General features: G+C 32.4%; 4 protein-coding genes and 1 long non-coding RNA gene across 5 annotated transcripts; all 5 read right to left on the minus strand.

Moving 5' to 3' along the window:
• Positions 1-16,993: 16,993 nt before the first annotated feature.
• On the minus strand, positions 16,994-30,038 carry LOC111696408 (cell adhesion molecule 1). Its single transcript, XM_023466005.1, has 12 exons — positions 29,948-30,038; positions 25,619-25,699; positions 25,281-25,368; positions 24,634-24,694; positions 23,552-23,619; positions 22,904-23,014; positions 21,765-21,855; positions 21,193-21,215; positions 19,670-19,747; positions 18,772-18,844; positions 18,298-18,361; positions 16,994-17,566 (listed from the first exon to the last, which is right to left on the minus strand). The coding sequence occupies exons 1-12, from the start codon at positions 30,006-30,008 to the stop codon at positions 17,385-17,387; spliced, it is 981 nt and encodes a 326-aa protein (XP_023321773.1). The 5' UTR covers positions 30,009-30,038; the 3' UTR covers positions 16,994-17,384.
• Positions 30,039-36,601: 6,563 nt separating this feature from the next.
• Positions 36,602-45,652, minus strand: LOC111696444 (protein msta-like). Its single transcript, XM_023466047.1, has 9 exons — positions 45,592-45,652; positions 45,474-45,512; positions 45,125-45,167; positions 44,223-44,450; positions 42,699-42,820; positions 42,272-42,412; positions 42,083-42,169; positions 38,363-38,455; positions 36,602-36,719 (listed from the first exon to the last, which is right to left on the minus strand). The coding sequence occupies exons 4-8, from the start codon at positions 44,445-44,447 to the stop codon at positions 38,398-38,400; spliced, it is 633 nt and encodes a 210-aa protein (XP_023321815.1). The 5' UTR covers positions 44,448-44,450; positions 45,125-45,167; positions 45,474-45,512; positions 45,592-45,652; the 3' UTR covers positions 36,602-36,719; positions 38,363-38,397.
• On the minus strand, positions 39,161-41,890 carry LOC111696445 (uncharacterized). Its single transcript, XR_002764084.1, has 3 exons — positions 41,329-41,890; positions 41,187-41,275; positions 39,161-39,220 (listed from the first exon to the last, which is right to left on the minus strand). It is a non-coding gene; the product is annotated as an uncharacterized LOC111696445 (long non-coding RNA).
• Positions 45,653-50,484: 4,832 nt separating the features above from the next.
• Positions 50,485-66,945, minus strand: LOC111696446 (tumor susceptibility gene 101 protein). Its single transcript, XM_023466048.1, has 12 exons — positions 66,395-66,945; positions 63,665-63,706; positions 62,835-62,880; positions 62,017-62,095; positions 61,623-61,727; positions 57,725-57,860; positions 55,424-55,471; positions 55,257-55,319; positions 54,566-54,646; positions 53,881-54,058; positions 53,640-53,746; positions 50,485-51,715 (listed from the first exon to the last, which is right to left on the minus strand). Exons 1-12 carry the CDS (start codon positions 66,445-66,447, stop codon positions 50,857-50,859), a joined length of 1,797 nt encoding a protein of 598 aa, XP_023321816.1. The 5' UTR covers positions 66,448-66,945; the 3' UTR covers positions 50,485-50,856.
• Positions 66,567-95,247, minus strand: LOC111696409 (probable G-protein coupled receptor frpr-1). Its single transcript, XM_023466006.1, has 8 exons — positions 95,105-95,247; positions 88,688-88,763; positions 84,718-84,811; positions 84,145-84,205; positions 80,963-81,029; positions 72,374-72,445; positions 69,261-69,325; positions 66,567-66,733 (listed from the first exon to the last, which is right to left on the minus strand). The coding sequence occupies exons 1-8, from the start codon at positions 95,148-95,150 to the stop codon at positions 66,567-66,569; spliced, it is 648 nt and encodes a 215-aa protein (XP_023321774.1). The 5' UTR covers positions 95,151-95,247.
• Between the last annotated feature and the right edge of the window lie 27,251 nt (positions 95,248-122,498).

The following is a 122,498-nucleotide window of genomic DNA, read 5'->3' on the forward strand; positions in this document are numbered from 1 at the left end:
GATATGATCTCTACAGTCTACACGTGCGATATCGATATTGACTCTAGTTCTGAACCCTCTAGTAATAAGTTATAAGAAATATATATACTGGAAGTTATTTATGCGTTTTATTAGAGTCTGACTCACGTCCGCTATATGTTTAATGTTACATTAGCTCAATCTTGATTATGTATTTTAAAGCTTCTTTGACCATTTTCTACATTTTTTTCTGTTAAATCAATTTTATTTTAGAATTAATTCTTTCATGTTTTTTTTCGTGAAAAGCTATTGATTGGGGAAAAGTTTGAAAATCGTCACATGTAGCGAACCATATTTTGATTTTCTCATTTTTGTGTGCAAAATGAAATTTAGAGGATTTTACCATAGATACTTATTTATATATCTATGAGCACGGTACAAAAATTTAGAATACCCATTTATGCTGAGATAGATCTGGATTAGCATCTTTTTTTCTTCTTCTCTATTAATTCTTTTTCAACCAGCTCTTCCCTTTATTTTCTTCCTTTTTTCTTCTAATCCAACTCTCCATTCTGGTCTCCCTTTCTTCAAACTACAATTAACCTCCAACTGTCATGACTTCCTTATATCTTCTGATGTTTTAAATCCTCTTTTTATCTCTGGATTAGCAAACTCAGGGTCTAGAATGAGAGTTAGAGAAAATATTTTTGAAATTCGGACACTGCTGAAATCCAGGTAGTTGGTTAAATACAAGATTTCTAATGTAAGAGAAAATCTTAAGTTCATTTTATTTGATATAACAAAATTCATTGTTTGAAATATCTCAGGTGTAAGACATTGGGCTGCTATGATAAGGATTAGAAAATCAGAGTTTGTGGCAAAGACTCAATTCCGTACGTCCGAGTCTTTTTTCACACCTTGGCCATGTAAGATTTTAACAAAAAATCAGTACACGACACATTTGCATAATAAATTTCATGAAATTGAATGCCATAGTTGTAGCTTATTCAAGGGGGAAGGACACTGATCTTGCCCAACGGGCCACCCCTAAGAATCCAAAAGGTCTTTTAGATTCGTTTGAAAACTATGTGGGGTAAAAAAATGAGTGTAATTACTTCAATCATTTAAGGAGACAAAAATTTCGCTTTGCGGAAATTTTTACCAAAAAAAAACTGAATATTTTCACTTTGACCTGAATTGGCCATTATATCCCTTCCAGTTCGATACTTTTTGATGCATTCTGTGTTCTATATTCATCTAATTTGTTAAAACATCTCATTTTTAGATTTGAGTTGATTAAAAAGTTTTCTAGATCTCCCCCCGCTGTGTTTCAAAGTTTTCTTGTATTTGCTCGTATAATGAATCAAAGTTATTATACTAGAAAGAATATGTTATATAAATTCATATTTATATATTTAGGTTAATCCTTTATCCATGATCTTTCATTCTTTATCCTAACTATTCTCCGTTATCCTTTAACCTTTATCCTCAATACTTTATCCTTTATCCTAACTATGCTCCTTTATCTTTTATCTTTTATTCTTTATCCTTTATCCTTCATTCTTTATCTTTCATTCTTGTTCCTTCATCCTTTTTCCCTTATTCTTCATTATTTATTTTTATCCTTTATCCTTTGTCCTTTATCTTCAATTTTTTATCGATAATCCTTTATTCATTATCCTAACTATTCTCCTCTATCTTTAATACTTTATCCTTTATCCTTTTTATTTATCCTTTATCTTTTATCCTTTATCCATAATCTGTATTCTTTATATTAACTATTCTTCTTTATCCTTTAACTTTTATCCTTAATACTTTATCGTTTATCTATTATTCTTTATCCTTCATCCTTCATTCTTTCTCCTTTATCCTTTATCTTTCATCCTTCCTCCATCCTTCCTCCATCCTTCCTCCATCCTTCCTCCATCCTTCCTTCATCCTTTCTCCATCCTTCCTCCATCCTTCCTCCATCCTCCATCCTTCCTCCATCCTTCCTCCATCCTTATTCCTTCATCCTTTCTCCCACATCCTTCATTCTTTATCTTTATCCTTCATACTTTGTCCTTTACTTATCACTCGTTATCCTTCATACTCTATCCTTTATTCATTTTCCTTGATCCTCTATCCTTCATAATTTCTTCTTTCTTCTTCAATCTTTAACCTCACGAAGGATAAAGATGAAAATAGAATTAAAATCTTGTCTCTGAACTTAGTAAAAGATAAGACAGGAAAAATAGGAACATTTATTCAAAAAAACGGAAATGAAATCTATAAAAGAAATATTTAAGAATCCATGCAGAAAACATTACAGAAAACACAAAAGAAGATGAATAAAATATTTTGAAGAAGGATCAAAATAAATATCAATTACTCAAGTAGATTAATGGGAATAATTGTCAATACTTGCTAAATTAGATTTAAGAGAATGTCAATACATGTTAAAATAGATTAAAGAAAATGTCAATACATGTTAAAATAGATTAAAGAGAATGTCAATACATGTTAAAATAGATTAGAGAATGTCAATATTTGTTACATGGATTAAAGAGAATATCAATGCTTAAATAGATTTTATAAAATCTACAAAATCTACAAGATCTACTAGATCCACAAAATCTACAAAATTTACATTATTTACAAAATCTAAAAAAATTACTAAATCTTTTAAAACCTTTAAATCTACAAAATCTACATAATCTAAAAATCTACTAAATCGACAAAATCTACTAAATCCACAAAATATACAAAATATACAAAACATACAAATATTCAATATCTACAAAATCCATAAAATCTTCCAAATCTTGAACCAACATCGAGTTTTCCCTTCATAATAACCATGATTGTACAGGGTGTCCCAATAAACATGGGAATTCAGTAACGAATTCGATATCGTCTTTTTATATAATTCTTTGATTTAGTATAGTGATACCTACTGAGAAAGCTGTAATCTGAAAGAGTTCCGTCTGCTATGTTCACATTTTGTTTGTTTATGTTTTGACTGCATACGGTAACACGGTTGTACTTAGTAAAACAAGAAAATTGCAGTATACAAACAGAGTAAACTTGTCCGTCTTCACTGTTCATCTTGCGGAGACATTATATTCACATCTTTACAGCCATTTACCGTTTTCATAAAATAAACTCTAGCAGACATAATAATTTTATGGCTTTTAAAATTAGGTATTACAATGCTAATTCATAACAAAGACGATATCGAATTCGTCACTGAATTCCCATGTTTTTTTGGGACACCCTGTATATATATTGTATATAAAATATTTAGAGATAAAATTACGAATCTAGTAAATGATTCTTAAATCCAATCCAATCCCCACCAGCTTCATCAACACACAAATATATCTAATATAAACAGTAAATTATGAAGAATTTTTTGGTAAAATTATTGTTTTATTTTTGATGTTAATATTCATGGTTCCATATAAAGTTATTGCTCATCAAGGAAAAGTTATTGCTGAACCCCCTTCTCTGCTCAAACCCTGCTCTGCTCAACCCCTGCTCTGCTCAACCCCTGCTCTGCTCAACCCCCTGCTCTGCTCAACCCCTTCTCTGCTCAACCTCCTGTTCTGCTCAACCCCTGCTCTGCTCAACCCTGCTCTGCTCAACCCCTGCTCTGCTCAACCCCCTGCTCTGCTCAACACCTGCTCTGCTCAACCACCTGCTCTGCTCAACCCCTGCTCTGCTCAACCCCTGCTCTGCTTAAATAACAGTTGAGTCCCAACCTTAGTAAAGCTTTATGTTACTCAAACCTTGTCATTTAATAGTCCAGATTTAATAGCAAGCTTAATGATAAGTTAGTTCTACCTAACATCGTCCTTGATACAGGATTTGTAATCCAATGGGTATCGGAACTGCAAAGTATGGAACTAATGAAACATCCTGAAGATATTCACGTTCTAGATTAAAAACTAAGGAAAGAATATGAAAAGAAGGATCCTAGTTTTTGATTAAATATCCAAGATGAACGGTAAAATGAATGACAATAGATAAGTTGAGATAAGTTTGGAATCATTGATTCCAGGAACCTCAAGGAACTCATCCTCCTCCAAGATAACAACATTTTCTCCGTCCTCATCTGATACTTGAGCCATTCATGCTGCTCCACTAGATCTGATGGATTGCCAGGATTTGCTGGGGCTGAAGAACCGTCCTGCTCCAGAGAAGAACCTACACGGATCTTCTTGGATCTAGAACCAGAGGCTGAAACTGATCGCGGTCTCTTCCTAGATTTTCTTCTCAGAATCCAATCAGGCAATCTTGGGATATCATCCATCCAAAGAGTTTTATCTTCATCCTCTGTTTCATCCAGCACAGATGATATGTGAGCTACTCTTGCCTCCCTAGCTTCAAGAACTCTCGTGCTTCTCTCAAATCTATCTTTCTCTTTCTGGAGATGAGAAGTCAGATTCTCTCTGAACTGCAGATCCAGCATAGGTATCTTTAGAGCTTCATGATCATGGATCCCTTTATAGATAATACGGAGTCCCCTTGTTGTATTGATTTCCCTTGGAATGACCGGTTTCAAACTACTCTCACTATATATAAACTGTGTTTTCTTTAATTCTTTATTCAGATGGTGTTACTTGTTTGAAGAAAGTTTGGATGTTTAACTGAAATAGATTGAAGTATTATAGCAACAATATAACATTGATAAGAACAATTTTTATAATGATTTCATATAATTACTTACACGAATGTCATTTATTAAGAAAGAAATCAAGTGTAAGTTTACATCAGCGTCCATGGTTGGTTTAAGCCTTACTGAAGCTATACTCAGGATCCAGGCATACATACGTGCGTGCGCGCAGCAATTGTACATATTATATATAGTAAAATGGGAATAGATCAAATGCCTAATTTTTAAAACACTTGTTACGCGAGCCATGCTCCGTAAGTAAAGTTTATGTGATGCCCCTGTGAAGTTCTGAGTTCACCCTGTATATCTGTACAGAAAAGAGGTCGGAAAACTAGTTTGAGAAACTGTATACGGGCTTCCTACGCATGCGCAAGATTCCTACGTTGGAGCGGGCAGATTCTATTTGTATTACTTAGTTATAAACCGTTTAAGTGTATTGATAATGTAAACTGTGCTTATAATTCTGGGATCACTGCGGTAAGATTCCTTTTTATATATATAAATACCTTATGATTTGTGTTTTCATGGATTTGATGATTTATAATGTAGTGTTGTTAGTCCCGTTCTACAGTTTTTTAATGCTTGAATTGGTTCAGTTGTATCATATGTTTATGAATTCAAAAGCTTTTTCTGTAGTCTATCTAGTTTTATTTTTGCTAGATTGAAGTCTTCACGAATAAAGAATCGGAACTTATCCTGCTTGTCTTTTATTATGGAGAGTGGTCAGAAGATGAAGTCTTACAGTCCAATCCTGAGAAATACCGCACACTTATAAAGCTTTCATAAGGTCTTTAGGAAAAACGCGCAGTCGCGTAACACCCCTGTACAGTCCAACAGTAAACCTCAAGAATCCTTCATCATTCTTCATTCTTTGGAGAAATGTTTGAATCTTGTTCAGATAGAACCTGGCCCATTCAAACACAACCACCTTCAATATTCTACCAAACAACTTGGCAAACTTACACAGAGTGGCAGGTTTTTACCTTCTCCGGGTCTATGCATAGCAACGGTGATTTCAGATACTCTGGTCTAAACAAACCACTGTGAGCAGCCACAGGTTCCCAGTAATTAGCTTCCTTGATCTTCCCCGGTGATAATCCAAACCATAGAATAAGCAAGCTGGATTGATATCTTTCATCTGTGCTCCGCATGTCCACATGAACCTGAGAACTTTAGAACCCGCCCTTGATGAAGAAACCATTCTCGTGCCACGTTCAAGATGAACCTGCATCCTACATGTGTCAGAGCAGGCCAATCTCCCAATAGATCGCACGATATCATAACCCTGCCAGGACTTGTTTCCATCAATGGAGAATCAAACGATTATCCGAACCTTAGGGATTTAACCATGTCTAACCTGGTTTGAGCTGCATCAAAATCAACATTATGCACTTCTACTCCATCCAAGGATAGTACAAACAGCTCCAGTATCCAGGTAACAGCATAACCCTGATCAATAACTCCCAGAATCTGAGAATAGATCCCTGATTAACTCTGCTGCTAGAGTAGTATATGTCATGTACCTCAAAATAAGATATTTATTCCTACCTTGTTCAGCTAAGTAATCTATAGCAAATCCGGTTTGTGATCCGGTACTGATCACACCATACCAGGCCCTTACCATAACATATAAATCAGGTTCAACATTAGGATCTAGAGATTTATTGTATAGAAATAGAGGTTATGGATATGCTGATATGTCAAGGTGTAATTGATTGTACAATTTGCTAATATTACTTGACACACTGCCGTAAACTAGTGGAAATTGGACGAACAAACAAAATCTGAATTATATGAATGTGCAGAAAAACAAATTTAAAATTGTGCTTTATACAAAACAGAATTAATAAATGTTTCTGTCTAATAATAAAAGTAACTAAATTCTGAAAAAGTTTATGCAAAAAAAAATAACATTTTTATTGTAAATGTGCGTTTTTTATGTGATTTTATTGCAATAATCCCTTTTTCTTAAAGTTACTTAGATGGAGGAACTATCTTTGTTAAACAAAAAAGTTAGATTTCCTCACCCTGAGACTTTTTGTGAACAAATNATCTCTCTATCTGAGTATATGTATATTGTGTTTATCTCTCTATCTGAGTATATGTATATTGTGTTTATCTCTCTATCTGAGTATATGTATATTGTGTTTATCTCTCTATCTGAGTTTTCGTATATTGTAACTATGAGAAAGAAGGATATTTCATGGAATAAGAAATTCATAGCTAGGACATTTCATGGACAGGACACTTAATAGATAGGACATTTCATAGAAAAAGAAATTCATAGATAGGACATTTTATAGAAGGCATTTCATATACAAGACATTTCATAAATAGGATATTTCATAGAATAAGAAATTCATAGATATGACATTTCATAGAAGACATTTCATAGACAGGATATTTCATAGATAGGAATTTTCATAAAAGGAATTTCATATACAAGACATTTCAATAGGATATTTCATGGAGTAAGAAATTCCGGAAAAGAAAACACCATAACCTATAATTAGGCGGTTTTAGACTACATTCTAAATTGTGATTAATTATAAGAAAATAATTTAATTTGTAAAAGTAAACCAGCAGCATTATCAAGGTGTTCTTGCAAAAAGTACCTCCCCCCCCTCCTAACATTAACCATTTGAAATCTGGGATCTGAATAAACATAGTGTATAATATTCCCTATGTATCTACTCCAAACACAAAACATAAAAAATTCATAGAATTAGCATTTAAATTTTTTTGTTGTTTTTTTTTCTTAATGTAAAAAATATTGAATCTAAAATATATATATTTTTTTGCTCATTTTTAATTTTTAAAATATTTTTTTGAAAAAAGATATTCCAGGGCCCACTTATTAGAGCTCCGCATCATTTGGGTAGTCATTCCGAATTTCCGCAAATATAGACAGTGTGTTGACCATATAAACTCCCATCCCCTGGATCTAATAATGAGATCTAATATGTTTCCTAGACTATTCTCACCTTTTGGTAGGATTACATTGAGAAATGTTTGTTTAGGATCCCAAACCAGGGGGTACTTAAAGAATCACCTTTTAATACTATGGACCAGGGATAGAACTGTCTAAACTCAGTAGATTTGATGAAGTTTTGAGATTCTTTAGGAAGATTCTGTAACTTTACTATAAATCCTTTATCTACTAACTCCTAGGTGTGTCTTTCTCATTCCTACCTTTTCAATATCACTTTTCTTGCACTGACTAATATAGATCCTTTTAGCTTACTTTTATTTTTTTTTGACTTTAATAATTTATTTTAATTAAATTTTTCTATATAATTTCAATATGATATCAGATGGAAACATTTTGAGACTTCTATATTTCTTGTTTTTCATTCTTTCTTCTTGATCTTCCATTCCTTGTCCATCCTTCAATCATACTTTAGCCAATTTTGAAAATAAAAATAAATGAATTTTTTGAATGTTTTCTGCAGCTAGCCAAATTGCAGAGGCAGAACTATTTTTTGGAGCCCTGTATCTATCTATATATAAATTTGGCTTGTCTGTCTGTTTGTATCCAATAAACATCAAAACCGTTGAACCGATCAGGCCCAAATTTTTTGTGGGACATCTAGGGACCCCAGGGAAGGTTTATGAATGATTGAAATTTTAAATATTTGTCTCCATCAAAATTCGATCTTCATTAAATTTTTGAAAATTTTAAAAATCCACGAAATTTTTTTGTGAAAATCCGCAAATTATTTTTGTTTTGTTTTACGATGTACACAAAGAGAACATGTTCACAATTAATTTAGAAGATGGGCGCGAAGCGCCCTCTAAGGCTATTATTCTATATATTGAGAGTGGCAAGGTTACTCTCTCCCTTGTTTGTTTTTAAATTTTGCTTCAGTCATGTTACTGTGTCAGCTCCTGCATTCCTAACTAACACACTTTCAATAAAATTTTCTTGATGGAGGGGGAGAGGGGTGAGGGGGGCGTTTTACACATTTTCCAGTTTTTTATCTTGAGTAGGACCTAGCTGGGGGGATGGGACGTCTGCCATCCTGTGTATTTGTCTTTATTAGCTATCGGTGAAAAAAAATAGATGGTGTAAAGCTAAAACCCCTTCTAATTTTTCCTGTTCAAAGTTTTCTTCTTCTTTCTTGTTTATCTTGCTTTAAAAACCCATCTCTACTATCAAGAGATTTCCCTTTCACTTTTTTCTGTTCAATTTATTTTTTCTTGTTTCTTGTTTTTACACTTTATGGCCTTTCCAAATAGTTCTTTTAACATCGAGTTGTGGAGCAGGTAGGAGAGAGATAAGGAGGTTTGTAGGAAGACGGGTATAGGGGATTTCTCCCTGTGTTCCTTCATTTTATACTGTTTCACAGTTAGGGGAATTAAGGAATTTACCCATAACTGCACCCCATATGCAAAATGGGGAGTTGTGATCCCTGAAAGCTCTCTTGAGAAGTATCTTCAATAGCAGTCCAGTCCTCACATCTGGTCGAGTAATAAACAGGTATCGTTGTGCATGGCTTGTATTCCCACGAGGGGTTAAACTCCTCTTTCAGTGCACCAAGCTGAAGATGAAGTTTTGTTTTAATCTATGCTTCCAGCTTCCCCTGTAGGATACAAGATGCGTAACTAAACTCAGCGCTTCCCCAGCTGCAATTCTGGGACTGCATAGTTGTTAAAATAAATTCGAAATATAAGGAAGACGATTTTTCCGACTCAAATGCCGACGTTAATTCTCTAAATGTGTGTGTACACAGGAAGCAAGCACACCACATGTAAAGTCTCCGCTCACCGTAGCTCCCGCTTCACCCGGCAGTCAGTTACAAACACTCATATTCACAACTCCGTCTCTACCCTGGCTCCTCCATGATGATGATGCAGATACTCAGCGCAACGCACCTGTTGATCTGCCCCACCAACATGAAGCTCTACATCACCCCCCCTGACTCCTTCGTGCTGATGATGCAGTTACTGATCTAGCAGCAGACAGGCTTACCCGAGGGTTCCCAGTTTATCATGCACTCCACTTCCAGAGACAACATAATCGCTCAAATCCAGCATGATAAAGCCGCGATCTCTGCCTACTAGGTTGGATAAGCCCCGTTGCCCCAGTTCCTGATGATCTGCTCAACCAACATGAAGCTCTACAACACTCCCATGAAGTACCATCAAATACACATCATTAATTCCTTTGTAATTTCTAAATCAACCAATTTTAACTCCGCCTTAAATGCAAACATTCAAAACAATCGTTTTTCTTAAATAAATGTTAGAAATATCCATTTTAGATCTCTTTATTTTATTATAGTGACTTTACAAGTCAACAATAGTAGGTCCGTTCTGCTTGAGAGAAAGCAGGCAACTGCTTCTTAGTGAAGTAATCTATCGGGTTCTTATCAAATCTCATTGTAACTACAACCCTCTTATTCTCATAATCCATGCTTACACTTTTCTAAATATTAGATTGTTCTAGTGATTCTTGTAGTGATATAGCTGTTAATCGGAGAGACTTTTAACAGGTTATACATTTAGAACATTCATCACATCTATATGTTACAAGATTTTCATTCTGATCTTCTCCCGCTAATTCTTTCATCCTTGCTATGGGAAGGGTAACCTTATTTACTCCACAGAAATGAGCTTCAGATCCATTGATCATGATATTATCTGGACTAACATAATCTCCTTGATCCATTGGTAGTTCCCCCCCCCCCCCCCGCAAGCTCAATAAGATCCTGTTCTTGAACAGGTGTAGGACTAATTGTAGTATTAAACCTTTTATCAATGGTAATCGAAATGGGTATTTCTTTCAATTCTCCCCCATAATTAAGGGTCGACTCTCTCATGTGAAAAATGCCATGGATCGGATCTACTATAGATCTATCTACTAATCTTAAATTAATGCTTCCTAAGAAACTCTAGCAATTCTTCTCTTAACATCTTAAAGGCTTTACAAGCTATGTCTATGTCTAGATTCTATTCTTCACTTCTATCTGTCATCAAATTTTTGATCTCTTTAATAAGGATTAAACAATCTTTCAGGGCATTTTCATATTTGGAATAAATCCCTCCTCCCCTCTTCTACTTTGTAATCGAGTACACCTTACAATCCCAATTGGAGTTTCATATAAAGATCCTCAGGTGGACTAAGGTTTGGATTAGAATGACGAATATCAAAAACATTATCAGAATTAGTATTAAGGGAATGATTAGTCGGTGATTTAGGAGCTAAGGATAATTTTCTAATCTTGTCAGAATCAGATTCTGAAAAAGATCCATTCAGCCGAGTATTAAAAGAAATAAGTTTTTGAAGTTCTCCGTAAAACACTACTTTGCTCAGGTGAAAACTATAAAGAAATGACACAATCAAAATCTAATACGAACTATAAAAATAATACTCAAGTAAATCCAAAAGGCCTAGGTCAGAGAAATAATTCAGTAAAAAGCTTTGCGGCAAAGTACTTCAGAAAGCGGGAAATACAAATTTGATCAGATCGTCTTCAAAAAGTTAAATTTAACAACGCCTCAGTTGGTCTTCAGTGGATAAACTACTCTTAGAATGCAAACCACAAGCTTAGCATGGTACTCTGAAACCTGGAGACCGAGTCAAATATTAATAACAAATTAAAACGTCAATTTTCAACAGTGTTCATATACTGACGGACAAACTAGTTATGACTCGGCCTACGCTGGATCCGTTCCCCAGGATAACTAGCCAATCAGAACTCTCCAGCTCGATTGTGGGCCAGGGAAAATCGGATAGTAAAAAAGCTAATAATCAAGGTTTAATAATAACCCTTCACACTCCCAGGGGTGTGATTTTGTACCTATCTGAAGCCAACAAAAATGAAATTACTCAAAAAATAAAAGCAACACTTAAAATCATAACTTCCACTCTCAAATAGTGACTCTCCAATATCCTGAACTCATAAAAAATAGAAAAAAATAATTGTAAGAAAAATAACGAAAAACATTTTCATATATATTTTTCATAATGCAAAAATTAACAATCCTTAACAGATGATAAAGGATTTACTACTTCACAATGATCTGAACACGAATACCTCTGGACTATAGGTAATATATTATGGGAACCACTGTACCCTCTGGACTGTAGGTAATATATTATGGGAATCACTGTACCCTCACCAATCTATTATTTTGTAGAACAGAGCTTCAAATGATAAGAACTCCATCACTAAAACCAATATCATATGTGGCTAGGGCATATGAATTTAAGATCTGACAATCTATTATCCGCAATCTAAAGTTCTAAAAGAAACGAAACAGAATTAACAAGAAAGGTCATGTAAATTTGCACTCATAACTTGACAACTTTTTATCTATCTATGGTTCACAATCTATAATTGAGAAACTTGTATAATATAAACAACATTACAATTTAATCATATTCTGCTAAAAATCTGAACTACCCTCATGATTTGCAATCTATCATTTAATTCCTTCGCATAAAAATACAACTTTGCATTTTAATTAAGACTCAACGTTGCTTGAACATCAGAAAAAATATAAAATTAATAACCACAGAATAAAACCCTTTCTACAAATTTGGTTTCTAGGAGAAACTTGTCCTCAGAGAACAGATGAACTCAAGTCTTGATCTGCTTATCATATGATAGGACAATTTTCTTTCAACACTTCTTTTTCTTCTTTTCTTTCTTACTCGTCATAAACACTTCATGCTTCTTCTGATACTTATATATGCATCCTGGACGATCCTTCCATAGGATCGTCATCATCAAGAGAGATCTCTAAGACTGATCTACTCCCATGACTAGAGTTTGATGTATCAACTTTATGATGATCCACGACTTCATCGTCCATGTCAAGCATCACCACATCCTGCTCTTCCTCGGACTGAGAATTTAAATCATCAATTACTGGATGATCAGTCTCAGGGTCCTGAGGAGCAACAACAAGGACTCCTACATTCCTTTTATTCTTATTCCCTGTTTAGGCTCCATCTAGTTTAAATTTACCATCACTAAAGCGGCCATTTTGCATGATGTGTTGGGCCGTACATAATAAATATAATTCTTAATTATAGCTATGGGAAAGGTGAATACAGTATTTATAAAATCTTATGATACTAAAAATGTTTAAAAACAAAATTAATTAGAATTAGCTAAAACTGTCGGAGTAAAAATGTTCTATTGAAAATTATGTTCTCATTGTAAAATCCTATTTCCCTGACATAGCTGAGACAGTGGGCAGTTGAAATAGGAGGGGAGGGATTTATTTTATTACACTATTATATCTCTATATTATATAGATGGGATTATATAATTGATATTCCCTATTATATTTCATTTATTTATATACCTAGCAGGGCATTTATATTCTGGAAAACCTGAACCTGGTCTTTTAAATATATTATATATCTATATATATATCTTTATTATGTGTACTTGGAACTTAGGGTGCTTCGCGCCTCGTTTTCTTGTAAATTGTTGATGTCACAAAGCATAAAAAGTTTCGAAATTGACATAAATTGGTTTTCAAAAAATTTGATAAGTACGTTTCTTTTGGGCAATTTTTTTCAGCCGACCATAATTTTCCAAGGGAGGGGGTTGAGGGAGTCATTGAGATATCACCAGACACTTGGGTTTGATCGGTTCAGCCGTTTTCGATAAAAAAGCAAACAGACGCGCCACACTGAACTAGACAGAACGATTTTTTTGCATCTATACTGGTACAACTTTTTGACCTCGTCGCTACTGTAGTTTAGATTTTACGCACTATGAGAAAAGCAAAGGAATTGAATTTTCGCCAGAAAATCAAATGTTCTAATCCCTATATCTTTGCAATCTGATGATAGATCCATATGATATTTCAAGCATAGACCATTTTATTTAACATAATTTATAGTTTGAAATATCTAAGGTTTACGACATCGGGTTGCAAAGATTTAGGGTTTGAAAAATCAGAGTTTGAGGCAAAAAATTAATTCCTTTATTCGGTTACCTATTAGAAATTAAAACGCATTTGTTCCTCTCAATAGCTCTTCAACAAGAGGAGTTAGGATTAAAAACATTTCACTCTAATGTACAATTTACTGTTGTTTGAGGTTACTCCATTCTAGCTAAACGTGATTGAACCATTATCCTTTAGCTTGGAGTATTTAAGAGTGTATTCAATAAATCTACTAAATTATAAATCTATTAAATTACCTTAACATTTTTTTTGGTGACCACAGTAAAACTTGATATATTTAATCTATATTCTATGTATATAAATATAATATATATTCTTACTGAACTATATTATATATAAAAAGAGTATATAAATATATATATATATATATATATACAGAACTAAATAGATCGTTCATCCTGGAACTAGAGGGACTACACTTTTATCTCCTTGGGATTAAGATTGTCAGAATATAAATGGTTTTGACTGGGAGACCAAACCCAACCTTAATATTAACTTCCACACCAAACCCAGCCTTAATATAAACTTCCACACCAAACCCAACCTTAATATTAACTTCCACACCAAACCCAACTTTAATATTAACTTTCACACCAAACCCAGCCTTAATATAAACTTCCACACCAAACCCAGCCTTAATATTAACTTTCACACCAAACCCAACTTTAATCTTAACTTCGACACCAAACCCAACTTTAATATTAACTTCCACACCAAACCTAACCTTAATATAAACTTCCACACCAAACCCAACCTTAATATTTAATTCCACACCTAACCCAACTTTAATATTAGCTTCTAAACCAAACCCAACCTTAATATTAGCTTCTAAACCAAACCCAATCATAATATTAACTTCCACACAAAACTTAACCTTGATATTAACTTCCACACCAAACCCAACCTTAATATTAACTTCCACACCAAACCCAACCTTAATATCAACTTCCTCACCAAACCCAACCTTAATATTAACTACCACACAAAACCCAACTTTAATATTAACTTCTACACCAAACCAAGCCTTAATATTAACTTCCACACCAAACCCAGCCTTAATATTAACTTTCACACAAAACCCAACTTTAATATTAACTTCTACACCAAACCCAGCCTTAATATTAAATTCCACACCAAACCCAACCTTAATATTAACTTCCCCACCAAACCCAACCTTGATATTAACTTCAACACCAAACCCTTCCTGAATTTTGACTTCCACAACAAACCCAGCTTTAATATCAACTTCCACACCATACCCAAACTTGATATTAACTTCCACACCAAACCCAACTTTAATATAAACTTCCACACCAAATCCAACCTTATTATTTATTTCCACACCAAACCCATTTTTTTTTTCATTTTTGGTTTCTCTTCAAAATGAAGGTTTCAAGGGTATCGTTGTGTATCAAGCATACCCCTCTACAATCCCTTTTTGTAGGGGTTTACCTGAAATTACGTCTACAATACCTTAATGTAGGGGTTTACTTGAAATTACGTCTATACAATCTCTTAAAGTAGAGGTTTACTTGAAATTACCTCTACAATCTCTTTAAGTAGAGGTTACTTGAAATTACCTCTACAATCTCTTTAAATAGAAGTTTACTTGAAATTATCTCTACAATCTCTTTAAGTAGTGGTTTATTTGAAATTACCTCTACAATCTCTTTAAGTAGAAACTTACTTGAAATTACGTCTACAATCTCTTTAAGTAGAAATTTACTTGAAATTACCTCTTCAATCTCTTTAAGTAGAAATTTTCTTGAAATTACGTCTACAATCACTTTAAGTAGAGGTTTACTTGAAATTACGCCTACAATCTCTTTAAGTAGAAATGGAACATTATAGAACTCATATCTACGAAAAGATAAATATTTATTACCAGTAAACCCGCGAAATATCTTTAAACTGAGAAAGTTTGAATGCTGTTTAGTTGATGGCTGGTCCAGGTTGAGCGGTGATAAAGGTATTTGAATCTGGTTAAAACTTTAAACTTTACGGATAACAAGACTTTAGATTTGTTCACCATTATTCTCCCTGTCTTACTTTTATATCTAAAAGGTGATAAAACGGGTCATTCCACCATCCCCTTCCCCTTAAAAAATCACCGGAAACATGTGGATTTAATGACAAATTATGTTTGATTTCTTTATCTTTTAGTAGTTTTATTATAAACAACCACTGGGGACACTAAAAAGTATCTCTGTAAAAACATTAAATAAAATTGACTTTTTTACCATGTCAAATTCTTTATTTTTATCCCTTTCCTATGCTTTTAATTTTGAATTCAAGCGATCAACATGAAAACTGCAAATTTTAATTGCGATTTTTACTTTTTCCAGTTCATAATGCAGGTTTGAAATTGACAATATGAATTTGTGCTTGTGCTTGAGATGTTTATTTGATAAGATGACTTGAAACAAGAATTTCAGCTAGAGTAGAAGTTAAAAATATCTATAAACCAACATTTTCATACTTATAGAAATATCTAGATATATATATTATACGGCTGAATTATATTTGGAGACAATAGATCTAGATTTCCGAAAAACATTTTATACAAAGATAAAAAGATATTTACAGGATATATCAAGAGAATTTAGAAACTTTGCTTCCAGAGCGCTTTGCGCCTCTTTTTCCTGAAACAATTTTAGTGTTTAACTGTTGCTTTCCAACCCACCATTTGTATTCATGTATTGTAAAACTAATTATTCGCAGATTTCTTCCTTAGAATGCATTGACGAGGTTGCAAAAGTTTGAAATCGACATTTTTTTCCTGGGCAAAATATTCTAATTTCGGCCAACCATAAGCCGTCTGTGAGGTCATGTGAAAATGAGATTCTACAAAAAAATGACCAATCGGTTTCTTCGTTTTGACGTTTTTAGGATACAAGTCGAACATATATAAATCGCTGTAATACAGGGGTTTACCTAAGGCGGTATCCAGGGGGGTGTATGGGCGCTGAGCCCCTCTGGTCTTGGCTATGGTTCTCATGAAGGCGGGGAGTCCTTCATACGATAATATATATTATTTACAACTCAGATTAAACTGCCGAGCCAGGAAGGGGGGGGGGGGGAAGCTAAATGTTCGAGTTTTAATAAACAGATTTGAAATTCAAAAGTTTTTACTTCAGGTTTGATAATTTTCATAATATACTGGATTACCCAAATAATAACAACCTAATAATCTTTGAATATAAAAAGGTCGATTTTGTTATCTGCATTGAAGGTTTGAATGATTTTGTCCAGAAATAAAAACAATACAATAAGAATACCCTACAGACATCTCTCAAGTCTTTTTTTATGGAAATCCTGTACAGTCTACACTCTACAGTCTCTTCACACATAACTTATAGTATATAAATTAGCAATAAAGATAATTATTAACGCTTTATTTTTTATATTTTATTAACATTTAAACCAAATATAATATATAAAAGCAGGTAATGAAAGCCTTAGTACATATTTCAATAATATTCTGTTTTCTCTTCACTTTCATCAAATTTTTATTTTAATTGAATTGGGGGGAATTGGACTTAACTATTCAACTTTTAAGTTTTTACATAAAAGTGTTTTGTGAAATTTATAAAATTGTTTAAATTAGAAAAATTTGTTTGTTGAATAAAGTTAAATAAATACAGTAAGACCCAAAACTGTGAAAAGGGAAGACGACTATTGCACGCAAGTAAGGACTTTAAATACTCTAAAGACAAAAATTCTGCTTAGTTCTCTGCTCTTTTAAATTTTTTTCATATCAACATCAAATAAATTTCAGATTGCTTGAATGTCGTCTTTATATTACAATGTTTTTGGGTCCAACAGTAGTTAATACAGATCACAGATGAAAGCTGACGCAGGAAAATAGTAAATATGCAATCAAACATGATACATTGATACAGGGGATGCATGGGATACAGGGGCTACAGGGTGTACCCGGATACAGTAGAAAACCTAAAGGATTATTGACTCCGGAGCTAAGAAACCCAAAATCATTCTTCTCGTCCTCACTTACAGGATCTAAAACAAGATTAACATTTATTTAAAGGGATCGTTCTCCTTGTTCAAAATACTCATAAAACAAGATTAGCATTTATTTAAATGGATTGTTCTCCTTGTTCAAAATACTCATAAAACAAGATTAGCATTTATTTAAATGGATTGTTCTCCTTGTTCAAAATACTCATAAAACAACGATTTTTAAGATCACCTTTCCCCTGGGTTAGTTTACTACTCTTTTAAAAAAGATCTAGTTGCAGTGCTGTGCCCCTATTCCCATTTCCAACCCCGAACCCCCTTTCTTCAAACCGTCTTTTTCTTCATTTGGGGGAACAGCTTTGGGAAATCACTTCTTAAGAATTGGTAATTTATATTTTTTTCTCTGTTTTCTTCCTAAAAACCTATTCTAGGCTATACCTGGAGTAATCTTCTCTGTTTTCTTTCTAAACATCTATTCTAGACGGTACCTGTAGTTATCTTCTCTGTTTACTTCCTAAACAACTAGTCAAGACTATACCTGACGCTTTTTCTGTTTTCTTCCAAAGCAAGTCTATACGTGGAGTAATCTCCTCTGTTTTCTTCCTAAACACCTAGTTTAGACTCTACCTGGAGTAATCTCCTCTGTTTTCTTACTAAACACCTAGTTTAGGCTATACCTGGAGTAATCTCCTCTGTTTTCTTCCTAGACCCCTTTGTCTATACTTGGAGTAATCTCTTCTATTTTCTTCCTAGACCCCTATGCCTATATATACCTGGAGTAATCTCCTCTGTTTTCTTCCTAAACCGTCGGATTTTCTCCGCAGAAACTTCAGAAACCTGATCAAACTAAACCATAACGATTCTACTCTTTTCTTCTTGGAACAGGTTAATAGGAGCAAACTAAATCTAAAAGGACTGTAGACGTACGTACAGTCAACGGTAAACTTCACACTAATGTCTACCCAAGAACGGAATATTTTCAACTGTTGCAGTTTCTTTGTAAAAGTGATATGCCCATTAATGCTGCAGAGACAATAAAGAAAATTATTATCTCAATTTATTGGATAAAGTACCTTTCTGAATTGGTTATGACACTCTAGGTTAGTTAGGAAAGGCTTGAAAAATCTTCTGTCAGGGTCATTATTTTACAATTTGTAAAAATTTATTTGAGTATTTAAAGTTTTCTACAGCCTCTAGAAAGCACAAAGGATGCTTATTTAAAAAAATGATTTATCACTTTGGTTTTCCTTGTAATAAGCATCGTAAATAGAAGCGGTGCATTTTATCCTGATTTCGTTTGTCTCTGCTCCGAAGTCCGTCCTGCATGAAAGTTACTTGACGAGAGAAATAAGAAACAAAACTTTTCAAAGAAACAAAATTAATCGTTAAAAATAACTGTCAAAGTGCAGTTTATTTATATATTATTAGAACTATTAGACTCTATGTGTTCCTAATATCCTAAGACAATATAAATCAACAATCTCTACTGCAAAAGAGGACGCACTAAAGATGATGCGTAATAAATTAGGACGCACATTATGGAAACAACATTAAGGATCCAAATTAAGAATGCACATTGAGGAAGCGCATTGAGGACGCACTACTGAAGACACACATTGAGAATGCACATTAGGGACAAAAATAGAAAACAAACTGAAAAGGACGCATATTGAGAATGCACTTTTGAGGACGCACGAAATTTTGACTTACATAGCACATGCAAATTTACATCGCAACTTGAGAACATGTTGTTGCGGACCCACTATTTAGGACGCATATAGAAATGGCACTATTGAGGACGCATATAGAAATGGCACTATTGAGGACGCATATAAAAATGGCCCTATTGAGGACGCATATAGAAATGGCACTATTGAGGACGCATATAGAAATGGCACTATTGAGGACTCACATCATGAATACATTATTGAGAAAGCATTATTGAGGAGTGAGGACAAACATTAAGAGGGAACATTGAGAATGCACATTAAGAACTCACACAATTATGACTAACATAACACATTCGTGCAAATAAAAATTGCAATTTAAAGTTTTACATGCACTTTCTCCAAATATAAAAATTAATATAAAAACTATTACGATAAAGAAAATAAGGAAATATTTGATAATAAAAGTGTATGTGACCTGTTTATCCTGTATTTAAGTCCAACTGTGCTCGTGTGTAAATATTCATAATCTTGTGATGTGTTGACGATTGGATATCTGAACCCAGGATTATGTATATTGTTTAGTCTACATTTAAAATGTGGCCCAAATTACGAAAAACGCAGACTACATTTTTCAGAATAAATAATTTGATCTTTTGATCTGGAGATTTTTTTCTGATAGTAAAATTTAAAAATAAATCACATAAAAGAATTGCATAAAATCAGTTTTGAATCAAATAATGCATATTATCACTTTCCGATATAATATCCTAATATAAAAAGGCTTCGCGAAAGTAGGGACATAAAAAAATGTTTTTTTTTTAAGGAGCTGTATTGTTTTACTGTTGCCCAAGTATCAAGTGTACGTTTAAGTAAAAAGTCGAACTGGGTCTTGGTCAAAGGAATTGAGTCTTTGCAACAAACTCTGATTTTCTAATTCCCATATCTAATTGAAACCCGATGTCGTAGACATTAGATATTTCCAAGTGTCAATTTTGTTAGATCAGGCTACAAGAAATTTTAGGATTAGACAATTTTAGTTTGTGGCTTAGACTCAATTCCTCTATCTATCTATCAAAACCCCTCTAGAGATATATTCTTCCTTCAATATGAAATGTTAAAGTTCTCGTTTGTAATCAATCTTGTCTAAAGACCGCGGGTTAAAGATGAAATGTGAGTTCATAAATCTTGGTTTAACACTCCTCGGAGTCTCAAATCATCGGTAAATATTGGGAATATGATTCTTTTTAAAGGGACTGTAAACTTAATTTCAAGTGACTCTGACTGGTATGTTCGATTCACAACGATACTCTTTAAACCTAACGAATTCATGATCAATCCATCATGTTCTCATGAAAAAAACTAAAATGATTTCTCGTTAAAGTGGCTTGCGGATTTCTTGTTTCAGAAACAAAAGAAGTTTTCAATCTAAGAAAACGATTTTTTATATATTTTTCTTGTAGAAAAAGTAAGGTTTTTCATAGCTCATACGTTTTCCAAATTTTCTCCAATTCCAAACGTACAATCAAAACACTAAGGAGATATCTGCAAAATATGAGCTACCCAGATCATGTTCCAAAAAAAATTTCGAAGTGAGAGAATTAAAAATAGTTATTTATCAATTAAAGATTAAAATGGTACAGTTGAAAATCAGGACGTGCACAAACAATTATTTTAAGGCAAATGCAAACAAATCCACAATCATATCTTAACGTTTGAAACATATAAAATTAAAAACTATAAAATTAGAAAGTCCCATTTCAAGACAGACTTAAAAACTGATTACTCATCAAAAAGATTTGTATTCCAATCATTTTAAAATATTTACAATTTGATACTTTTAAGATGCCTAAAAGACTTAATCAGGTTGCAAAGATATAAAGATAGAAAAAATATTTTTTTTAAGGTTAATAATCAGTATATATGCTCGAGTACACTTCTTATGCAAGCAAAGTTTTTAGGATTCATTTTCTAAACAAATTGTAAAAAAATATACAATTCCTAGTTATATATGTTTCTGGAACCTAAAAAAAAGTATATTTGTTATTTCTTTATTTATATTCTAATTATTATCTTGAACTTTATAACTCTTAATATTGTATTGATTTTTGAGGTAAACTCCATGGTATCGAATAGAAGATAGTTTGTAATTGGAATTTATAAAATAATCTAAAAGATGTATATCTGTATGATATTTCAATGACTTTTACCAATATTCTAAACACAATAATAAAGTATTTTGTACGCTTTTCAACTGAAAATTTAAAAGAAAAACCTTATAATGTGTATCACCATCTATCACACTGAGTCATAGCATTAAAACCCAAACTTTAATTCAAGACATTATTTTGTAGCGACTCTTTATTTGAAAGTAGCAGAAAATGTTCTGTATATATATTGAATTCTAACGATATAAAGTTATTTTATCTAATATGGAAATTACAGATGTAATTTGGTTTGGTTCAAATCTGGAAGACGACAATGTTTATTTCACAAAGTCTATGATTAAAACTCTAATTTTTCTCAAATGTGCATACCATCTGTGCATTGTTATATGTATCGGATAATCTTACCAGTTTCTGATTTATGTACCAGGTCAGGTTGGTCGGTGGCTTAGTGTTCTCAGCAGTACAATTCAGTTGTACCTCCTCCCCCGGTACATATCTAGTGTACATACAGACTTCAGAGAATAATGTAAGGATTTTTTACTGTCTGTTTTCTTATATTAATGATAACTGTAACTGTAAAATTCTTTCTTTCTTTCTTTGCCAAATCATTAAATAAGCCAATGGACGACTATATTCAAGGCAGACAACTGAATTTAAATTTAGAATTATCATATTTGAAGAATTTCAAGTCGTCTTTATAGTCTTATCCTTTGTGGGTAACAGATTTTTAATAAAAAATCTATCTTTTTAATCAAAGGCCATTTTTAAATTCATTTAAATGAGACCATTTAAAATTAGTCACACAAGAGTGAATGACTTTTGATCAATAAAGTAAATTTTTATCCACTCGATCTCGATCACTTATGGGAACTGTCGTTGAAATTTCTTTTTTTAAGATCTAGATATTTATTATCTCCATACAAAATAGTTTACATGTGTTTAATAATAAAGTAAATTTTTATCCACTCGATCTCGATCACTTATGGGAACTGTCGTTGAAATTTCAAGCCTCTATAAACTGAGAGTCATTTCCGATTTACAAGCGTACCCACTAAACCTTCATTTGTTCAAAAAGATGGAAAATATTCAATATTGCCGTTTTCTAATTTTAAAAGTGATTGAAAATAATCAATCAAAGAAATAAACATGGATTCATTCTTAGTCAGACAAAGCATGCACTCAAGGTTATCAATTTAAATCTACCAGTTCCATGTTGTTTGACCAAACTACTCGATAGAATTAAATCTACCAGTTCCATGTTGTTTGACCAAACTACTCGATAGAATTAAATCTACCAGTTCCATGTCGTTTGACAAATGACAACAATAAACCGCCTAATTTTAGCTCCGTCTATGAATGAACCTTGATCTGGTACAACCAGAACTAACATATCTCAGTATTTACCTTGTTTTAGCTCCATGTATGATTGGTCCTTGATCTGGTACAACCAGAACTAACATATCTCCGTATTTACCTTGTTTTAGCTCCATGTATGATTGGTCCTTGATCTGGTACAAACAGAACTAACATATCTCCGTATTTACCTTGTTTTAGCTCCATGTATGATTGGTCCTTGATCTGGTACAACTACAACCAGCATATCTCCATATTTACTATCCGTAGCAAATATAGGAGCTTCTCCGCTTACCTCACACCTATACAGAGAAATATATGAAGATCAAATTCTGAATACACCATCCAAAGTTTTAGATTGTTTCTATTAGTTTTTTGTAGACTGTAAAACTGTAGACAATTAGAACTAGATTTTAGTATTTGTATATCTTTTGTATGCTGTACAACTGTAGAAAACCAAAATTAGACTCAGGTTTAGAAGATAAACTAACCTAAACCTAAATTAGACTTAGCTTTAACAGATAAACTAACCTTAACCTTAACTTGACTCAGGGTTAAAAGATAAACTAATCTGAACCTAAACTTGACTCAGGTTTAGAATATTTACTCTCGTAACACCAAATTAGATTCATGTTTAGAAGATAAAATAACCTAAACCTAAACTAGACTCAGGTGTTTAGAAGATAAACTGACTTAAACCTTCCAGTAGTTGTTATGACTCAGGTTCAGAAGATAAACTGACCTAAACCTTCCAGTAGTTGCTATGACTCAGGTTCAGAAGATAAACTGACCTAAACCTTCCAGTAGTTGCTAGACTCAGGTTTAGAAGATACACTGACCTAAACCTTCCAGTAGTTGCTAGACTCAGGTTTAGAAGATAAACTGACTGGGAGGAAGATCTCGATACCTAGAAAAGATAAAATTATGTAAACAAAAAACACTAAAACATTAGAATGTTAAAATCAAGTTTAAAACAATAACTTTTGTCTCGCCAGTTCCTCTAGTTTCCAGTAATTAAGATTACATTTTATATATATATATATACCAGGTATTGAGACTATATAAGTCTCAATGAAAAAATTTCCTTGTCCTACATCCTTGATCACCTTGATTAGACCCTGGATCAGATTTAATGAATAGTGCCGTTAGAAGTAGTTGAACTACGTACCAAAGGTTCAACCAGTTCACCGGTTAACTACTTCTCCTATTTATTAAATCTGGTTCCTGGTGCAAGGTTCAGAATGTTTCAGTAGGATTTATAGACCTTACATATCAAAGGAACTGATTAAACACCTCAAACTCCAATTTTCTTATCCATATATCATAGAAACCTGTCAATTTTGATAAATTGTTATTTTTTTTTGGATTAGAATTTTCCTAGATTTTCATTCGAGTTGTCATAATGAATTTTACCAAGCTCAATGAATCAAAATGTACATAATAATACATTTAATGTCGGCGGATGGGTTTTAAATAAAAAAGTTTCAAAAAGATGACTCCGTTACTTTAAAGATTGTTGAATTATTGATCAAAACATGATTGAATTCAAATAGAAAAGACTAAAAGCAGATAGTCCTGTAGTTAGTCAAGGGTGAATTCTGAGGCAATTTGGATAGATAAGCTTCATCTAAATTGACGGGCATAATCCCTTAGACTTTTGAACTTTAAAAAGAGCGGACGAGTATGCGCGGCACTGAGAGAACCAGAGGAGGGGCACTCTCATACCAACCCTAGCGACTGTTGGATGTTTTGGGTTTTAACTTTTAAATACTTTTATTATTTTATTTTTCAGGCATAAAATGTAAAATGGGTTTGACTGAAGACAGTAGAAATCCATCAGCACAAATAGTGTACAGAATATAATCTTTAGAAGTACTGAATTTTGAGCTTAATTGATCATACAATGAAACTTTATACTTACATCAACATGAATTCCTTCTAAAGGATGAATAGTAATTGGATGCGGTCTTCCTGGTAGGTAGCTAAACAAAATAATTTTATCAAGGCGGGGTAAATGGGATTAAATCGTTTGCGCAAATTTTGCAAAAACGTAGCTAATAATTAAGCAGATTTATAGAGAATTTTTTGCAAATTGAGGAATGATCAAAGAAGATTGAAGTGGAAAGGAACCGAGTGTTTTTAATTTTCTAATCCCTTTATCTTTGCAACTCAATATCTATAAACCTTTGATATTTCAAACCATGAATTCTCCTAGATCAATTAATTTAAGTATCAAATATCAAAGGTTTTCACAATCAGGCTGCAAAGATATATGGATAAGAAAAATCCAAGCATCAGTTTTTTATGGTTACGGTGAACAAGACGAGAACAGCAATCTTAAAATGCCACAATATGAAGATTATATTCGACAATCTACATTAGATGAAATATTGTAAATGCTTATAAGCAAAGTTTTAAATAAGTGTACACTATCGAACCAGCAATTTGAAAAAGTAATTTTTAATTAATTCTGCACAATACTATTACAGTTTGAAGGTTTTATTTTTCTCCATAATCGTAAACCATGTCTTAAAAATACTTAATTGTTGTTACATTTAAAATGGTCACCTGTAAAATTCCATTCCGTTTTTATACCATTTAACCGCGTAGATACCATGTAAGGGAGAATAGAAGCAGGATAGAACAGCATGCTTTCCTGAAGAGGAATTCAGTCTTTGCCACAAATTCTGATTTTCTATTACCTTTATCTTTGCAACCGAATGTCATAGACCTTAGATAATACAAAATAATCTAAGTTTGAAATATCAACGGTTTAAAAAGTTAGTTTGAAAAGATAATGGGGTTTGAATATTTGATTTTGTGGCAAAGACTCAGTTCCTTTCATTAAGAAACAATAAAAGGTTCAAATAAGAAATAAAATTAATTTTTGTTAAAATATGGTCTACCTTGTATTCCATAGGTTGGTACTACAGTATCCTGGACTACTATATGAGAGGAAGATAAAGAATTCCCTCCTTCTCCGTACTCTAGGAATAGTAGATAATATTATATACTTCTCCGTACTCTAGTAATAGTAGAGAATATTATACTTCACCGTACTCTAGGAATAGTAGCGAATATTATACTTCTCCTTACTCTAGGAATAGTAGAGAATATTATACTTCTCTGTACTCTAGAAATAGTAGAGAATATTATACTTCTCCGTACTCTAGGAATAGTAGAGAATATTACACTTCTCCGTACTCTAGGAATAGTAGAGAATATTATATACTTCTCCGTACTCTAGGAATAGTAGAGAATATTATACTTCTCCGTACTCTAGGAATAGTAGAGAATATTATACTTCTCCGTACTCTAGCAATAGTAGAAAATATTATACACTTCTCCGTTCTCTAGGAATAGTATAGACTATTATACTTCTCCGTACTCTAGGAATAGTAAAGTCTATTATAAGTCTCCGTACTCTAGAAATGGTAGAGAATATTATCCTTCTCCTAACTCTAGGAATAGTAGAGAATATTATACTTCTCCGTACTCTAGGAATAGTAGAGAATATTATATATTTCGTCCTCTTCTTAGTTTTTCGAAATATTTCTGAGTCTCTTCCTGCTTTTTCTTTTTTTCCATCTTACTTTCCTTTCTATCATCTTACTTTTTTCCATCTTACTTTCCTTTCTTTCATCTTACTTTTTTTCATCTTACTTTCCATCCTTTATCTTTCTTTCTTACTTTCCTACCTTTCATTCTAATTTTCTTCCTTTAATCTTACTTTATTTCTTTCATTTTTATTTTCCTTCCTGTCCTCTTTCTTACCTTTCTTTCATAGAAATGTACACCACCTTTATCCTTCTATTCCTTCATTTCATACTACATGCTATTATTTTATTATACTTTCTATCCTTTAATATTTCTTTCCTCTGTTTCATCAATCTTTTCTTTTTTCGTCATTATACTTTCCTTTCTTTCATATTCCTTCCCTTCTAGTCATCCTAATTTTCTTCCTTTCATCCTACTTTCCTTTCTTTGATCCTAAATTTCTTCCCTTTTTCTAACTTTCCTTTCTTTCATCTTATTTCACTTTTCCCTTTCATCCTGCTTTCCTTTCTTTAATCCTAAATTTCTTCCCTTCTCCTAACTTTCCTTTCTTTCATCTTATTTTCCTTCTTCCTGTCATCCTACTTTCCTTCCTTTTTTCCTACTTTTCTTTCTTTCGTCCTACTTTACTCCTTTTTATTCTGTACTTTCTTTCATTCGCCTTACTTTTATCCTATTTTCTTCTTTTCATCTTATGCCTTTTTTCTCATCATAATTGCCCCGTCCCCTTACCATACTAAACTATTTAAATCAAAGTTTATCTCCTATTTTTAAAAATGTTTTAAAGGTGTTTGTATTGTGTAGTCTAGGCTTTATGTTAATATATAAATATTATTTCGTGCTTCTCTGTGTTCAGAATCTGATTAGAACTTGATGAACTAAAGATTCTCTTTTGTCAGATATAATACTTGTATATATATATATATATATGTTTATATATGTTTATATATTCTGGGTAATATCTATTCGGGATATGCAGGGATACCCAGAAAGGATGAGTTTTTAATGACGACTTTTTAATTCTGACATTCCGTTTCGTACAATCGTCTCTGAAGTCGTATCCTTTGTGGGTAACTCTGTATATATATCCAAGATAATACTTAATCTCGTATTATATCTATCCCATAAAATATCTATCATAGATAACATTTATCCCGGATAATACCTAGATCCGCAAAATACTTATCCCAGATACTATATATCCCAGATACTACATATCCTGGATACTACATATCCCAGATAATATCTATCCAATAAAATGCCTATCCCATATAATACAAATATCCCAAATAATACCAATCCCAGATAATACCAACCCCAGATAATACATATCCCAAATAATACCTATAACAGATAATACATAGATCGTATATTACCTATCCCAGATAATACCAATCCCAGATAATAAATATCCCAGATAATACCTATCCCAGATAATACCAATCCCAAATAATACCTATCCCAGATAATACCTATCCCAGATAATACCTATCCCAGATAATACTAATCCCAGATAATACCTATCCCAGATAATACCTATCCCAGATAATAATTATTCAAGATAATGCCTTTCCCAGATAATATATATCCTAGATAATATCTATCCCAGATAATACCAATCCCAGATAATAACTATCCCAGATTATACCAATCCCAGATAATACATATCCCAGATAATACCTATCCCAGATAATAATTATTCAAGATAATGCCTATCCCAGATAATATCTATCCTAGATAATACCAGTCACAGATAATACCTTTTCAAGTTAATGCCCATCTCAGATAATGTCTATCCCAGATAATATTCATCCGAGACAATATCTATCCCAGATAATACCTATCCCAGATAATACCAATCCCCGATAATATCTATCCCAGATAATATCTATCCCAGATAATACCAATCCCAGATAATAACTTTTCAAGATACTGCCCATCCCAGATAATATCTATCCCAGATAATATTCATCCGAGACAATATCTATCCCGGTTATTATTCATCCTAAAAAATATCTATCCCAGATAATTCCTTTCCTAGATAATATCTATCCCAGATAATTCCTTTCCTAGATAATATCTATTCTAGATAATCATTATCAGCTAGATACCATTTATCCCTGATAAAGCTATCCCAGATTATACCCATTCCCCAGATAATACCATTCCCAGATAATTTTTAAGAATGTTTTTACAATTTATTTTTTATAATTTTTGTAAAATAAATTGGTGCGAGGTATAGTTAATAATTTCAAATGTTCATCTTTTCTCCTTCTGAATGTCCGCAGTTTCTCTTTTTCTTGTCTCCCTTTGCCCGTCCATTCATGGCGCTGCTTTAGAAAAAATGTGTAAGAGTCGCTGGTTTTGAGCCAGTATACGACAGTGCACAATCACCCTTTCATTGTATTGATGTTCCCCCCCCCCCCGTTTTTATTTGTTTTGCTTAATTGTAATTGCAGCCTCAGCGCAGCATATCATGTCTACTTGGATGTGATTGGTCACCACTCCTGCACTTCAAGTTATAGTTAATTGCTAAAGATACACAAGTTATAATGTTACAGGCAAAAATCTGCAACTATTTTTATATATGTATCTATTATAGCAATTAGGTCAAGATTTTGGGTAATATCCCCACTTAATTAATATTAAAACGTTTACAATATGATGAATATTGCTAGGCTTTGAAAATTTACAATAAATCAGGGATTACTAGTCAAATTTAGAAAGTTAGTTTCTATTTGCAGCCAGGGAGCAATAGCTTTTCTGCTATGAACTGCACAATTTCACTTTCCTGTACCATATGAGTTGCTATTCAACGAAGGATAATCAAGTGACCCGCTTAGAGGTAATTTTGTTGTAGGATCCAACAGAAAAATGTCCTCGAGTTTCATTTGGCTGCTTGTGATTATATATATCCTAGATAATATTTATCCTAAATAATATCTATCCCAGATAATATATATCTAGATAATATCTGCTCTAGATAATATCTATCCCTGATAATATCTGCCCTAGATAATATCTATCCCTGATAATATCTATCCCAGATAATATCTATCCCTGATAATATCTGCCCTAGATAATATCTATCCCTGATAATATCTATCCTAGATAATATCTATTCCAGATAATACATACCCTAGATAATATCTATCCCAGATAATATATATCCCAGATAATATCTATCGTAGATAATATCCGCCCTAGATAATATCTATACCTGATAATATCTATCCTAGATAATATCTATACCTGATAATATCTATCCCAGATAATGCCTATTGTACTAAGTAATACTTCTAAGATCATTATATACCAGTTTACAATCCGGTCTTTTTTACTTTATTAATTTCAGATGACATATTCTCTTGTAGAAATGAGTTTAGCGTGAGTTAGCTTGATTGTTATGAAAATAAAGAAAATTAAATATCATCTATTTACGCAGAAACTAGAAAAACCTAGGATTTAATTAGAAACGATTAGATATTGCAAATAAGATCCTATGTGTCTTGAGAAGCGAAGAAAGACATGGACGTAATTACTTGATGGTAAAGCTAAAAACTCGAAAAAGGAAAATACTAAGATGAGAAATGAAGTTGATAACCATGCTGATTCTATCAAAATTGTCTCTTTAACTTGATGAATAACGATAAATAAAAAATGCATGAGCATATACAAACCTATAAAGACTCCTAGGAATAGGAGAATAGGTATTAGTACCATTTGTAATCCAGGAACCATCTCTCCTCAGGATTGATATTGTCTCATCTTAGATCTATAAAATGCCCGATCAATTTCAACAAAAGGTATAAATAGATGTCTGTTTTTATTACTGACCCCCCCCCTTTCTTACAGACTATAAATAGTTTAAATGGGACAACAAACTGATTCGTCAAAGATCAAAAAAAAAATTATGTTTTTTTGTGCATTTTTTCGAGAAAATACGCGTCTAAAGCAAACCTTTAAGTATTCGTGTATAAATTATAGAAAAGAGCATACTAACATTCAACTTTTAATTAATATATGCTGATCAATTAGTTTTTCATGTTGGAAAATAATTCCAGTAAATGATGTGATAAAGAAATTGTGGGAAATATTTTTTCGTCATATTGCAAAGTGCTCTGAGTTGAAATTTATTTCACAAAACCACTCACATTGGTCGGCGCAAGGAACTATATACAGGAACGCCCAACTCAGATATACGCAAATTGTTTACTGTACACTGTGGGACGAATGTAAACAAACCCAGTTCCCCCACAGAAGTTGAAGCGAAAGGACTACAGCTCTGATGTGATATTACAGTCCAACAAAAAACAAATTAATATATCAAGTTAAAGCGAATACTTATGATTTTTTGCTCTCTGTTCAATATGGAAAATACAATAGCAATATATTCTAATTCCACCCCTTGGGCCCTTTTCCCTCAAAAATGATGCGTTGCCCCTGAATTCTTAGTTTTGATCTCGTCCCACTGCAGTACATAGATTAATTTAATGCATCAGATATGGCCGTTCCTGGTCTATATATTTCTTGGTCGACGTCTCACTCTCCGCTTAGTGTACTGCAGATAACTACAGTACACACAGAGTTTCGTTTAAATTTAACTTTTTAATGATGAGCTTTATTTTGACCATACAAACACCCGGATATATATATAAAAGGGAAATCAAAACCTCGCATGTCTTTAGTACAGAAATTCACGTAATTAAGTAAAATCAAATAATGTCCGGACTGGGACTGGGACCAAGAAACTCCATTTCTGAAAACCACCTCTGAATAGCTAAACTATACTCATGCTAAAAGTCTTGTATTGCACCTGTTTTTTGGCAAACCCTACTCAAATGCTCCTTAAAAGTCAAGACTTCTAATCAGCATGAGTTTGGCTATAGCATTACTTCAAGATAGAAAATGTCGTAATCGTAAATATTGTATTTTTTTCTAAATCGAGACAAACATTATACATAACAATCTCGCGTTCTCGAAAAGAACGTGGCCACAGATTAATTATATTTGTAGATGAAAGCCAAAAAAATATCTCTATCAAAGTGTCTCAGATCGCTATTTTTGTCTAACTAGGGCGAAATTTTCAATTTTAAATGCATTCGTCATCAAAAAAGTATAAAAGAGAAAATGCGATCACATAAATGTATGATTAAAAGATAAAATTGTAGCCTGGGACAAAAAGCGAACTGTTAAATCAGTGTAATATAACGGCTTGTAGGTCCATAGGAGACTACTTTGAATTATTAATAGAAAATTAAGTTACTTGTTCCTTGACGAACAAATGAATAAACAATTATGTAGGACAACCAGGACGGGTTCTGTTTACTCCGGGTTAGGAGCGGGACTGATGGAAGAAAACCGGGTACGGAAACAATCTTGGGGTAAGATTACTCTTGTAGAGGATTTGCGGAGTGCCACACAAGTTTCTCGGAGAAATTGAACCCGATGGAAGGAAGACTACTATGGGTCTAGCTCCGGGAGAACTAGGAGAATACCCGCAGATTTATTCTCTTGGCAATTATCTTCCTCGAGTTGGATAATTAGAAAACTTGAAACCAAACTATTGTTGCAAGATCGGACAAAGTTTTAGATAAATATAAAAACGTTTTCGGAGAAGAAAGACGGGTAATTAAATCTTATACATTTGTTACATGGAATCCGGAACATTGAAATTACATTTTCTATTTCCGTAAAAAAGTCAGTTTTAATTGTACAATGCCGATACATTTGCGCAACATAGTAAATTTAGATAGACCCCCCCTCCCAGCTAGGAATACATTTGGTCTAGCAAAGTGTAGAGCGAAGGANTAGAGGGGGGGGGGTTGAAGAGTTCCAAAGTTTTAGAATCTAAAACTTGTAAAATTTAATTAGTTCATTCTTCCACCGGCATTTTGCAGTTCATTATCAGCATAGTTATCTTTAGTTTAAAGAATTGCAGTACACACATTGCAGTACACACATTGCAGTACTAATCCATATATATATCTATACTGATCTATATCTATATATATATACATATATTTATTGTATGGCTGGTGTACAGTTTACAAAGTATTCCCATATCTTTATCTGAAAATAGATATTTAACCCAGGTTTATGTTTGTTGCTTGTTTCAGTGTTTACTTAGATATGTTTATGTTTATGTTTATGTTTATGTTTATGTTTGTGGAAAGGTAAAAAGGGGAAAAAACTTAAAAGAGAAAATCTGCCAAAACCAAAGAGAAACTTGATTATTCATCATTCTATTTCAGTTAAAGATGTTTCAAATATAAATGTTGTATTTTAAATATAGATATTTTAGTTAAAATACATCAATGTTAAATGTGTACACAAACTCTATCCATCTATTCTTATATACAATACTTGCTTTGTAATGTAATACTCAATAATTCTCCAGGTGTCTTTCTTTAACCGCTCCAAGCAGTCTTTTCTTTAACATTTTAATACTTTAATGTAACTGAATTTATAATTATATTATATTATACACCGCAAAAACCTCTTATAGATCTTAAATGAATCCTAATGAATTTCTTTACAATATAACCTGCACTCTCACCTCAACAACCATGTTTAGCCGGTCTCTCCCTTTAAGGTAAAGGGAGCCGACTAAGCCTAGAAATCACTCAGTTAGGACAAAAAATTTTCACCATCTGCTTGTTTTTTAAAATTTGAAGCCTTGTTAATTATTTCGATAGATTTAAAATGAAATCAATGATGAGGGGGTTTGAATTGAGTTTTGCAAATATTAAACAATGATGAATGAGTCTAAATTTGGTTTTGACGTTTTCAAATTCATCATTTTTCCTATTATCCAGCTTCCAGCTTCCAGGTTTAAGATTTCAGGTATCCGGTCTGCAAATACACTTTTAGGATTTTGGAAAAACATTTATACATTTTTTTAATAAATTTGAGCACATTATTCTCCTTCTTCTGATATACATAGTGGATAAGTTCCATTGTTCAATTTGACAAATTAAGATTTAAATGGCAAATATTGTTTCTTTGTATTTACATCTGTGTATATCTCTGTATCTGTGGGTATCTGTGTATCTGTGTATATCTCTGTATCTTTTGTATCTGAGTGTATCTGTGTTTATCTCTGTATCGGGGTGTATCTGTGTGTATCTGTGTTTATCTCTGTATCTGTATGTATCTGAGTGTATCTGTGTGTATATACGGATATGTGTTGTTAAGGGGTTGGTAAACAAGGGTTAATGTTTGACACACAAAGCTGAGGAAGTTGGAAGATTAACATTATCTTAGATTTCATCTCACCCTTAACCTTTCTTCTCCTTTAACCTTTCTTCTCCTTTAACCTTTCTTCTCCTTTAACCTTTCTTATGCTTTAACCTTTCTTCTCCTTTAACCTTTCTTATGCTTTAACCTTTCTTCTCCTTTAACCTTTCTTATGCTTTAACCTTTCCCCTCCTTTAACGTTTCTTCTCCTTTAACCTTTCTTATGCTTTAACCTTTCTTCTCCTTTAACCTTTCTTCTCCTTTAACCTTTCTTCTCCTTTAACCTTTCTTCTCCTTTAACCTTTCTTCTCCTTTAACCTTTCTTCTCCTTTAACCTTTCTTCTCCTTTAACCTTTCTTCTCCTTTAACCTTTCTTCTCCTTTAACCTTTCTTCTCCTTTAACCTTTCTTCTCCTTTAACCTTTCTTCTCCTTTAACCTTTCTTCTCCTTTAACCTTTCTTCTCCTTTAACCTTTCTTCTCCTTTAACCTTTCTTCTCCTTTAACCTTTCTTCTCCTTTAACCTTTCTTCTCCTTTAACCTTTCTTCTCCTTTAACCTTTCTTCTCCTTTAACCGTTCTTCTCCTTTAACCTTTCTTCTCCTTTAACCTTTCTTCTCCTTTAACCGTTCTTCTCCTTTAACCTTTCTTCTCCTTTAACCTTTCTCTGCCTTTAACCTTTCTCTGCCTTTAACTTTTCTTCTCCTTTAACCGTTTTTTTCCTTTAACCGTTCTTCTCCTTTAACCTTTCTTCTCCTTTAACCTTTCTCTGCCTTTAACCTTTCTCTGCCTTTAACTTTTCTTCTTCTTTAACTTTCTCCGCCTTTAACTTTTCTTCTCCTTTAACCTTTCTTCGCCTTTAACTTTTCTTCTCCTTTAACCTTTCTCCGCCTTTAACCTTTCTTCTCCTTTAACTTTTCTTCTCCTTTAACCTTTCTCCGCCTTTAACTTTTCTTCTCCTTTAATCTTTCTCCGCCTTAAACCTTTCTTCTTCTTTAACCTTTCTCCGCCTTTAACCTTTCTCCTCCTTCAACCTTTCTACTTCCTTTAATTTTCTTCTTCTTTAACCTTTCTTCTCCTTTAACCTTTCATCTCCTTTAACCTTTCTCTGCCTTTAACCTTTCTCTGCCTTTAACTTTTCTTCTTCTTTAACTTTCTCCGCCTTTAACTTTTCTTCTCATTTAAACTTTCTGCTCCTTTAACCTTTCTCTGCCTTTAACTTTTTTACTCCCTAAACCATCATCCTTAACCTCTCAACATCCTTAACCTCTCTTCACAACTATCCTCTCTACTTCCTTAATTTCCCTGAACCTGTAACATTTTCCCCCCAAAAATTACATTAAATAGAATTAGATCATCAAATGCCTTTTTTCAAGTCTAAGTAAGAATTTGTCTTACTTTGTCATAACCAAAAATTTTACAATAAACGTTCAACAATTCAAAATTTGTTGTTCTTCATTATTCCATCCGTTAGGAACTTAGAATAAGGATTTATTTCAACATAGATAAAGACTGAGTTCTCCTATATTGTCGCCAACCCCGAGAAATGAAATATCCTGAAGAACTAGCAAACTAAACCTCTCCAATAAATCATTTCTAAATGTTGACAATAAAGTCACTTTTCCCAAGATTACTTTTCTCCAACAATTTTCAGATTTCTGTCTAGAGAAAGAGTATGAAGAGGAGAAATGTCGAATTTTTTATGAAAAGAGAGGAAATTTGTTTTAAAATCATACAAAAGAGAAAGTCGGAAATATTCTTTTGTTGGGGGTAAATATGGAAGAAATTAGTTTGCGTTTTTAAAACCATGCTCTCATTTAATGAGACATGAAATACTATGCGATTAATTGTTATGACCCATTTCGGCCGTGACGAGAAAAATTTTACTTTTTAAAAACCAAGTTACAACGTAAATAAGGAATTGAAGACTTAGAAGTCGTATTCAAATTAAACCAAACCAAATCACAACACCAAAAAATCTTAATTTACATATCAGGCAAAAAATATTTAAATTTTTGGATAAGTATATGGAGGGTTTTGTTCTGAATTAGTATTAGCGTAAGACTAGGAGATGGTTTACTCAGTCTCTAACCCGAACCCGGAAATTAGATCAAATATAGACATTCCTCGTTTCTGGATACAGATACAGGATAGAGGATACAGATAGAGGATACAGATAGAGGATACAGATAGAGGATACAGATAGAGGATACATATAGAGGATAAAGATAGAGGATACAGATAAAGGATACAGATAGAGGATACAGATAGTAAATACTCAGAGAGGATAGATGAAAGGATAGATAGGGGATACAGATAGAGAATACAGGTAGAAGCTGCAGTTTGAGGATACATAGCAAATACAGAGAATAAAGAAGATGGAGTGACCAGATAGAAAATACAGATAAGGAATAAAGATAGAAAATACAGAAATAGGATACAGATAGAGAGCACAGATAGAGGATACAGATGGAGGATACAAATGGAGGATACAAGTATAGGATACAGATTGTGAATACAGATAGAAAATACAGACAGGGAATAAAGATAAAATAGGATACAGATAGAGGATACAGATGGAGGATACAGATGGAGGATACAGATGGAGGATACAGATGGAGGATACAGATGGAGGATACAGATGGAGAATACAGATGGAGGATACAGATGGAGGATACAGATGGAGGATACAGATAAAATATACAAGTATAGGATACAGACTATGTAAACAGATAGAAAATACAGATAGAGGATAAAGATAGATGATCACGGGCAGCCGTAGTACATTCGAATTTCCAAGCCGGGTCAACCTTTCCGGTCCCAGTTTGTACTGTATCGCCCGGACATTGGGTAAATAAGGCAGACACTCAATAAGACTAGCTGGTGCAACAAGGTTGACACGGTCAGACTTTAGGTTGAATTTACCTTTACTAAAGGTTCAAAGGTGCGTGTGATACTGATAGTGGATTTAAATAAGAGGATATAGAAAGAAGGAACATATAGAAGCTACAAAATCAAATGTTTAGATACATATATGTATAACAGACCCAGTCAGAAAACACTAAGAGAATACGGTAAAAACAAATATAGAAATCAAATTAAGATTTAGATGTATATTTATTTAGGTAGAACAGATGAAAAGAATTGAATGGTTTTAACGAGATTCTCCTGAGCTTGCAGTGCCAGTTCTCTTAGTCTATACTCTGCTGTATCCGTCTAAACAATATAAATATACTGATTACTCGCCTCGAACCAAAATTTTCTAATCCCTGCATCTTTGCAACCTAATGTCGAAGACCTTTGATATTTTAATCTATGATTGTAAAAGTTTGAAATGTCAGGTTGCAAAGATATGGGAATTAGAAAATTTTATTTGAGTAGAATATTAATAAGTTCCTTTACAAAGGGTTTTAGAAGCTTTGTCAAGTCATTTCAAAGATCTTCAATCAATGATCTTCAAATATCTTTCATTTTCTACTTGAACCTTTGTTTTATCATCGGGCAACTTTTTTATAGGAACCCCTTTTTATCAGAGGCCTATATATGGATTACGCCAAGTATGTATTCTATCCTATTGTTGACCCTAAAACAACGAACACCCGTTGTAAAGTCGTCTTTGACAGCCACAGCCAAACCAAACAATTTCAAGTCCCCCCCTCTCCTCTCGCCCAGATTTCATAAACAAAACTCACATGCAGTGATTCTATTTCAAAAAGTTAAACAAAAGAATAGTTTTCATGTAAAAATAGTGATTTTCGTAATCGTTGATAATCAATGGTCATTTCATTTCAGCAGTTTAAAACGTTTTATACTGTTCATACCATTGTTTGTCCCCGACTCACCCAAATAGATCGTAAGCATTTTTATTCCATTATAAACATTATTTTTACCATTTGTACCAACAATAACAAAAATGTAATTTTTCAGGAAATAAAGAGATTTCTTTGGTATCGATTTTGAGTCTGGTTTGTTCTGTTTGTGTATCAGTGGTAGTAATTGAGTCCAATAGTGAGGAAAAATATATATCCTTTAACTACCGAACTCTGTTGACTTGTTTGTTGTTTCATCTAGAGAATTAAGTTTTCTTGCAGTCTACACCTTTATTATTCTTATAAGCAGACCTTATAAATTTCATTAAAAATATATGAAATTATTTGGGAAACCTAGCTAGGTGAGTTGTTCATTCTCTTAAACCAAAAAATGCATTATTTGAGAGCAATCCAAAAATTTCAAGGATTTAAAATTTGATGTTGATGATGATCTAAACCCAATCTAAACCTCATAGAGAAAATAAAGTTAGTGTTAGTTCAACATTTAAAGAATTCATGTTTAACTTATCATGCATGACATAATAATAATATTTTATAGTAACTTTTTTTTCTCATTGTTTTATCTGACATATTTCATAATGACCCATCACTAACTATATAAAACCATTTTTTTTCTTTTTTAGAAACCAGTTTTTTCATTGTACAACTAATGTCATTTACAAACAAAAACTTGCCATAGACTCTACAACTCTAATGAGATTGTAAAGACGACCTGAAACTCACAAGGTATGAGGATACCAAGATTGAATTATGTCGTCGTCTTGAATATAGTCTTTTAATGGTTTGTCTGGTGATTTGGCAAAACAAAGTTTACAGTTGCATGGAATCATAAAATCCGTACAGTCGTCTCTGAACTCTCATCCTTTGTCTAAAACCCTGTATCTTCGCAACCTTACAGTGTAAATCTATTTTAAACTGAAAAATTAAAATCAAAATTTTTTTTTCTGACATCAGGTTTTAATGAAATTAGGGTTGGAAAATTCGACTTTGCGACGAGTAATCACTTATCAGTTACTTTCACTTGTTTACCTGATTAAACTGCAGACACCAGGACGCTTCTTTCACTAGCTCCAGGCTCTCCTCCAACCCATCCAAGAACTTGACCGGAGAAACCCTTTCTTCCTAGAGGAACAAGATCAGGTACTTCTTCAACATCAACATCAACATCAACATCAACATCAACATCAACATCAACATCAACATCAACATCAACATCAACATCTATATCAACATCAACATCAACATCAACATCAACATCAACATCAACATCAACATCAACATCAACATCAGCATCAACATCTATATCAACATCAACATCAACATCATCATCAACATCAACATCAACATCAAAATAAACATCAAAATCAACATCAACATCAACATCAACCGCAACATGAACATGAACATGAACATGAACATGAACATGAGCATCAACATCAACATCAACATCAACATCAACATCAGCAACATAATAATAGAATTCATCATAAACATCATCTTCAGAGACATCAACATCAATATCATTCACACCATATTAGAATCCTGTAAAAGAAATCGTTAAGAATAATGTTAGTTGGCTTGTGATAAGACAGTAGAGTAAGAGGTGTATAGATCTCCAGGATAAAGGGGGGTTAATTGAAATAATTTATCTTCAGTAATAGTTATTCTTGGAGCCAAGTCAATTCTAAGCTTTACTAGATTTTTAGGTCTAATTAAAAGTTACAAAAAAGAAGTTACCAGTGTCCACTAAATCCCCTCCCCCCCCCTCCTAAAAATATTATTATTTATCTGAAAACTCTTGTCTACGATGGTTATTTTTAAGGCATACCTGAAACCTTTTATTGAGTAGAAAAGTGTGCGTGGAGTAAAGTTCCCAAAGAGTTAAACCTAAGCAAAATAAAGATTTATTTTGTTTATTTAAGGTATTTGTAATTTAGTTGTGTCCATCTGTGTCCGCAACATAGATTGATAACATCTATCTTTATTAAGTTACCCGGACTAAAACTAACCTCTCTCAAGAAACTAACCTCTGTTATGAAGGATACCCGGATCTAGAACTAAGGTAAATTATGACTTATATCCGGATCTAGAACTAACCTCTATTATGATGGATACCCGGATCTAGAACTAACCTCTATTATGTCTGATACCCGGATCTAGAACTAACCTCTATTATGAAGGAAACCCGGATCTAGAACTAACCTCTATTATGATGGATACCCGGATCTACAACTAACCTCTATTATGAAGGATACCCGGATATAGAACTAACCTCTATTATGTCTGATACCCGGATCTAGAACTAACCTTTATTATGAAGGATACCCGGATCTAGAACTTACCTCTTTTATGAAGGATACCCGCATCTAGAACTAACCTCTATTATGAAGGATACCCGGATCTACAACTAACCTCTATCATGAAGGATACCCGGATCTAGAACTAACCTCTTTTATGAAGGATACCCGGATCTAGAACTAACCTCTATTATGATGGATACCCGGATCTACAACTAACCTCTATTATGAAGGATACCCGGACCAACAACAATTCAATTCAATTCAATTCAAGGAGCTAGGGAAGTCCCGTGGGCTCCTCGATCTAGCTGGGGTACGCCATCACGATCCCGTCTAGATCAAGGCTTTTCAGCCTGACATAGTTTAGGCCTAACGTCGGGTATCACGACCAAATTTGAGCCATGAGTCCGGATTAACTCCTTCCGCCAGCGAATTACCAAACAAACTATTTCTAGTATCAATTAAATGCTGGTGGATTGAGTCTCCCTTCCGGGAATACAGGATACGCGCGTTTACTATTATATCATTATATGATCTGATAAGATATGATATTGATAAGATATGATTTAGATGTGACAATAATGTCGATAAGATATGATTTAGATGTGACAAAAATGTCGATAAGATTTTGATTTAGATGTGACAATAATGTCGATAAGATATTGATAACTATCGTTCTACATACCTGAAAGAAAAGAGTGTATGATCACTAACCTCTATTATGAAGGATACCCGGACCAACAACAAACCTCAATTATGATTGATACCCGGATCTAGAATTAACCTCTATTATGAAGGATACCCGGATCTAGAACTAACCTCTATTATTAAGGATATCTGGATCAAGAACTAACCTCTATTATGACTGATACCCCGATCTAGAACTAACCTCTATTATGATGGATACCCGGATCTAGAACTAACCTCTATTATGAAGGATACCCGGTTCTAGAACTAACCTCTATTATGAAGGATATCTGGATCAAGAACTAACCTCTATTATGACTGATACCCGGACCATCTAGAACTAACCTCTATTATGACTGATACCCGGATCTAGAACTAACCTCTATTATGAAGGATACCCGGATCTAGAACTAACCTCTATTATGATGGATACCCAGATCTAGAACTAACCTCTATTATGACTGATACCCGGATCTAGAACTTAACTCTATTATGACTGATACCCTGATCTAGAACTAACCTCTTTTATGATGGATACCCGGATCTAGAACTAACCTCTATTATGAAGGATACCCGGATCTAGAACTAACCTCTATTATGATGGATACCCGGATCAGAACTAACCTCTATTATGACTGATAACCGGATCTAGAACTAACCTCTATTATGACTGATACCCGGATCTAGAACTAACCTCTATTATGACTGATACCCGGATCTAGAACTAACCTCTATTATTAAGGATATCTGGATCAAGAACTAACCTCTATTATGACTGATACCCGGACCAACAACAAACCTCAATTATGATTGATACCCGGATCTAGAACTAACCTCTATTATGACTGATACCCGGATCTAGAACTAACCTCTATTATGACTGATACCCGGATCTAGAACTGAAAGAGCGGAGAGATACTCTCTACACAGAGATATCTTTAACTCAAGGATGGATTCACTGAAAAAAAAAATTATTTTTTAAAGAATTTTAATTTATTTTTGTGTATCTACCTGAGATTAGAGTTTTGTAATCCCTTCTCCCTCCCCCAGGATGTAATGAGTAACCACTAGAGGGAGAAATATAGAAACTTTTTCAACTTTAATTAATCAGATAATATCTTATATATGAGAAAACTATTCTACTCTCTGTCAGATTCTCAAAACTTTGTCAGAATTAATCATCTTATATTTTGTACAGAGAGCCCATAAAACTGTGGAATAGAAAGACTACATTTAAGTTATTTGATGTCGTTATAGAGCAACTAATTTGAATCGTAGGCTGAAAATAAAGTTACTGAGAGAAATGGATCCATGCACAATTGTATAATGCTGTGATTAGGCTCTTTAAAATCAGAGTTTGAGTCTAACAGTCGTCTTCCTATTCCATGTTATATGGGTTCCACTGTATCTTTAAACAATACTAGACTCTTTTGCTATTGTGATAGCTACAAAAATATCAAAGGTGCAATTTAATATGTAGTATGGGAGTTTGGGACTTTTGAGACTAACAATATTTTATAATATATAAAATATACAACATATTTTCAAAAGTTCAGGCACTACATAGTTGACTAGCCAATCTTTTAATCCTGTATCTTTGCAATCCATCATCATCATCATCATCATCATCATCATCATCCTCATCATCATCATCATCATCATCATAATCATCATCATCACCATCATCATCATCATCATCATCATCATCATCTTCATCATTGTCAGCGACATTAACACCAAAATTAACATCATCCACATAATGAACCTGTAAAAGCTCTCCAGCTGTTTAGTTAGCTCCTGCTCTCTATTCTCTGCTTCTTTTGCTGATAATTCATCTTTGCAACCCTCACAACTGAAAAGGGAGAAATGGAGATATCAAAGATTGCAAAGATATAAAGATTAGAAAAATTAGAGTGTGAGGCGAGTAATCAGTTCCTCTTAGATGGATACTAACCTATATATACTCTCCTGGTCTAATGGAGAAACAGGACGAACCAGTCCTGAGCATGAACTACAGATCAGAGTATTTATCTCCGAACCCTGCTCCGAGGGACTAGAGCACCGGGAGCAGGAGCACCAGAAAAACCATCCTGCTCTAAAAATAAAATTTAAACTATTTCAATCTTTCATTAAAAAGGAGGTCTGCTCGATTCACAATGGTAACCCTGAAACAATTATGTGATCAATATTGTGGGATATATCCTCGTTTTTCTAGTTTTTATTTTTGACAATTTCCTCCAGATTTTCTCTTCAAATACGCCAGTAATCTTAATAGAGAAATTATGGTACATGGATTCATTCTTAAGGGCATTGTTGTGAATCGGACATATCACTTTGAAAATACGTCTACAGTTCCTTTAAATCCTACGCAATGATCTTACTTGAGCGCTTTTCTTCTCATGAATCTTCCCTTCAATCCTCCCGTGTAGTGAAACGTTATCTCTTCTCCTTTCAGGATTTTCGTCCTTGCTCTGGTAATCACAAACTTAGGGTTCGTCTTATCCTGAAACAAGATATCCGTCTTATCCTGAAACAAGATGTTTGATTTATCCTGAAACAAATGTCCGTCTTATCCTGAAACAAGCTGTCTGTCTTATCCTGAAACAAGATATCCGTCTTATCCTGAAACAAGATGTTTGATTTATCATGAAACAAATGTCCGTGGTTTGTCTCATCCTGAAACAAGATGTTTTATCCTGAAGATGTCCGTCTTATCTTGAAACAAGATGTCTGTCTTATCCTGAAACATAGGGTTTGTCTTATCCTGAAACAAGATGTCCGTCTTATCCTGAAACATGATGTCCGTCTTATCCTGAAACATGATGTCCGTCTTATCCTGAAACAAGATATCCGTCTTATCCTGAAACAAGATGTCTGTCTTATCCTGAAATATAGGGTTTGTCTCATCCTGAAACAAGATGTTTGTTTTATTCTGAAGATGTCCGTCTTATCTTGAAACAAGATGTTTGTCTTATCCTGAAACAAGATGTCCGTCTTATCCTGAAACAAGATATCAGTCTATTCTGAAATACGATGTGTGTCTTATCCTGAAACATAGGGTTTGTCTTATCCTGAAACAAAATATTCGTCTTATCCTGAAACAAGATGTCTGTCTTATCCTGAAATATAGGGTTTGTCTTATCCTGAAACAAAATGTTTGTTTTATCCTGAAACAAGATGTCCGTCTTATCCTGAAACAAGATGTCTGTCTTATCCAGAAACATAGGGTTTTTCTTTTCATGAAACAAGATGTCCGTCTTATCCTGAAACAAGATGTCTATCTTATCCTGAAATGTAGGGCTTGTCTTATCCTGAAACAAGATGTCCGTCTTATCCTGAAAAAAGATGTCTATCTTATCCTGAAATATAGGGTTTGTCTTATCCTTAAACAAGATGTCCGTCTTATCCTGAAACAAGATGTCTGTCTTATTCTGAAACATGATGTCCGTGGCATTGCTTTGCAACCTGAATTCTGATATATCAAACTGTTAAAGTTGATTAACATATCAATTCCTTTGAATCTTTGATACTATTTTTCATTCTTTTAGAAACTTGATTAAAAGGACTGTATACTTAATTACAATTGACCCTCCATGCTAAGATGGAAATGCCCAATTCAAAATGGTAACCTTAAAAGCTTTGTCTGATCAAATTTGAATTATATTTCAATGTTTCAAAAAAAGATCATTTTCAGATGTGATTTTACTACAAAAGGGACTTACGCTGAAGGAAAATATAGGAATTATCACAATTAAATTATTAAACACTTATAACCCAAGCAATACGACAATAGCTTCCACATTATTTATCAGATTTCAAGGGTACCGTTCGGAATCGTGTTTGGGGGGTCATTTGAAACAATGCTTACAGTCCCTTTAATCTAAGAATAAAACTTTAGTTTGAACCTTAATTGAGTTGCTGGCACAAGAGTGTGAGGCTAGAGATGTGATGGGAAGGAAACCTCGAGCTGATTCTGCTCCAGGTACACGGTGCTCTACTGTATTTATATCCAGGATACCTTCAACCCGTCGGATTATCTCAGGAGAGAATTGATCCTGTTTCCATCTTCTCCGGATAAGATCCACCAGATGATCTTGATCCCTTTCTCCTCGATCCTCTCCGTGATCCATAAACTTCAAGATAGGGATTTAATTTTCAAAATATTTTGAGAATGGAAAATTTAAATATATATCAGGTATTCTAATTCCTGAAAATAAATTCTATCCAATGAGAGACCTCAGCCATTTCTAACAAATAAAGAATTTGTTGTCAGCCATTTGTAAATTAATCAATGAAGAAAAATATCTAAAAATACGTTTGAGATTCTTTTTTAACGAATTTCAACTAATGTATTAATAAATAAATGTGTGAGAAATTAAGTGAAGGCTCTTCCAGTCAAGAAAACGAACAAATCTGGCGTTCCTAGAATCAAATTTGTTGATCTAAATAATTAATCTCGAGACTAACACAATCTCGAGATTATGTTAGTCTCGAAATTAGCAAAAAGAGAGATCTAGCATTAATCCTGATATCCACCATTCTAAAGTTTCCAGCTCTGGTCAACCAATTTATTAATATACAGGGTTACCCACTAATTATGAGACTTAAATGACGACCTAAAACTATTTAGATATAACTATCTGGAGGTTAAATTTAGTTTTCTGTCTAATACATAATCTTAGTTTGATAAACTGAAATATTTTGCAACGACAAGTTTTTAGTTGACTTTAAAAGAAAAGATTGAATAGGTATAGTCGGTTAAGTTTCATCCTTTGTGGATAACTCTGAACTAGAAGTATAAGTGTACCTGGAGAAAATAATCAAGCTCTTGCTCAGGTCGGAGAAGAACCCTGATCTCATGAAACAAAAATTCAAATAAACCTATTTTTTCTCATTTCCTAACTTTAAAACTAAGAGTTTTTTCTAACTTTAGGCTATATAAGTATTCCTGACTCCCTAGCTACCTGACTACCCGATTACCTGACTACCTGACTACCTGACAACCTGACTACTTGACAACCTGACTACCTGATTACCTGACTACCTGACTACCTGACTACCTGACTACCTGACTACATGACTACCTGACTACCTGACTACCTGACTACCTGACTACCTGACTACCTGACTACCTGACTACCTGACTACCTGACTACCTGAGTGGAAGTATACCAAGATAGTATTCACATCTAACACTAAAAAAAAAGATTGATTTTCACAAAACTTAATGTTTTCAAACTTCGTCATTATTATTAATTTATTCAAGAACTAAACCTGGAGATTTCCTGTGAATCCAGACTTATAATTTCACACTCTTCCTAAATAGATAACTTAAAGATTTTTCATAAATATGTTTTCTCTACTGCGCATCATCGCAGTTTTCCGCCAGTGAAATTTTTAGTCAAGATAAAAGGTATCTACTAAAAAACTCTTTTGTGAATATCATACTACAATTAATTTTAACAAATTTGTAACTTTAGAACCCCAAGAAGAAAAGTTATCAAATCTAGTATGACCATGGTAAGAAAATCTCGAACATTTTTCTTTATACAGTCGTCGTCGTATATATCAATACAATCAAGACGGCTTTTGATTTCAATTTCGATTCATATAAAGAATATCTGTATAGTTCTTGACATGTTGTAGAGCAGAGAGAGGGTTACCTTAGAATATATTCAAGAATCATACATGTTAAAGTAGATAGAAGACTAAATGTCACAAATAAATTCATATATCAAAGACGACTTTCAAGTCGTCTTGCTATTGTCATGTTTCGTGAGACACCCTGTATGTATTTTTTCCATGTTCCCTTAAAATTAAACTTTTAAAAGAAAAACAGTTCATTTTTATTTAAAGTAAAATTAACACATTACAGGCAAATATTTGATTTCCAATGCATTGATTACCAATAATCAGCGGAATTATTGTCATGTTCGTTCTTTCATAATTAGAAATATTGCTGAAGATTTTATATTTACTAAATTCTCAGCAGTATTTCTTATTGAAGTAAGGCGAATCTTTGGTCCAAAAGTCGTCTTTGTTTGAACATTTTAAGAAAACTCAAGGAACTTAAGTTTTGTCTTACCTATGCACACTGGGATACTGGTCTTACAGGGTCCAACTACCATTTCCTGCTCTTTGAAGACGATCTCTCCAGGTTGAATATCTCTGGTAGAGAGAAGGATTCTCCCAACTCCGGGTATTTTCTCAACCTGGAAAGGATAACAAGATCCTGTCTCTGCATCTAAATCAGATCTCTGATTAATTTACCAACGAAGGATGAGACTTTAATGACGACATCAAAATTTATTTAATATTATTTCTTATATTCACAGGTCCTGCAGCTCTCATCTTGTTCCCTTCTTAAGAAAAGTCAGTTTAAGTGTTAATAACTATTTCATTTTTAAAGCAAAGCAACCCAAATTATATGTTCGGATCGCTATTCGGGGATTTTAGCCTCAGGTCGTCATTAAAGGCTTAAATAGCTTATTGCGGGTAACCCTGTATATGCATCATGATTCCCAAAAGCCTCGACACTCGCCAACATGGGCTTGTTTAGAAAATAAAATAAATTTATTCTATTTCACAAACAGAATGTTCCACGAAAAATGACATTTGAGAGACAACTTGAAAATCGTATTTTAAGAAATTGTTTTATTTATTAATTTTAAAATTTTTTTTGATAGTGTATCACTTTTGAATATTTTAGAAAGTAATTGAAGCATAAATGATCAATTTTATTTGTATCAGTCCTGATTGATCCAAATAATCACATTACAACCACCGTCTTCTAAAAATTTTCTTTGACAGACGACGACATTTCTTATTATCTTCACGCTGAAAATAAATAAACTCACGGAATCCCCGGAATTTACCTGTATGAAAATGTCCCCTGAATTTACCTGTATGAAAATGTTTATGATGATTGCAATACTGGACACTACCACAGATGACACATGCCTCATCTATTTATAATTTATACTAAACATCTATAGATTAATTTTTTAGTAAATCTGGCAACATGCACAAGCAGTTTATCTGTGCAACTTTTGAGTTTTTCAAAAACTTTTCGGATCAAGAATGATAAAAAATGTAAAACGAAAAACAATTGCTCTGGAAAAGGGTTTGACAAAGATAATGAGAATGTTGGTTTGAAAGTTCTGAAACGAAATTAAATCTACGTAAACTAGTTGTATAAGCTGTGCAATTTAACAAAAAAACATGTGAGATATTATTTTCTGTAGATACCTGAAGGGTTACTGCACACAAAGCAGGTTTCAACCTCTGCCATTTTTATTCTTCTCCAGGTACAAGTTATAAGATAATAAACAAGACTTGGAGTTTTCAAGGTTCTAAATCTGTGTTTATGTCTCCGGCCTACTCAAAGTATACATTTAGATAGAGAGTAGGATTCAGCTGCTGCAGTTGGAACTTAGCCAAGATTTACATGTTTTCTTATCCTGGTTCAAATATATCTCTTAGACCATATCCTGGTTCAAATATATCTCTTAGACCATATCCCGGTTCAGAAATATATTTACCTAGGCCATATCCTGGTTCATTTATATCTCCTAGACCATATCCTGGTTCTTTTATATCTCCTAGACCATATCCTGGTTCTTTTATATCTCCTAGACCATATCCTGGTTCAGATATATCTCCTAGACCATATCCTGGTTCAGATATAACTCATTTTAGACCATATCCTGGTTCAGATATATCTCCAAGACCTCATCCTGGTTCAGATATATCTCCTAGACCATATTCTGGTTCAGAAATATCACTACCTAGACCATATCCTGGTTCATTTATATCTCATCTTTGACCACATCCTGGTTTAGATATATCTCCTAAACCATATCCTGGTTCAGATATATCTCATTCTAGACAATATCCTTGTTCAGATATATCTCATCCTAGACAATATTCTGGTTCAAATATATCTCCTAGACCATATCCTGGTTCATATATATCTCATCCTAGACAATATCCTGGTGCAGATATATCTCATCTATGGGCAATATTTATAAAAACATTATTTCTAAACACTATTTACAAACAATTTCGAATTTCAATCAAAAAGTAAACCATAACACGTCTCCTAGTGCTTTCTATAGAAGTTTTTTTTCGAAATTGTTAAAAAACATTTCTTTTATTATGCTTACAGCTAAAGGTATAAAATTACAAAACAATGTTAATCAAACATTTATAATGTATATATGTACACTGTACATTGTACATACATTGTAAATATTTCTACAATATGTGTTATTATACTAGATAGTAGATATAAATGCTAATGTGTCGTTAAGAATTATGGAGTATTTAAGAACTGAATTTATTCCGGTAAAACATAATTAGGGATTGTAAAGTTGTAATTTCAAGTGACCTTCCTCTTATGAGGGGCATGCCAGGTTCAATAATCAACCCTTTAAACATAATCTCATCAAACATGTTCAAGCTAGCGTTGCAAGATACAGAAATTGAAAAGAGATTGCTATATAGTTTACGTATTCTTGATAATCATTAATGGAGAGTTACGTTTATACTCCTCCAGTCCAGATCCAAGCTAGCTGAGGATGTATTGCGACCAAAATCAGTCCGTTAAGTAATTGTCTACAATCTAATCGTAGTTTTAAAACAAATTCTTGAGAAAGAATGTTATTCTACTCATTTATCCCTAGAGACAGTAAGAAGAATAACATCCCGTTATAGCAAAAATTGATAGAATCAAGATTCTGAGACGGTTTAACAACAATCACGAAAATTTCTTTTCAAGTCTTAGAATTAATCTTGCATAATGGGTTATACACTTATCACAATTGTATCAGAGCAATGGTGTTCATTAAAAATAGACCAACAAAATGTTGTACAATATTACCCACAAAAAATGAGACTTCAGAGACGATTGTACGGAAATTGTTCAGCTCGCTTTGTTACATTCAGGGTTTCTAGTATATAGACCAAAACTGGTTTATTTCTCTGTCCAATCATTTAATAAACCATCAAAATACTGAATTGAATGAAGACAACAAAAACCAGGCTTCAACCCGGCATATTTTAGAGTTTTGGGTCGTCTTTTTAGTCTCATCTTCTGTGGGTATCACTATATTTTAAGGTAAGTAGTCGTGAATTAAGTTAGAACTTAAAATTACTGTAGATTCAATTTCAAGTGACTCCCCCCTTGTATTCATAACTATACCCTTTACACATTTGACTGAGCGTAGATATTCTTAATTTTGTAACTGAAAATTGAGTGACGGGAGACTTGAGAATAAAGTGTACTGCAGTGTACCCTGTACAATCCATACTAGTGTGCAGTACACTCACGGTTTCCCGCGGCACTAAAAACTTTTAAATATACAAAGTGACCCACAAAAGATGAGACTCATGGTTCTCTGCAACTGTAAACTTGTTTCTTCCTCTGCCAAATCATTAAATAAACCATTAAAAGATTATATGTAAGAAAGAAGACTTAATTTACCTTTGGGATCGTCGTATAATTCGACTTTTAGGTCGTCTTTACAGTCTCATCGTTTGTGGGAAAATAAAAATAAGAATATATATGTAATCCTTAATCAGACAAAGGTTCAAAGGATACCTTTGTAAATCGTACATCCAACTCTATAAATTAAGGGTCACTTGAAAATACAGGGTGTCCCAAAAAACATGGGAATTCAGTGACGAATTCGATATCGTCTTTGTTATGAATTAGCATTGTAATACCTAAGAGTTTTCTTTATGAAAACTGTAAAAGACTGTAAAGATGTGTTAATAATGTCTCCACAAGATGAACAGTGAAAACGGACAAGTTTACTCTGTTTGTAAACTGCAATTTTCTTGTTTTACTAAGTACAACCGTATGCAGTCTAAAATAAACAAACAAAATGTGAACATAGCAGACGAAACTCTTACAGATTACAGCTTTCTCACCAGGTATCAACATACAGGGTGTCCCACGAAACATGACATTTAAAAAATCTTTATTTTTAGATAAAACATCCTTTTGCTTCATTATCTTTTACTTTGAAATCAATTTTAATATAACATGACTCCCAGTCCCATATAATATTTTTATTGATATTTGGTACCAAACAACTCAACAAATTATGGAAAAAGACATTCTAAACTAATCACCAACTGTCATGTTTCGTGGGACACCCTGTACTAAATCAAAGACTTATTAAAAAGACGATATCGAATTCGTCACTGAATTCCCATGTTTATTGGGACACCCTGTACGTCTACAGTCCATTTACAGTTTACTGTTATATAAATAATGGCAGTGTGAGTTATATCGTTAACAGCACGTGGAATAAAGTAAAAAGTTCTTATTTTAATTGAACGAATGTGTAGAGCTTTCCTGAAGGAACTGATTACTCGCAATAAACTCTCATTTATCTCACTATTAAGAAATAGGAGTTTGAGGCAAGTAATTCGGACCTTAGACGATTTAAGAGATTTACTCGGAGCACACAAAAATAGTACACTGAACTAGCAGGGTAAAAAGGTTATATGAAAGCTATTAAATTTACATTATTATGCTTTAAAATATGAATTTGCAATTCTCACTCTTTGTTTGTTTATTTGCTTCGTTGCTAGGGTTTCTAGTTGCTTGGATACATCTTTATACGGATTTTTCTTCTTCTCAATCCGATCTATCTTTAAACATTCAGTTTTCTTTCCTCCATTCTTTGTTTCTTCAACCTTTTGTTCAGTACTATGCCCGGCGACCTTTCGTTCAGCACTTTGGCTTACGATTTTTCGTTCAGCACTTTGGCCTACGACCTTTCGTTCTCCACTCCGTCCTTCCCTTTTCTGCTCTGCGCCCTTTTCTTCTATTTTTCTTTCAGCACTTCTTGTTTTCGATTTCCTTTCTTCACTCCTTCCTACCCTCTTCCTTTCTAGACAACATCTTTTCCTTTCTGAGCACCGCTCTTCACATTTCCTTCCCACACTGTGACCCTGACATTTCTTGTCCACCTTACATCTTTCTGATTTCCTTTCTGAGCTTTGTCCTTCGCATTTCCTTTCCGTGCTTCGTCCTTCTTTTTTCCGTTCTACACTTGATCCTTCCGACTTCGTCTCCGCACTCCGCTCCTCATGTTTCCTAAATGGTTTTGAAACGTGATTGTGTAAACATGTTCCTCCGTGGTCTCTGGTATGGTATGAGATCAATATTGTTTTATCTTTGGTTTGGGTTCCGTCCTTCTTATCTGAGAATTTGCTTGTCTCGCCGCTAGGTACCGGAGTTTTTGAGATGCTTGCTTCAAGTTTAGTTCCAATATCTGTTTTATCCCTCTCTTCCTTTTGTCGGAGTGCTTGTCTTTCTCTCTGTTGAAGTTTGATGGTTCGGAGTCGGAGTTCAAATTGGTCCCTGGAGAGATCACGAACCGCCCTAGGACATTAGAGTATTGAAGATAATTGGTTAATTAATCCTATTCCTGGTCATCCATCTTCTTCTTTAGTGCTTGCGCTTAAACAATGGGTAAGAAAAGATTTGACTCCGACAATATTAAGGTCGACTCCGACAATACCTGAGATAAGATCTATCTCCGGCAAGACCTGAGATAGGATCTAACTCCGACAGTACCTGAGATAAGATCTAACTCCGGCAAGACCTGAGATAGGATCTAACTCCGACAGAACCTGAGATAGGAAATAACTCCTTCAGTACCTCAGATAAGTTCTAACTCCTTCAGTACCTCAGATAAGTTCTAACTCCGACAATACCTGAGATAAGACCTAACTCCGACAATTCCTAAGATAAGACCTAACTCCGACAATACCTGAGATAAGACCTAACTCCGAATTCACCTGAGATAAGTTCTAACTCCGACAATACCTGAGATAAGATCTAACTCCGACAGTACCTGAGATAAGATCTAACTCCGACAATACCTAAGATAAGACCTAACTCCGACAATACCTGAGATAAGACCTAACTCCGAAATCACCTGAGATAAGGTCTAACTCCGACAATACCTGAGATAGGATCTAACTCCGACAATACTTTAGATAAGATCTAACTCCGACAAGACCTGAGATAGGATCTAACTCCGACAATGCCTAAGATAGGATCTAACTCCGACAGTACCTGAGATAAGATCTAACTCCGACAATACCTAAGATAAGACCTAACTCCGACAATACCTGAGATAAGACCTAACTCCGAAATCACCTGAGATAAGTTCTAACTCCGACAAGACCTGAGATAGGATCTAACTCCGACAATGCCTAAGATAGGATCTAACTCCGACAGTACCTGAGATAAGATCTAACTCCGACAATACCTAAGATAAGACCTAACTCCGACAATACCTGAGATAAGACCTAACTCCGAAATCACCTGAGATAAGTTCTAACTCCGACAATACCTGAGATAAGATCTAACTCCGACAATACCTAAGATAAGACCTAACTCCGACAATACCTGAGATAAGACCTAACTCCGAAATCACCTGAGATAAGGTCTAACTCCGACAATACCGGAGATAAGATCTAACTCCGACAATACTTTAGATAAGATCTAACTCCGACAAGACCTGAGATAGGATCTAACTCCGACAATGCCTAAGATAGGATCTAACTCCGACAGTACCTGAGATAAGATCTAACTCCGACAATACCTGAGATAAGACCTAACTCCGACAATACCTGAGATAAGACCTAACTCCGAAATCACCTGAGATAAGTTCTAACTCCGACAATACCTGAGATAAGATCTAACTCCGACAATACCTGAGATAGGATCTAACTCTGACAGTACTTGAGATAAGATCTAACTCCGACAGAACCTGAGATAAGATCTTTCTCCGACAATACCTGAGATAAGATCCAACTCCGACAAGACCTGAGATAAGATCCAACTCCGACAGTACCTGAGATAAGATCTAAGTCTGATAATACCTAAGATAGGATCTAACTCCAACAGTACCTGAGATAAGATCTAACTCCGGCAATACCTGAGATATGATCTAACTCCAACAGTACCTGAGATAAGATCTAGCTCCGATAGTACCTGAGAAAAGATCTAACTCCGACCATACCATTCAACATTTACTTTCAAAAATATCTCCAGAGGTCAAAAACTGTTGTGTAAAATAGTCCCAATCTACATCGCTTGATCTCGGTATCCACGGTGGTAATTTTTAATTGGAGAGATAAGTTGTTTTGTGGTCCCTTAATTTTGTTATTTCTGCAGGGATAACAAAGAGAAATTAATTTAATTCGTAGGACTTCACAAGATACGACCAGCAACTTAATTCTGGGATTCAAAATACAAGGTTTGACTGAAGGACAAGGTTCAACTCCAACAATACCTGAGATAGGGTTCTGCTCCGACTTGTCCTGCCTTGAGAGCTCGGCCTAGAGCGTAAATTGAATCATTAACTGCCTCATCTTCAGCCACTGTCTCCAGTATCCGGTCCTGATCAAACCACACAAATTTTTACATCGAATCGATTCGAATTAAAGAACATTTTTTTCAGCCTTCTTTTTGAATTATTCCATTTTAAATGAAAATATGATTTTTAGAAACTATATTTCTTTTTTTATGGTTTCCTGACAAGCAGACTCTGTAAATATCATTTTTTCTCCGTCCTTGCTTGAGATCTGTTGACTGCGGAGACCTTGAACCTCAGTCATAAGCTCCTCCATAACCCTGAGAGTAGAGAGAGCTTTGCCAACCTCCTCCTCCTTCTCCTTCATCATCTCAACCAACTCTCCTATCTTCTCTTGTCTATACAAAACATACTTACAGGGTTAACCACAAAGGAGAAGACTTTGATAAAGACCTGGAACTCTTAGAGTATGACTTTATCTGAAGATTGAATATGGACTTTTGTACTTGATTTGAGTTTTTATGTTTATCCCAGAACTTTGGAGTCATCAAAAGAATTTATAAAATGTCGTTTTCTTGACCCACTGATAATGAAATGCTGCAGATATTTAGTTTTTTTTTAATTTAAAGGGAGTGTTCGCGAAAAATGAAAAGGGGTATAGGCTTACGGCGAAAATTGAGATTTAGGTATAAAAGTATAAAAGCCATTGAAAAATGGTCAAGACGACATTTTTTTAATTCTTTCAATACCTCCGAAGATTTGGGTCAAAAAAATGATCTAGGGCCAAACTTAATAAATAGTGATAAGTAGCTGATTTGCACTGCGCAGACGTAGGTCAATAATAAGACAACATGTCATTCTCTACTTAATTACGAAATTATCATGTTTAGTGGGACACACAGTACCTTTCTATAAGTTCACGGTTGAGAACATGTAATGAATCTATCTCAGCTTTAGTCCGACACCAAACTTCTCCCAGCTTACCCCTGAATTTAATTATCATAGGAATTACAATTAGCTGAACAAGTTAGGATTAGCGTTTAAGTAGAGGACAAAACTTTTGTATCTTAATCCTTTGGCTCAGGTTTTCTCCGATTTAAGGAGTTAAATCTCAATTTAAAGAGACTGTGCAAGCGTAATTTCAAGTGACCCTCCATGCAAAGATAGCAATACCTGATTCACAAAGGTAGCTAGCATTAAAATCTTTGTCTGGTCATGTATGAATTAGATATCAAAGTTTATCATTTAAAAAACAAATACAATATCTTCCACATTATTGATTGCTTTCAAGAGTACCGTTGTGACTCGGGCATTGCCATCATTGCATAGAGGGTCACTTGAAACTACACTTACACAGTCTCTTTAAATTGAGATTTAACTCATTAACTTACCTACAGGTTTCTCCAGCTGAAACAAGTAAGGTTTAACTTACCTGCAGGTTTCTCCAGCTGTAACAAGTAAGGTTTAACTTACCTGCAGGTTTCTCAAGCTGTAACAAGTAAGGTTTAACTTACCTGAAGGTTTTTCCAGCTGTAACAAGTAAGGTTTAACTAACCTATAGGTTTCTCAAGCTGTAACAAGTAAGGTTTAACTTACCTGCAGGTTTCTCCAGCTGAAACAAGTAAGGTTTGACGAACTAACTTATCCTCCTCCTCCTCACTACAGCAAAGAATAAGGTTAATTGATGAATTAATGATCTATTCTACTTATTTATACAATCTTTCATGTTTTTATCCAAACAAAGAATGTCTAAAGGTTCCAACCTATCAGGATAGTGCTCCCTCCAGATAGATTCATAATCAGGCTCCGTCCTAGAATAATTAATATAATAATAGTCATTGTGCTTCAAAATCAATAAAGAATTATTTACTGGTTTTATCATTTTATTCTTTTATTCTTTTATTTACACATACTTATTTAAAAGTAGCTCACAAAGTTTGCATGTAAAAAGCTGGTAGATGAGTTTCTTTTAAATAAGAGTATATTGAAGCAAGTTCTTAGTTCTGCATTAGGTTCTTTTCTTACTTAGGCAAAAATAACTTTAACACCGTTCTCGGCTGAAATTTGCAATCTAATCTGATCAAAATGTTAAGTAGGAAAAAATACATTAGTTTTATGTTCTGTCTGAGCATGCATAAAAAGTAACGATTTTACAAGAACTATTAAATTCAAGAATAAAAAAATTGAATTTTAATGATTTAATGATGTAATTACTGAAATATAAATATGTAAGTGTAATTTCAAGGGATCGATAATGATGTAATTACTGAAATATAAATATGTAAGTGTAATTTCAAGGATTCGATAATGATGTAATTACTGAAATATAAATATGTAAGTGTAATTTCAAGGATTCAATAATGATGTAATTACTAAAATATAAATATGTACGTGTAATTTCAAGGATTTGATAATGATGTAATTACTGAAATATAAAGATGTACGTGTAATTTCAAGGATTTGATAATGATGTAATTACTGAAATATAAATATGTAAGTGTAATTTCAAGGATTCAATAATGATGTAATTACTAAAATATAAATATGTAAGTGTAATTTCAAGAATTCAATAATGATGTAATTACTGAAATATAAATATGTAAGTGTAATTTCAAGGATTCGATAATGATGTCAATACTGAAATATAAATATGTAAGTGTAATTTCAAGAATTCTATAATTATGTAATTACTGAAATATAAATATGTAAATGTAATTGCAAGGATTCGATAATGATGTAATTACTGAAATATAAATATGTAAGTGTAATTTCAAATGACCCTCCAAGCAAAGATGGCAATATGACCGATTTAAAACATTACCCTTAAAAGCTTTCTTTGATTAATTATTAATTAGATATCAATTTTTCTAATCTTAAAAACTGATCATTTTCAATTGTGGGTTCTCTACAAAAGTGAATAGCGCATTTCTATCACAGAATAACATTTAGGACTTATCATAATTGAACACTTTTAAACCAAGAACACGATAAAACGAAAAACTTACAGTCCCTTAGATAGAAGAAAAGTGTTTAAATGGAAAAGATACAAAATAGATAAAATTTTTACAAGAAAGAGGGCTGCAAAGTACCCTGGAAGCAGAGTTTATTTTATTCTAATAAATAAATGCTAATCTAAATCTGAACACAGTTTATGCATATTATTTATTGCTATCTTCAGAACTGACTAACTTTTAATCTTTGTATTTTAATCTAATGCTTGAGCAAAGATGCATTCCTATCAAACTGATATTTTCAGAAACAGAATTTAGGTTACTGAAGATATAAACTTTGAATATTTAAATTTTAAATATCTATGATTTGAAAATTTAATTAGAAGGATGAAGTTTGGTCTAATCCAAGAATAAATGATAAGATTAAGAACTAGTTTCTTCAAGATAAAATACGACGAATATAACATTCATTTTCATAAAGATAAGAATGTAAGGTTTAGCTAAGGAAACTATGAAAAATAGGATAAGAATGAAAGGTTTAGCTATAGAAACTATGAGATAGGATAAGAATGAAAGGTTTAGCTAAAGAAACTATGAAAGGTAGGATAAGAATGAAAGGATTAACTAAGGAAACAATGTAAGGGAGGATAAGAATGAAAGGTTTAGCTAAGGAAACTATGAAATGTAGGATAAAAATGAAAGGGAGGGTTAGGAAACTGCAAAATGTAGGATGAGAATGAAAGGACAAAACTGCAAAATGTAGGATGAGAATGAAAGGGCTAGGAAGCTGCATGTAGGATGAGAATGAAAGGATACAGGCTGCAAAATGTAGGATAAGAATTAAAGGGAGGGTTAGGAAGCTGCAAAATGTAGGATGAGAATGAAAGGATTAAACTGCAAAATGTAGGATGAGAATGAAAAATGTGCTAAGGCGTATCAGAATATGANGGATTAAACTGCAAAATGTAGGATGAGAATGAAAAATGTGCTAAGGCGTATCAGAATATGATGAAAAATTAAACTAAAACCAGATTAATTCAAGACAAGATCTTCACAAAAATATATTATTAATGAAAATTTTCCTGAATTATTCAATCTAAAAGAGTATTTTACCTTTTCCTCCTTGACAGCTTAGGTTTAGAGAACACAGGAGGGTTTTCACTAAATGTAATTCTTGCAATCTGGAGTAGGGTGGATATATCTGTACTTGTCTCATCCCACTCCGAGATACATGGGAGCTCAACCAGTCCTAGATATAACATTATATAATTTAGATAAAGAGCTAAATTCAAGTATACTCGCAGATTTTTCTGTTTTCATCCACGGATTTACAAAAAAATATTGAAATAGAATTTGTTAAAATACTTCCTGGGCCCGCTCTATGCAGTCGTGTACAAAAAAAAAACAGTTAAACCCAAAATATATATATAAAAAGCTACGATGGAGACAAAACAAAAGCCATTTTGTCTTGATGAACAAAAAACCAGAAAATGTGGTTTGAAAGAAGCTTCAATAAAAATACATGAATAGGACTCTAAAAGAAGAAAAACTGAAATTATTGTCAAAGTTGAATAAACTTTTAACTTTTTGTCACTGTTCATTGTTTACTTAGAAAATGATGAAAAGTAAAAAGTGAATTGAATAGATCAAACTATTTAGTTCAGTTTAATGCATTTTCAAAGCCTAGAAACATGAAAGAGGGCTTGACATTTTATTGAATTTAAAGATCACTTTTAGAGGGACTGTTTTTTTTTATAATATATTAATGGAATTGTTCCTTTTTTATGAAACATTAATGGAATTGTTTCTTTAATTTAAATAGCATAAAAGGAATTGTTCCTTTATATTATAAATTAATGGAATTGTTCCATTATTTTAAATAGCATAAAAGGAATTGTTCCTTTATATTATAAATTAATGGAATTGTTCCTTTATTCTAAATAGCATAAAAGGAATTGTTCCTTTATATTATAAATTAATGGAATTGTTCCTTTATTTTAAATAACATAAAAGGAATTGTTCCTTTTTATTATAAATTAATGGAATTGTTCCTTTATTTTAAATAGCATGAAAGAGACTGTTCCTTTTTATTATAAATTAATGGAATTGTTCCTTTTTATTATAAATTAATGGAATTGTTCCTTTTTATTATACATTAATGGAATTGTACATCTATTTTATATTAAAGAGGTTTATTCAACTGATTCTATTTTACCGCTTAAAGATGATCCTGAGATGCTTTTAATTTCTGAGATAGATAGATTTACCAAGAGATGCTTATATGCCTGAGCCAAATAGAGCATACCATATAATAATTTAGTGTATTGGAATTTTCAAAAAACGATGAAAAAATGAATATCGATAATCTCGAATGATTTATCTCGATATCTAATGTGGACACTTTTAAATTTTGAGGATAAATGTTTAATTCCTCAATCCAAGTTATCCCTGCAAGATATGACCACCACGGGATACCGAAGAGGAATTAAATCAATCCGCATGTCTGCATAATATGGAGATCAATGCTTGATCTCGAGGTTCACAAAACAAACTTTTTGACTCCTAGGTCTAGGGTTCCGCAGAGAAAGAAGCAATGCTTCTATAATCACATTTTAATTAAACATATCACAGAGATTATTTTGTAGACAGGGGTTCAGGGTACTGGAGCGCCAATATAGGCAATAATGTGATCCTGGTTTTCAAAATTGTTTCATTTTATGTTTTTTTTTAAAGATGAACATTCCCTTTAAACTATTGTTTAACCTACAGTAGTCGTCGTAGTATACAACACTATGTGTATATATGTATATATCAACAATAAATCCTGTTCTTTAAAATGGATACTTAGTTCACTTGTAATCCTGTTCTTTAAAATGGATACTTAGTTCACTTGTAATCCTGTTCTTTAAGAAAAGCTGTTAGAAATTAAACTTAAATAAAAAGTCGTATTCATTCACTGGAAACCAAGATGTTCACGCTTTAAAACAGAAATTGAGCGGTATTTTGCCGACAACTCTTTTTAAACTTCAGCTAGAGACATGTGCAATATATTTTCAAAATGTACCTGTTTAGGGCTACAAACAAGTACAAATGAGTTGGTGTAAGGTGAAATCAAAGGCCAAGGCATCGCGACAATTCAAAGTCGAGGCTGTTTACAAATTTGAGAATTAAGTTTTAGATTCGACTTTATATCAGTGCATTGTATTGATATAAACGCCGACTAGTCCAGGGGCGGATACAAGGGGGGGGGGTCAGGGGGACATTCGCCCCCCTGAATTTGGAATTTTTTGTTCCTATTTTCAGAATAGCTTCTCAATAGCATGCTTAAGGGAAAGAAACCCTAGTGCAAAACAGGAAAAATATCTTTCTTAATAAACTATAATGTGTGAAAAGTTAAAAATCTAGTTTTTAGTCTTTAGTTATTAATTTTGACTCTTTTTGAGTCTTTTAAGTCAAAAAAAATGTTCGCCTGCGTCGCGATTTGTTCCTAATTATAATCCTCAGTAATGAAAGATTTTATTGTTTAGTTACCAAAGCTGGTGTGATATTTCATCCAGATAAAATGTCTGGTCATCTTCCTATATTCTGTAAGTTTGATATGGATCAGCTTAATTTGTAAGTAGAAAGGTTAACCAGCACACCAAAACCTAGCTGGGGATTTTGGCTACAGGCAAAATTCCTGCTTTTTTACTACTGTGCAAATTAGTGCTCATAGTGAAAGACAACTTAGATGACATTGCTATCAGTGACAATTACAGGGCAATTGCCATTGGCAGCTTGATTCTAAAATGGTTTGACTGGTTGATATTAATTCTAAACTCTGATAAGCTGATCACAGATGAACTTCAGTTTGGTTTTCAGAAGCTAGCCAGTACTAGAATGTGCAGCTGGGGGGTCAACTCTGTAGTGGATTATTACAACAGAGCTGGTAGAGCAGTTTATGCTTGTGCAATGGATCTGAGTAAGGCATTTGATCTTGTGTCATGGGAAGTGCTCTTCACAGAGTTATTGGAGAGGGGTGTTTCAACTCTAGCATTAAGGTGTTTAATGTTCATTTACTCAAATCAAAAATGTAATGTTAGATGGGGTAATGCGTTCTCAAATACCTTCAATGTACAAAATGGAGTTAGACAAGGAGCAGTTTCTTCCCCTGTGCTATTCTGTATTTACATTGACAAAATTATCAAGTTATTACGATGTTCAACGATTGGATGCCAAATTCAGGGTGTCCATATGGGCATCTGGGTATATGCAGATGTCCTGATGTTATTTTGAAACTGTGTAATATTTACTGTTGTAGTTTTTATGAATCTAGTATTTGGGACCCAATGTGTTTCAAAATTGTATACAGCATGGAATACTGCTATTTGAATTCTTTTTAATGTACCTAGAGATACGCATAGGTACTTGATTGAAAGTATTTCACAATGTTTACACGTAAAAACTATGTTAGCTAGCAGATGTGTGTCTTTCTATGAGACTATTGAAGCAAGTTCTAAGCTTTGCATTAGATTTCTTTCTAATTTATGTAAAAATGACCTCAACACAGTTCTTGGCAGAAATTTATTTTCTATTGCAAATGATGGTTCTATAAATCCTTCGGATCTCAGTAAAATGTTAATTAAGAAACAAATGAAATATTTTGATGTCCCATTGGAACATGAAAGGAAAGCTCCAGTTCTACAAGAACTTTTAAATACAAGAATGAATAATTTATATGTTGAAGGATTCGATGATTACGTAATAACTGAAATGATAAATATGTTATGTAGTGAGTAAAAATCAATGTTTTCTATTTGTGCATAATTTTGCATATTTTTTCTCTTTTCTTTTGGAAACCTGTATTTTCAAAAAAAATTTATTCAAACAAATTTAAACTACACCATTTATATAGGTATTTATATCTTTGTGTGTGAATAAATCTTTATAATATAATATGAATTTTTTTGTTCCTAAAAAATCTTGCCCCCCCCCCTCCTGTATCCGCCCCTGAGTGACTACTGTATTTGACCTGAATGATCCACGAAGGGTGAGACACTGATCTCCATATCCTTGGTTGGAGCAACATAGCAGAGAGGCGGAAGGTTCGGATACTCTCTCAGGATCCAGATCCGTACTGATATAGTTCACGTTAATCAAGGTTTGGATATATTGTAAAGAAAATATACATCAAACAAAATTTTCTCATTCCTATATCTTTGCAAACTGATGGTGTATACCTTCAATATTTCAAACTTTGATTATTTTATCAATCATAGTTTTAAATATCATAGGTCTATGACATAAGGTTGCAAAGATACAAAAAATTATAATTTGAGGCAAAAAAGCAAGACATTAGTAGGAGTCCTCTCTACTCCAATAATTCATTGGAGAAGGTTTAGAGTTAGTTAATTTTTATTTCGAACCTGGAATATTATAGATTTCATCCTTATAGAGAACTGGAATAGTTCCACCCAGATTCAGTAGAACCATACTGTCTCCATCCTGGAGAATAAATATATCAATGCTTTATCCTGTATCCTGTATCCTGTATCCTGAATCCTGTATCCTGTATCCTGTATCTTGTATCCTGTATCCTGTATCTTGTATCCTGTATAAATCATGTGTCCTGTGTCCTTTATCCTGTATCCTGTATCCTGTGTACTGTATCCTGTATCCTGTATCCTGTATCTTGTATCCTGTATCTTGTATCCTGTATCCTGTATCCTGTATCCTGTATCCTGTATCCTGTATCCTGTATCCTGTATTCTGTATCCTGTATCTTGTATCCTGTATCCTATATCCTGTATCCTGTATCCTTAATCATGTGTCCTGTGTCCTTTATCGTGTATCCTGTATCCTGTATTGTTTATCCTATTTTATGCGTTCTATGTCCTGTTTCCTGTATCCTGAATTGTGTATGGTGTATATCTTCTAAATATTGGTGTTTTCCCTCATATTGTTTTCTATTGTTATTCTTATTTTCAATGATTTGTTATTTCTTCAATAGTATATCTTTTCCAGTGTGCCCCTTTCATTCAATTCAATCGTAATTTTTATTTTTTACATATTTCCATTTATTCTTTATTTCAATCTTCGATACATTTCTTCTATTTGTATTCTATCTTCAATTCCTAGTTTTTTTATCTTTGAGACAATTTTTACATAATGTTTCTTTTTTTTTCTTTTCTTAGTCTTCTATATATTTTTTTTGAATTTTTCTTATCAATATTAATATTTATACCTGGAAAACGTAGGTTTCTATTCCTGGTGCTAAACATTTATAGGATCTGAAGAAAAAGAATAAATATTAAAGAGATCTAAGTGACTCTGAGTAATATCAAATAATAGTAAGGATGGATAAGTGTAAGGATGGATAGGAGAAAGGATGGTTCTGATTAAGGATGGATAAGAGTAAGGATGGATTATAGTAAGGATGGATAAGAGTAAGGATGGATATGAGTAAAGATGGATAAGAGTAAGGGTGGATGTGAGTAAAGATGGATGCGAGATAAGAGTAAATAAAAAATGATCTAAATTTAAATAATATTTTACATTCTCCCCTTAATATTTATTTAGACACAGGTCCTTTAAGCTGTGCATGCAGCTTATCAAAAACTTTGCATGGAATTCATTTATTTAACTAGGTTTATAAAACTATTAGTTTTATTGTATTTAGTCACAAAATTTCTAGGTTTTATAACCATGATTATAATAAATATACATAATACAGAATCTGTTAGCTACTTTAATTAAGTTAATTTAAAAATCTTTGACATTGAGGAAAGACAGAAAGATTCAAGTGTGCAGTGGTCGAAAGAAAAAGCTGAAAAGAAAAGACGATCTAAGTTATCTGAACTGTTTGATTAAATGTTACTCAAAAATTTACATGAGAAAGAAAACATTGCAAACTGTACGTACTGAACCTTGATATTGAGACATCATTTATGAGAAGGCAAAAAATTAAAGAGCTATTATTTAATTTTTTCTTGGAAAAGGTTCTTTTATGCTTAACACTTCTTTCTTGATATAATAACTTCAAAATATATTTTTAACTTTAAAAATAAATCTTACCTCAGAGCATTTATTATATCCTCTTTACATCGGACAGTGTTTCTAGGAACAAATCAAAACTTATCATTTGATAGAAAACTTTTCTTTGTTTATCTTTAATATCTCTTTGGCTTTTGTTGTCTTGGAGTCTGTCTCTTTTGTCCTGTACCCTGTCTCTTTGTCCTGTATTCTGTACCCTGTCTATTTTATCCTGTGCCCTGTCTATTTTATCCTGTATCCTGTCTATTTTATCCTGTACCCTGTCTATTTATCCTGTATCATGTCTATTTTATCCTTTACCCTGTCTATTTCTTCTGTATCCTGTCTATTTTATCCTGTACCCTGTCTATTCCATCCTGTACTCTGTCTATTTATTCTGTATATGTCTATTTTATCCTTTACCCTGTCTATTTGTTCTGTACCCTGTCTCTTTGTCCTGAATCCTGTCTATTTTATCCTGTACCCAGTCTATTTATCCTGTGTGCTGTCTATTTTATCCAGTACCCTGTCTGTTTTATCCTGTTTCCTGTCTATTTTATACTGTACCCGGGTCTATTTATCCTGTATTCTGTCTATTTTATCCTTTACCCTGTCTATTTCTTCTGTACCCTGTCTCTTTGTCCTGAATCCTGTCTATTTTATCCTGTACCCTGTCTATTTATCCTGTATCATGTTTATTTATCCTTTACCCTGTCTATTTGTTCTGTATCCTGTCTATTTTATCCTGTACCCTGTCTATTTTATCCTGTACCCTGTCTATTTTATCCTGTACCCAGTCTATTTATCCTATATCCTGTCTATTTTATCCTTTACCCTGTCTATTTGTTCTGTACCCTGTCTATTTGTTCTGTACCCTGTCTTTTGTCCTCCTGTCTATTTTATCCTGTACCCTGTCTCTTTTGTCCTGAACCGTGTCTTTTTTTCCTCTATCCTGTCTCTTTTATCCTGTATCCTGTCTATTTTATCCTGTACTCTGTCTCTTTTATCCTCTACCCTGTCTCTTTTGTCCTGAACCCTGTCTTTTTGTCCTGTACCCTGTCTATTTTAGCCTGTAGTTTTTTTGTCCTGTATCCTGTTAGTTTTTTCCGGTATCTTGCATCTTGTATTCATGTATACTGTATCCAGTGTCCTGTATCTTGTACACTGTATCTTTTATCCCTGCATTCTGTATCCTGTATATTGTACCCCTGTATCCTTTATCCTGCATCCTGTACCCTGTGTGTTCTGCATTCTGTATCCTGCATTCTGTACCCTGTGTGTTCTGCATTCTGTATCCTGTATCCTGTATCCTGTATCCTGCATCATGTACCCTGTGTGTTCTGTATCCTGTATACTGTACCCCGTGTGTTCTGTATCCTGTATCCTGTGTTCTATATCCTGTATCCGGTATTCTGAACAGTTGGTACTATTCTATTCAAACAGTTCATCTTATTGCATATATCGAGAACAAAGACTATAAAGAGTATCCAAGTTTAAAGATTTTCAAATGATATCGACAAAGTATGCTTTAATGTAATCTTTAATAATTTTTCTAAATCTAAATATTTATTTTATTTCATTTATCAATTATATATTCTGCTCAATCTAAATATTTATTCCTCTGTAATCTAAATTCTAATTTATCAATTATATATTCTGCTAAATCTAAATATTTATTCCTCTGTAATCTAAATTCTAATTTATCAATTATATATTCTACTCAATCTAAATATTTATTCCTCTGTAATCTAAATTCTAATTTATCAATCATATATTCTGCTAAATCTAAATATTTATTCCTCTGTAATCTAAATTCTAATTTATCAATTATATATTCTGCTAAATCTAAATATTTATTCTTCTGTAATCTAAATTCTAATTTATCAATCATATATTCTGCTAAATCTAAATATTTATTCCTCTGTGATCTAAATTCTAATTTATCCATTATATATTCTGCTCAATCTAAATATTTATTCCTCGATGATCTAAATTTTATTTTATCAATTTTATATTCTGCTCAATCTAAATATTTATTCCTCGATGATCTAAATTCTAATTTATCAATTATATATTCTGCTCAATCTAAATATTTATTCCTCGATAATCTAAATTCTAATTTATCAATTATATATTCTGCTAAATCTAAATATTTATTCCTCTGTAATCTAAATTCTAATTTATCAATTATATATTCTGCTAAATCTAAATATTTATTCCTCAATGATCTTAACTCCAGTGTATCAAAAATGTTCTCGTAAATTCAAAATATCTCTTTCTCCCTCATAAATTCTATAATCTATGTAATGTTTAATGGCACATTAAAATATTGTTAGAACTGAGCTTATATGATAAATGATCCGTAAATAAATAAATCTTTTGCTGATCTCATGACAAGGTATTAAACTTTTGCAGTATTTTTTGGATTTTTTAGTCTGGTGCTCCTAGTCCTACCTATAGTTGAGTCTAGTGCTCCTAGTCCTACCTATAGTTGAGTCTGATGCTCCTAGTCTTACCTATAGTTGAGTCTGGTGCTCCTAGTCCTACCTATAGTTGAGTCTGGTGCTCCTAGTCCTACATATAGTTTAGTCTGGTGCTCCTAGTAACCTACCTATGGTTGAATCTGGTGCTCCTAGTCCTACCTATTGTTGAGTCTGGTGCTCCTAGTCCTACTTATAGTTGAGTCTGGTGTACTCCTAGTCCTACCTATAGTTGAGTCTGGTTTACTCCTAGTCCTACCTATAGTTGAGTCTGGTGTACTCCTAGTCCTACCTATAGTTGAGTCTGGTGAGCTGCTTGCTGATGTATTTCTCTAGAGTTTTCATCTCAAACTGAGGGAAAGATATTCTCTAGAATTGATTTCTTTGTTCACAATTTCTCGGAGTTTAGGTAACCAATCCCAACCTTCTCAATTCCACAACTTTACTATATTTACTACTTTTCCCTAAAGGATCCAGGTCTTTGGTTTACAATCCATACTGGTGACTGGGACCCGGAGAAGGGTTGAGGACGTGTTTCCGGGTCCACGGACGAATCTCTTTTCAACATAATTCTTCTTTGTGTTTTGGCGGTGTGAGGTTTGAAAGCTGGAGCCGGGACCCGGAGCTGAACCTACCTGCTTTCAGAGTTCATTCAAACACTTTTTCTTATCCTCACAGATTGGCCTAGTTTCTATTATAGCCTAGATTTTACCCTCCTTATAAACTATCCAATAGTAAAACTAAACTTGGAAAACTAATCTAACCATCATAGTTTTTTCTTTTAATGTACATTGCAATCTTTTTTAATTTTCTTAACGAATGCAAAGAAATTGAGTCTCAGTAACAATTTCATCAATTACACGATTCAGAAAAAAATTCAACCCTGCAAATTATGACTTTGATGTTGAACTCATAACTAAAGGAAATTGTTACAAAGACTCAATTCCTTTAATTTTAATAGTTTTAAATGAAAATTTATGAATGAGATAGAATCCCATTGGCTGAAACAAAACAACATCAATTTATGAATGAGATAGAATCCCATTGGCTGAAACAAAACAACATCATTTTATGAATGAGATAGAATCATAGAATCCCATTGGCTGAAACAAAACAACATCATTTTGCTCTAGCATGTGTAGAACTTAAACTATTGGTTAAACACAACAATAATCTCTAATTTTCTAATTTAATGGTGTAAACCTACGATATTTTACACTTCAACTATTTGATCTAGAGGAATTCATAGTTCGATAGACAACATCAGGTTGCACTGATATTGGAAATAGATCAGTAGAGATTTGGACTAGTATTTAGCTTTAGGGTTACCCATACTTTATGGGCAACCCTGTACAGTGTACATAGTTCCTCCAACTATAAAATTTCCAAGAAATATCTAGAGTAGGAAACTTAAAAGACTTGGCTTGTCTTTTGGCAAAGGTGGCTTAAGCTGANTACACAAGAAAAACTTGGGGCGCAACTTGCTCTTTTTTCAGATTGCTGTGTTCCCTTAAATTGTTTTTTACTAAAGTTTATATTTTCTTTCAGCACCGACTGTTTTATGGTTATAGCTTAAAAATCACTAAATTATATTTTGAAAAACTCCGGGGGGGAGGTGGGAGATTTAGAGTCAAAGGGTAGATAAAACTTTTTGGAAAAAGATGATATTTGACGGCTCTTGAAAAGTTATTTTTAAACGTAAACTTTTATTAAAAAATTTAAATGTTTTTTTTTCAGAATTCATTAATTCATGATGCTTTGTGGCCTCATAATTCTGGAAACAAACTGAAGGAAATGAGTTTTTGCAGCAAACTAATTTCTAATCCTTATCTGTACAACCTGATTTAGTAGACCTTTTATATTTCAGACTATGAATTCTGGTAGATCATGTGGTGTATGGTTTGAAATATCAAAGGTTTTCACCATCGGATTGTAACGATTTAGGGATTAGAAAATTTATGTGTGTGGATCAATTTCTTTATTAGACATTTGAAAAATTAAATTTTTTAATTTTACTTTTATTTTTCTTCTTTCAATGTAACATAAGAATGAAAGAGTGTTTTCTTACTTTCACAATAAATGTCCTCTCCTGGAATATCTCCAGAAAATGTAATAAAATAAAATTTAACTGTTTAAATGTAGGGTTTCGTATGAATAAAATTTAAATAAGAACAAAACTTAAAACAAGGTTTATTTTGAAGTTAAAAAGTATGTGCACATTTTATGCATATTATTTCAGTTTCTGGAATAGAGGCATTAAAAAAAACATATTTATGCAAGAAGGATAAAAAGTTTTTTAGTAATTTTATGGAAACATTTTTAACCCTCTTCCTTACTTCCCAGAAATGATTTTCATTGTTCGATAATTTGTTTGAAGCCGATCATTATTACCTTACTAACAATAGTATTGCAATGAAAAGGTTTAGATCAGATCAAGCTAAATTAGAAATTCATAATTTATATATTATACAAGGTCTACGTATCAGATTGCGAAGGTATAGGCAATTGTTTAGTTGCTTATAAGTTTTAAAATCAAATCTGTAATGCTTATTTCCCAAATTAGTAAATCGAAAAATGTCGGAAAAGAATCCCCCTGAACACACCCAGTTTCCCCCTGAATACACCCTGTTTCCCCCAGAACACACCCTGTTTCCCCCTGAAACCCTGTTTCCCCCAGCTCCCTCCCCTATTCCCCCCCTCTCCATCCTTCTCCCCCAATAAAATTTATGCGTGATATGAAGGTTTTTAAACTTTTAATCACCCTTGAAATTAGTATTAATCCCTTTAAACAGACACAATTTAGAAGAATTAAGAAACTGTTCTATAATAATTAGGAAGAATCATGGGGCTATTCCATAACATATCAGAAGAATCAAGGGACTGTTCTATAATAATTAGGAATAATTCAAGGGACTGGTCTAATATATTCAAGAAGAATCAGAAGACTTTTTCAAATTATTTAGGTAGAACCATGGGACTGTTCTATAATATTTAGAAAGAATCAAAGGACTATTGATATTATTTAAAAATAATAAAGGGATTGCTTTATAATATCTAAGAAGAATCTTAAGGGACTATTATATCATATTAAGAAGAATCAAGGGACAGTTTAATAGAAAAAAAGGAAGTTAAGAGGCTATTCCTAAAATGTGGATTACCTTGAAGGATCTGAAGAGAAGCTACGCTTGGTTTAACATGATAACAGGTCTGCAATTCTAGAAACCTAGAATATTCATTCTTATTTTCTTAATTTATCTAGCTGGAGTGCACGGTTTATACTATTATATATAGTCATAGCTACTCCCACCATTTACCCGCGCTTGGTATTAAATCGTAATTTTAGTTGAAAAAAAGGAATTTAAAATTTTTCAAAAAGTTGTTTGTCTATGTCATACCCCGGGGTACCCATGGGTTTTCTAAAAAAATTTCAGCCAATTCGGTCCAGCTGTTTTGCCAGTTATAGCAAACATAAATAAAACTATATACAGAGTGTCCCATATCATATTAGATTATCTCCAATCTTTAACGACAAAATAACCCATTAATACTCAAAAAACTTATCATTTTCCGCAAGAAAATTCTTATATAAGCCTTATATTATTTTTCAAAATGATTCATTTTAATTAAATTTTCTGATTAGTCCCGAAAATCGCAATTTAGACCCGTTGACGGTCTTATATGATGTGGGACACCCTGTATATAACGTTGTAATCTCTGTTTGTATGTCAAGATGTCTCTCCGTTTGTTTGTCCGATCATAACTCGGGAACCCCGGAACCGATTTGTCTCAAATTTTGATTGGGAAACTTAAGAGAACCACGGGAGTGAGTTAGTAATTATTTATATATGAAATAAAACAAAAACATAGAAAATTAAGTGCTTCAGGAGAAAATAATTTATACTATTTTATATAATATGATATATTTCCCCCCAAGTAAAAAAAATATTGAAAAATGAAGAAAAGAAAACGAAAGGAAAGGAAAAAGAAAAGAACTTGAAATAAAGTTGAAAAAGCAATGCAGTATATTTCGAAAATGTTTAGGATTTCAAGCTAGGGTTTCTGACTGTTAGCGTACAATATTTCAAGCTAGGGTTTCTGACTGTTAGCGTACAATATTTCAAGCTAGGGTTTCTGACTGTAAGCGTACAATATTTCAAGCTAGGGTTTCTGACTGTTAGCGTACAATACTTCAAGCTAGGGTTTCTGACTGTTAGCGTACAATATTTCAAGCTAGGGTTTCTGACTGTTAGTGTACAATATTTCAAGCTAGGGTTTCTGACTGTTAGCGTACAATATTTCAAGCTAAGGTTTCTGACTGTTAGCGTACAATATTTCAAGCTAGGGTTTCTGACTGTTAGCGTACAATATTTCAAGATATGGTTTCTGACTGTTAGCGTACAATATTTCTAGCTAGGGTTTCTGACTGTTAGCGTACAATATTTCAAGCTAGGGTTTCTGACTGTTAGCGTACAATATTTCAAGCTAGGGTTTCTGACTGTACATTATTTGAGTTTGTTTGTGAACTTAGGTATTCAGGTACTTAGGTATTCCGGCAGTATCATTTCAACTTGTCTTTTTTTAGTTCTAAGTTTTGAGAAACAAAACTATACTTGATTACAATGACCTGCACTTTCTTACCAAAAGAACTCTTTTCTTTTTAGATTTTCAATTGTTCTATTGTTCAATTCTTGTTTCTAAAGTGCACTCTGTTCAAGCCAAGGGAATTACAAAAAAAAACTTTTGAAAAAAAAGGCTTTCATTTCAAACTGTCAACTCAAGACTCGAGACAAACTGTTGAAAAAGGCTTTCAATTCAATTCGTCAAGACTCAAGACAAACTGTTAAAAAAGGCTTTCAAATCAATCTGTCAAGACTGTCTGTGGCTAGCTATAAAGTTATGCAATTATTAGCATACTAGGGATTTAGGGCGCTTCGCGCCCATCTGCTGTTTTATCTTTTTTAGCAGTATCTTCTCTTTGTGCAATATAAAACAACACAAAAAAATGTTCGCGGATTAAAAAAATATTTTTAACTTTAATAATTTATTTTGGATAAGGGGTTTGGGCACAAGCTCACGCATACAAATAAAAACGAAATATCAATAAATCTATCTCCAGTTTGTTATCAATGTCTTTCTATTACTCCGTTTAAAAGTCATGTACCCCAACGTTTTGTGTTGCGCCGTTGTCTTAAAAACTTGACCATGGGTAACCCTATAAACCATAGTGAACACTTATTTTACGCGGGCTGATCTTGCTTCCTGTTTTTCCTTAGGTTTGGTTAATGATATGATTGTAGAAAGCTGGATTTTTAAACATAATTGAGTCTTTTGTTCTGCAGTCAGTCATAAAAAGTAAAAAGAAAGAAAATAAGGAGGATTAAAAAATACATTTTTTGGATTTTCAAAATTTTACAAAAATAAAATTTTATTTCTTGTTCACAAAAATATGTAAAGATTTCAAAACTATGAATTTTATAAAATAAGAGCGAAAAAAATGTTTTTTTTTATTAATCAGATTTCCTGGTTCAAAGTCCAGTAAATTTTAACTTCAACCCAATTTTGCCCATTAAATGTTAAGTTTTTGTGTTTCCAATGTTATTATATTTTTTTGAATATTTAGGTATTTGATGCCGCTGTTGCTATTTTGAATTTGACTGGTTATGACGGAGATAATTTCAATTTAGTTATTTCCCAATTTCAATTTAGAGCGGGAGAATAAAAGTGCTTACTATTGCCCGGCTACCTAGATTTTTTCTATTAATTTTAAAGGTTTCTATTGTAAACATAATTTCAAATGGCCCTTAAGGAATTGAGTTTATGCCACAAACTCTGATGTTCTAATCCCTTTATCTTTGCAACCCGAATTATTCGTAGGCCTTTGATATTTCAAACTAAAAATACTGTGAGTTAAAATGGTTTGAAATATCAAAGGTTTACATCGTCAGATTTCAAAGATGGATTTGAAAATTTGAGTTTGTGGCAAAAACTCAATTAATTTATAGAGTAGCGTAACCCCTTCACACCTTTATGTCTTCGCCTTATTCAGGATGAATTTTCTCTCTAAAAATTGATTATTTTTACAAGTGGTTTCTCTGTAAACGTGGCTTGCGGTTTTGTAATACACAGAGAAAATCATAATTATGCACTTGAAACGACAAAATAGTCCGCATTAATGCTTTATTAATAGAGTTTATGCGGTAACAATGTAAATTGGACATGTCAATCATCTTATTTTGTTGTTTTTGCGGAGAATAGAATAAAAATGTCTCACCTTGGAATATTCCAGAGAATACTGATAAGCAGAACTGGAATCAGATAAACTCGGCTAGAAAGAGTAGAAATCCTAAAATATAAATATTTTATTCTTGAATGTCTTTTTGTCCGTCGGGTTGTCTGTTTGTATACAATAAATACAAAGTTGTAATCTCTGTTTGTCTGTTTATTTGTATGTTTGTGCGATCATAACTCAGGAACCCCTTCACCGATATGCCTCAAATTCTGATTGGGGAACTCAGGAGAACCAAAGAAATGTTCTGAATTTGGTTATCACATTCTAAGTTGAGTGGGTCGACTTTTAAAGAAAAAATTTAGTCAAATCTACTAAGTGCGGGTAAACGGCGGAAGTAACGTGGGCGGCGCCGCGGGTTCCCAAGCAAGTATACAATAAAGGCCGAAAAGACTGAACCGATCAGGCCCTTATTTATTGTTTTAACTGACATGATCCCAAGGCAAATTAATTTGATGCCGGTAAAAAAAAACTCCTCAATATGTTTTGATACGTCAAAAGTTGGAAATCTAATAACAGCAGAAAAATCTTCTAAATTTTACAATGTTATATTTTACAATATGGACACAAATATTAGGTCTTTTAGATTTATCAAATTGTACAAAAAATCTGATCATTTTATGTTTTTACTTGACCAAATATTGGTTAATTCACACTGAGAACTAAATCTAATGTGAATATCCAATAAAAAGAAATTTATAAGCAAAAATTGGCTTGGTTTGTAGGTTATTTAGCTCTATGCGCAAATAGAAATATGTTAAAAAAGCACATTTTAGCTTATCCCATGTTCAACTTTATTGCTTGAACTTTTAAAACGTTTGTAAATTAACTTAAAGCCATGATAAACAAATTCACCATTTTGATCAGCATATATCTTCATGGGTTTTTGAATGAGAGCCAAAGATAAAAATTATTTTTCCTATTTTTAGGCCATAATCTTAACAATCATGGGTCGATTTTGTAGAAAATAGTAAAAACCCAGCAGGAGCATTTACTAAACGAACTACCAAATCTGTTTATGCCGCTGAAGATAATTTATAGATATTTTAAAAACTCTATCTCTAAATCTAGATTTTTTGTACAATTTGAAATATCTAAAAGACCTAATATTTGAGTAGTTTGGAGTAGAACAGGTTCAATAATATCTACATATAATATCTACATAATATACATATAATATATACATATAATATCTACATAAGATGCAAGGGTTTCTGTATAAAACTTCGTTTACAAAAGGGTGTATTTATGCCACAATTTGAGTGCGACCAGAACAAAGTGCGTCAACACTCCCCATTCATTATTTGTTTATTTTATTAAAAAATTTACGTCACAACTTTTCGTTCAAAACATTTAACTTGCTGATAGGTTTTCGCCAAAGATGCATGATGTATTTATATATATAATTTCTATGTAATTATATATACAAAATGTCTATGTAAATATATATATAAGCCTATGTAATTATATATATATAATGTCTATGTAATTATGTATATATATAATGTCTAAATAATTTAAGGTTTTTGATAATTTTACTTGTAATTACAATCAGAATGTTATCAGATAAAATAAGAGTTTAAACTCCAAAATAAATTAAAGTTATGTTCATAATAACGAACATTTTGTCTTTCGAACTCTTGATATTACGAACAAAAATTAAGTCTTTCTTCTAACAGTGACATCTGTTAACCTTATCTAGGACATGAGGTCTCCTTTTCCCAAAATAGTAAATACGAATGTAAAATACAGCTGGAATAGGGGTAAAGTATATATTATGAAAGGTTTAAAAAATACATATAATGAGCTATGTGATTTATTTGATTTATCAAATACAAAATATACCAAATTTGTTAAGATGGTAATAATAATTCTAAAATGTCTTAATGTTCAAATATATCCATATTTTGACCAAATTTGACGAGCAATATTGTTTTGGCACAAGGCAAGGTGCAGGAGTGTAGCTAAACAAAGTGATTCAGTGATTATTTATAAATAAAGACCACTTTTCGCACCAATAAAGATACCAACTCCTGAAAACAATTTTTTTATCTAGAATACTCTCTGAACACCATTATCTATATAAATAGTCAATCGTTGTTTATTGATGGCACTTCTTATTTGTTGACAAGTCCCTAACATTTTTGTTCGTAATACAGAACTGCCGCAAAAACATCTCGAAATTTTGAACGTTTTTTTCGATGGTAACAAGGTAACAAGGAACAAATTGGAAAATAGATATCACTGCAAACTAGAAAAAAGGAGAAAGTAAAATTTGTGCGGCATCACTAATAAGTGGTAGAACTTTGAGACCTCGTAGCTCCTCAAGTTTACGCAAAAGTATGAGAAAAGATAATTAATATGACTTTTCGAAATCTAAAACTTCATAGACTAACAACAAATTATAAAATAGAAAATACAAAAGATTCACATTTACTGGGTGAAAATGGGTTCTGCCAGTACCTCTAGTTTACCGTGAAGCGTGTGGTTGATATAATGTGCCATGTTTAAAATGTTTTTTGTTTGTCTTACTTTACTAAAAAAAAAAGTAAGCAAATCAGAAAAAAATATATTTTAGAGATTATAAACATTCTTTTCTTTAAAAAAAGTCAGAAGGAAAAACATGAAAGATCCGCTTTAAAACTTTTTAAAAATTTGTAATTGTATATCTGAATATTGGAACAGTTTTTTTATTCAACAAAGTATGGATAAATAAGTAAATATATCTTAATAAACAATTTAGAATGATTTTTCAAGCTTTAGCACTACTTTTTAACATACATTGGACTATTTGTTTGTATCAAATAAAAAACTGAACTGAAAGCACCAACATTTTTTACGATTTTTCATGGATAGGTCAAAATTAAATAGTCCAAAAATTTTAAATATTTCAAAAATTGAATAAAAACTTTAAAAATATGATAATCGGCCAAGTTCGTTATTGTTAGTGCTAGCCTATAAATAATAAAAAAGCTAAAAACATTTTTTCTAAAAGGGACACATAACCTTTTATTTCTCAACCCAACTAACAATCCTTATAATTAACAAACTATTTCCCCCAATTTTGAGATAATTCGTATGAAAAGAAAAGTTTTTGTATAAATAATGTATTTTGTTCCACACAAATCACCCGTCTGAATAATTGATGTTTGTATAATAGAGTCTGTAATGAAATACCTGAAAATATAAAACTATATCACGTATATATATATATATATATATATATATATATATATATAATAAATATAAATATATATATTTGTTTATATAGTGATGAGTCCTAATAGGACGAAACACTGAGTCTATGGATAATATATGGCTCGTCTAGTCCGCTAAACTTAAGCACTCTGCAGTAATGAATAGATGTAATAATTAGCTTTATGCAAGGACCTCAACATTTAATGAGTTGGTTGAGCTCTCTGGTCCTTATTTCATCAACCAATTATCAGGTTTTGATGGAGCAGTCTCTAGTGTGTTAGATCCATAATCTAAGGATTCAAGGTTCAAGCCCCGTCAACTTCAAAATCTAAAACTGATAAAAAAAATTCAGCCATACTGATGAGTCCTAACAGGAAGAAACACTGTGTCTATGGATAATAAATATATGTATATATAAAATTCGATTTTTAAAAATCCGCGAAATTTTTACAATGTGTTTTGAGAAACATGTTCACAATTGAAATAGAAAATGTGCCCAGTAAATAATAAATTTTTAAGTACCTATTTCTTCTCAACTTTTCTGCAATAGAAGGTCACTTTTGTGGAGGACCAGAATTTAAAATTTATAAGTTTGAAAAATTTAAACATACATTAACTAAGCTTTCAAGGGTACTATTGTGAATCGGGCACTGTTATCTTTGCATGGAGATTTCCTTAAAACTACGCTTGTACTTCAGTCTCAGTTTTGCGAGTACTTAAATCCGTCCTCCTTTGTCTTTTATCCTCCTTTGATCTAAGGAATAATTTAGATAATTGTTTTGGCGCAGCTCAGGGTCTTTTTTTCATTTATTTACTCGTTACAAAACATTTTGCCAAGTTCTAAGCTATACTTTGATTATAAACTGGAAACCATTATCTTATAGCTACTGCAACCAAGAGTGCATAAGCTATACTATACTTAGATTATAAACTGGAAACCATTATCTTATAGCTAAGGCAACCAACAGTACATAAGCTATACTATACTTTGATAATAAACTAGAAACCATTATCTTATAGCTACTGCAACCATCAGTACATAAGCTATACTATACTTAGATTATAAACTGGAAACCATTATCTTATAGCTACTGCAACCAACAGTGCATAAGCTATACTATACTTTGATTATAAACTGGAAACCATTATCTTATAGCTACTGCAACCAACAGTACATAAGCTATACTATACTTAGATTATAAACTGAAAACCATTATCTTATAGCTACTGCAACCATCAGTACATAAGCTATACTATACTTAGATTATAAACTGGAAACCATTATCTTATAGATACCGCAACTAACATATTTTTTCAAGCATTTTTCATAAAAAAGAGTCGATAACAATAACAAATGATTTAAAAATGCAATGACATTTTTTTAAAATTTACTTAAAATACGTCATTATATTATTTTATTTTAAAGGAATTGAGTCTTTGCCACAAATTCAAATTATCTAATCCTCATATCTCGGCAACTTGTTGGTGTAAATCTTTGATATTTCAAACTTCGATTATTTGATTTCACAACGTTCAAGTTTGAAATATCTAAGGTCTACAGCAGTGGGATGCAAAGATATAAGGATTAGAAAATCAGAGTTTGTGGCAAAGACTCAATTCCTTTGGGAAATATTTGTTAAATTAATAACAAACTTACAGAGAGATTATAAAACACTAAAATTCGGGATTTTATTTAGCAAAATGAAATTGAATTACTTTCTGAAAAAGCTTCTAGATGCTTTGATGAAAAATATAATTTAGCTTGAAAATTTTGCTATATGTTCAGTTTTCTTTAAATCTAAATATTTTTTTATTTACTTTCCAATTCATGTTTCTTTGATCCAACACGTTAACAAATTTGAAATGAACTGACAAATAAACTGACAAATAAACTGACAAATAAACTGACAAATAAACTGAAAAATAAACAGACAAATAAACTGACAAATAAACTAACAAATAAACTGAGAAATAAACTGATAAATAAACTGATAAATAAACTGACAAATAAACTGACAAATAAACTGACAAATAAACTGACAAATAAACTGACAAATAAACTGACAAATAAACTGATAAATAAACTGACAAATAAACTGATAAATAAACTGACAAATATGCAGTGGGACCCAGAAAACTCTGCATGGAAAAAGAAGGCGTAATAAATAAATTCTTAAGCTACTGGCCGTATAAACAATTTGATTTATTACAACACTAAAGCCCGGCGTTTTTAAAAATCTAATTTTTAAAAGAAATAGAATTTTTTAGGCCTATCTTAGTGTTACTTCTACCCCAGAGTAGTATTTCTACTCAAGGGTTCCACCAAAAAAAATTAGACAATTTGGTCCATCCGTGTGGCCATCTACAGGCGCGTAGTGGAAAGGGGGGGTGGTACCCCTGTGCCCCCTTAGACATGGGTCCAGAAGTGAAAGATGTACAAAACAGATTCCTATAAAAGTTTTGTTTTAAATACTCCATAGTTTAATGGGTCCAGAAGTGAAAGATGTACAAACAGATTCCTATAAAAGTTTTGTTTTAAATACTCCATAGTTTAATGGGTCCAGAAGTGAAAGATGTACAAACAGATTCCTATAAAAGTTTTGTTTTAAATACTCCATAGTTTAATGGGTCCAGAAGTGAAAGATGTACAAACAGATTCCTATAAAAGTTTTGNAAAGTGCTTTTTTAAAAGTTCGATGTCGAAAAAAAGGAAATTTTTAGTGTGTGTTTTTTAAAAATTTATACTTTCAACAACTGTAAAATTAACGATATGAGTCAATCAATTCTTTTCATGTGTGCGCGGAGCGCCAAAGAAAATTTGATAAGTACCTTGTTTAATTACAGATATAACTATAAGAATAATCATTTATATGTTTTGAAAAAAAAACATCAAATGGCATATATAATCATTGAAAAAGGACGGACAATATTACGTTTTTTCTTGAAGTTATTGAATCTGTGATTGATCATTCTAACCATCATTCATAAACTTATTTCATTTTCGATTTTAAAGAAATTCTTTCAAAGAAGATACACAGGTTACAGTTATCAAATATGATAATCAGTTAAAAGTTTGCCAGGTTCAGTCTCAGAATGTTCTCTAGATTCGTAACTGAGTTTTTTGCCACAAACTCAATTATTCTAATCCCTAAATCTTTGCACTGAGTGGTGTAACCTTTGGTATTTCAAACTAACTAAATAATTTAAAGTTTGAATACAATTCGGAACTTTTTGCATTAAATGTTTACAATAGCCTTTAGCCTTGAGAATTCAGAGAGATGAAAATATATTTTTTTTAACTAACCACAGAAGAATACAATTTCTACAATAACTCTTTTGGTTTTATTATTCCTGACTCCTAGGATATTCATATTCGCCAAACTTTCTTTTCATTCTAAAGGGCGGGGGCTTGCTCGGACGCCCCCCCCCCCTCTAGTTGCGCCACTGTTTATTTTAACTTTATTTAGTTATGATCTTTATTTTTTAAATACAAAAATTTGAAAAAAAAATCCGCAAAAATTTTTGTTTATTTCATAGTACAATGAAAAATGTCGACTTTAAGATCAATAGTTAAATGCTACAATTGTTGATAGAAAGGGGCGCTGAAAAGGGGACTAAAAGCTCTTTTATATCTTATTCAAGACTCAAGAGCCAACAATTGTTGGCTCTTGAGTCTTGTTTTGGTAAAATGAAAGGGGGTATAGGCTTGAAGCCTTAACAATTTAAGGAGTTGATCAAAACCAATATTAATTCAATCTGATGTTCCTTTCTCTAGAAATTGAGAAAAAAAACTGTGTTAAAAAAAATGAGTTATTCGAAAACTCTCATATAAGTGACATGAATCAAAGTTCAAACAGATAATATTTAGCAAATACGGAACAAATATGAAAATTAAGATGGTGCTTAGAAGTTGTAGGCACGCTTCTATTAAAATTTGAATATAATAATTATTCATTTTTAACATATCTAATAAATTTTTATCTTATTTCGTACGTCTGTATCATGTGACCAGAATTTCAATCAATGGCCGTGCAGTATCTGGTCACGTGACACTGTTCACTAGATCACTGACAGAAGCATAAGAAAGAAATATTATTGGACGCGATGAGTGCCTAGAATTTCTAATTTTCAAAACATACCCCTTTCATTTTTACCTTAACAGTCTCTTTAAGCCTCAACAAGGATGAAGAAAAATTTATCAATTCTTTTTATTTCATTTCTTCCATCTCTACAGTGTACTTTCTTTTTAGGTCTTTAGGGAGGCAAAACTTTCTGACAAGGAATTGCTCACTTAATTTTTTAACCAATGTTTATAAAATTTAGAATTTGATAGATATTATATATTTACACATTTTTACTTTTCTCAACTTTTGATTTTGAGAGAAAAAAAAGTGTCACCGATTTTTTGTTGGGCCATCATGGAGTACTTAAAAAAATATTCAAAAAATAGCGTACAGGAGAGTTGCACAAAAAAGTTTCAATTTTGTACTAGACGCCGATAATCACACTTTTTTGACTCACCCTGTACATTTTAAGCAAGCTTTTTTGAAAATATTCAGGTGTGTTAAATTTGAAACAAAATCAGACAATTGTTCTTGTGTTAAATTAACATATCCTACNTCTTTATACACCTTGGTTATGATGATTAGATTATTTGTGACAGATTTATATTAGGATATTTTCTGATCTATACATAATGGGAAAGTAGGAAGGAGGAAGGAGGAAGGAGGCAATCAGCTGGGATTTTTGTTAAATATGAAAATGAGATAAAAATTTACGAATAAATAAGATAAATAAGTTGACGATATCCAGTAAAGCACTTCAGCCAAGATTCAAGGGAAGAAAGTTCCAAACCTGACACTCAGTGTTTTGGACACAAATATTAAAATATGTTGACTAATTGACTAATTTAAACAATTATAAAGATAATTTTGCACATTTGGCCCAGACCTGACTCTCAGTGTCATGTCTGGGCCAAATCATGGTTTGAAACTTTATTCCCCTGAAACAATTAGATGTCATGGCCCTCAAAATCATTTTAAAGACCTTAAGGGGGTAAAAAACAAAATTTAATAAATATTATTATTATTATTATTATAATATTTATTCACTTTGATTAGAAGAATAAATGCATTCCTCGGAATATTTGAGGTTAAACAAATTTCTCTTATTCACCAAGGGCGGCAATTTATAAAAATTAAGAAACATTTAAACTAGCTACTGCTAGTTCAACTAATTATCTTTGAACCGACTCTCAGATTTGAGTGGATATCGGCCAATAGAGAGAAGAAGTTGAACCTGACGCTCATTTCAAAGTTCCGATCCCATTAATCATAAATTTCGAGCTCAGGGATTACATTTGTAAGTGAAAATTACCATGTTCTAGAGTAGACGACAGATAGAAACCTCTCCACTGCTACGGATACAGTTGACCAGATCGAGCCTTCATCAATCAATCAATCATATATTTTCCACTGTTAGTGTTAGGGTTTCAAATGCTGGAAAAATATCTTAATTAAAATTTCAATAACCCATTCACAAGCGAAAGTTCATAGTATTTTAGAAAATGAATCAAAAAATTCATCAAAATTGGTGAACATTTTGTCGAGATATGGCTTTAAATTGTGCAGTGTAAAGAGACCAATTTTACTTAATGAGTGATTTAATAACCTTAATACCTTAACCTTGTATTCCTATTCTACAGTTTTCTGGAATTATAACTGTACAAAAGTTATAACTTCTGTAAAAATGAATGACTTAGATTTTGAAAAGATATGTTAATCATGGTTTTTTTTATTTTCTGGACGTTTTTAATCAATCAAGATAAAATTTAATCGGATCTATAATCAAACTTTTCAGATTATAAAACCTTCCAATCATAAAAGGATTATTTGCCGGAAAAAAAAATTGAGCTAAGAATGAACCATAATTAGATTATGAATAGGTATATCTCACTGAAAACTCAGATTCATTTGAAGTTCCGGACCGGCTTTTAAGACAGCTATAGAGTAAGATCCACAGTATATAGACGGCATAAGCGGGACGGTACACCAAATGAATCATCCCCAACTAGTGAAATGCATATAATCCATCACACTCACTGCTAAGATCCCAAAAATGCAAGTTTTTGGATGGACCCTTTTTTATTCGAATTTAATATTTAAAACTAAAAAGACTGTTAATCACTATGGGCATCGTTTTTAGGGAGGAACAAAATTTTTTGTGTCGTTTTAAAAGAAACAAACGATGAACGAATAACTTGGATGGTTCTGAGAAATAAAAACCGATCGTTTTTTGAAAACGTCAAAAGAAGAAACAAAACGAACAATTTAATCGTTCAAACGGTTTGATTGAACCAACGATTTTACTGAACGATCGTGCAGTGAGAAAACGAACAAAATAGATTGAAAATGAATGAGAAGATAAACGAAATAAAGTTTTTTTGAACGATTATAAGAATACGAACGAAATGGGTCATTTATGAACGATAAAAACAAAATGATATAAAAAACCTAAAAAACCTGCCTAATACAATAATAGAAACCAATATCATCAAAAAAAATTCTGGGAAATGAAAAAAATTTCTTTGCAATTAATTATGTGTTTAATGAATTTCGCACACTCGTATAAAAGAAACTAGGTTTGGTTGGAAATATTAGATTGCAATTGTGCAAAAATAAATTGCACTTTGAGGAAAGTTAAATAGTTTGGCAAGTTTTCTCAACTATAGAATACTATAGAAACTTTTAGAAGAAAGTCCAGAATTTAGTTTATATTCACTTGTGTTTAAATGCTGTATTTTATTCTATTCTATCATATACTAAGGAGGAGAGAGAGAGAAAGCAAAATTTAAGAAATGTAGGCTAGTTGAACTGAGTATGCAGTGTTGTGGAAAACTTCTTTCGGATTCATTTGAGACATATTAAACTTTAAAAAAAATAATTTTAAAAACTAATTCTGAAAACTGATCCACCCCCAAAGTAGGAGTTTTGAACGTCGAATTTGCGCTCAAACTCAGGATTTACAGATCTTTAAAAAGTGTTATATGTTTCAAATTAATCAGAAAGATGTTTTCCACAACACTGCGTACTCAGTTCAACTACCTTACATAGCCGGTCACTCCCTTTAATCCTGGAGGCAATATTTAAGAATTCTCCCTTTTCCTGTTGTCAAATTTTGGAGAGAAGGAGAACCAAGCCAAACTTAATTTTAAGAAAGAAGATGTCTGAAAAATATAAAGAAATGCTTTGAAAGGACTGTACAGGAAAATGAAAGGGGGTATTGACTGAGAGCTTATCACTTTAGCTCTCGATCGCGACCCATGAAATTTATATCTGATGTTCCTATCTCGAAATTGATATAAAACTGTGTCAAATTTATACAAAAATTCATATATAGACAATTTTGTATAGAAATATCAGGTATAAACAGATCATATTCAGCAAATACGCAACCAATCTAGAAACGAAGATATTCCAGAGAAACCTAATTGTAACCTAGGTTTTCTCCAATTATTATTTTATAATTTTTATCTTTATTTGTAATAAATATAAATGATGATATAATTTATAAGTCTATATTACGTCACCAGGACTCCCGCCAATGGTAGTGCAGGCAGTATAGTCGTCATGTGTCTCAGTTGTGTATCATTTGACCAGTAGACTCCACTCTTATTGGGAAAATTGTCAAATATAGCAAGGAAAAGGGAAATTTTTTCACATTCAAAGTTGACATGTTTTTTATGATTAAATAAAAAAGTCAAAAACAGAAAATGAAGAACACATAAAATTGCAATTATTTTACTATTAGACAAGCACTTAGTCTAAAATTTACACTATTATTATTAATTTTGTCGGACAAAAAACTGAGTTGACACTTGTGATATAAGAACACAGCTGTACGGAGAGTGTACAAATTATGAATTGCCATACTTGACAATCTATTTGGTCTAAGACTGGTCGGTTCGAGTCAATGCATCTACTTTAAACCCTCAACTAAGCTTTTGGTGCGTTCTCCAGTAATTAGCAGTACACTAAGCGTTCAGTGAACAGGGGTGCTGCATGCATTTACAGGTAAACACTGCGTATAAAGAATAAATTTGTAAGATTTAGAAAAACAGAAATATTTTTTCCTGTATTTTCCATAAAATTTCAAGGTCGAATTTTATTAAATTTTTTATTTTCAGATTTGATTTCAATCTTTTTCAACGAACATATTTTTCAGGGTTGGCAATGTGAAATAAAATATCTTTAAAGTAAATTAAAGTAAACAATAAATATATCCAAATATTAGACAAACCAGTATCTGAGAGGATTGCACTAACTAGCACATGTTTGCTCTGCGTTAAATCAAGTACGTTCTCTGCAATTTACACGCAAAGTTATCATGAAATTCTCAATTAAATTGAATTTTTAACCAAGTCAAGATTAATACTAAAAGCACAAAAAGATAGACAATAGACATGCAAAAAAAAATGGCGATTTCCTATAGAAATTAAGTGAAATCTAAGAAAATTAATCCAATATGGAACTGATTTTTTATGATTGATTGATTGATTCCTGTGAGTGAGATCTGTATAAACGGGAAAATCCAGGGGAACACGATTCCATGATAGTAGGTCTAGATACAGATACAGATACAGATACAGATACAGATACAGATACAGATTAAGATACATATACAGATACAGATACAGATACAGATACAGATACAGATACAGATACAGATACAGATACAGATACAGATACAAATTCAGATACAGATACAGATACAGTTTAGTACAGATATGAACATGGAGAAAGATACACACATAATGATAAATAAATTGCAGGGTTATGTTCATTTTAATTAACAAGGTTATTTCTACAGATATTCAATATTCAATATTCAATGCCTAAACAATTTGATTATCTCTTAATTAATTAGATAAATTGGGAATATTTTTTCCACTAGGAAAGGAAAGCAAAAGAAAGAGAAAAGTTTTGATCATCATAATGTGATAAGAATAATAATATCAATAATAATAATAATAATAAATAATATTCATAATAATAAGAAGAAAAAAAGTGGAAGAAGAAGAAGAAGAAGAAGAAGAAGAAGAAGAAGAAGAAGAAGAAGAAGAAGAAGATTACCTTCCACCCAGGATAGAGTTGAAGTAATGAGAATGAGAGTGTAGTGAACATGATAAACAAACTGTCGAACAGAGCCAACATCATCAAAATATGTCTAAACAAAACATAAAATAAAGGTATCAAAGGGACAATACACTTAATTTCAAGCAACTTTTCATTTTTAGAGTGGCATGTCCAATTCACATCGTTACCCTGAGTCTGATCAGAAATGCACAAGATATCCATCATCTTTTCTTAGAAAAATGATAAATATCAATTTCGTAATTCTGCTTTAGAAACTGTGGAGGAAATTATTAGAATTTATCACTTTCCAAGCAAGAAGAAGGATGATTTTTTATACATTATTTATCAGAAAAATGAAAAAGTACTGTTGTAAATCTAGAAAACAAATCTCTAAATGGAAAGTAACTTTCTATACGACAGTCCTTTACGATTTGTAAAGGAAGCATCGTAAAAACATGTCACGATGTTGTGACATCAACACGTTATAAAAATAGAATTAATGAAAAACATGTTTTTTTTTTCTTCATAAATATCTGTTTTCTTCTCTGGGTTTAAAATTCAACATCTTAAACCTCGAGCAACGAAAATATATACGGTCAACACAGCATGAAATTGTAAAAAAGAAAATGGTTTTTCTCAACATTTTCAAAAAAGAAATTGAGTCTTTTCCACAAATTCTGATTTTCTAATCCATAAATCTTTAGAACCCTATTTTATAGAACTTGTATATTTAAAGCTATGATTTCTTCTAGATCAAACAATCTAATTTTGAAATATTAAAGGTTTACATCGTAAGGTTGCAAAGATATAAGGCTAAGCAAATTTTAGTTTGTGGTAAGAGCTCAATTTCTTTGATTAATACAAAGGTTTCCACGCTAAACAAAAAGTTACAAAAAAAGAAAAAATAATTCATTATTCTATTGCCGTTTTCCTATTATGACAAAACTATTTTTGCTCGTCTTTGTTGTATAAAAATATACAATTTAACCAAAACCCATTGCTTATACTTGCCAATTCAAGATTTAAGCAGAAAAACAAAAATAAGATATAATAAGGTTGATTATAATTCATTGAATCTTGGTAAATCTGCTTAATATTCTACGTGTCGGTAAAGATCAAAGGAATTGACTTGATCAAGGAGATTTCCTCGGAGACACGGAATTCTAGAAAACATCAATATAAATTATTTTCAAATATCAAATAAAATAAAAATATCTTATACACTTTACAGAGGCGTAAACTTTTGAACTTAGAGGGTAAAACTTTTGGGTCTTAAAAGAACTGTCGTTTTAATCCCACGAGATGCTTGCCCGATTCACAACGGTGTGGCGGCGTAGTGGCGGAAGACGAGACTTCTGAGGAGTTTTGAACCTAAGATCTAGACGTGGCAAGATGAGCAACTTCCGGCCACGTCACCTATCTATCTATTGAATATTTTACGTTTCTAGAAATTTAAGTATATAAATTTAGTAATAAAGTAATTATTTAAACCAGGCGTTTGTTAAACTGAGCGTAGCTAAAACGGTACCCTTTAAACCTTTTTTCTGATAAAAAGTGTAAAAAATATCAGTGTGATTATTGCTTTAAACCCATTACTGATTGGTTGAAATCTACTAAATTATTATCGGTAAAATCCGCAAACTTTGAAGAAGATGAAATTTATACAAATACTTTAGCTAAACTTGACTTCGCAATCAATTCAGTGGGAAAAGAAACAAACTGCATTTTGTCAGTATCTAAAAAGCGTTTGCAAGAGGAGGACGGAATTTCTTAGCTGATTTCATGTATCTAGTTAAAAGTTGAAGTTGACTGCTGGATACAAGCGTTTATTGATAATTTTACACAGTTTTCGCGTAGTTTTCAGAGGGATTTGATTCAATCCAGCAATTCAATTCAGGAGTGCGGCAGTAGTTGAAGTCTATTAAGGAGAGAATTGCTTACAACGTCTTCATACTATGTCCACTACATGTTTAGATTTTTGGATGGTCGATCCGTGCTTCTCAAGCTGAACGTTGCCAGTTGCAGTTCGTAGTCTGAATTCGTTTTATAAGCAATCTCTCTCCGAATTGGCAGTAAAGAAAAGATGTTGACAGGAGATGAATCATCGAGTTCTATGTTTATTTTGTCACTGATATGCTGAAGAAGGCATGTGAAGCAAAGAATTAGTATTTCTCTCGAAGTATCTCAAATTCTCAAAACGAAGAGAGAAATTTTCAGATATCCATGATTTTCAAATGACAAAATCTTACGATGAAATCGTAAGTTTTTACCGTCTCAAAATATCGATTCATGTAATAAAAATAAAAATAAAAGGAAGACATTTGGCAAATCCAGAGTTTGCAGAATCTATTGCAGAATCAAATGAGAGGATTTGGAAGGAAGTTTGAAATTTGATCAGGTAAAAATGGAGTACCATTACTATTTCTAATTCTATTGTGCTATTTTATGCAACTTTAACAATTTTTAGCATGGTCGTAAAAAGAGAATACACCTTTCTTTAACAATTTATTTTTTACGCTCTAAAGATAATTCTTAGCTTTTGACCATGGAAAAGATCATTTTTTCCATCTAAAAAAAAGACTGACCAGGAGTCTATTTTTTATCCGAAAGGATTTACAGGGTGTCGTTTAGAGCTCTAAATTACAATTTTCGAAACTAATCAGAAAATTTATAAATTGATTGAATAAAAATAATAAGGCCAACAGAAAAATTTGCCTGTAGAAAAAACTAGGTTTTTTTTGAGCATTCTGTGTGTATTTTAGCGTTAATGCTTGCAGATAATCAAATATGAGATGGAACGCTCTTTATGAATAAAATTTTTCCCCAACATAGTTTATGAGAAATTCATCTGAAATACCAATTTTATCTAGAATTTTATTAAATACCTTTTTATTCAGGTTTTTCAACAAATATAAAAATAAATAAAAGTGTTCATCGTCTTCGTTACTCACAAAAGGAAAAAAGATTAAAACGTGGCATTTGCGCATTGAATATTGATCTCCAGTATGACTGTATGTTAAGCACCTTCAATGGGAAAGGACTAAAATTCAATCAAAGTTGATAAAATCGTGACTCGGTTTAAGGTGTATATAAACTTTTCAGTCACACGCTAAGGAACTAAACACTTGTCACAAATTTAAATTCTTTATTCCCTATTTTTTTATAGAAAGATTTTGATATTTCAAACTATGCATTCTGTTACTGTACTGTATGTATGTAGTTCACCATGCATCGGGTTGCATATATATACTAACTGAAGGTCCCGGCGTTGCCCATGGAAAAAAAAATTGCTAAATTTTTTAGCCTATGACACATGAGTGTCCACAAAAAAAAGTTGCCTATCCAGTCCAGCCGTTTGGCCGGCAATAGGCAACATATACATACAAATGTCTTGTTTTATTTTATAGATATATATATTAATTAGAAAATAAGAGTTTGCAGCAAGTGTAGATATTTCTAAATTTTAAAAAGTCTGGAAAAAGCCCGAAAACCTTAAAATGTTTTTTTTTACATATTTATTTTAACAATATTCTATCTATCAATATATATTCTTTTCTTGTCTGTTTGTCTGTCTATCTGTTTGTATCCAATAAACGTCAAGACGGCAAAACTGATCGGGCCCAAATTGTGTGTGGGACTTTACATGTCTCCAAGGAAGGTTATAAAATTATAGATGATCAAAACTTCAAAAATTTGACTCTAACAAAATTGATTTTCATTGCATTTTGCAAATTCACGATTTTAAAAAAAAATTCGCGAACTTTTTGTTTTGTTTTTGCTTTACAATGCATTTAAAGAGGATATCTTCACAATTGAAATAGAAGATGGGCGTGAAGCGCCCTAAAAGCCTATAGTGATAGTAGATTCAAATATTTTGACATTTCTATATTTCTTGTCCTCCATTTTCTTCTTGTTCTTGCATCTTCCATCATGCTCGACTAATTACAAAAATATATTATTTACAAACCTGATGGAGACTTTCATGTCGAGTTTTGGAGATCTTAGAACCAGCATCGAAGCTATATTTCCAGCCAATCCAAATCCTGAACAAAATATTTATTTTTAATATAAAAAAATCTCTGGTAATAAAATATACTTCTTCATTCATTATTTTGTCTTTGAATTTATCTTAAAGGGATTATCGTTGCTGTATCAAGTGACCCTCCATTACAAGGGGAACACTCCAGATTAAAAACGGAATCCCTTTTATCTTTAACTGATAAAAAATGGAAAAGATATTGTTGTTTTTCTAACTTAAAAAAAAAATAAATTCTTAAAATATACCTTCTATGTTAAAAGTTAGATTATTTCTTTAAGAATTTTAAAACTTAACCCCTAAATGGGTATTTAATGTAACAAGCGGCCGTAAGATGGAAGTCAAAACACTTCCGTGGATATATAGCATGTCGTGCCGGTACAACTATAGGCCTGCTTTGCCTATCCCGTGAGAGTTATGAGAAGTCTGTATATATAACTAGTCTGTGAGACAAATTATCCCACAGGCCACATGGAGGCTGAACTGCTACCGCTATAAATCAGAAACACTTATGAAAACTGACCATCAGGTTTCAAGGCAATCTCAAGAATCAAAAACATTTTTAGGTCTAAAATTGAACATAACTTTTGTTTCAAAGCTTAAATCTGTTTACTCTCTCTGTCTCTGATATTTTTAGAACTGTAAATAACAGGGTCCCCGAATTCTAAAATCAAAGCCCAAAGTAAATTGCATAACCGACATAGGCTGTTCAAAAGAAGTCACAAAATTAGTGGCCCTGCCATGAATGGTTAAAAAAATATCCAAGCTTAACTAATTTTTGGCGAAACAATAGTTACGTTTGATTTTAAACCTGAGATTCTCAAAGTGTCCTTTTCTAAAAATTTAGATTCTGACTCTTAGACTGCATGTTAATAAATTCCGAAGAAAAATGTTAGATGTTTTGGTCCATACTCCATTTTCAGCAGAGGGATAAGGTATTTAAAATGTCTCCAACGGAATTGTTTTCTGTTTAGTTTAGACGAAACTTACAATTAAATTCTTAAGTTTAGAAAGTATACACAAACAATGGTAAAATGAAAGGAGAGTATAAAAATTTCTTCTGCGGAAATATTTCAGACACCGGAAGTAAAATTTGTCCCTTTCTTAAATCATTTTACAGCCATACAGGGCTACCCCCAAAGGATGAGACTATAGGCTAAACATGCAAGAATATTCACATGAAGTTACGTTAGTATTATTCCCTGTAACTTTAACGTAAACATAACACAAATAGAGAGTTATAAGGCTTGGTTTACTAAAATCTGTCTAAGAATTATCTTGACAAACTGGTTGGTATTTTTATTTGATGGGATGGGGGGGGGGGAACAAGAATATAGGATAAAAGTAAATCTTATTTAAATGTGAATAATAATATTCAATATTTAGGTTGGTGCAACTTTGGATTCTCTTCTCAAGTTCTTGAACTGGATTCCTCTCAGATATACTTATACAGACACTCATCGTCAAGGAACTTAAAGGGAGTGACCGGCTATGAAAGGTAGTTGAACTGAGTATGCAGTGTTGTTGAAAACTTCTTTCGGATTCATTTGAGACATATTAAACTTTTTAAAGATCTGTAAATCCTGAGTTTGAGCGCAAATTCGACGTTCAAAACTCCTACTTTGGGGGTGGATACGTTTTCAGAATAGCCGGTCACCCCATTTAACAAAAATAGCTATTTCATATTATCAAAGATTGTCTTGAAGTCAATTTTTAGTTTTTTCTTTAGTTTATACAGGAAATTAAAGTATCTTTTTCAGTGTGTAACCAATCCTGTATGTACTATGTACTATTGTAAGGAAATATAAAAGAAAATTAAGGTTTTTTATTTTTTACGTTTTTTATGATGTTATTACTCTTTGTAACTAGCGTTGTACGTGGGGAAAAAAATTAAAACAAAAATATTTTGATTTTTTAGTCAATAAGGCTATAACACCCAAAATTACATAAAACATTTTAGAGTTCTGACAGTTAAAACTGGCTAATCGAATAATTGTGACGTTTCTAATCAAAAATATTTTTTTAAAAATTGATTCCGTTTTTACTTGTAATGGCTGTACACATAATTGTGATAGAGATTGCATTTTTAATATAAAATGTATTCAAAATGGTCAAAATATCACAAAAACATTTTTGCTTACATTTTTAGAACTAAAGGTTTTAACAGTATTTTCTACAAAACAAGACGCGTAAAAATTGCACAAAAATTATGCATTTTCTGAGAAGATTTGCACATTGCGAAAATAATGCTGACGATGTGAAGAAAAGATAAAATAGTAAATAAAAAAAATTTCTAAAGACATGTTTTTAAAATATAGAAAATTAGTCTCAATCTTGTTTTTATATACAGGGTGACTTAAGGAATTTAATTACAACCTTTCAGAACATTAAATCAGGGAAATTCATCATCTTACGTTTATTAAAAAAAACTAATATATCTCTAAACATCCCTGATTTACGAAGGTAGCCTTTGAACCTTTGTCTCTACAAAAAATATACATTTTTGATATAGAGTTTAATGCTTAAAGGGACTGTAAGCATAATTTCAAGTGACCCTCCATGCAAAGATGACACAGCCTGATTTACAATGGTACCCTTTAAAGCATTGTCTGATCTTCAGTATGAATCAATATAAATGTTTTTGTATCTGTAAACTGTTTATTTTCATTTGCGGTTTCTTTGTCAAAGCGAATTGCGAATTTCTTGCTTAAGAAACAATGCAGAAACTCACACAAAAAATACTTATCGAGTTAGAAAAACGACAGTAAGATTTCATATTTTTCATCAGATAAAGGTTTCAAGGTTACCGTTGTAAATCGGGCAGTGCCATCTTTGAATGGAGGATCACTTGAAGTCCCGTCTACAGTCCCTTTATAAACTAGGAAATGTTGACCAGAAATATTTGAGCTGCGGGTTAGACACCTAATATTACTCAAATAAGATAAACATAACATGTGCAAAGAATATATTTCTGAAAATGTTTTGATAATATAAAAGGCTGATTAGAAGCGGAAAATATATATTTAATATCAGTACTTTTAAGAAGCTGTCTATACTTAACAAAACTTAAAGTGGATGTTCGCGGAAAATGAAAGGGGGTATAGGTTTAGCGCGAAAAATAATTGCTTTTGATCGCTACTAATCTTACTTCTATCTGTTGCCGTCTATAAGAAGAAAATTGTTAAAAACGACTTAGATATTACAACCTATATTCATCGATTATTTTTCGACGCAATTCCTATTTAGTTAATATTTCATAATATTTTTATTGGTCTTGTATACAATGCACTTAAAGCGCCGAAATAAATGGCCGCCAGATGTCTCTGCTCTCAATGCTTTAAATGATTACATGTGGCAGACACACCTAGCAGAAAAAATCGTTTTAAGTGAATAGTATATAAAACAAGTAACAAAAATTATGAAATATTAACTACATACGATTGTGTCGAAAATAATCGATGACTTTAGGTTGTAAACTTGTATTATCTGAATGATTTGTTTGAAATTAAATTGATTATTTTACGATACGAGTCGTATATTGCAATTTTCTGAATTAGTATGGACGCTACGTTCTTCATTATAAGTTGTTTTAAACAATTTTCTCCTTATAGACGCAACAGATACAAGTAAGATTAGAAGCGATCAAAAGCGATTATTTTTCGCTATAAGTCTATACCCCCTTTCATTTTTCGCGAACACTCCCTTTAAACTAAACCATTTATATATATAATATGGATGTTATCTATGTGTAAATTGATATTAAAATTGACAATTATACCAATATCAGACCTAATATTAACAAAAATATATTACATAAGTTTTAGGTTACACAGCGATCTGAAATCAGTAATATTACAATTTTTTTATTATCCAGAGGTCAGAAATTTTGGAGTATCATTAATATTGAACGCTTTATCTCGATATCCAATTTTGGAACTTTTAAACTTGAAGATCATTGCTTCATCCCATGCAATACAAGTTCATTCTTCAGGGTATGACCACCAGGGGAAATTGAAAAGAAATTTAATTTATCCATAGGTCTTTATTAAAAAGATCAAGACTTGATCCCCAGATTCCAACAAAATTAAAGTAAAGTAAAGTGAATAATCATTCAATCCTCATATTTTGCTATCAAATATCAATCAGGTTTTTTATCAACATTTAAAAATATAATTCTTCACAATTACATTTCCTTCAAAAATAAACTGCTTCTCCCTTCCCCCCATCCTTCTCTTAAATGTCAAAGTAATCGCCTAGCAGGACTAACTATTCCGTTAAAATTTATAAAACGGGGCATTTTAATCCGCCTTGCGCAGCGGAGAAATTACAGGATAATTGACCTTCAACACTTGTCTTGTGATGTTGTTAACTTTTGAATTTAATTTTTATCTTGTTTTTGCTTACAGCTATAAATTACGATGCATACGTCAAGTTTTTATGAGGTGCACATCAATGCATCAGGTAAAATCCAGAAGAGCGTTTCAAATAAATCTGCGAAAATCTGCAAATGCAAGATATGAAGGTAAACTCGAATATTCATAAAATAGATATGAAGGTAAACTCGAATATTCATAAAATAGATATGAAGGTAAACTTGAATATTCATAAAAAAGATATGAAGGTAAACTCGAATATTCATAAAACAGATATGAAGGTAAACTCGAATATTCATAAAACAGATATGAAGGTAAACTCGAATATTCATAAAACAGATATGAAGGTAAACTCGAATATTCATAAAAAAGATATGAAGGTAAACTCGAATATTCATAAAATAGATATGTAGGTAAACTCGAATATTCATAAAATAGATATGAAGGTAAACTCGAATATTCATAAAATAGATATGAAGGTAAACTCGAATATTCATAAAATAGATATGAAGGTAAACTCGAATATTCATAAAACAGATAGATATGAAGGTAAACTCGAATATTCATAAAACAGATATGAAGGTAAACTCGAATATTCATAAAAAAGATATGAGTGTTTCTCGTTAAAGATAAGACTTCCTAGCCAGTGGTGAAAGAGTGAAAAATGATGGCTTAAGAATCTTAGTGATTGGATGTAATTTTTTAATCATATGTATAATCGTTTTATACAATTATCAATATACCGTTCATAAAATACTTGGGTAGTTTTCTTTTTCAGACGCTGAAAACTAACACTGAATTTAGACTATTTGTTTTTTCTAGAAAGGTTCATTCGTTTTAAAAATTCAATATTTTTTGCTAAAAAACGATGCCAATTTATTTTTACTTATACCTGGAAACCCTGCACATATGCTTTTCCCTGAGCCCTGGACTTTAAGAGATTATAATTGAGTGAGTTTTTAAAGACGTTTTTACAGTGCATATTTGTTTAGCAAGAGCGCAAATGCAATATTTATAATCCTCATAGATTGTTCATTTTCGAGGGATGATTTTGAGAATCGGTTTTTTTAAAAATTATTCAATAACGACGACAAAAAATGTAGTAAAAATTCTACAGTAAACTTATTAGTTGCTTAGGAACAGGTTGAGTAAAAAATAGAAATTAATTTTTTATCATCGAAAATAAGTAATCTTATTTAGTTATTGGTTTCTGTAATTTCTCATTGTTCACAAACATTTTCTGTAGATTTCCTGACATTTGAAGAACTTGAAGAAATCTGCAAACAAATTAACTAAGAATAAAAAATTCAATATAATGATAAAAAGAAATGATTGATTCTAACATTGATTTAGCGAGAAAATTTCAATTAAGAAATATCTTCCTAAACATCAAATTAGTTTATTGTAGAATTCTTTTTACATTTTTTGTCGTCGTTTTTAAATATTTTTTAAAAAATCGATTCACAAACTAATAAATGATTTTGAACGTCAACTTTGCACTCAAACTCAGTAATTATACATCATTAAAACGTTTTAAATGTCTCAAATGAATCCTAAAAAATTTCTCCACAAACTTTCATTCTTAGTTCAACAACCATACATTGCTATTCACTACCTTTAACAAAAATATTAGAATCTACAAAACTACCCGAAACCATTCACGAAACCCTGGTTTCCTATACTGGGCTTCGGGCTCTATAATGTTTGCAATGTACATTGTACAAATGTACAAATGTACAAATGTACAAATGTACAAATGTACAAATGTACAAATGTACAAATGTGCAAATGTACATAAACTCAATACTGTTGTCCACTTCAATAAGTTTCGAAATTTTCTGGTTTCCATTTAGGCTGGAAAAAGCCACGGAACAACTTTCCGAATTAACTTTTCAGTTAATTCCATTTCCGGGATGGATGTTTTACAGGAAAAAATAATAAACCCTATTTTCGGTAGATTTTGCGTAGAATTTACCTGTTATGACCGGAACCAGTATCCCCTCCACAACAAACTTCAACATTTTGAGGATTTACAATTCTCTTTATCTGAAAACTTTAATTTTACAGGACTCATAAACTGGCCATAAATAGACACAATAGACACAGACATGACAGATGTAGGGCACAAACCTGGTACAGACATGACAGATGCAAGGCACAAACCTGGTACAGACATGTCAGATGCAGGGCATAAACCTGGTACAGACATGACAGATGCAGGGCACAAACCTGGTACAGACATGATAGATGCAGGGCACAAACCTGGTACAGACATGACAGATGCAGGGCACAAACCTGGTAAAGACATGACAGATGCAGGGCACAAACCTGGTACAGACATGATAGATGCATGGCACAAACCTGGTACAGACATGACAGATGCAGGGCACAAACCTGGTACAGACATGACAGATGCAGGGCACAAACCTGGTACAGACATGACAGATGCAGGGCACAAACCTAGTACAGACATGACAGATGCAGGGCATAAACCTGGTACAGACATGACAGAGGCAGGGCATAAACCTGGTACAGATATGACAGATGCTTGGCATAAACCTGGTACAGACATGGCAGATGCAGGGCACAAACCTTGTACAGGCATGACAGATGCAGGGGCATAAACCTGGTACAGAAATGACAGATGCAGGGCATAAACCTGGTACAGACATGACAGGTGCAGGCATAAACCTGGTACAGACATGACAGATGCAGGGAATAAACCTGGTACAGACATGACAGATAAAATGATCAGGGATAAGTACATATGCAACAAAAACTTTTAAATTATCGTGATCAGGGAAACTGAATAAAGTTTCTAATCCATTCCAAAGCGTTTTTAATCCTGCATTTTTTGTAAATCTGTGATCTTCAAAAGTACAGAACCTCATCTCATAAGTTGGCTTCAGGAACCAGAGGCCGAATTTAAAGAATTTGAGCCGCGGCTTAAATATTTTGAGTTGGCTCAAACATGGTTGGTTACGCTTAAAATTGTATTCATTGTTTCAAGATTTAAGCTCAATTAAAACCGGATTTTGGCGGATTTAAGACTCGGCTCAAATTCATTAAATTTGGACTCAGGGCCAAAAAGAATCGGAGAAAGATCTCTGATTTATAAAAGAGTTGATAAACTGTTAAGAAAGATTAAAAGATTAACTAATGTAGCTTCAATTTAATTTCTTCAATTTTAAAGTATAAGTCAATCTCTAAATCATGATGCAATTTTAAATGTCACAAAACGTTACAAAATATCACAATATTTACTTTTGAACCATGTGACAAATATTATTGCATTCCTGAAAATGTTTTGATTATTTGCAAGTGCTGACTAAGTATTTACTTGTAAATCCACAATGAATGTATATTTTGTTAAGATTTCAATATGAATAGTCTGTTTTAACAAATACCGATCAGAACAAAATTATTAAACATTATATTTTCAATTTGCTCATAATAAAGTTTCTTTCGTTTTTAATTAAGCTGAACCATCATACATTATTATTTATATTTTGTGTTTGAAAATTAATACTATAACTATATATTATCTATAAATGCAGAATTTAAAGAATTTGAACCACGTCTGGACTTGCTTTAAATATGAAACTCGGTTCAAACATGGTAAGTTCCACTTAATATTATAATCAGTGTTTTGAGATTTGAGCCGGCGCTCAATTGGAACCGGATATTGGCGGTTAAGCGAGTGCCACGCGGTTCAAATTCGGGCTCCGGAATCATTGTGTATTCTGCTGTAAATATCTATTAATTTGTTTTGACATAATTTCATTATATTCCTATCATTTTGAAATGAAGAATTTTAATGAATAAATTGATAACTAAAATTTAAATTCCCAATCCCATTCCCATCATTTTGTCCTAGATTCTAACATTTTAGAAGGGGACTGTAAGCGTAATTTCACGTGTTACTTCATGCAAAGACGACAATGCCTGATTTAAAACTGTATTCTTTAAACTTTTGGGCGACTATCGAGGCCAGAGAACCTTGTGTGTGATTCTCGCAAATAGTGTTCGAATTGTTGTAAAACGGGAGTGTATTCGCAAGCTGACAGTGTGAGCTCAACTCAGCCGACATAACATAACACAAAAAGCGTGCCAACCCCCTTCAGACTGCTCAGATGGAAGGGGCCGGGATTTCTTTTTTCCAGACTAGCTGGACATGCTAGAAACCAAAGTGAATAAATACTAAAGTGGGCCAAACTCATGGATGAAGACATTTTATGTCCCATGTATTTTAGAATAATATTGCGGGGCCCTTATAATCTGTTTATACTGGAAGGACAGTTCTAAATTAACTGGACTCCATTTGTTTCCAAACTTTATTCTGGCACTTACGTGAAATTACAAAACACAAAGGTATACATTTTCAAACGCAAAAGTAGTAAAACTTTAATGAATAGTGCCCAATACATATTTGTGTTATATGCCTGATATGCAGTATGCATAATTGTTAACAGAAGAATGCATATTTTTTGTGATACAAATTAGCGAAGTTGTTCCAGATGATTTTAGATCCAGAATCTGAATTGAGAGATTATAAATGTGATCTTATAGTGACCAGCCATTTACAGCAGTTTTCTAAATTAGACCAATCACTCTTTTGTAACGAATTTCTTCATGACCAGAAAATTGTTGTAAATTTTAATAAATTTTAATAAATAGATTACCTTTATAGTCTTCTGCCATCAGTTTTTTAATTTGAAAAAAAAATATGTATTGTTCATCAAAAATGTAATAAATGTATATCTATATAAAATGCTTATTTTTTGTTAGTTCAAGTCCTATTTTACGTGATTGTTGTAGTTAGGAAGAAAGTCTTAAATATGTTCAGTTTTCTGAAACCAAGTTTAGTCTTCTGAAGTTGCCAGTAGAATTTTAGAAGCAAAATGTGTGGGGTTGAAGATGTTAAACTAATGAATAATATGATAATATCCGTAGCTAAGAACGAAACTTTAGTGCATTATACAAATAATGTTAAATGAGAATTTTTTTCTGTACACTATTTCTAGTCATTACATAATAAATTGGGCCTGGAAACAATCATTTGTAAATTTTACCAAACCAAATAATTCCGTATGGCCCAACTAGTCGTCTTTATTCTGTCTGTTCCACTTTAGTATTTATTCACTTTGGCTTGAAACAGCCTTGTCGTTGAAAGTTTTTTTCGATTGATCATCAGATTTTTTGTATCTCTACTGGTAAATGGAAATTTCCATCTCTTTGAAAATCTTTTTAGTTTTACATTTCTTTTGCAGATAACCCTTTCAAGTTTCAAATTTTAAATTTGATTTCTCTCTGTGGAGTCTCATTTTATTTTTTTTTATAACTGCTCAACAAATAAACCATAGAGCTTGAAATTTAAGAACGTGTCAATAAATGTGACTATTTTACTCTACAGGGGTTTAATTAAACATTCTTTCAATATTGGAAAGGAGGCACCTTAACTTGGTTCTAAAGTTTGAAGCATGGCAAAACTCCAGAGATGTCTGAAATATTTTTTTTTTCAAACTTAGCCGAAATATGATTGAAAGATGTACGAACAAGAAGAATATGAAGAACGAGAAATATAGAAATCTCAAAACAAAAAAATCTGATATCATATAACTATTTAAAGAATATTGTAAAAAATAAATTTAAAAATAAAAATGTAAAAATTATTTCTCTGTAAAATGACGAAACAAAAGAAAAAGGTCAAAAACATTCTTTCAGATTTCTATTTATAATTTTATTTTTATGCTAAAGTGAAAAATATAATAAAAGTTTAGCAGATGGCTAAAAAACACCTGTAAATATAAACTTTTGATATTTCAAACTCAGATTTTTTATCTAGCAGACTTCAAAGGTTGAAATATCAAAGGTAAGAGTAAGTTTAAGTGACCCTCAATGCAAAGAGATGGCAATGTCCGATTCACAATAGCCCCTTTAAATTTCAATTGTGGTTTCTTTAAAAGTGACACGTTTGAATTTAGAAAAACGACAATTTCTTCCATATTATTAATCAGATAAAAGTTCAAGTGAATCAGACATTGCCATCTTGGTAAGTAGGGTCAACTGAAATTACCATACAGTCCCTTTAACAAAATTTTCTTCTGAACTATTGAAAGCATCATTAACCATCATTAACTATAATGAAATTTGATATCAATAGAGAAACAAAAATGGTCTGCAGCAAATGTTTAAATATAGAATAAAACCGATTAAAAGAAAAAGTTGCAAAGTTTCTTCATGGCCTAACTTTTCTGAACTGTTAAAGGATTATCTATCATTTTGATGTCAATTGAGAACATAACTTTTACACTTGCTCTTCATATAGTCACTAATGCAATGAATTAGCAGACAAATGGAATAATATCTCTGTGATAATTATATTTATCCTAACGTAAAAAGCTTCATGAAAATATAAACTAAGTCTTACTGATCACGTGTTGCAATGTTTTGTGTAAAATATTTCGATACAATAACCAACATTCCTACCAAGCTTTCACATAGCAGAGACACATAAACATACCCAGTTAACTTACTAACAAAGACAAACTGTCAATTAAAAGGGATTTTTTAAAAAGATTTCTGTTTAATGAAATCAAATCGAACATGTGAAACGTTCTGACATATTTCATTTTTTTATTTTTATATATTGTAAACACCTGTAATGTAATGTGCTACCATGATCAATACAATCTTTATTATCTATGTTTCGTTATCTATTTTATCTATGTTCATATTGACCCTGACTGGCCATTCTGGTTAGTTCTATTTACCTGTATTAATAAAGTAGTAATGTATGAATCGTTGATTTAAACGGACGTGTATAGAGCCTTGAGTTTTGGCTAGAGATATAGAGCCTTGAGTTTTGGCTAGAGATAGAGCCAGTGAGACTGAAATTAGACTAAGCGTCAAGTTATCTCGGGACCTAGATTTATTACACCCCGTATGCAGATCGTGTATGAAGATATATACATCTTATTAAAATTGTAGGTCTCAATGTGAACTCAATACGTATACTTCCTATCTCGTGCACCTTAGATTAAATCAAATCCAAACATAACAGGATTAAATGTCTCCCCCCCCCAAAAAAAATTTAAAAAATTACAAAAAAATTTGTTCATGATTTATTTTTAGTCCATTCAACTTATTACCCGAATTATTGTCATAAAACAATAACATTTAAAAACAAGAATTATTTCAAATTAAAAGCATGTCTTCTTTTTACTTGTTTATTTCTCTGTGCTGAATATAAGGTTTCAGAAAGTGGTCATCATTGTATTAAAATAAAGGCCCGACCACTTTAGTAATTACAATCTTGATGTTACGAGATAAAAAATTCATGAATTCGGGGTTTTTGTAATTAACAATAGTTCTATCAAGGTAATTCTAATTAAAGTTAGACTTTAAGTGAAAAGTCTATAATTGTTTTTCCCCCGGCCTTCAATAGGAGACAGCTGTTAGAGGCTCAAATCATTATATTTCCCTTTTTCAGGAATAAACACGCTTTAACATTTTTTAGCAAACATTCTAAAAAACAATACTATAGTATATGGAGTATATGGAGTATATGGAGTATATGGAGTATATGGAGTATATGGAGTATATGGAATATATGGAGTATATGGAGTATATGGAGTATATGGAGTATATGGAGTATATGGAGTATATGGAGTATATGGAGTATATGGAGTATATGGAGTAAGCCCAATTTATCAGTCACAATTTTCTTACATCTAAATATCGTACTGTCAAAGCCATTGCAATGCAAATTAAACAAACGGAGAATGAAAATGTATGTAAAAATTTATGTTATCTCGTATATTCTCTAGTTAAGTAAAAGGTTTTTAAAAAGAATTTTGATTTTACTCACAAATGTAAAAGCAAACTTATTTTCTCATTTTAATTCCAAATATTTTTACAACCCAATATCGTAGACCCTAGATATTTTAAGCTAATACTACTGTGAGATAAAATGTCAAATATTAAAGGCATACACCATCAGGTTGCAAAGATGTAGGTATTACATTTATTTATTTATTCCATCTTACGGGCAATTTACTTAATTTGACGGGAACGGAAAGTCACTTAAAAGGTTGGAAATTTCGAAAGTTGGGATTTTTTCAGTAATTTTTTTTGTAATTTATTAAGTTTATATTATTTCTTCGGAAACATTTTTGTCCTAATTGACACTCGTGATTGCCACGTAACTAATTAGTTATTACTAATAATAAAACAATCTGTCATTCACAGAATTTTTTTTCATCAACAGGAAAATTGTTAATTATAAAATTTTCCTTTTTTTATTTCCATAAAAAAACGATTTAAAGGAACTATTAGCGTAAAAGAAAAACGCCAATTTCTTCCTCATCATTAATTTTTATAAAGGTTTCAAGGGTACTGTTGTAAATCGGGCATTGCCATCTTTGCATGGAGGGTTACTCGAAATTATGCTTACAGTACAATCCCTTTTATCAGTTTTAATTCCCCCCCACCCTTGACTTACATTTTTCTTGAGAATATTATTTTATAATGCTTTCTAATCATGTTTTTTTCTTTGCATTTCTTTCTATTCAAATAATTTTTTTTAAAATCACCAATTGTTTGCCTTTTCCCTTTTCCCTGAGAGAAATTAAAACTTTGGAAAACTTTAAAAATATCAACTCCATTTTAAAGATGATGGATTATTATGATGCCTTGATAAAAAAACCTTCTAGCTATTTTTAAAACTATAAGTTAAGGCCATAAACTGTCTCTGATTATTTGTAATTAAGACTATACGGACCAATAGGACGAAAAGAAGGAATACTATTAAGTAGGAGGACTGAGTAAACCAAGCAATTTTTTCAAAGCCATATTCTTTCAGACTTGGTCAAAATAAGATAAAAGTGTCTTTGGTCATTTAGATCACGGGGTTAGGAATTCTTCTAAATCTGTGAGAAAAACTGCAAATATAGATTACTTAAAATGAAAAGCTCAAACGCAAAAGAGGTGAGAAATTTGCGAACTATTCCTTAAAAACGCCTTAAAAACGCCTTAAGCAAATATATAAATACTAGGCTTTTAGCGCCCATCTTCTATTTAAATTGTGAACATGTTCTTTTTGTTTACATTTTAAAACAAAGAAGAAAAATTTTTGCGGATTTCTAAATTATTTTAAAATCTTTTTCAAGAATTTAAATTATTTTACAAAATTAAAAACCTTTAAAACACATTTTTTTAAATTTTTATCATTCATAAACCTTCCATGTGGTCACTGCACTGCGACACTTTAAAATCGACCCAGTTATGAAAATCAATGCAACGTTTTCTGCAGATCTAAGGGGACAGACAAAATTGTAGATCTTAATAAATATCGAAAAAGATAAATGTAGGCAAGTAAACGTTTTGAATTATTCAATATTCACAAAGAAAACAGAATTCAAAGGAAATAAATAAAAAAAAGAATTCCTATTCTTGCTTCAAGTATTTTACCAAAGTATAAACAAAAGTTTTTTCAAGTTTTGAGTACTCTGGAATTGAACATGTTTTTTTACTACCTTTTGACCGACATTATCGGGAGGTTAATTTACTTAACGCCCCTTAAATATAAGAAAAATAACCTCCTCCAGCTTTAAAAGTTTTCTTGAAAAAATTTGCCCTTTTTCAACTCAGCAGACGAAAAATTGTGAACAACAATATATAATTTTCGGGGAACACTTTTAGACGAAAATAAAAAATTTAGAAATTTCACAGAATCATAATAATTCATTCATATTTAGTTTAGTTTGTATTAGAGTTTGAAATATTTTAGTTTACAATAATTTAACCAACTTATTGAGAAATGTCATCGCAATTTTAAAAGTCTCAAATTAAACGTTATTTCAAGTGGCGGCCCTTAAGTTATAGGGAGGCATGTCCAGATTACATCAGTACCCTTTAAACCTTTGTTTGATCAAAAATGATAGAGATATCCCTATTTACCTGGCCGAAAATTGATTATTTTCAAATGTGGTTTCCCTGTAAAAGCAAGTGCAAACGCGGATTTATACTACAAAAAAAAATAATGAAATTTTTAGGATTCTACACGTTTAAAGCTCGACACCAGATCTTCCCCATTGACACTCATTTATAAATAATCAATTTTCCGCCAAAAAAGTGCGGAAATCTCATTAATCCTTGATGAGACAAAGCTGTTCTTTTGTGAATTACTTGAAACTAAGTTTCCATTCCAGTAAAAAGTCAAGTAAAACTAATCTATTACTTAGAGAAACTTTTTAAAAAAATCAAAAACAAAATTTGCAGAGAAAAGTTTGAATGAAATATTGCTTTTGCTATTTTGTATTAATGTGCGTACTGCGTAGACGTAGTTAACTAGATATATGTATATAATTCTTTATTGGATCCATATGTTAATAACGATGTATACTAATTCGCAAAATTGATACAAACTACAATTGTATTCAGGGGCTCTCACAGGACTTTCCTCCCCCCTCCCTGGGTTCCACAGTGCTTTATTAATTTAAACTATGAATTCTGCTGGATCAAATAGTCAAAGGTCTAAAATAAAAGTTTTTCAGGATTTTGTTGCAAATTATTAGAATATTAATGTTTATGGTGAGGGGAAAATCGTTTTGCAAAAATTTGGGATTTTTGCGCATTTCTTTCGTTCGCGAAAAATGCGAAATTTTCCGGTATTTTTGCGAAATTTCGCTTGAATCTGCATCGCGAAAAAATGCGAAAATTTCACACACAAAAAACAATTTGCAAACATTTTTGTGGAAAAACAAAATGGAACAAAAAATACTGAAGAGAAATTATTAATTATGATATGTTCTTCTAATGTTGAACTCTCGGAGCAGATTTTGAGCAATTAATTGTTGCAGCCACAAAACTTTACCGCGGAATTAATTTCGCGAAATTTCGCATCGTTTTCGCATTTTTTTTCTTAAATCATTTTCGCTAAAAATGCGAAACTTCAGGAAAAAGTTTACAAAATATGAACGAAAATTTTCACATTGGTGTCAACATTAGGTGTATGCGGAATTTATCCTTACTAACCTCTTATCAAAATTGATATTTTTTAGGAATTATCATATTTTAAAACTGCAAATTAATTATGTCACACTTTTGTATGTCTTTAATTTTTGTATTTGCACATTATCATTAAGGTGTCATGAAGGTGCGTCCCAATGGTAAAATGCTGAATTCAAACTGTTTTGAGAACAAAATAAAATGCAATAATTGTGGTTAAAAATTGATGGTTTCAAAGAAATTTGGCATGAGAAAGTTTTCTCAGTTTGGCAACATTTGTGACTTGATAAAAAAGTTTTTCAAAGACGAATATATCTTTGATAAGGCTCTTTTCATGAAAAATTTAACCCAGAGTTAAATGTAAAAACCTTTAAAAAACTATTATTTATTATGTTTCAATATGACGTTTCTATTTTGAACTTGTATAAAATCTAAATTTATGCAACAGTTTTATCAGTGATCACATGTTGTTTATTTTCGATAAGATTTGATAAGATTAAACAATAAAATTTCCTTAAAATTTAGGTAAAAAAAGAATGTCAACAGTTTTGTATGGTTTTTGGTTTATCCCTTTATAAAGATTAAATCCGTTTAACAAGGAATTTAAGGAATATAACTTACACAGGATGTTTTAAAGTAACCAATTATAAATAGGACTGGGCATCTTCCAACTTTTTTTAGTCGTTTGTTTGTAGTATTAACGGTGTTAACTCCAAAATTTCCATGAAAAATTCGTTAACAGATTATCAAATTGGATGTAAAAAAATTCTTGAATAGTTTCATCATATAAATAGGAGCGGGGATGAAGACGACATTTAAAAACATCAAAATACATTTTAGAAAATTCTTCTTATTTTACAAGTTTCATGCAATTTTCGCAAAAAAAAGTCGCCGTTTTTTTTTATGCCGTTCGTTAACGGGCTCTTCCGTTAATTTTCTAAAACCACCGTTTCGTTAACGAAACTTTCCCCAGCCCTAATCATAAATCACGATTTAAAATCATTATTTAGTTCTGTTCATCAGAAATATCTACAGATACTAATTTAATCTTTCCGAATACAAAAGATATGGATCAATATTTTCAAAAGTTACAACCTCTGATGAATTCTAACTTCATATTCCTCCAACCATGAATGACATTGAACAAGCAATTATTATGACAGTTAGGAATATTTTCAAGAAGTTTATTAGACTGCAGATTGCCGACTGCAGATCTAGTTTTTATTCTTGTAAAGTGTGCCCTACATAGCTCCAAACTTTGGGATATTTCGGACTAGATAGTCTAGTAAGATTTAACCGTTTTAAAAATAATATTAATTTGTAGCAAAAAAAAATAAAGTTGTTTGAGTGCGTTGAAGCTTCAAGAATTCTAAAGTTGACAAGATAATTTTTAACTATAGGCCATACAACTAGATGAGGCGTTCACTGTTTGTATTCATTTTTAAAAAAGGTAAAAGAGAAACTACACTACAATTTTGATAATCCTGAAGAGTAATAAAGCAAGATTATTGTTTCAAAGCTTTTGATGGCATAAAGTGTAAAAGTTAATCATCTGAATATCTTTTAAAAGTAAATTTAGTGTCCATTGTTCAGTTATTCTATTATATCCCCAGGGATTCTTAAAAAGGAATTGATCAAACTCTAATTGTTTCATTTTCCGATATATATACAACCTGAGTCTAAAACTAAAGAACGAAAAGTTTTGACTTAAATAATTTTAAGTTCACTAGAAATTCAAGGCTTTCTAGCCTTAGAGGGCGCTTCGCGCCCATCTCCTAAATTAATTGTGAACATGTTCTCTTTGTGTACATCGTAATACAAAACAAAAATAATTCGCGGATTTTCACAAAAAATTTCGCGGATTTTCAAAATTTTAAAAAATTTAATGACGATCAAATTTTGATGGAGACAAATATTTGAAATTTTAATGATTCATAAACCTTCCCTGGAGTCCCTAGATGTCCCACAAAAAATTTGGGCCCGATCGGTTCAGCCGTTTTGACGTTTATTGGATACAAACAGACATACAGACAGACAGACAGACAAGCCAAATTTATAGATGGTTAAATGCCACTTCTGACTTAATTTAAACCTGAACTTTAACCGTGAGGTTAAATATTTAACTCTGTGGTTAAATATTTAACTCGCAGAAATCGACGAGTTAAAATTTAAACACAGTTTAAAATCTTGAAATCCTGCATTTTCCCTATTTGTCTATTATTCAATCATCATTCAGCTGCAGCTGAGAAAGCGGCATTCAACTTAACGATATATTTAAAAGTGAAAACCTTGTTAAAGAAATTTCACGTTTTAGATAAATTTATTTTTGGATGTAAACCCAAAAAACGGTTGTATGTTTTGTTTTCGGTTACGTAAGAACAGCTGATTAGCGATGGTTATGTAATATTCTCCGTAAATCCTTTTCTCTGATTGGTTCAGATTTTTCCCGGGAAATTCAAATTTAAACTTGAGAAAGTTTAATATTTAAGTAGCTATTCATTATTTTACAGAACTTTTAACCTCGAACTTAAAATTCGCGCATTCTTTAGTTTTAGACTCTGATGGTGTAAACTGTAAACTTTAAATATTTCAAACTTTGAATATTTAAGAGCTGTGATCTCTAGCTGCAAAGTTGTAAAAATAAGACAATTAAAATTGATTTAAAGGTTATTTTGATATATCTCTTAAGATCTAATGATTTTTGGTTTTTGGTTCCAAGCCCAGGGGAAAAATCAGGAACACAAAAATGTCAAAGAGTGTGTCGCAAGAATGAGATCAAGAACTGTTCGGAATTGTAAGAATAAATACAAGTCAAACCTGCAAAATTGTGTCTGCTAACATTTCAGAATAAATATGAAATTAATGATTTTGGAATTTTTATTTTTCGTTGTTTTTAGTTTTCTTTTCTTTTAACATTTTTAATAATTGATAAAAGTATAAACAATTTCCGATAGCGTTCTGAAGAAGGAAATTAGTTAAGTTACAAAAAGAAATTTACTAACTTTTACTTCTTAATTTACGATGTTGTAAATAATATAAAAAAAATAATAAAAAAATGGCAAACTGGGTTTTGGTAACTTAGGAAAACATTGCGAACCATCTATATATAAATTTGGCTTGTCTGTTTGTCTGTCTGTGGGACATCACGTGACCACAGGGAAGGTTTATGAATGATAAAAATTTTTTAAAAATGTGTTTTAAAGGTTTTTTTATTTTATAAAAAAAATTAAATTCTTGAAAATCCGCGATTTTTATTTTGAATCCGCAAAAAAATTTTCTTCTTTGTTTTAAAATGTAAAAAAAAGAACATGTTTACAATTTAAATAGAAGATGGGCGCGAAGCGCCCTTAAAGCATAGAAAGAAGGGCGAGAAGCGCCTTGAATTTCTAGTTTAAAAAAGCTTAAAGTACAAACAATTTAGGGTTTTTATTTTTTATTTTCAAAAGATTTCTCAATGAGAAACCAGCCAAAAATTAATGAAAAAATACTTCTGAAAATTGATCAATTATTCCAAAATTTTAATACTTTACAAACTAACTAGGATTATTCATTAAATACATCTTTTTATCTTGTTAAATAATAAACAATTTTTCCGTAATACTAAGATGTAAGAAAAGACCTTATATTGCATTTGCGAAAGTAAGTATAGTTTTTTTTGGAAGTCACAAAATACTATTAATATTCTAAAAGTTTAAAATCTAAAACAGCATGTAACACTGCCCGTGTCTTTTTCAAACCCATTCTGTCGTTTTACAAAGACCTTTCTGTTTTGTTTAAAAGAACCGTAAAATTGATAATGGTAAGGAAAACATCTCCAGATTTAACCACTGTATGTATGGATACAAAATTTGTTCCACACCTATTGTCAATGGGACTGTAGGCATAATTTCAAATGAACCTTGATGCAAAGATGACAATGCCTGATTTACAACGAATAAAAGTTTTGTCTGATCAAGAATAGAATTAGATATCAATATTTTTTTCCTTAAAATTGTTAACTATCATTTGCGGGTTCTAGCTGCGAAAGTGACTTGCGCATTTCTTGTTTAAAAGAATCAATGTGGAAACTCCAGGAAAAAACGCTTTCCAAGTCAGAAAAACGACGGTATCATCTCCAGTTTTGATCAGGTTTATGTTTCCATGGTACCGTTATAAATCGGGCATTGCCATCTTTGATGAAGAGTTCCTTGAAATTACGCTTACAGTCCCTTGAAAAAAACTAAATCCAGATATTTTAAAACCTTTGATACTAAACATGATCCTTAAACAACCTGTATCTTCTGGTTTAGCCGGAACACTGTGAAGCTTAACCTTTACTTCTCCCTTCGTTTCTCTCTCTCAGAGATCCTCTGAATCTCTCTCCGGGTTCTCTGAACTCTCTACGGAGCAACCCGGGAGTCGGAGATTCATTCTCCAACCGCTCATCTCTTCAAATTAACGAACGAAGGATTCAGGACACTTCGCGCACCTTTTTCTAGTATCAAGTTTACCTTTTAACTGCCACACTTTTCAAGCCGACAATTTTTTTTCTTCGTAAAGTAAAACTCAAAATTTCTAGGATATTTCTGTGTTTAGATGTCTAAATATACATTTATTTCCGGTACAACAAACTAACATTTACAGACACCCAGAAAAGCAAAGTATATAAAAATGTTTGTAAATATATATAAATATATATTATAATCAATGTTATTTCATTTTCAACCGTTTAGAAACTCCCAATTAAGGGTCAATATTTTTAAACTTTGCTTTTATTTCTCATTTCATGCTATTATTCAATAAAGTTACCGAATATCCCTGTTGTTCTTTTATTTGTGTCAACAAATGTACTCATTTAATGCTCTCAATGTACTTAATGGTCTTATTTGTTGATCTCAATTCACAGAGTATATATTGATAGAGGTTCCGTGTACTGATTACAGCAGGCAAGTTGGGCACAGTTGTACAATTTTAGAAATATTGGGGTGGTTTGTGTACGTATTTTTAAAAAAACAGTTTTTTTCCTGAGCTTCCCTTTTTTTAACTTTAATTTTTTTTGTTTACATTACATTTTAGGGGAAAGGTAGCTATCTTTCTCTGCTGATCATTTAGTATTGATGTTTACGCCGGCAAAATTTTCACTAAATATATGATCTAAATATATGCCAAAATCGAAGTTTAAAACAAACCTTTGCAGACTCTGCAGTTTCGTAGTTCCATGTGCGTAGTGTATGAACCCTCTTTGAATCGAGGTTTTGTGAGATGATTGGCTGATTGTCTAAAAATATCTGTATCTCAATTCAATTTTCTTCTTTTCAATAAAGTTTTAAAGAGGGACATCATCACTTTTTAAAATTATTATTTAATTTTTAAGATGCTTTTAATAAAATATTTAGCAGATTTCAAAGCTGTATAAAAGTTTACTGTTGATTGTACGTACTACGTACTGACAAAAAAGATTTTAAAAAACGATTTATCAACGATTTAATATTATCAATCCAATCACCTTAATATTCCGTTAACTGGCCTGAAAAATTTTAAATGGCCTTCCATTTATAAATCGGCATGTTCATTCACAACGGAATTGTCTTCCTAAATATTGATTATTTTTCATCGTGCAACTTGCAATTTTAAGCTTAATGAACAACGAAGGAAATGAACAGAATTAAACACTTTGATTTGATATGTGTTGGGTACCTTTGTGAATCGAGCATGCTCTTCACTTGAAATTACAACGACAGTACCTGTAAACAAAAACATAAAATGTCAGCTCTTTACTTAATGATGTATTCCGAGTATTTCACCTTCTTTTTTAATCATTTAAGGGCTGGGAACAATCTTAAAGGGACTGTAAGTGCATGTTTCAAATGACCCTCCAATCAAAGAGGACAATGCCTGATTTACAACGGTACCCTTTAAACATTTGTGTGTTAATCAAGTACAGAGATACGTGTGTGTACACTTGTTGAAATTCATCTGAAAACTGAGTTCACCGAGTACAGAGAGCTCCGTGTATAAATATCTTGAATAGCGGTTGAAATGCTGTGAATATATTTGGTTACAGTGTCAATTCATGGCACAGCTGATCGTTATCTGCTCTCGAAAATATTATACATTTCACGTTAAAAGCGAGTTTAAAAAATTCGGAAGTAAATTTTTATTTTCCACCATAAAAAGTAACTGCTGATATTTCTTATATAACAGTTTGAAAAAAGAGTTCATAAATCAAAAGTATTTCAGGCTTTTAGTAAATTAATAATATTAATGGGATACTGTTGTTAATCGGACACACCACTCTACGAATGGAAGGTCACTTAACATTAGGCCTACAGTCCCTTTAAATCTCTGCTGTTCCAGTCGGATCGCTTTACGTACGAGGGGGCAAGATCGTCGGGAAACCCGTCGGTCGCGGGGTGCAATTTAAACTGCCCTTAAATAACAAAGATGTTTTTGCTGAACAAAAAACTGCTCTTTTCGTCTGAAGGACCATCTCATGTGAAAGTGATCATAAATATTTTTTTATTTATCGTCAAACACAAAAAGATAAATTCCAAAACATGGTAAAATTCTAGACAACCAAATTATTTCTAAAATGGAACAACTAATTTTGGTAAGGAACGCTTTTAATAAAAAGGTAATTCTAACGTTCCAACCGAAGACGAAACTGCTTTCAAAAATCAAGAACATGCTCAGCCCTAGTCCACAATATTTATGTATGTATATATATATGATTTGAAGAAATCACCAAATCAGTATTCTGAAGATTTCCTACATTGAAACATGATGATGATAGTTGATACAATAAAAACTCAAACCGTGTGTTAAATACTTCTTTTCATATACATATATAGATATATTTATATATTAGCTATAGCCATGGCCAAACGGCTGGACCAAACGTGCTGACCTTTTTTTTCATGAAAGCCTTGAGTAACCAGCAGGGTAACGTAGGATAAAGTTCTTCTAAACATGACAGTAGACAGTAAAAAGGATTCTTAAAGGTCGTCTTTTATATTTTTAATTATTTGCGGAATTTATTTGTCAACGTTTTCCAATACTATCCTTTTAGTATTATAATCAGGGGGCGGAAATGTCATGTATGTTTGTCACCAAAAGAGTTTGTGTAAGTATTAACGAACCAAAGGCGTGTACTGAGCCCGAAATTTAAAAGAGTATCGTTGAACGAAACTCCCGGGTTTCCTTTTTGGGGTCTTATTATTTGTGTAGATTTTTATTTAAGAGATTCGAAAAAATGGTAAAATATGATGAAACTAAATAAAACAATATTTCAAAACAAAAATATCGATATCCACAAAACTGGTTAAACCCATTTGTGAAACCCGGGTTACAAAACTGGTTTTCAGAACGATACCCTGTCTTAAGTTTTGGGCTCTGTAGGTTTATAAAGTACATAAGAATCTTGGCATTTGTGCTTTATACAGTCTAGGAGTGTACATTTGTGTATTGTTAATTGTTTAATAAAAAATAAGTGTAATATATGTATTTTATATATATTTTATATCATATATATCTTAGTCAATACTTTAAGCGAAAGAATAGAATTAGATTAAAATTCATAATAAACTATTTGTGGTTCGAGATTAATTTTGAATGACGAAAACAAATTAATTTTCTTTTTGGTGATTATTGAGAATTTATTGAGAAGGATAAAGAAGATATAAAGAGAATATTTGAAGGGTGTAAAGAATTTAACACAGAAAAGAAAATATAAAACTAAGCAGATTTCAAACAATCTTTGTGTGTTGTTCGGGACAAATGATATAGTAGAACATCAAAGACAACATTGTTCTTCAATTTCCTTGACTGTAGTCATGTTGTGTGTCTGTACCAAAAGAGTGTGCGTTTGTAATAACAAACTCGTCTGCAAAGCAGTGCAACTGGCTTTCTCATGCCAGACCAGCGCCATCTCCCTTCCCTTTATTCTTATTCACTGACTATAATTTTCTAATCGACTTTTTTTATGATTCAAAGAAAGTACATGATATGAAAAGCAAGTTAAATTTGTCAATTTAAATAGCAGTTGAAAATCAAAGCTAATCTCTGAGTCGATTGATATATGTTTTATTTATTTTTTCAGATTTAAATTTACTTATCAAAACGTACTAAATCTTTTTTTACGATACAAAAGAAGCTAAAATCTACATTGAGAAAATCGTATTTAAAAAAATGACTGTCTTAGACATATTAATTCATGAAAAAATAATTATATTAATATTGAAGAAAATAACGTTTAAACGTATTTAAAGAAAGATCATAACTGTTAAGTTCTTTTACATGATATAGTGATACATCTGAAGTTTCTTCTATTATAATTATTATTATAATAAAAGTTTAGTTTCTTAAACTCACCATACTTTTAAGGTACATGTTGTTCCACTTTATTTATTATTCTAATTAGGACTGTAGATTCAAGCTAACCTTTGTCTAAAAAGGTGCCCAATTCACAACGGTACCTCTTAAACCTTCGTCGTGTTCCTCTATTGAAAGTGTTTAATTCAGAAAAATTCCTCAATTGAGAGGAAATGTTTAATCTTCAAAGAAAAAAACTTGAATATCATTCTCATTCATGTTTACTCAAAGCTTTAAAGGGAACTGTTGTGTATCTAATATGCTACTCTTTAAAAGAGATGCTCATGTACGTCTGCAGTTCCTTTCAGAGTTGTAGGTATACGAAGTACTGGAAGTATTAGAAAGAGTATGTTTAGTCTTGAATCATGGAAAATATATAGTAGCAGCATATTTCTCTCCCTCCGGTCTATCGGAGGAGACCGGAGTAAAAAATATTCAGGCAACCTCCCACCGGAGTATTCATAGAGGGGAAGGGGGGAATGGGCCACTTATAGAGACCGGGATTTTTTATTTAACTTGGAAGTTTTTAACTTTTCAATTTTGTAGATTTCTTGTAAAAAAGGTATAAAATCATTACTAAATGTAATATGAGTACTTAGAACAGCACCTTCTACAATTTGTTCCACAGTTGATGCAAATATATTTGTTTTATACCTAAACGTGCATTAGATATGTTCAAACAAATTTTAATTTTTTACTTGGGGTCTCCAATGAAAACTTGGGGATCTCCGTTGAAAATGATACTCATTTTTCTTGAAGTTTAAAAAAATTCCACACTCTATATGAATACTAAACGTTTATTTGCAAAATAGGGAAGTAATTGCAGCATTTTCTGCAACTTATGGGAGGGGGGGGGGGGATAAATCCTCACAGTTGGGGGGGAAAAATGAATAAAATGGTTAAAGAGTCTAAATAATCAGAAGAAAAGGGAAGGTTGCATGTTTTTTACTCTCCTCATCTCTGGCGGGAGGTTGCGTATATATTTTTTATTCTGGTCTTCTCCGATAGACCAGAGCGAGAGAAATATGCTGCTACCCAAGCAACAAAAGTGAGGAATTTCCCCAGATGCTCCAACCGTGACTTTCTTTGAAGAATTTTCGAGGAATTTCTAGAGAATCATTTCCTGTAACTGATTCCTCGGAAATTCTCGAGAAATTCCCCAGAATTGGTCCCTAAGATGAGAAATTTTGTGGGATCACAGTTTTAAGACTCAGTTTCGAGAAATTCCTGAGAAATTCTTTGGAATTTTTCCCCACAAAATTCCTCGGAATTTCTCCAGAATACTTCTCCGGAAATTCCTGAGAAATTCTTAGGACTTGGTCACCATGTTTACGGATTTTTAGGGGAATTTATTAAGAGAATTAGTTTTAAGAAATTCCTGGGAATTTCTCCGGAATTTCACCCCAAGAAAATCCTGAGAATTTCTCCTGATTTGTTTCAGAGTATTGAATGATTCTAATGATGATTTTTATACTCTTTTCTCTCTCTTATCCCAACTTAACAGTAATCCGCTAATTCCTTCCAAAATGTCGTCTTCACCCCTTATTGACATTTGTACCCACTAAACTACATATTCTCCATAGTCTTTTACACGTATTTTATTATATCTGTATCTCTGTTCTGAACTTCTATATCTTGCTGATTCTCTTTCCAATACTGTGGTCCCCTTAGAACATCTATTCATTACTCAATCTTCCCAATCACTCCAACTTCCGATTTACCAACCCTTTTATCATCCTCACATTCATTGAATTCCAATCCCAACTTCCTCTTTAGTTGGTATCTATCCCAATTCCCAACCTATTTTATCTATTCCCAATTGATCCCTGTCCAACCTATTCCGACTTCCTAGTCCTCATCCTAATCCCATTTCTTCCAATCCCAACATTGGTTAACATTCATTTGGGATTCTTACAGTTTGGGATTTTACTTATAAAATCAGTTTTATATTATTGCCGACCTTTTTACATGACAAATGACAACATAGCAAACAAAATATTATGATTTAATGATGTATTATTGTTTCATGAATGCCTTTTTAGAAAACCTTTATATACACCAGTTGTATCTGGCGCTTGGATTTCTATCTTTTCTCTACCTGCATGGTTTTAAATGGTTGGCTTGGTTTAGGGGTGGTTATATCCCAAAACAAGAATTATTAATTTAATGATGTATCAATTCATCAATTTATCATTCAATCTAGATCTATGTATTTTTATCTTGTAAATTGTTATTTGCTATTTTTACCCTGAAATCGAACCAGGATTTTAAATAGTACAAGCCCGACCAGTAAAAAGAAAACACACCATCATGTAGTGTTGCTAAGAAATTCCACTAAGCCTCTCGCAATTGGCTTACTTTAAGCGAGTTTGTTCTACCTATGTGATCGTGGATTATAAACATTAATAAATCATCGGAATCATAGTGCTCATTAAACAACCAGATAGCAGAGAAGAGAGATAAAGAGTTAGATGGATGGTAGATAGATCAGATACAACAGCTACCACCCCCACCTTCAAACATATCAACTTCATCTACATCATTCCTCATATCTTCTTTTGTTCCTCCCAATTTTTACCCAACCAACCAAATATCTTTTTTGCCCTACCGGCAAAGATTACTACTGCGAAAATTCCTGAGAAATTCTTAGTACTTGGTCACCAAGTTTATGGATTTTTAGGATAATTAAATAAGAGAACGAGTTTCGAGAAATTCCTCAGAATTCCTAAGGTTTTCCCAGGAATATTTCTTCGGAAATTCCTGAGAAATTCTCAGGACTTCATCACAGAATTTTCAAGTTCCGTTTTCTCCAATAGGTGTCTCTGAGGTTATCTTCTGTTATGCACTGCCCTAACTAAATCTTTTTTTCTTTGCATCCTTATTGATAAAAAATGATAATTTACTTTAGATCCATCTTTTTAAAAAAAATATTTTGAAATTTTTTTCTTCTTTTTTTATTTTTTCTTGACATTTCAGTTGTCTGAATAAACAAATTACATGACAACTTCAGTAAGATCAAAACGACTATAACATTCTGACAAGTCGGAGGGGCAATATAGATGTTAAGTTTTTTACTACTATTGGGCCTAAGTCCTGGTTAGTGAATTTACTCAGGAATATGCTGAGAATATTTCAAGATATTCCTGAGGAAGTCTTGCGAAAATCTTGGGATTAGTTCCCAGGAATTGGTTCTGAAAACTTTTCTCTGGAAATTCCCAAGAATTTTCACAAATTTTGTCGACATTTTCTCTGGTTTTTCTGCAGAATTGTTAACAAGAAATTCCCTGGAATTTTTTACAAGAAATTCCTTGGATAGGGTTATGAGAATTTCCTCGGAATGGGTTACGAGAAATTCCTCGGAAAGCTGTCAACTTTTTCACCGGATTTTCCTGTTATATTGATATTCTTTGGATGACCGGTTTTAAACTACTCTCTCTATATAGTATATAAACTGTCTTTTCTTTGATTCTTTATTCAGATGGTGTTACTTGTATAGATTTTCTCACAGTTTAACAACAGATGAAAGGGGAGAAGAGAGCGTGGTTTAACTGAAATAGATTGAAGTATTATAGCAGCAATATAACATTGATTAGAACAATTTTTATAATGATTTCATGTAATTACTTACACGAGTGTCATCTATTATGAAAAGAAATCAAAGTATGTCTACATCAGCGTCCGTAGTTGGTTTAGGCCTTACTGAAGCTATACTCAGGATCCAGGCGCGCGTATGTATGTGGTTTCGTAAATTTTTATTGGAGACACCAGAAAAGCTGGTTAAAATGGATATGAAATAGAAGTGTAATTTTGAGGTATTGCGAATGGCTGCAAGCAACACCATATATGCTGTGAGCATGGCATTTTATCCTCTGGAAATGGCGAGATGTTTAATTATGTTTATGTTTTTGCGTGATAACAAAATGTGTCATGAAGCATCAACAATTTTGGAAAAATTCAAATCTTTTTCTTTTTGGACACTTTATTGGATTAAATGGTCGATATGTTCTAGTTAATTGTACGCTTATGCTTTCTGCATTTAGCCTTATCCATTTAACATAAGAAAAGCTTTTAAATTTTTAAAGGATTTTCTTTAAATTCTGTTTCAATTATACTTATGTATTTAGTAAATTTAAAAATTTGTCACCCAAAATGTATCAGTCCAGGTACAAACCTTCCGCATATCTTAGTCAACCAGGACCAACCCACCCGGCACTAAATGCCGCAAAAGGACACAAGCTTAGCTTATCAATATAGCTATTTCTCAGGCTCTAAATGCCACACAGGGACACAAGCGTAGCTATCAGTATAGCTATTACTCAGGCTCTAAATGCCATCTCATGCCACAAAAGACACAAGCATAGCTTATCAATCTAGCTATTACTCAGGCTCTAAATGCCACACAGGGACACAAGCGTAGCTATCAACCTAGCTATTCCTCAGACTCTAAATGCCACACAGGGACACAAGCATGGCTACTTATCCAGCCCATAATCGATCTCTACCCTATAACGAGGTATGATCTTTACCCGACTTTTTTTAATGGGGTGCAATTACTCTACACTGTAATCAAAGCGGAGTTCTGATTCTAACTAACAGTATTTAAGGTTTATAGGTTACAAGTTAAATCAAAAGACGTAATTACAATTCCTACGTCGTCATCTATATCACATGATTTAAGGTAAATAATGTTAGGTATTATACAGCACAATCAGAAATAGTCGCAATTTAAGATATACATCATATATTTTTATTACATGATTAAGCTAAACATGCTACGCATTCATTTAGAAAGCAGTTCAAATGAATAAATGTTTTTTTAATGTACAACCTCAATTATTAATAATGTAAACATGCTGCAAATTTATAAAATATTGTATAACCCAAGGTACTAATGCAAGGAAAGCTAATTGCAGTTGCATATATTTTGTGTACATGTTGAAACCAATTCTTTCTGGGCGGCAGTTGTAAACAAGAATAGATGCAACAGTGTTCGTTTAGTATCCGAGGAGGTCAAAAGCATTAAATTCTAATGATTTTGATAATTCACATAATAGTTTGCTATGACCAGAATATTTCATTGATTTTTTATATGAAAGATGGATCCCATGTCAGGCTGTGACATCCGTCTTGTGTTTCCATTACCGCCCAGAGACAGTACACTGCAGTACAAAAGATGCGTACACCTCTGAAATAACTTTCTTTGCATTATAACCAAAGATAATATATATATAGATATGCAGGCAGGTAGAAACCTCCTTCCTAAATTGCTTGTAGCAGACAACATTTTCTCAAGACCTCAAAATTTATACCTGCCTGCATATCTATATATATATTATCTTTGATTATAACCTTGGTATAACCTGATATTTATTGCATGTATCTTATTGTGTAACATTAAGAAAATAGTTCCCTTCTTATTTATTATGGGGTCTGACTCTGGAACTACTATTGTTACGAGGGAGGGGGTGCAGAGGCGCCATGATCCCCGCAAAAATGACCTCCGAGCCTCCGGATTTGCAGAATTACCTCCAGGCCCCGCAAAACTGGTCTCCCGGCCTCTGTGACGTCACCAAGCCTACCGCCATTCTGTCTCCACGCCCCGCATGAAAGCTTTTCAATAAAACGAGTTCTGGACTTTCCCATCACAAATTGAATAGAAAAATAATAAAACAATGACTTGCAAAAATATGCACTTGTATATTTGATACAGAATATTTTTACTTGGAATTTGATACATTTTTTATTTTTCGAATAAACAATAATACATTTGTCTTACCAAAAACTTTTAGGATATTCAATATTATTTAATCCTGATCCATTCATTTTTCTTGAACAGTTAAAAAATTTCTGTGGTCAGTTGCTAGACTATAAGACTGAAGAGGGGTAGGGGCGAAAGAGGGACGGATTGCACATAGAACCCCCCCTTTTATTGACATATCGGTTTTTATACTATGATTTTGACATGTCTCAAAATAAAGAAATTAAGTCAAAAGATTTTTGAAAAAAGCCTTGTATTTTTAATTTTTTTTCTTTGTGAATTTCTTTTAGAGATTTATTTTCTATTCTGGATTTCTAAAGCTCAAAAAATATGCAAAACTTCCTTATCAATATATATATATATATATATATATATACTTTGCTTGTCTGTTTGGGTGTCTGTCTGTTTGTATCCATGACAAACGTCAAAAAGGATGAACAGATCGGGCCCAAATTTTTGTGTGGGACTTCACATATCCCCATGGGAAGGTTTATTATGATAAAAATTTCAAATATTTCAACAAAAATCTTTATCACATGTATCATGAATTGTAAATTTCCTATTTAAGATCGTAAAATCCTACCAGTAGTTTCCTATAAAGGAACTGAATACTCGTTACAAACTAAAATTTTCTAATCCCTACATCTTTGTAACCTGATGGTACAAGCCTGGGAAATTTAAAACTTAGATTATTTGATTTAACAGAATGCATAGTTTAAAAATATTTAACTTGAAAATCACAGGTTGTGGCAAAGGCTCAATTCTTTAGTAGTTTCATGACTTTAAACTTTTTTATTAAAATGTTATGAGGAAAAAGTTTCAAACTCACGTCTCTTTTTCTCATAAATATGCTGAATAGATGGTTAGTTAGTAAAGGCCTAAAAAGAGACTAACCCCCCTTTTTTTTAAAAAAAACTGTTAATTTTTCGAAGTTTTCTATTGAATTTTGAGGGTAAAAAAATGGCAAACAATTTTTGTTGCAAAGAAAATGTTTTTTTTTTGGTTGAGATTGCTTGAATTGGATAAGTCGCAGATCCAGGGGGGGGGGTCAAGGGGTCGACGACCCCCCCTTTTGAAAAAAGAGGGGGTCAAGAGTATCTTTTGACCACCCCTTTTCTGGAGACTAACCTAAAAGTTTACTGTAATTTGTTTTCCAGCAGATACTTTAATATGCTTTAATAAAAAGCCAGCATGAACGATGACAGATTTAATGATCTGGCCCTAATGAACATTCATAGAGACATCTTAGAAACTGTAAAACCCACAAAAGTGTTAAAAGCTTTTATAGACAAAAATCCCCGTAAAATTGAATTCAATGTATTCAATAGGTTCAGGGTTTATTTATCTTCATTTTTTAACAAAAAAAATAATTATAAAAAGGCATAACAAAGTTGGCAGGCTTTCTTTATTCTGGAAGATTTGATCTGCTTTATACAACTTTGTAAACTTTACTTTTAATCCTCATGTTTTGTAGTTAACTTATAAATAATTTATTTTTCAATATTTTAATAGGGATGGGCAATATCCAGATTCATTTTAAAGGAACTTTTAATGTTTTTAAACTTTTAAAAGGTATTACGACAATATGAGAAAGATTCCAACATTTTAAAACTTCATTCTGTAGAAGTTTACCAAACATGCAAATCTGTTACCCTCGAAGAAAGCATAAGGCAAAAACAATAGTTTTTGGTTTTTTAAAACGATGTTTTTAGTTCGTTTTTGCCTCATGTTTTCACCTAGGATAACAAATTTGCATGTTTGATAATAGTAAACTTCTACAGAAGACAATTTCAAACCGTTGAACCCGTAAATCTATTAAAAGTCCAAAATTATCAAAGTTTCTGTAAAACGAATCTAGCAATTGCACATCGCTATATTTAAACCTACAGGGTTAACCACAAAGAATAGGAGTCAGGAACAGATTTAAACTCTACAATCTTGAAATTGCATCCTTTGGGGTAACAACTTTATTAGTCAAATGAAAAAACACCTTGAACCTTTTGCAGTTAATATCTTAATCTTAAACAATATGTAAAATTGTGATTAGAAATTATGTAATGCCAATGGAAATAGAAATATATTTTTTATTTAGTAATATATCTGAGTGAAAAAAGTGTAAGTGCAGCTCTAAGGTAGAAATATTTTACAAACTATAAGAGTAATTTTCTGTTTTGAGCACTTTTTTTTAACTTTAATAATTTATTTATTTNGACAAGACAGACAAGACAGACAAGACAGACAAGACAGACAAGACAGACAAGACAGACAAGACAGACAAGACAGACAAGACAGACAAGACAGACAAGACAGACAAGACAGACAAGACAGACAAGACAGACAAGACAGACAAGACAGACAAGACAGACAAGACAGACAAGACAGACAAGACAGACAAGACAGACAAGACAGACAAGACAGACAAGACAGACAAGACAGACAAGACAGACAAGACAGACAAGACAGACAAGACAGACAAGACAGACAAGACAGACAAGACAGACAAGACAGACAAGACAGACAAGACAGACAAGACAGACAAGACAGACAAGACAGACAAGACAGACAAGACAGACAAGACAGACAAGACAGACAAGACAGACAAGACAGACAAGACAGACAAGACAGACAAGACAGACAAGACAGACAAGACAGACAAGACAGACAAGACAGACAAGACAGACAAGACAGACAAGACAGACAAGACAGACAAGACAGACAAGACAGACAAGACAGACAAGACAGACAAGACAGACAAGACAGACAAGACAGACAAGACAGACAAGACAGACAAGACAGACAAGACAGACAAGACAGACAAGACAGACAAGACAGACAAGACAGACAAGACAGACAAGACAGACAAGACAGACAAGACAGACAAGACAGACAAGACAGACAAGACAGACAAGACAGACAAGACAGACAAGACAGACAAGACAGACAACAGACAAGACAGACAAGACAGACAAGACAGACAAGACAGACAATTGACAGACAAGACAGACAAGACAGACAAGACAAAAAATTTTAACATATGATTATCAGGCGCGCAACTAGACATTTTGTTATGGGGGGCAAGATGGAAAATTTGTTTTTGCCCCCCCCCCTTAACATTTTTAGGGGGCGGCAAGAAAAATGTGCATTATACTCAAACAATAAAAAATTAACCTTACCAATCGGATATTCAGTAGGACCCCATCTGATATGAAATAAAAAAAGAAATGTATCAAACAATTTTTTTTAGTAACAGGAAAATGCCTTAAAAAGAAGGGGTGGGGGGGGCGAGGGTGTTTTCTATGCTGTCCCATAGAAATGCCTCATAATTTACAGTTGCTATAATTACCTACATTTACGTTTACAATAACGAATGCTGCAGAATGAAAGATATTGGTTGTAATGTATAATCTGTTGCTTCATCTGCTATGAATGTAATGAAGGAGTAGAATTTTGCAGATTTAACCTCGTTCAGAATAGATTTTAGGACAAAGTCTTCACCTTTATTCAAGCAATAATTTATTTTATTATTAAGTAGTTCATGTTTTCAGCCCCCTTCCCTCCCCCCCACAAAAGAAAAAAAATAGCTTAAACTTTAATTTGTTATATTAATTGTTATTCCTATAATTTTGATCAAGCTATTCTGAATTTTCCAGGAGACCATTGTTATTGATCCCTTCTTTTCAGCTTGTTTTTGAACCATTCCTGATTGAAGAACTATAGCTCAATAAACTTTAAACGTTCAATTATCATTTTTTTTATTTAACGATCAGGAGCGCAATTAAATTTGCTCAGGGTCAGGATTCAAAAATCGATAAATTGCAAAACAGGGTGGACTTCTTGCCCGGCCCTCTACAGGGAGGGGGGGAATAAATACTAAAGTGGAACAGACTAAGGCAACGACGACAGGTTGGGAATTAGGCATGCCCCAGCTCCTTTATCAGGCTAGGGGGGATTTTTAAAGCATTCCTCTGATTGAACTATAAGCTCAATAAACTAACGTTCAATTAAATAATTTTTTTATTTTACGATCAGAGGCCGACAGGGGCGTACGAGAGCATTTGTGTAGGGGGGGCACATGTTGTGCACCCCCTTGCAGCAACATTGTGCCCCCCCTGAAAAACCCTTTTTTTGAAAAAAATATTGATACCTTTTTTAACTATGTAAACTATTCGATCATACACACACTTCCATATTACAAGCGTTAAAATTATAATAAATTATTTATGTAATTTTCTTAAGAGGAGGGGTGGGGGGG

The sequence above is a fragment of the Eurytemora carolleeae genome, unplaced genomic scaffold (assembly GCF_000591075.1).
Source record: "Eurytemora carolleeae unplaced genomic scaffold, Eaff_2.0 scaffold6, whole genome shotgun sequence".
Taxonomy (NCBI): domain Eukaryota; kingdom Metazoa; phylum Arthropoda; class Copepoda; order Calanoida; family Temoridae; genus Eurytemora; species Eurytemora carolleeae.

Coding starts and splice junctions, on each gene's coding strand:
- LOC111696408 (XM_023466005.1), bottom strand. CDS start 30,008: ATGGTTCCTGGATTACAAATGGTACTAATACCTATTCTCCTATTCCTA. Junction 23,015..23,551: donor GCAACTACTGGAAGGTTTAG/GTCAGTGTATCT, acceptor TTCTCTGTATAG/GTGTGAGGTAAGCGGAGAAG. Junction 18,845..19,669: donor CTTAAATACAGGATAAACAG/GTCACATACACT, acceptor ACTTTCATGCAG/GACGGACTTCGGAGCAGAGA.
- LOC111696444 (XM_023466047.1), bottom strand. CDS start 44,447: ATGGATCACGGAGAGGATCGAGGAGAAAGGGATCAAGATCATCTGGTG. Junction 42,413..42,698: donor ATGAGAAGAAAAGCGCTCAA/GTAAGATCATTG, acceptor TTTTATTTTTAG/AGCAGGATGGTTTTTCTGGT. Junction 42,170..42,271: donor GACCAGGAGAGTATATATAG/GTTAGTATCCAT, acceptor CTCCCTTTTCAG/TTGTGAGGGTTGCAAAGATG.
- LOC111696446 (XM_023466048.1), bottom strand. CDS start 66,447: ATGAAAACTCTAGAGAAATACATCAGCAAGCAGCTCACCAGACTCAAC. Junction 61,728..62,016: donor TGAAATCTATAATATTCCAG/GTTCGAAATAAA, acceptor GAACTATATCAG/TACGGATCTGGATCCTGAGA. Junction 54,059..54,565: donor AACCGTGAACTTATAGAAAG/GTACTGTGTGTC, acceptor TGTTTTGTATAG/ACAAGAGAAGATAGGAGAGT.
- LOC111696409 (XM_023466006.1), bottom strand. CDS start 95,150: ATGTTGAAGTTTGTTGTGGAGGGGATACTGGTTCCGGTCATAACAG. Junction 69,326..72,373: donor ATTCTCTGGAATATTCCAAG/GTGAGACATTTT, acceptor TGAATATTCTAG/GTTTCTAGAATTGCAGACCT. Junction 66,734..69,260: donor TTCTCTTCAGATCCTTCAAG/GTAATCCACATT, acceptor GAAAGCAGGTAG/GTTCAGCTCCGGGTCCCGGC.